This window comes from Diaphorina citri, unplaced genomic scaffold (assembly GCF_000475195.1).
Source record: "Diaphorina citri unplaced genomic scaffold, Diaci psyllid genome assembly version 1.1 scaffold455, whole genome shotgun sequence".
NCBI classification, from domain to species: domain Eukaryota; kingdom Metazoa; phylum Arthropoda; class Insecta; order Hemiptera; family Psyllidae; genus Diaphorina; species Diaphorina citri.
Genome location: NW_007377890.1, coordinates 112,792 through 237,084, shown reverse-complemented (window position 1 = coordinate 237,084; position 124,293 = coordinate 112,792). Strand labels below are relative to the sequence as shown.

Below are 124,293 nucleotides of genomic sequence, written 5' to 3'. Positions count from 1 at the left end.
AACCCTCAAAAGACTTTAAGGGTTTTTGTTTTTTTTTTTTTTTTTTTTTTTTTTTTTTTGTACTTTTTGGTCTATTGGGTTGTAGGTATGGAAAACGAATAGTGGCTTCACCATACAACTTAATTCTTAGTTAGAACTTAATACTTAGGTACTTAGTTAGACCTTCACAAAGTTACCGAGTCTTCTATCAAGTACTTTTTGTTCCCCATACATGCCAGGAAATTCCTACCGCATTAGATTCCATTGGGCTTATGTAATGCAGAAAATGTTGGTTAAGACTGTTAAGAGAAGATCATGATTGAAATCAATGTCATGCACCTGAGCTGATTCCTCCTTAGTTGACAAAAACTTTAGCTATCACGCAGAAGTATTAGACGAGGAGGATTCAGCTCTACATATAAAGACACTCTAAGTAGGTAGGTACTAGGGTTGCCAGACGTCCCGTATTTCCCGGGACGTCCCGTATTTTGGGCACTTTTCAAAATGTCCCGGAGAGAGAGAAAGAGAGAAAGAAAAAGAGAGACAGGGAAATGTACAAATCTGTTTTTTTATTATTACTTTTTTTTTGTAGGTAGATTTGTTTTATGTCCGTATTTTTCTCTTCTTCTTTCATGATTTTTAATCATTTCCTTTTTTCTTGAAAATAGGCGGAACTATGCGTTTTCTCCCACCATTTCAAGGGAAGTTATACCTACATCATGTAGTAGATAGTTTTCATTTAGATTTTCTAATTTTAGTTTTGATCTTCTGATTTAGATTTTAGACATGGTTGGCATCATCATCATCATCATCATTGTCTCTTTGTTGCCTGAAAAGAAGGAACGCGAAGGAAGAGAAAAAGAAGAAGGAGAGGAAGAAGAATAATAGAATAGAATAGAATAGAATATACCCTGCTTATACTGCCAGAATGAGACTGAAAAGTCCCTTTACTCCCGCAGTCCAAGCAAGGTCTCATGTATTTGGTACAATATTTTCAAAAATAAAAAATAAAAAAAAAAAGAATAAGAAAAAGAATTAGAATTAGAAGGCGGACAAAAAGGAAAACAAGAAGAAGGGCAAGGGAAGGAGTTGAAGAATCAGTAAGAAGAGAAGGAGAAAAATAATACGAAGAAGAAGACGAGGAAGGAAGAGGAAGAAGATGAGGGAGAGGAGGAGAAGGAGGAAGGAAAAGAGAAGAATTCTGCCCTGCTAAAAAAGAGGGCAGTAAGTCCAAAATTTGACATTTTGAGTTATATATCTATACCCACGTATTTTTATGCGTAGAGTACATTGTGCTTGTGATGGATTGAATAAAGAAATCAAAAACTCTGACCCTGCCATCCGGATAGGTACGAGTAGGTATATCCACCTTTTTCCCCTTTAGCCAGTCTAGTTCGCTTGGAAGTTAGTATGCCTGGCAAACGCTAGATCGTGGGTTTGGTCCCCGCCCAAGGTGAGGTTTTATCCAAATGCTGTGTGCAACAAGCACATCCACTAATAAACACGTGAACTGGAGAACTCTTTCAGAAAAATGAGTAAGTAACTAAGTAGTGAATAAGCTGCTGGACACTCAAAATTTCTCTTAAATCCTTTTTGGAATATCCTCCATAAATTTTAGTAGTTGTCAGTGTAGTTTCCAGACCCTATGCTGCTCTTATAATAGGAACACCATCATTTTCTTCTTCTGAAATGTTAGACGAGGAGGATTCAGCTCTACATATAAAGACACTCTAAGTAGGTAGGTACATTGTGCTTGTGATGGATTGAATAAAGAAATCAAAAACTCTGACCCTGCCATCCGGATAGGTACGAGTAGGTATACCTATCCACCTTTTTCCCTTTTAGCCAGTCTAGTTCGCTTGGAAGTTAGTATGCCTGGCAAACGCTAGATCGTGGGTTTGGTCCCCGCCCAAGGTGAGGTTTTATCCGAAGAGAGAAGGAAGAGACGACATAAGAAAGCTAGCCGTTCCGAGAACGAACCTTATTTGTTTAGGATTAAATCCGCCCCGGCCAGGGATCGAACCCGCGACCTAGCGCATACAAGGTAGACGCGCTACCCACCAAACTATAGGTTGGCAGCCCATGGCATTGATCCTGCCACTGGGAGACAAGAATCTTTTCCATGGGAGTATACAAATATCTCTGCAATTCGGGAGTGAAAGAATGCTGTGTGCAACAAGCACATCCACTAATAAACACGTGAACTGGAGAACTCTTTCAGAAAAATGAGTAAATAACTAAGTAGTGAATAAGCTGCTGGACACTCGAAATTTCTCTTAAATCCTTTTTGAAATATCCTCCATAAATTTTAGTAGTTGTCAGTGTAGTTTCCAGACCCTATGCTGCTCTTATAATAGGAACACCATCATTTTCTTCTTCTAAAGGTATCGATCGCCCAGTCGACAGGTCGAGACAGCCATCTGGGAGTACCTTTCAGCAAATCAGCATTTACCAGATCTATCACATCCTGGAATTTTATGTCAAACACATCCATATCACTATAAGTACACTATATGTCGACAGGTCGAAACAGCCATCTGGGAGTAGGTACCTTTCAGCAAATCAGCATTTACCAGATCTATCACATCCTGGAATTTTATGTCAAACACATCCATATCACTATAAGTACACTATACCTAACAAGTCCATCAGTAAGATTTACCTACTCAAAAGTTGCTATACACTCTAGGATTAGAATTTTACCTATTCTCTCTAAGTACCTCGTAAGTACAACGAGTTATACCTACATATTTGGTGCTATTTTTTGCTACATGACTCTGTGAGTACTCGCAGAACGTTCGTCTGTACTTGCATAATAGAACATCATACTTTAGATAGAAGATAAAGGAGAGTATGAAAAGAATTTAAATAAAATAAATATCATTCTTGGTTGCAGTCGAGGATAAAAGCTCTGATTCATGAGAGTTATACCTACATATTTGGTGCTATTTTTTTGCTACATGACTCTGTGGGTACTCGCAGAATGTTCGTCTGTACTTGCATAATAGAACATCATACTTTAAATAGAAGATAAAGGAGAGTATGAAAAGAATTTAAATAAAATAAATATCATTCTTGGTTGCAGTCGAGGATAAAAGCTCTGATTCATGACGCACATCGACATGGGAATGTCAAAGCCAGGCTTGCCGTCAGAGTCTGAAGAGAGGTTGGTATTCAGGAATTTGACTGAATGGGGTGGGTGTTCAGGAATTTAGCTGAAAGGGATAGGTGTTCAGGAATTCAACTGTAGTTGAGGTAGGTATTCAGGAATACTGAAGGGGGTAGATATTCAGGAATTCAACAAGTTGGGGTAGGTATTGACAATGAGGAATTCAACTGAATGGGGTAGGTGTTTAGAATGAGGAATTTAACTAGTTCGGGTTTAACACTACACTCCCCCACCCACTACTCCCACAACACTACACCCAAACACTACAAAACAAAAATACAAAACCAGCAGAATTGAAGTTTTTTCGGCTCTATAAGTCTGCCTTTACCACCCTCTATCAGGTTGGGTGAGGTTTAAGTGAAGAGGCGAATAGATTGTCGAAAAAGGAAGACTAAAAAAACGCAGTCACTAAAAACCTTATAAAATGACGTTAAAAAACCCTAACAAACAAACTTTTGAATCTTGATTCAAGTAAGTACCTAACCCTTGATGTGATTCCCGAAAATTAGGTAAGTAGGTAATAAGTATACTTAATTTCAGGGTATCACAAGGGGGAATTCGCAGGAAGGAACCCTCGGGTTTCCTTTAGGTTTGGTGCCTGCGCGCCAATGCCACAGTTGCCTAGGAGAATACCTAGACAACTTTTTATTTCATCATTAGCTGACAGCAGATCATCAAATATAATCAGACTTTTTATTTTATCATAACAGCACCCTCAGCTCTTTTTTTTTTTCATCATCATAAGTGAGCCACAGTTTTATAATTTTATTTCAACATTAGCCCATTTTATGATCCTAATCACGTGACTAAACAAAATATGATTTTGTGACCAATAAAACCTTCTTGAATGTCATGGCTCTTTAAGGAAATTGCTCTAAGGAAAATGTGGGTTTAAAAAATACCTAGGTTCCTACTCGTCATTTTAGTTGTGAGGATGTTGGTTAGTAATGAACTATATGTAGGTAGGTTCCGTAGAATACCTAGAAGTTCCGTAGAATAGGTAGCTTTATTTTTAGGTATTTGAGATCTAAATAACTGAATACCTAGTAGCAAAAATACAAAATTACTCAGAAAGAAAAATTCCCGGAGGGAGGGACGGGCCCCGCTTGTTCTTTTTTTACTCACAGGGTATGATGTAGGTATGCGGTCTTGTGGAGTAGTTTTAAACTTTACAGCAAAAAACATTAATAATGGTTTTACCGAAAAAAATTGAGCACTGATTGGCAGTTTGAGAAAAACCAAAAAATAGGGCTGCCCCGAATTTATTGCTCTCCAGTGTATTTCCCAACGATTAAATTGGTAAAGTTTTACTTCACGATTTTGTCACTCAATTGATTATTATTGGCCAGTTGGATTACTGTAGGTCGCAGGTTTGATTCTCGCCGAGGGAAAACTTTATCCTAACCAGATAAGGTTCGTTCTCGGAACTTTCTCCCTATCCTGTCCTTCTCTCTTCGATTTCGGGACAGTAAGACCCTAGCAGTTACAATTCCCTCTTGTACATATGTACCTCTGAAACAGTTTGTTTGGTTTGATTTATGTTGGTATCTTTCTTTTCAACATCCTCTGGTTCATCAGGGAGATCGGAACTGGACAATACATCAGACAACATATCGGTGTCAGGTAATGGTGTGACTAAACAAGAAATACAAGAAAAGGTTTTGTTAAAAATACTCTGAGGCTTAGGTCATTAGATGTAGGGGCAACTGCCCCCAAAAATGGGTTAAGCTCATACGAATCTCCCTCTATCAAACCTATAAAAAAAAGTTCGACTTTTATTGATTTCGACTTCCAGTCCATTGCCCATGAATCCCATATTTGCCACAGTAACGTCACACTCACGTGGTCTATTCAAAGCTCAATCACGCTTACAAAGCTGAGAACAAACTCCTGTGCGAAGGAGTCTGCAGTTTGCATATTAAAAATGATTTACAATTATAATTTCGCCACCGCCAGTTTTACAACAAAATCTGCACGGGAAGACTATCTCACGTCGTCCGAGCTCATCTCAGCCCGGTACATAAACACACCCTGATGCAAAACTTTCCTCTGGTGTTTCCGAAGGGACAGTGATCCCTTACCTCCTGCACTCCAGATACGAGTAATTAATGAACTTGAGATTTCCACCACTGGTATCCAGCGTCAACTTCCGAAGACCAGCTTAAATAAGGAAAGTAAAGGGGTTGAATTGCTTCCAACCGCTGCACCGATCGTAACTAAAAGTTTCCTGTTGCATACTTGTTATATTTAAGAGCTGCATACCAAAGTTCAAATCTCTATCTCATACCGTTCTCAAGGTATGATCTACAAACATCTTCCTTTCCTGAAGGATGTCAGACCTGCATAATGAAAGAGCCTCCAAAAGAAATATTTCATACATTCGTACCATTGACTTTTCCTCACGAACATTTGTAGAAGAGGATCTTTTCTTTTGTTTCTCTAAAGTCTTGCAACCATCTTTGTACAACATACAGTGTACAAAATCGGCCGGATGACAAAAACGAAATACTGAAGTTATATACATGGGCTACCCTAACTTAATTTTAGGTAGGTAGGGTACCTAATTGTTGACCTTACTTTATATTTTTGGTGGTTGGCAAAACGGATGGGTTGGCGCGCTGTCTTACCGTTGGCCAATAGTTCCCCAACCATGCAACCATTTTCCACCGATAGACCAACCATGAAGCCATAAACCAACCCAACCATCAATGTTGTTAGGGCAGAAAACTCATATTACTCGTACTTTACCATCTCTTCTACATCTTCTTCTTTTTTTATTTTTCTTCGCCTTATCCCGTTACAGACGGGGTCACACGGGAAGACAGGCAAAGGAGATGATAAATTTTCAAATTGTGACGGTAAATATTTGCACAGGGGAGAGAAAGCTTTGTACTCGCTCAGCTAGAATAATTATTACTCCCTGGTAAAAAGTTTACAGCTTAGTAATGAGTGGTGAAATCTACAGGGTGGCCAAGCCTCGAGGTTGACAACCCAGACCGTTTCAAAAATGAACGTTTAGGATATAATTCGCCCCGGGTGGGAATCGAATCTGTAACCTACGCAGGCGTGCTATCCACCAAGCGGACTAGGCTGGTTACATTTTAATTTATTCACAGGGAATGGGGCACAACCAAATGACAATTTTTTTCGAGGTAGAGTCCTATTCCGATGTAAAAGTACCCAAAAAGTGCATTGGCGCACTCAAGCCAGCCGTTTCAAAAATGAACGTTTAGGATATAATTCGCCCCGGGTGGGAATCGAATCTGTAACCTAGGCAGGCGTGCTATCCACCAAGCGGACTAGGCTGGTTACATTTTAATTTATTCACAGGGAATTCGTTCTCTTAGCTACTTAGTCCCAAAACCAGTAACCAAAGAATTCCTGCCCGCCTGCACTGAGAAAAGTCCTTAAAAAAAGTCCATCCAAATAATGCCTTATTAGGTATTTTAGGAGTTCGCTGTAATCATAAATCCAAAGACGTACCTACCTACCTATCTAAGGTTCGTTCTCGTAACGGCTAATTTCTCATATCCTATCTTCCTTCTCTCTTCTATTTCGGGACGATTAGACCTCCGTTGTTAGAGTTTCCTCTATCAAAACTCTTTTTAAAAAAATACTCTCTATTGATCACTATACATTTCTTTACTTTTTACCCACCCAACCCTTCATACACTGGATAGGTTAGGCGCTCCCCTACCTGAATGATATAAAATAACTTTTTATGATCCTAATCATTTGAATCAAGAAAGAATCCACCCCAGACATTACAAAAACCCAGAAATTCCGCTATACCAGCAGCGCCGTCTGGTCTGTTGATAGTGACTGATTTTCTCGCAACCATCAGTAGTAAAATCCAATGCTAGAAAACCGGATTTCTTGTTGTTTTATGGACGCTAATTAAAATCTCGTAAAGAGAGACTATTGCAAATGTGCAACTCGCCTGGCATTGGCCTGAAACGGACATTGGATGAAATTATTTTCTGTACTAAATCAAAATTATGATCTGGCGAACCTTTTGGTCCAATGGGATATGCAACACTGCATTCGGTTCAATGGGACTTCCCTTTAGAGCCCATTCCCATCGGAAAAAATCGTGTTGTGTGTAGTGGGAATACTCTCATTTAAATTAGGTAGGTACATTGCCTACAGGACATTCAGAAAAAATGGGGTGAAACTCACAAGTGGGAACGGGGTCTTAGGGTTTACATGGAGTTTCTAAACCGTCAACCCTTCGTCCACAACTACACTGCTTATTTGAATAGAAGATAAAGGAGAGTATGAAAAGAATTTAAATAAAATAAATATCATTCTTGGTTGCAGTCGAGGATAAAAGCTCTGATTCATGACGCACATCGACATGGGAATGTCAAAGCCAGGCTTGCCGTCAGAGTCTGAAGAGAGGTTGGTATTCAGGAATTTGACTGAATGGGGTGGGTGTTCAGGAATTTAGCTGAAAGGGATAGGTGTTCAGGAATTCAACTGTAGTTGAGGTAGGTATTCAGGAATACTGAAGGGGGTAGATATTCAGGAATTCAACTAGTCGGGGTAAGTGTTGATATTCAGGAATTAAACTAAATGGGGAAATGGGGTAGATATTCAGGAATTCAACAAGTTGGGGTAGGTATTAACAATGAGGAATTCAACTGAATGGGGTAGGTGTTTAGAATGAGGAATTTAACTAGTTCGGGTTTAACACTACAAAATTATCCCGGGGTAACCAGCAGAATTGAAGTTTTTTCGGCTCTATAAGTCTGCCTTTACCACCCTCTCTCAGGCTGGGTGAGGTGTGAAGAGGCGAATAGATTGTCGAAAAAGGAAGACTAAAAAAACGCAGTCACTAAAAACCTTATAAAGTGACGTTAAAAAACCCTAACAAACAAACTCTTGAATCTTGATTCAAGTAAGTACCTAACCCTTGATGTGATTCCCGAAAATTAGGTAAGTAATAAGTATACTTAATTTCAGGGTATCACAAGGGGGGATTCGCAGGAAGGAACCCTCGGGTTTCCTTTAGGTTTGGTGCCTGCGCGCCAATGCCACAGTTGCCTAGGAGAATACCTAGACAACTTTCAAAGTGCATTTACACAAATAACAGTCATAATATGGCATAATGATTGTAGAATAAACAGTGAGGCAAGGCTACGGCAGTCATGAATGTTCTTATACACAATGATCTACATCAACTTGGAAAAAAAAAGTCTTGCAATGGAGGGACGGGCCCCGCTTGTTCTTTTTTTACTCACAGGGTATGAAGTAACGCCAAAGTAACGTCACACTCACGTGGTCTATTCAAAGCTCAATCACGCTTACAAAGCTGAGAACAAACTCCTGTACGAAGGAGTCTGCAGTTTGCATATTAAAAATGATTTACAATTATAATTTCGCCACCGCCAGTTTTACAGGTTCGTTCTCGTAACGGCTAATTTCTCATATCCTATCTTCCTTCTCTCTTCTATTTCGGGACGATTAGACCTCCGTTGTTAGAGTTTCCTCTATCAAAACTCTTTTTAAAAAAATACTCTCTATTGATCACTATACATTTCTTTACTTTTTACCCACCCAACCCTTCATACACTGGATAGGTTAGGCGCTCCCCTACCTGAATGATATAAAATAACTTTTTATGATCCTAATCATTTGAATCAAGAAAGAATCCACCCCAGACATTACAAAAACCCAGAAATTCCGCTATACCAGCAGCGCCGTCTGGTCTGTTGATAGTGACTGATTTTCTCGCAACCATCAGTAGTAAAATCCAATGCTAGAAAACCGGATTTCTTGTTGTTTTATGGACGCTAATTAAAATCTCGTAAAGAGAGACTATTGCAAATGTGCAACTCGCCTGGCATTGGCCTGAAACGGACATTGGATGAAATTATTTTCTGTACTAAATCAAAATTATGATCTGGCGAACCTTTTGGTCCAATGGGATATGCAACACTGCATTCGGTTCAATGGGACTTCCCTTTTGGGACAGCTATCTCATATTTCATACATTCGTACCATTGACTTTTCCTCACGAACATTTGTAGAAGAGGATCTTTTCTTTTTTTGTTTCTCTAAAGGAATCTACTTGGTTGGGTGGAAGATCCTTTTTCTCAGTGGGTTCTAAAGCTCACTGTGCCACTGTAATATTTTCCCCCCTTTAACTGTGGGTATCCCAACTTTGAGTACCACTCTCAGACTTTAGCTGTTGGCCGAACATGTCCATATCCGTGGACACGACAGTTTGGTCATAAATTTGAACTCTCTGAGCTCAATGTGTGGGGGAAGGTGAAGTGCACTCGGTGCATCCAACATACCTGTTTCGAGATAAAGACATCCGGGATTCAAAGCAAGAGGTTTAGAAATGGTAAGACTGGACCATCGCTGTTATTTCTAGGGTGGTATTTTCCACACCTCCCTCTCTTTTTACGATACCTCTTTCCCTATTTACGAAAATTTACGATGATAGGTATGTATGTAGAATTTTCTCTCGTCCCCTAGTTTACAAAATTGTCCATTTGTTCCTATATTTTTGATTGTATCTTCGAGGGACATCAATGATGTCTATTAACTTGAGAATCTCGGTCGTAGACAAAATTCCACTATGAGGCTTAGGTTATACGAATCTGACAACCTTGGAGGCAACACAATTACTTTAAAATAAAAATAGAAAAAAGGTGGATGGACAATATTGCCGTCAAACTCAAAGGATAAACGACAACTCACTTTTCTTCTGAGGGTGTCTATGCGTTCCATGTTTTAGTTTAGTGGATGGAATTCGAACACTTGTTCTTCCGCTTACCAGACGAGCACCTTGACCAGTACAAGAGCGACGCGAGTACTGTACGTCAGAATGAATGTAGATATCGATGTGGTAAGACTGGACCATCGCTGTTATTTCTAGGGTGGCATTTTCCACACCTCCCTCTCTTTCTCTTTTTACGATACCTCTTTCCCTATTTACGAAAATTTACGATGATAGTTATGTGTGTAGAATTTTCCCTCGTCCCCTAGTTTACAAAATTGTCCATTTGTCCCTATAGATTTTTGATTGTATCTTCGAGGGACATCAATGATGTCTATTAACTTGAGAATCTTGGTCTTAGACAAAATTCCACTATCTTGGTCTTAGACAAAATTCCACTATTATACCTACGAATCTGACAACCTTGGAGGCAACACAATTACTTTAAAATAAAAATAGAAAAAAGGTGGATGGACAATATTGCCGTCAAACTCAAAAGATAAACGACAACTCACTTTTCTTCTGAGGGTGTCTATGCGTTCCATGTTTTAGTTTAGTGGATGGAATTCGAACCCTTGTTCTTCCGCTTACCAGACGAGCACCTTGACCAGTACAAGAGCGACGCGAGTACTGTACGTCAGAATGAATGTAGATATCGATGTAGGTTCATACATAAGCTATCATCGTAAATTCTTAATTATCGAGCACGTAAAACCATTAGGTGGAATCGTCGGCTATCAAGTTTAATAACTCCGGCTGTTGTTGGTAGTGTGATTCTTCGCAATTATAGGTCTTGCAATTTCCTCTTACTATTAAAAACAAATCTGAGAAGGAACATCTCGGAAATGATTTTAATAAGACGAATAGGATGTTCCAGTGATTCTCAACACAGTTGCTGGGAATTTGCTATGTCCGTGGTTTCATTTTTAACGTCACTGATGTTTGACTGCTCTTTATGGAGAGGTTTCACCCTCCATTCATCGACAATAAGCTATCTCTGATCCAACTCTGCCAGCCTAGTTAGCTTTAACGCGCCTGCCTTGTAAGCACTAGGTCGCGGGTTCGATTCCCGCCCGGGGCGGATTTTATCCTGAACGAATAATGTTCGTCCTCGGAACGGCTGACTTTTTCCTATCCTGTCTCCCTTCCCTCTTCGATTTCGGGACGATAAGACCTTAGCAGTTACCGAAAAGCCAGCAGCTCACGATTGCCCAGATTCGGATACCTACCACGCGGATACCTACCACGGATACCTACCCATTCGGATACCTACCACGCGCATCAGTACTCAACATGAGTGATCCACCGGAAACTTTAGCATCGTGCTATCACGAGTGAGCAGATCGCCCGGGGCGGATTTTATCCTGAACGAATAATGTTCGTTCTCGGAACGGCTGACTTTTTCCTATCCTGTCTCCCTTCCCTCTTCAATTTCGGGACAATAAGACCTTACCAGTTACCGAAAAGCCAGCAGCTCACGATTGCCCAGATGCGGTCACCCATTCGGATACCTACCACGCGCATCAGTACTCAACATGAGTGATCCACCGGAAACTTTAGCATCGTGCTATCACGAGTGAGCAGAAACATTTCCGCCTAGTAACAGACGGAGCCCCTTCGGCACCTTGCCACAGAGCCCCATGTACACTCTGGTCTGTATCTACAATTTGGTTTGCAATTACCCATCCCGGCCTGTGGAGATTCCGTTTTTCAATAGGATGGGTATTAAAATGGATGGCCGCCCGGGACGGATTTTATCCTGAACGAATAATGTTCGTTCTCGGAACGGCTGACTTTTTCCTATCCTGTCTCCCTTTCCTCTTCAATTTCGGGACGATTAAACCTTAGCAGTTACCGAAAAGCCAGCAGCTCACGATTGCCCAGATGGTCACCCATTCGGATACCTACCACACGCATCAGTACTCAACATGAGTGATCCACCGGAAACTTTAACATCGTGCTATCACGAGTGAGCAGAAACATTTCCGCCAAGTAACAGACGGAGCCCCTTCGGCACCTTGCCACAGAGCCCCATGTACACTTTGGTCTGTATCTACAATTTGGTTTGCAATTACCCATCCCGGCCTGTGGAGATTCCGTTTTTCAATAGGATGGGTATTAAAATGGATGGACTCGGAGGCCTATTCCACGAAAGACTTAAATCCGATCTTTCCGCTTTTCAGTGTTATTTACCCAAGGCGAGGCCTAAACCACGAAAGACTTAAATTTTAACGTTGGACTTTTCAGTATTTCTACGCTCCACGAAGGAAAATATCTTGCATTTTTCATTTCTCAACCTACAACCTGCATTTCTCATTTCTTAGTCTACCTTGGTGGTGTAGTAAAGACGCTCGCCTGGTAATCAGGAGGGTGTGGGTTCAATATGTCCCTCATCAGATGAGCGAGAAGAGACTCAATATTTCCCATTTAGGTGCTAAGTCAACACGAGAAACAATAAGACCTTAGCAGTGACAGTTCCCTCTGAAAAACAAAAAAAAATCTTCCACTTGGCCCCCTTCTTTTCCCGCCTCTCCTTCACTGGTCTAAACCTCGGTATTCATGGAATGCTATGAGTAAATATAATTTCATTTTCTATCTATAATTGCCAACCATCAGACTCTCCGTAGATACATACATAGGTAACTACTTACTTTAAATTTGCTTCCAACACGCAATCTTCTCGTCCAAGCTTTTTTTTTTTAGGTCGCCTTGGAAATTGATAATTTGGACACCAAGATTACTGTTGCTGATGCGATCATTTGGATATTCTAGAATTTAGACCACTCGTACCTATTTCGATTATTGGTGTTCTAGTGTTGAGCAAGCCCAGCATCTACATGAGAAGATTTGTGTCCTTTATCACCTATTTGATGAGTGATATACTACAGAATGGGCATTCTACGGCACAGACCACACGAGTCTAATAGAGCAGGTGTTTCATGGCTACGAAATAAATACGGCGCGGCAGTGAAACACTCATCTCTTTTTAAAATACTACGGATGGGCATGATACTACACAGACCACACGAGTCTAATGTAGAAGGTATTTGAAAGCTACGAAATATTACCGTTTTTCTTCGCCTCTCTGCTCTGTCCTCATAGCCTGTCTCCATCTTGCCCGTGTTAGCTCCCTTCTTGTCTAAACCAAACTTCTTGCGTAGTCTCTTCAGTTCAGCTTGCCGGTTCTGTCCTGAGCTTGCTGATAGATCGATCTTCGCCACGACTGGTTTGTCTGAAATAAATGGAAGAATAGGTTTTTTATTTATTTATTATTTTTTTATGTGCTTGATTGAAGACTCTTCTTCAGTGTAGGTTTTTCTTCCTCCAGTGTACCTTCAGGCACTCAGGCAGAAGGTAACTTTGTGAAGGTCCATTCTAACGATTGGATTGACTGGGTTGTATGGAAAATGAATACCTAGGGAGGTACTTCTTTTTCTTGTTAATGAATACCTAAATAGCTATCAAACCTCTTAAAAAATAATAAATAGGTAAATAGAAACAATAAATAATATGTATAATAATAATAAACTCACTCATAGCGCTTATAAGCACGCCGGGTTCACACTGGTCACACGTATCGCGTCCGTTATGTATGTGTACACTCAGCTTAGTAGATCCTATCCTGAGCTCGGTCCCATGCTTCAACAAATGGGGCTATGGAAGAATAGGTTTTTTTATTTATTTATTATTTTTTTATTTGCTTGGTTAAAGACTCTTTTTCAGTGTAGGTTTTTCTTCCTCCAGTGTACCTTCTGGCAGAAGGTAACTTTGTGAAGGTCCATTCTAACGATTGTATCGACTGGGTTGTATGGAAAATGAATACCTAGGTAGGTACTTCTTTTTGTTGCTGATGAATACTTAAATAGCTATCAAAACTCGTAAAAAAATAATAAATAGGTAAATAAAAACAATAAATAATATGTATAAGTAATAATAATAATAAACTCACTCATAGCGCTTATAAGCACGCCGGGTTCACACTGATCACACGTATCGCGTCCGTTATGTATGTGTACACTCAGCTTAGTAGATCCTATCCTGAGCTCGGTCCCATGCTTCAACAAATGAGGCTCGCTTTCCTGTAGTGCTGACGAGAGGCGGACATTATCCACATAGGTGCCGTTTCGACTGCCCAGATCTACGAGCGTGTAGCCCTTACTAGGATCATCCTTGTGGGATTCAGTACCCGTGAACTCGATCTTAGCGTGATGCTGGATGACAAATCAGTAGAGAGAGTTAAACATGTTGAAATTTTATGTTAGGAACAGATCTTTGGCCATAAATAGAGGCCGAACACACATTCCACGAACCTGGGAATAACACGCTTGACCTACAATTCTACATTCTGAAAAGAAACTCTCTGCAAAAATGACCACCTTGGTCCAAACATGTAAGTCCTGAGAAACGAGAACCCTTTCTGAGCTTTTTTTTTCTTTCAAATTTTAGCTAGAGGCTAAACAGTGGAGAGTTACCCCTGAATAAAAGCCGAACCATATGGGATCTCTTTGCAAAGTAAGAGCGGCTAGGCACGAAAGATGAAGTTCTGAGAAAGGTAGGTAAACTCCTTTTGAGCTTATTCAAAATTTAGCCCAAATAGTGGAACTTTAAAAACGGCGGTGAAACAATCATCTTTAAAAAAAAAATATTAATTTTATTAAATTACCTTGCTAATGTTAATATCAGGGATGAGCACAGCATGTTCCCCTTCCCGTCCTATAGTACCTCCTAAATATGTCACTAGGAACAAAGTCCCTGGCTGTAGACCCTTCACACTTGTCTCGGTAACCATTATCCTTAGACATGGGGGCCACGCATTGGCGATTTCTGAAATCAAACAACACGATCAAAACCTAACACACAATGGACTGCGTAAGTGCTGACGTGAAATTATCCGCAAATGTTGCTTGATTAGCTAATGCCCATCTCTCATAATCAGACCTCTGACAGATCTAGGTAAAGGTCAGACAGTGTGAAGGTGAGTGGCGGAAAAATATTGAGACCTAGGTCTTTCAGACGGTCTGAGTGACTAACATAATTATTTAAAAGTTCATGAGGTCAAAACTTCAATTTCATTCAGCCAATGTATGGTGCCAATTTCCATCTGTTGTTAACTGTGTTTCAATACGTTATAAACTCATGAACTAGCTTACAGTTCTCTCTATCAAACCTCTTAAAAAACTGATTGATGCAGATTCTGAGTTTGCTAACGTCACGGAATTTCAAATAAACATTAAGCTTTTAAACATACACGTAGAATTGTTTAAGCACTTTTTTCCTGGTAGGTACCTATTAAGATTTAAGTAGGTAATAAATACCTATTTATTTTAATTGGCACCTGTATAAAAAGATACAAGAAGTAAATAGGATAAATACATAGTAATAATAACATAATATCAGAATGCAGGAGAGGAATTTTTTAGCATGAAATTCTTTTCTTTCTTCTTCGCCTTGTTCTTCTTCGTCGTCTTCTTCTTCTCCCTTCGCCTTTCTTCTTCTTCTTCTCCCTTCGTCTTTCTTCTTCTTCTCCTTCTTCTTCGTCTCTCTCTCTTTTTGTCTCGAAAGAAAGAGGAAGGAAATGAGACGAGCTTTATTTCGGGGAAGAAGCGTCACATAACATCGCTTGCTAAATATCAGAGGAAATGAAAGTAATAATTTATCACATACATTGAATTAACTTTTTTTCCCCTCTTCTTCTTTTTTGTGAAGAAATTAAAGAATGTTCTTTTTCCCCTCTTCCTCTTTTTTGTGAAGAAATTGAAGAATGTTCAAAAGTGGTTCAAAAATAAGCGAGAGGTGAAAACCAAGCTATCTGCAGACTGTCATGTATGACTTTTTTTATGGTAATTTACTAATTAGTAAAATTCCTCAATCCAATAGTCATTGATTAATGTTATCCTTGTATCCGGCTTCGATCAAATTATCTCGTTGATCATTCTCTCTATGTTCACTATTCCCTCCTACAAGGTACCCGCTCTTCTTCTTCCTCCTCCACCTTCTTCTTTTCTTTTTCTCCTCGTGGTATCATCGGATTCTATTCAAAAATTCAGTGACTTTTTTTATGGTAATTTACTAATCACCTACTAATTAGTAAAATTCCTTAATCAATCCAATAGTCATTGATTAATGTTATCCTTGTATCCGGCTTCGATCAAATTATCTTGTTGATCATTCTCTCTATGTTCACTATTCCCTCGTACAAGGTACCCGCTCTTCTTCTTCCTCCTCCACCTTCTTCTTTTCTTTTTCTCCTCGTGGTATCATCGGATTCTATTCAAAAATTCACGTTTGATAGAGGGAACTGCTAAGGTCTTATCGTCCCGAAAGCGAAGAGAAAAGAAAGCCAGCCGTTCCGAGAACGAACCTTATCTGTGAAGGATAAACGAACCTTATCCGCCCCGGGCGTTAATTGAGTTTATTAGGTTGGCTCAGATCAGGGATACGGAAAAAGCCCACCTCTGTAGCCGAGTGGTCAAGAGCACTGACTTCAAAAATTCATAAATTTATCATGGGTAGAAAACTTCCCCCACCCTCCCGAGATCCGGGGGGGTATCTGCTAGTAATTTGCTAACTGGAAAGCATCAAAAGCACCAGGTGTCTTCTCTACAAAAACTTGGGAGTTTCGAAGAAGTAAAAAAGTACAGCAGTCTGGTAAGCACATACCTAGACTTGTGATGAATGAAGGCAGACATGTCAGAGTTGAGTATGATAGACGATTCTGTCTAATCATTAATTACCCTCGCTCCTCCTGCGGAACTTATCAAAAACAATGCAACAAAAGAAACCTTTGAATAGACACCCCTCCGCCCCAGTGCATCCTAATATTTCAAAGTGAATTTCTCCTTTTCAGACGTTAACCCGCTTAGGAGGGCACGAGGCAATGTTTAAGGGACAAAAATCTGAATAGTCACTGGGAGCTTTGGAACTAATGGGTTTTTAGTTTGAAACTGACGGGTATTTAGTGAAATTCCTAGAAATGGAAGCGAGAAACGCTTTTTGATGTTGACGTTGCATAAAATGCAGTAGGGAGAAGAAAGCTGCATAAAGTACACTAAGTACAGTTTGAAAAGAAGGCAAGGAATGGGGACGGGATGGTGCAAATATTGTTTCAACTTTTTTTCAAGTGATTTGTACTAGTAGAAGTACCTAGTTACTAGTAAGTACCTAGAAGGTAGTACCTAAGTAGAACGGAGCAGTAAGCACTCACTAAATAGAGGTAGCACAGCTTAACCTAATGAACTGAGTTGAATTTTTCTCATGAGGCCACGTGCACCCCAAAAAGCCGCCCATTGCAAAAACCTTTGCTATGGGGAGTGTGGGATTGATGTCCGGATACCGGGACATCCAGACCCACTACAACCCAACCTCTCCCTCTTCCCATTAGGGCCCTGGAACCAGATATATTGGACATTACTTCAGTTGGGTCGCTATAACTATAACTATGGTACCTACCTAAAGCTGTGTCCTTTATAACTCTTCTTCTTCGCCTTTTCCCGTGTACAGACAGGGTCGGCGTTTTTCGTCAGCCTCTCAATCAGCCCTAACTGTGGTGATTCCTTTTAGCTGACATTTGGTTTTGGCTACAAATTTTACGAGTGGATGCCCTTTCCAATTTGCTATTTCTTTAGCAAGGGAAAGTCAGGCTGGTCTACTCCCTGTTTAACGTCCCTACAATCCCCTTCTGGTTCCACTGAACTATTGGTTATTATTTCAGCTCATTACAATTATGATGGGTTCAAACGATTTCTGTTCGGACCTGTGCTATTCAGAGGTAGATAAAGCCCTCGAACGACATCGTGAAGATTTGGTGACGGCATTGAGCATTCTACAACGGGAACTACCCAGGACCCTGGTCAACCTGGTGATACAACCTAGTAAGTGCAGAAGGTCCCGTGTTCGAATCCCACCATCGACAAAGAAAAAAAAAACTCATTTTTCGATTGCAAATATTTCAACGGGTTACTTTCTGGTGTTCTCGTGTTAACTCCAGCACCTAAATCTGATGTGCCTCTTATCGCCCATCTGATGAGGGACACACTACGGGATGGGCATGCTACGACACAGACCTGTGAAGTCCAATGTTGTAGATGGTTAATAGCAGAAGGGTTTGTTCTTTTCTGAGCTCCGTTGAGGTTTGGGACTTCAATCTACTTCTGGCCAGCCTAGTTAGCTTGAATGGTAGCGCCTCTGCCTTATAAGCGCTAGGCCGCGGGTTCCATTCTAGGTCAGGGCAGATTTTATCCTGAAGGGCTAATATTCGTTCTAAGAACGCCTGGCTTTCTCCTATCCTGTCTTCCTTCTCTTCGATTTCGGGACGATAAGACCATAACAGTTACAGTTCCCTCTGTCAAACCTCTTTAAAAAAAAAAAAAATGATTGATTGATTGATACCTGTTTCAGATTTACATGTCCTAACAAGCGGTCAGTATCCGATCCAATGTAATCCTTCTTCTTCCTTCTCTTCCATCATTTTCTTTTTGAAAATGCAATGCTTAATGATTCTCGAGTAATTCGTTCTCTGAAAACATGTACGAGTATCTACTTACCTATACTTACTTTGTACTTTGTCAATTGTCCTTTCCATAACTCTATTGCTGAAAATGCAATGCTTGATGGTTTTTCCTTCTTCTGAAAACACTTACCTTCTTAATCTAGGTGAAATTACTGCACTGTAGTACCGGGGTGGGCATTTCAGACGAATTTTCTGTCAATATAAATAAAGGTGAAACTACTAGCCTCTTAAGCCGAGTGCTGAGTACTTGGAAGTAGAGGTAACTCTGTGTAGAATTATCTTGCTTTGAGAACGTTAGAGGAACAGCAGTGATCTGATTGGCTGATTTCAAAAAATTTAGCCAATCAGATTGCCTAATCCGAGAGTTAAACTTAAACCGAGTTTAAACTCACAGCTTTTAGTGACATATTCCACAAATCAATACCGTCCGCCCTGCGGTCCTAGAAACAAAGGCCTCTCATACGGGCCCTCCGCTTATCGAAGTTAGAAATCCCTCCTCCAGGGGTTTTAATCTGAGAAGTCCTATTAAAAAAATAAATCCATCTACCAACACACGAACCTCGGACCTTCCTGACTCAAGACGGGTATCCCAATCCCACCCGGTCATCAAGACCAGTAATTATGTACCACGGGTAAATTTCACAAGATTTAATAGGATAATATCTTATTTTTAAAAAAAATTATAATAAATCCATCTACCAACACTCGAACCTCGGACCTTCGCTACTCAAGACGGGTATCCCAATCCCACCCGGTCATCAAGACCAGTAATTATGTACCACGGGTAAATTTCACAAGATTTAATAGGATAATGATTTTGATCCCAGCTTTTAGTGACATATTCCACAAATCAATACCGCCCGCCCTGCGGTCCTAGAAACAAAGGCCTCTCATACGGGCCCTCCGCTTATCGAAGTTAGAAATCCCTCCTCCAGGGGTTTTAATCTGAGAAGTCCTATTAAAAAATAAATCCATCTACCAACACTCGAACCTCGGACCTTCGCTACTCAAGACGGGTATCCCAATCCCACCCGGTCATCAAAACCAGTAATTATGTACCACGGGTAAATTTCACAAGATTTAATAGGATAATTGGTCCGCTACAATGTATTCAGAAGTAAAATGGTCTTCTCAGAAACCCACATCCTTTTCACAAACCCATTAGAACGCTTTAAGTCGGAGTTAGAATTAGAACGCTTTAAGTCGGAGTTAGAATTAGAACGCTTTAAGTCGGAGTTAGAATTAGAACGCTTTAAGTCGGAATTAGAATTAAAACGCTTTAAGTCGGAGTTAGAATTAGAACGCTTTAAGTCGGAGTACTCGGAGGCCTATTCCACGAAAGACTTAAGTCCGATCTTTCCGCTTTTCAGTGTTACTTACCCGAGGCTGAGGCCTATAATGCGAAAGACTTAAATTTTAACGTTGGACTTTTCAGTATTTCTACGCTCCACGAAGGAAAATATCTTGCATTTTTCATTTCTCAACCTACCTACTCTGAACCATTATGCATTTTTCATTTCTTAGTCTACCTCGGTGGTGTAGTAAAGACGCTCGCCTGGTAATCAGGAGGGTGTGGGTTCAAATGTCCCTCATCAGATGAGTCTGAACTCTGCATTTCTCATTTCTTAGTCTACCTCGGTGGTGTAGTAAAGACGCTCGCCTGGTAATCAGGAGGGTGTGGGTTCAAATGTCCCTCATCAGATGAGCGAGAAGAGACTCAATATTTCCCATTTAGGTGCTAGGTCAACACGAGAAACAATAAGACCTTAGCAGTGACAGTTCCCTCTGAAAAAACACCAAAAAAAATCTTCCACTTGGCCCCCTTCTTTTCCCGCCTCTCCTTCACTGGTCTAAACCTCGGTATTCATGGAATGCTATGAGTAAATATAATTTCATTTTCTATCTATAATTGCCAACCATCAGACTCTCCGTAGATACATACATAACTACTTACTTTAAATTTGCTTCCAACACGCGATCTTCTCGTCCAAGCTTTTTTTTAGGTCGCCTTGGAAATTGATAATTTGGGCACCAAGATTACTGTTGCTGATGCGATCATTTGGATATTTTAGAATTTAGAGGCCAAGGTTTGGTGTTGTTGATTTCGTCAAAGTAAGATTTAAGATATGGACTTTGAAGTTTGAAGTAACGAGTGGTGAAGGAATATGTAGCAACAATAATATCCCGTTCACATTGAACGAATTTTTCTTTGCACGAAGTTACAATTCTTTGGAATTTTTCTTCGTTGGCACGATCTTTCTCAAGTTGCTGAACCCTGTATAACTGTATGTGTACAAGAAGGTCTTCGCGAACCAAGTTTAAAACAAGAAAGAATTCAACCAGCTAGTGGCGTCTCTTATATTGGTATGTACTTTTCTTTTTCCTCTGGTAATGCCACCACTGGCCGTCAATAGATGAAAGTACATAGCTACCTACTCAATTGTCCTCATGGGGCTGAGTGCACCCCGAGCTCCAAGAGTCGAAAAAAACTTTGACCCCGCCCGGAAATCGAACCAGGGACCACCGGAGTGAAAATTATCGTGATACCCACTCGGGCAGGGGGGGTTGCTTCCACCTACTCTTCTTCTCCTTTGTCTTTTCCCATGTCCAGACGGGGACGGTGCTTTTCGTCAGCCTCTCAATCAGCCCTAGGGTGATTGCTTTGGGCTGACATTTGGTTTTGACTACAAAGAAGCTGCTCCTTTTGCAAAACCCCACCCCATAAGGTTTGGTGTTGTTGATTTCGTCAAAGTAAGATTTAAGATGTGGACTTTGAAGTTTGAAGTAACGAGTGGTGAAGGAATATGTAGCAACAATAATATCCCGTTCACATTGAACGAATTTTTCTTTGCACGAAGTTACAATTCTTTGGAATTTTTCTTCGTTGGCACGATCTTTCTCAAGTTGCTAAACCCTGTATAACTGTATGTGTAGGTACAAGAAGGTCTTCACGAACCAAGTTTAAAACAAGAAAGAATTCAACCAGCTAGTGGCGTCTCTTATATTGGTAATGTACTTTTCTTTTTCCTCTGGTAATGCCACCACTGGCCGTCAATAGATGAAAGTACATAGCTACCTACTCAATTGTCCTCATGGGGCTGAGTGCACATCGAGCTCCAAGAGTCGAAAAAAACTTTGACCCCGCCCGGAAATCGAACCAAGGACCACCGGAGTGAAAATTATCGTGATACCCACTCGGGCACGGGGGGGTTGCTTCCACTTACTCTTCTTCTCCTTTGTCTTTTCCCATGTCCAGACGGGGACGGTGCTTTTCGTCAACCTCTCAATCAGCCCTAGGGTGATTGCTTTGGGCTGACATTTGGTTTTGACTACAAAGAAGCTGCTCCTTTTGCAAAACCCCACCCCAAGGCTGAGTGCACCCCGAACTCCAAGCTCCAAGAGTCGAAAAAACTTTGACCCCGCCCGGAAATCAAACCAGGGACCACCGGTGTGAAAATTATCGTGATACCCACTCGGGCACGGGGGGTTGCTTCCATTTACTCTTCTTCTCCTTTGTCTTTTCCAATGTCCAGACGGGGTCGGTGCTTTTCGTCAGCCTCTCAATCAGTCCTAGGGTGATTGCTTTGGGCTGACATTTGGTTTTGACTACAAAGAAGCTGCTCCTTTTGCAAAACCCCACCCCACGCCACTGCCATCAGCGTATTTAGGTAAATCGGAATGTTTAACTTATGCAACCTGGTGAATTTATTTTCGACGCTGCACATAAACTGTCTCTTAATGACCCCACGTGGCGAGGTAATTACCCGTCTGGTACTGGCAGTGGGCTCATTAATTTGACCTGTTTCCTGGGTAAGTACCTGCTAGCTACTAGCGTACCTGAAGAGCACAGGTTCAAGTAGCTGTACAGACAAGCGCCGTCTTTTTCTTTTTTCTACCGAAGTTTTTCTTCTTCTTCTTCTCCTCCTCCTCTTCTCATTTTTTTTTTTAAGATTGTACCTCGGCACCACTTTGCAATACGTCAAGACACATTCTTTCACATTTATACCTATACAAGAACGGAAAAGCTTAGTTAGACAATTTCCGCCCTGGCCGAGCTTCGAACCCGGCACCTCCGGGTTGAAAGTCAGTGCTCTTGACCACTCGGCTACAGAGGTGGGCTTTTTCCGTATCCCTGATCTGAGCCAACCTAATAAACTCAATTATGGAGTTAGAATTAGAACGCTTTTAAGTCGTGAGTTAGAATTAGAACGCTTTAAGTCGGAGTTAGAATTAGAACGCTTTATGTCGGAATTAGAATTAGAACGCTTTAGGTCGGAATTAGAATTAGAACGCTTTAAGTCGGAGTTAGAATTAGAACGCTTTAAGACGGAGTTAGAATTAGAACGCTTTAAGTCGGAGTTAGAATTAGAACGCTTTAAGTCGGAGTTAGAATTAGAACGCTTTAAGACGAAGTACTCGGAGGCCTATTCCACGAAAGACTTAAATCCGATCTTTCCGCTTTTCAGTGTTATTTACCCAAGGCTGAGGCCTATACCACGAAAGACTTAAATTTTAACGTTGGACTTTTCAGTATTTCTACGCTCCACGAAGGAAAATATCTTGCATTTTTCATTTCTCAACCATCTTGTATCGGTAACAACGTCCCGAGGGATTTATTTTTCGAAACTGAAAATTTTCAGAGGTTATCCCTGTACCCCGCTGTATGTGCCATGGTTTCCCTCTGCATCGATGGTGAGGCGAGAGGCTTCACCTTGGTGAAGGTGAAGGGCGACGGGGCGCATAAAAAAAGGTGAAAACTAAATCGCGTAAGACAAATAGATGGGGAGGACACTAGGTTTTTATCAAGAGACAAAATGCAGAATAGCACGCTACCATATTCTTCAGTTCGGAGGGCAGGATTCACATTCTTTGCTTCCTCACTCAGCATGGGCATGTCCGGGACGGAGTTGCATGCGCACGCCATCCGCTCGGACATCGTCGCTCACGTTCCTCAACCGGGTTGAGGACTACCTTACCAGGAGTCCATCTGCCTCGCGGGTGAGGCATCCGCGACTCCTGGTAGGTATGCTCAGTTCATATTAGCTAATGCCCATCTCTCACAATCAGACCTCTGACAGACCTAGGTAAAGGTCAGACAGTCTGAAGGTGAGTGGCGGAAAAATTTTGAGACCTAGGTCTTTCAGACGGTCTGACAAACGGTCTGATTGACTAACATAATTATTTAAAAGTTCATGAAGTCAAAACTTCAATTTCATTCAGCCAATGTATGGTGCCAATTTCCATCTGTTGTTAATTTAGCTAATGTCCATCTCTCACAATCAGACCTCTGACAGAACTAGGTAAAGGTCAGACAGTGTGAAGGTGAGTGGCGGAAAAATATTGAGACCTAGGTCTCTCAGACGGTCTGAATCTTTTCGTGCCACACACGTTCCGACTGTCTCTGACAAACGGTCTGAGTGACTAACATAATTATTTAAAAGTTCATGAAGTCAAAACTTCAATTTCATTCAGCCAATGTATGGTGCCAATTTCCATCTGTTGTTAACTGTGTTTCAATACGTTATAAACTCATGAACAATATAGGTACCAATTCCATAAAAAAAGGTAAAAACGAAATCGCGTAAGACAAATAGATAGGGAGGACAATGGTTTTTATCAAGAGACAAAATGCAGAATAGCACGCTACCATATTCTTCAGTTCGGAGGGCAGGATTCACATTCTTTTAAATCGCGTAAGACAAATGGATGGGGAGGACAATGGTTTTTATCAAGAGACAAAATGCAGAATAGCACGCTACCATATTCTTCAGTTCGGAGGGCAGGATTCACATTCTTTGCTTCCTCACTGGTCGGATCATAAGCAACCGGAGTCTTGCGGTACTGCACCGTCACACTCTTACAATAGTTGTCGTACCACGTACGATATTCTTGGGAATTATAGTACTCAAGAGGGGTACGGTATTTTCCTACTGTATCTTGTGTTTCATCAGTCTCCATTTCAATGTCTTCATCAGTACTGAGTTCACCATCTTCTCTGTCTTCTTCTATCTCTCCTTCTTCTCCGTCGGAGCCCTGGGGAGAAAAGACAGAGGCTGGGTAAGTACCTGCTAGCTACTAGCGTACCTGAAGGGCAAAGGTTCAAGTAGCTGTACAGACAAGCGCCGTGTTTTTCTTTTTTCTTACCGAAGTTTTCCTTCTTCTTCATTTTCTTATCTTTTTTTTTCCAAGATTGTACCTCGGCACCACTTTGCAATACGTCAAGGCACATTCTTTCACATTTATACCTATACAAGGACGAAAAAGCTTAGTTGGACAATTTCCGCCCTGGCCGAGATTCGAACCCGGCACTTCCAGGTTGAAAGTCAGTGCTCTTGACCACTCGGCTACAGAGGTGGGCTTTTTCCGTATCCCTGATCTGAGCCAACCTAATAAACTCACGTCTTTATCAGTTTCCATTTCAACGTCTTCATCAGTACTGAGTTCACCATCTTCTCTGTCTTCTTCTATCTCTCCTTCTTCTCCGTCGGAGCCCTGGGGAGAAAAGACACAGCGTGAGAAAGGAAGGGTTCCGTCACCACACGCAAGTGGTGTGGTTTACCCACCTAGAGCACGAGTCCTAGCGGTTATGTTCAAGTTAAGGCCGCTAAACTGTCCAATCAGGTCAGACTCGAGACTGCTGGAGGTTACCTGAAAACAAAAACGGAGATTTGGTTAGGCAGTTGCAAATGATTGTAGATAAGCGATACACAAGATATAAAAGATTGTAGAATGTATCAGAAGAGATTCACGCCAAGCGCCAAGACAAATTTTATGTACCTAACAATCCAATGTTTCACTAAGTGGCGTGCAGTGTGGAGATAGTGGTGTGGTGGAGCGTGGAGAGAAACCTCAGGATGAGGCTGAGTCAGCTGAGTGGACTGTCGTGAAGAGAAGGGGCCGTCCACCGACCAAAACCCGATTGAGGAGCCCGCCATTCATATTGACGCCGTTGATACCATTGATTGTCCTCGCTACTTGACAAAAAGGGCAGAAGAGTTGTGTATAAAATATAAAAGATTGTAGAATGTAGGATATAAAAGATTGTAGAATGTATCAGAAGAGATTCACGCCAAGCGCCAAGACAAATTTTATGTACCTAACAATCCAATGTTTTACTAAATTCCAGAGAAATCAAATTATGGTTTACAATTGAGGGGTTTCATGTAAAAAATTACTTATAATTATCTAAGCCTTATCTAAGATATAACAAGTTTTTGTGTCAAACACAACAATTCCTTTGATATAAGTTCTTCTTGTACATACCTCTGAAACAGTTTGTTTGGTTTGATTTGTGTTGACATCTTTCTTTTCTACATCCTCTGGTTCATCAGGGAGATCAGAACTGGATGAAACGTCAGACAACATATCAGTGTCAGGTAATGGTGTGACTAAACCTGGAAAAAAAGGTTTTGATAAATGAGTATTATTTTATTATTATGTTAAGGCGGTCTCTTCTTCCCTATTACAATATACACAATAGCTTTCATGATAGGTAAGTATAGCTTTCATTTTCTAACATAGGTATGTTATTTCAAGAGAATACCATACCTTGACTTGCTCCAACAACTTCCCCGCTAGCACCAAGGCCAACGTTGGATGTGGATATGGTTTACAATTGAGGGGTTTCATGCACAAAATTACTTATAATTATCTAAGACTTATCTAAGATATAACAAGTTTTTGTGTCAAACACAACAATTCCTTTGATATAAGTTCTTCTTGTACATACCTCTGAAACAGTTTGTTTGGTTTGATTTATGTTGACATCTTTCTTTTCTACATCCTCTGGTTCATCAGGGAGATCAGAACTGGATGATACGTCAGACAACATATCAGTGTCAGGTAATGGTGTGACTAAACCTGGAAAAAAGGTTTTGATAAATGAGTATTATTTTATTATTATGTTAAGGCGGTCTCTTCTTCCCTATTACAATATACACAATAGCTTTCATGATAGGTAAGTATAGCTTTCATTTTCTTATATAGGTATGTTATTTCAAGAGAATACCATACCTTGACTTGCTCCAACAACTTCCCCGCTAGCACCAAGGCCAACGTTGGATGTGGAATTAATATCAGAGGAAATGAAAGTAATAATTATCACATACATTGAATTAACTTCTTTTCCCCTTTTCTTCTTTTTTGTGAAGAAATTGAAGAATGTTCAAGAGTGGTTCAAAAATAAGCGAGAGGTAAAAACCAAGCTATCTGCAGACTGTCATGTCTGTAAAAACCAAGTTATCTGTCAAGTGTCTTGATAAGGGGTTTATGTCTACAGCTACAGAATAATTAGACTTCAATGACAACATTCTCAAGAGTAAACAACTTGCCCAGGGTGTAACACTTGTCTTCCATGTATCAGAGAGTTGTAGATTAAATGATGTGGAATTTAATTGAGGTTTAACAGCATCTTGCTTTGTTTTAACAGATTGATTATTTGAAGCCTGCTGGGTAGGTTGTACTTGGGAATGGAACTCAAACTTTTTCTCTTGTTCATTGTAATAGTAATAGCTAGATGTATTGCCATCATAGTAGAGTCCCAGCTCCTGTAAAATAAATGATAGTGCTTATTTATAGTGCTAATATAGGGCCATAGAGAGTCTTCTTAAAATAGAGGATATTACAAAATGCACATTATAAATTGTAATGGAGTGTAATCAGTAGGTAATAGGTAAACTTGAATCAATCTGATCAGTAGCTGTAGTAAAAATTTGTTCCAATCAAAACTTCTTTCTTTACCGCTCCTTTCTTTCTTACTTAAGTTCTTCAATGTGTTTCCTTTTACTTATAGAATTCCACACATGGCCTTGTTGCTTAGTGTGTGAATAAATAAATTAATTTTTTTTAAGAGGTTTGACAGAGGGAACTGTAACTGCTATGGTCTTATCGTCCCGAAATCAAAGAGAGAAGGAAGACAGGATAGGAGGTTTAACTTAAACAACATTATTCACTTAAGGTCAAATTGTGACACTAAACTTAAGGATGTAAATATTTGTCCACCTAAGGACAATGTCCTAACATTGTTCCAATCAAAACTTCTTTCTTTGCCGCTCCTTTCTTTCTTACTTAAGTTCTTCCATGTGTTTCCTTTTACTTATAGAATTCCACACATGGCCTTGTTGCTTAGTGTGTGAATAAATAAATTAATTAACTTACAGAATTATAATAATAGCCAGTATTATAATCATAATACAGGCCAGACACAGGCTCGTAAACAAAGCCTGATTTCTGTACAGCACTGTGGGCAGCTTGAACTATTTCCTCTTTGAACGAGTTAATATCTATGCCACCTCTGTTGAAAATAATAATACTAAAAAAAGAAAACCCTTTTCTAATCAATTAGAATCAGAAAAAAATAAGATTGGGAATTCATGTTTCAACAAGTATTTTAACAAGTAGGTGAATTTCGAAAATAATAATACTAAAAAACGAAAACCCTTTTCTAATCAATTAGAATCAGAAAAAAATAAGATTGGGAATTCATGTTTCAACAAGTATTTTAACAAGTAGGTGAATTTTTGTTGGAGCAAATTACTGGTGGTTTTTCAAGTCAGCTGTACATTGCGGAGATTCATAGGTTAATAAAAAGTTCAAGTTAATAAAAATCAGAGAGTAAAAATCTACCTCAATCTAAATTGCTTTTCAATAAAACCTACAACCTAACTACATTAAACACTGGGTACACAGAGTCTTTTTTACGGAATGCAGTACAACAGGTATACAAAAAAATCTTCAGTCTTGAGAATAATACTATAAAATAAAACCACAAGTAAACAAATAATAAAAATCAAAATTAAAGAAAAAGACATAATAGACAAGAAATATTAAAAACAAAAGGTTTCAATTAAAATGAACAAAACTGGGTGAAATGATGAGCTTGTAAAACCAAAACTCACCTCGAGAAAGGAAAGTAAATAGGTAGACGCAGTAAAAATAGGAGAATGGCTTTTCAATTTGTCCGAGCTATTTCAGAGTATAGAGAGATTCATAGGTTAATAAAAAGTTCAAGTTAATAAAAATCAGAGAGTAAAAATGTACTTCAGTCTAAATTGCTTTTCAATAAAACCTACAACCTAACTACATTAAACACTGGGTACACAGAGTCTTTTATATGGAATGCAAAAAAAAATCTTCAGTCTTGAGAATAATACTATAAAATAAAACCACAAGTAAACAAAATTAAAGAAAAAGACATAATAGACAAGAAATATTAAAAACAAAAGGTTGCAATTAAAATGAACAAAACTGGGTGAAATGATGAGCTTGTAAAACGAAATCTCACCTCGAGAAAGGAAAGTAAATAGGTAGACGCAGTAAAAATAGGAGAATGGCTTTTCAATTTGTCCGAGCTATTTCAGAGTATACTCGTAGGTATCTTGTTCGCTGTTCCAGATAATAAGGGTTATTGCAACACATGGTCTCAGGTCTCAGCTCACAGGTACAAGGTCCCAGCTCGCAGTTCACCATCTTCTCTGTCTTCTTCTATCTCTCCTTCTTCTCCGTCGGAGCCCTGGGGAGAAAAGACACAGCGTGAGAAAGGAAGGACCTCTTCTCTGAGTCATTTTCTATAACCTGATTTGGCTCCATTGGTTTCTAATTTCATGCACAGTATTGCACAGACCAAGAAAATCCTACATGAATGTTTCACAGGTAAGTAAGTTTATACAAAAAGGCACATAGTTCACAACAAATTCATGGAGAGTTTAAAAAAGAGACAGTTACATTTAGAAATCTAGGCGCACGGCAGTGCGCCAGGCCAAGTTCCGGCCTGAGCACGCCAGTGTGTATATTACACGAAGCATTTCGACGCATTTTTAGTTTCTAATTTCATGCACAGACCAAGAAAATCCTACATGAATGTTTCACGGGTAAGTTTATATAAAAAGGCACATAGTTCACAACAAATTCATGGAGAGTTTAAAAAAGAGAAAGTTACATTTAGAAATCTAGATTATAGCCCTAATTTAGAAAATTGTTAGAAGAAACAAGAAAAAGGGAAAAGCATACCTGCAGCCTGCAGTAGGCCCAATGGTATCTACTTTTTTTTTCAAGATTTGATTTTGATAATTTTCAAAAATTCGCGGCACATTAGATACCAGACGCCATTTTGGATTTAAGGCCCGTTCACACGATCACCGATGTTGCATGCTTTTTAACGTGCATTCCTATCGATGGTTTTTTGCCCGCGAATTTAAATTTTACAGATCAAAAATTTCTGAGAAAAACTTCCGTGTTAGGTGAGGTACCTAGGTAGCGACAGCTAGTATTATACTCTGAAGTTATCAACACACTTCGCTAGTTGGTTTTCCCTGTCCGAATAAAAAAAATAATAATGTAAATAAATAAATATCTTGGCTTTATTTGTAAATCAATAGGTAGATAGGTAGATTCACACGATCACCGATGTTGCGTGCTTTTTAACGCGCATTCCTATCGGTTTTTTGCCCGCGAATTTAAATTTTACAGATCGAAAATTTCTGAGAAAAACTTCCGTGGTAGGTAAGCTAGTAGGTACCTAGGTAGCGACAGCTAGTATTATACTCTGAAGTTATCAACACACTTCGCTACTTGGTTTTCCCTGTCCGAATAAAAAAAATAATAATGTAAATAAATAAATATCTTGGCTTTATTTGTAAATCAATAGGTAGATAGGTAGAGATTATAGCCCTAATTTAGAAAATTGTTAGAAGAAAAAGGGAAAAGCAATAAAAGCATACCTGCAGTAGAATAGTACTTTTTTTTTCAAGATTTGATTTTGATAATTTTCAAAAATTCGCGGCACATTAGATACCAGACGCCATTTTGGATTTTTTTTAAGGCCCGTTCACACGATCACCGATGTAGCGTGCTTTTTAACGCGCATTCCTATCAATGGTTTTTTGCCCGCGAATTTAAATTTTACAGATCGAAAATTTCTGAGAAAAACTTCCGTGGTAGGCAAGGTACCTAGGTAGCGACAGCTAGTATTATACTCTGAAGTTATCAACACACTTCGCTACTTGGTTTTCCCTGTCCGAAACTAATAAATCTATGTGGTGGTGTGTTTGAAATAAAACTCCAATACAATGCCAAGCTAGAGAACAGCAGGATAGCGAACAGAATTATTCCCAACAGAAATGAACGATAACTGGAATGATGAGATTTCCTCTGTACTGCCATGTTTTCTGTTTTTACCGATCCGTCTTCATTTACTTCTTTGTTTAATTTTCTTTGATACATAATATTTTCTGCATTCTTGTTTCATTTAATTGAACCTGAAAAGAAAAGTCTTTGAAAAGGAAAGCATTCAGACATTCACTTGGGGTTTTGTATAGGCCTTCTTTTTTCCCCCAGCTAGTCCTAGCACCACAGATTTTTCTTCAAGGCAAGCAAGGTATACTAGTGTACATTTCTCCTTACAATACTTACATAATAGTTCAGAATCAGAACCAAGATGACATTTGATCCTTTTTATTACATCAACCAGTATCAGTTGTGGTTACCTAGGACCTACTTATTCAATAGCCTTGAATCTCATTCCCATTATACTACAAAAGGTTGATTAGATTAGGAAGAATACTTTGTTAAAAGCACTTAATTTACCAACTTTTAACTAACTTAACTTACCTATTACAGAATTATTTCTTGATTTTAAATCTTTCAGGATCCTTTGTATGTAGACATCTACTGAAATGATTTGCTCGATCGCTCGGAACTCTTTGTTTACATTCGCGAAGTTGGCATTCGATTGAAATATCACCCGATTGCGGAGATCGGGCATTTCATCAGAACAACATTTGATTTTAAATCTTTCAAGATCCTTTGTATGTAGAGATCTACTGAAATGATTGGAATTGGAAATGGTAACTCGGAACTCTTTGTTTACATTCGCGAAGTTGGCATTCGATTGAAATATCACCCGATTGCGGAGATCGGGCATTTCATCAGAACAACAACAAAAATTAACCAGCTTCACATTTATGACTCTTATCACGAATATCACGCCTTATCAGTTCAAGATTGCAAGATTCCGAATAGATCAGTTGCGCTTACTTGGGTGGTGTTTCAAAGTCATAGAGCAGGAAAAATGAGGACCAACGGAATTTTTCTTTTCCTTCTACGACTTCTAGATCCCGAGATAAATCGATTAAAAAAATGCCGGTAAATCGTGAACTTTGACGTCACGGCATACGCTCCCGTAGGCGATGACGTCACATCAAATGTCCCGAGCAAAGCTCCCTCGCAGGCAACGCATTAATGTGTTTGTGCGCATACGTTTCTGCGCAGTTCTTTCTGCTCCTCCGCTAGCGCGCTTGCATAGTGGCGCTACCTAACGGACGAAAAAAATTCAATTATTTTACCAAGTGTGTGTACCTACAAAATGAATTAACAAAAAATTATTCCATTGATTGATCAATTGAATTTTAGCTACTAATTAAAGCAAGCCAGACTATCGTAGCACGCCTGAATTGTAACCACTATATCGCGGGTTCGATTCCCGCCCGGGACGAAATTCTAAACAGATGAGTTTTGTTCTCGGAACGGCTGCCTTTCTCCTATCATATCTTCCTTCTCTCTTTGCTTTTGAACGATAAGACCTCAGCAGTTACAGTTATCAAAAAACAGGCCTGGACTCCCTAGGGAACTCACCTTTAGGCAAGTTCTCCCACTTGAAGTGCAATCCCCAGTTGAATCCACCCCTCACCAGAGCAGATGAGGTGTACTGGAGTGGGAGATAGGATGGGTTTGATGAAGTCTTCACTGGAGTTGAGAGTGCCTGAGGAGAGTTGAAAGATGACTAACGCGGATACGCGAGAGATTTATTAAATCTAATAAATTAAAATAAACTAATTACTTACTTAATTAAAAATGATTTTTAATGTTTCAATTATTTTACCAAGTGTGTGTACCTACAAAATGAATTAACAAAAAATTATTCCATTGATTGATCAATTGAATTTTAGCTACTAATTAAAGCAAACTATCGTAGCACGTCTGCCTTGTAACCACTATATCGCGGGTTCGATTCCCGCCCGGGACGAAATTCTAAACAGATGAGTTTTGTTCTCGGAACGGCTGCCTTTCTTCCTATCCTGTCTTCCTTCTCTCCTTGCTTTTGAACGATAAGACCACAGCAGTTACAGTTATCAAAAAACAGGCCTGGACTCCCCAGGCAACTCACCTTTAGGCAAGTTCTCCCACTTGAAGTGCAATCCCCAGTTGAATCCACCCCTCACCAGAGCAGACGATGTGTACTGGAATGTATCAGCATTGATAATATCTATGATGGGCACTGTCACAGTGTTTGTTCTCTCAGCGATGGGTACTAACAAGGGCTCCAACCAGTGGGTATTCACTTCGATATGAGAGTCTAGGAACACCAAAACCTGAGGAGAGAGTATTGAAGTTATATAGGAAGTAGACTCTTTCTAGATTTAAGGAAAACATGTACTTGGATTTTACTGATGTGTGGGATACAGTAGAAGTTGGGAAATGCCAGTCACATTCTGTTCTAGATGGAAGATAGCACTAGTAAGGTTCTATTTATTTAAATAAAGAGAAAAAGTAAATCTCAAGAGGGTCATAACATTGCTATTACTTAAACAGCTGCAACAAAAAAAAGTGTACATAGCCCTCTACAACTTACCTTTCCAGTAGCATACTTGGCACCAAACATCCTGGCACGAATCAGTCCTTCCCTCTTACTTGTCCTATACAGATGAACTCTACCATTGTTCAACCCCTTCACAAAAGTTTCCACCTCTCCATGCAGGTTGGAAGGGTATTCACTGAAGTCATTGACCAAAATGATCTCGTGAAGTAAAGACTGACCAGTTCTAGACAGTAAAGTCTGAACAGAACGGTACAGAGTGGCAGGGTGCTCATTGTAAAAGCAGATGATCACAGATGTTGATGGCAAAGTAGACGGGAAGGTTTGATTGGCACATCTGGAAATCAAAAACTTTTTAGAGTCAGGTCTCTGAGAAAATTATGAAATCACTGGGAAATGGCCCAGTAGGCATACTTTCCTTGAGCATATCATCGGTGTCTGTCTGAATTGCCACATGCTGAACCTCTTTCTTTATCTGCAAACAATAATGGCAAAATGAATAAGAACTCATTTGAGAAAATAATGAAAGCAAAATGAGTATGAACTTATTTGAGATATACTTACATTATACTCATGTGAGAATCAAACCTATGACCTATCAACTTGCAAGGCTGGGTTTAAGTTCAGGGTCATGTCCAGGATTTTCCAATGAGTCAAAACAGTGAAATACTTGGCCTTCAGTAAATGAGAAAAATCAAGCTCAATGTGGGGACCCAGGTTGCCTTGCCCCCTTAAATATGGCCCTGTTTCAATTAATAGTTTTTTCTTCAATTTACAATGGGTACAGTGCTACAGTGGATAGTCTACAAATTAGGTAAGTAGGTACCAACCTGTTTGAATCTCTCGTGTAGGATTTCTACTTTTCTTGAGTAAAACATAAATATAGGTACCTACTATACTAACCCTTAAAGTAAAAAAGGGGGCTTCACTGCAGTCAAGTCTTTACATAGGTAATCATACTTATGACATTCTTGGTTTGGATCAAAAGTACATAATGATGTAGTAATTCATTAGGTAATTTGACTTTCCCTTTTGTTACCCCCAAGATTCTTCTGGATTTCTTATTAAAACATATGATATCTCACCATCTTTGTTATCAGGCTCAGCCTGATAAACTGGTTGGGCTTTAAGATGGGATTTTTGGTGTTCACTAATAAATGTATGTGGTGGTGTGTTTGAAATAAAACTCCAATACAAGGCCAAGCTAGAGAACAGCAGGATAGCGAACAGAATTATTCCCAACAGAAATGAACGATAACTGGAATGATGAGATTTCCTCTGTACTGCCATGTTTTCTGTTTTTACCGATCCGTCTTGATTTACTTCTTTGTTTAATTTTCTTTGATACATAATATTTTCTGCATTCTTGTTTCATTTAATTGAACCTGAAAAGAAAAGTCTTTGAAAAGGCAAGCATTCAGACATTCACTTGGGGTTTTGTATGGGCCTTCTTTTTCCCCCCAGCTAGTCCTAGCACCACAGATTTTTCTTCAAGACAAGCAAGGTATACTAGTGTACATTTCTCCTTACAATACTTACATAATAGTTCAGAACCAAGATGACATTTGATACTTTTTATTACATCAACCAGTATCAGTTGTGGTTACCTAGGACCTACTTATTCAATAGCCTTGAATCTTATTCCCAATATAGTACAAAAGGTTGATTAGATTAGGAAGAATACTTTGTTAAAAGCGCTTAATTTACCAACTTTTAACTAACTTAACTTACCTATTACAGAATTATTTCTTGATTTTAACCCCCGTATGTATGAAAACTTATAAGCTTAACTTAAGATGAAAAATCTTGCTTAAGTTAAACTTTAGTTCAAAATGGTATGTATACTCGTAAAATTTCTAGCCAAAACCAAATGTTGGCCCAAAGCAATCACCCTGGTTAGGGCTGATTGAGAGGCTGACGAAAAACGCCTACCCCGTCTGTACACGGGAAAAGGTGAAGAAAAAGAAGAAGATGATGATGATTATTATTATTTTTTTTTTTTTTCATTCCAGGCAAATGTGCTACACATGCCATAGTGTTTGCTCGTCTTATCACACCAGATTCTGTAGATCATGGCTTACATGCATTCCTTGTGCCGATTAGAGATCCTAAAACTCTGCTTCCCTACCCAGGAGTTACGGTGGGGGATTTGGGTGAGAAAATCTCCCTGAACGGTGTCGATAATGGGTAAGTGCCAGTCTTGGTGAATGTAGCTTAACTTCAGTGATTCATTCGGACGTCAAATCGCGCACTTGTCTTTACCAAAAAGGATTTCAAATCTCGCCTTAACCAGACCTTTAAAGGGAGAACAACCAACCCTACCTAAACCTAACTGGGCTTCGGCAGTTTTTCCAAAAGGGTTCAGTTTGCTTTAATTTTTTCAAACTTTACTTTACTTTCCGTGTCCAATCCAATGATTTGCAGCAAAGATGACCTTGTCATTAACTAATACCAAATCTTGAATAGTACAGGGGCAAATCAGCCAGGTGTTCAGGATTCTGCTCTGCACCACCTAACACTTTCGTTGTTGTCGAGGAGCCCCCACTTTTTCAGGTGCAAAACGATTGCACTACACAAATAGTTACTTGGTTGTTTTAAAATCTCCCCAGGTTCATCATGTTCAATCATTACGGGATTTTAGGCCTGACACACATTGCAAGCGTAGTCGCGCGACATTTAGTTCGTCTGGCTAGGGGACGATAAACAGAGAGTATACTAGCGTCTAACTGTGTGACTATAAACAGGGTGAAAAACAGCTAATCCTAACCAGCCTAGCTAGCTGGCAGTTTCAAAGGGTTACCTCTGCTTAGAAGAATAAGCACAAGTCCTCATGATCGTTGACTGCGGTTCAGGACGAGCCAATTGTATGGCTGACAGAGAAGATATTTTTTCTCTATTCTGCCATCACCAATCGGCTAAAGCTGCTACTACAACAACAAGATAAATTGCACATTATTTATTTTATTTCTTAGAAATGAGAAAAATATCTAGATAATGTTCTCCTGTCAATTTTCATACGAGTTTTTGATTAATATAATATTATAATTTTATCATATATCTACGGGATTCCGCGCGACAATCTGTTGAACAAAACGGGGGACGTTACACCAGAGGGCACCTACACCAGTCCCTTCCGGGACCCAGGCAAGCGGTTTGGTTCATCCCTGGGGGCGCTGTCTACAGGCAGAGTCAGTATTATTGGGTTCTGTGTGGCGTACCTGTCCAAAGCTATTACCATAGCCGTACGATATGCTGGTGTGAGGAGACAGTTTGGACCTCCTAAGCAAGGTGAGTCAATAGTGAGCATTTATACTGCTCGAAATTTTCCTATTCTCTTGGGCCTTGAAGTTGAAGTAGTGGTCCAAAACCTTACGGTTACGCGTAAAATATGGGTCTAGTGGTCTCACTGTTACCGAAACACAAATCCCTCGCCTTTTTTATGAACTCTGAACAAGAGAGATCTTATCGTCCCGAAATCGAAGAGAGGAGAAAGCGAGGCGTTCCTACAAAGAACCTTATCAGTTCAGAACTTGTGACCTAGCGGTTACAAGGCTTGCGCGTTACACTCCAAGGTCTTGGGTTCGGAAGAGATTAGGTTCGTTCTCAGAACGGCTGGCTTTCTCCTATCCTATCTTCCTTTTCTCTTTGCTCATCCGCTTTCAGTCATAGTTTTCTTTATCAAATCTCTCAGTAAAAAAATGGACCCAATGCAATACTTTAGTAATAAAAAGTAATTAAACTATGTATCTTATGAATTTATGAAGAATAATATCTTATCTAAAACATGACTTGTGTTGACTCTGATATTTCCCCAGGGTCGGACTCGGAGCCCGAAGAGCTCCCAGTGCTGGAGTACGAACTCCTCCAGTGGCGTCTGTTTCCACACCTGGCCGCTGTCTACATGCTACGAGTATTCTCCGACTATTTCACACGTGAAATGGGCCGCTTTCAAATGAAACTGATGGAGGGGGGCGGCGATAAAGACTATTTGGGCGCCATGGGGGCGGAAATCCACGCCCTGTCGAGTGCCGGCAAACCGCTGGCGGGATGGATTGCACGGGATGGCATTCAGGAATGTCGGGAGGCGTGTGGCGGACATGGGTATTTGAAAAGTGAGTTATTATCCTTATTAAGAACATTAATTTTTCTGTCAAGAACATTCCTGGCCAGCCTAGTTAGCTTGGTTGGTAGCGTCTGCCTTGTAAGCTGCGGGTTCGATTCCCGCTCGAGGCGGATTTTATCTTGAACGGATAGAGTTCGTTCTCGGAACGGCTGGCTTTCTCCTCGGTATCTGTTTCTCTTCCTCTTCGATTTCGGGAACGATAAGACCCTTAGCAGTTACCAGTTCCGCTCTATCAGAGCTCTTAAAAAAGAGACATTAATTCTTCTGAACTGCAACGAAGTTGGGAGTTGCGTATATAAAATTATTTCCAAGCATGGATTGGTCAGTTTTGGAAATTAATTCCTAACCTGTGAATAAAATCATGGGCATGATACGCATAAGGAAGTGTACCGTCGTACCTAATCATATTATTATTTAACACTTTTTTATATTTGGAATATTTATCATACATACGTTATGTAGCTGACGCAAAGACCCATCGTTTATGGACAAATGAAGCTGTCAAAAGATATGGGAAATATTGTGTTCGAAATACGCTCGACCCCCGTGGAATTTCAGCCTGCTTAAGGCTCGTTTTAACACACGTATAGGCGTTTTCATTCGATTTGGTTTCGTTTTCGGTCGCCATTTCTGTTTGAATTAAAAACCGATTGATTCTGGTTTCAAGCCTATCGGAATGGATCGAGAACGAACCGAATTAAACTGGTATACTTGTGTAACGCGAGTCTAAAGGTGTGTCCACATAGTCGTCGCGTCGGTCGATCGACATTGATTCGACCTGAACCACACTGCCTCGACAACATAGCTTCACCCTGTCGATCGACGGGCCAGTCGACTATGTTTGGACACCACCTTAACACAGTTAAAAAGTTAAAATTCCTCGTAGTTTCTCACGCGCTTTCCAATGTATTTAATTTCAGTCTGCCAGGTCTGGGTGTATAGCGCTGAGCATATTGACAACGGTAGCCGCCAACTGCTACGTACGAGGGGTACAACAAATGCTGTCTCGTTGCGACCAGCACCAGCCAATGGCTTCTGAAGCGGTCGAAACCCGTCAAAAAGCGGTCAAAATACCGCCAACCGCAGCACCTATTTTAACCAAACGTTTTGTGTTGCATCCTTGTCACATTTCTGAACTACATACCAAATTTCAATTCATCATAGTAGAGTCCCAGCTCCTGTAAAATAAATGATAGTGCTTATTTATAGTGCTAATATAGGGCCATAGAGAGTCCCTTTAAAATAGAGGATATTACAAAATGCACATTATAAATTGTAATGGAGTGTGATCAGTAGGTAATAGGTAAACTTGAATCAATCTGATCAGTAGCTGTAGTAAAAATTTTATCATTCAACTCAATTCTTTAACTTAAACAACATTATTCACTTAAGGTCAAATTGTGACACTAAACTTAAGGATGTAAATATTTGTCCACCTAAGAACATCATCCTAACATTGTTCCAATCAAAACTTCTTTCTTTACCGCTCCTTTCTTTCTTACTTAAGTTCTTCCATGTGTTTCCTTTTACTTATAGAATTCCGCACATGGCCTTGTTGCTTAGTGTGTGAATAAATAAATTAATTAACTTACAGAATTGTAATAATAGCCAGTATTATAATCATAATACAGGCCAGACACAGGTTCGTAAACAAAGCCTGATTTCTGTACAGCACTGTGGGCAGCTTGAACTATTTCCTCTTTGAACGAGTTAATATCTATGCCACCTCTGTCATTAGTAGGCATACTTTCCTTGAGCATATCATCAGTGTCTGTCTGAATTGCCACATGCTGAACCTCTTTCTTTATCTGCAAACAATAATGGCAAAATGAATAAGAACTCATTTGAGAAAATAATGAAAGCAAAATGAGTATGAACTTATTTGAGATATACTTACATTATACCCATGTGAGAATCACACCTATGACCTATCAACTTGCAAGGCTGGGTTTTAGTTCAGGGTCATGTCCAATGAGTCAAAACAGTGAAATACTTGGCCTTCAGTAAAGGAGAAAAATCAAGCTCAATGCCCTGTTTCAATTAATAGGCTGTCTGAATTGCCACATGCTGAACCTCTTTCTTTATCTGCAAACAATAATGGCAAAATGAATAAGAACTCATTTGAGAAAATAATGAGAGCAAAATGAGTATGAAGTTATTTGAGATATACTTACATTATACCCATGTGAGAATCAAACCTATGACCTATCAACTTGCAAGGCTGGGTTTTAGTTCAGGGTCATGTCCAGGATTTTCCAATGAGTCAAAACGGTGAAATACTTGGCCTTCATAAGGAGAAAAATCAAGCTCAATGTGGGGACCCAGGTTCCCTTGCTCCCCTAAATATGGCCCTGTTTTGATTAATAGGTTTTTCTTCAATTTACAATGGGTACAGTGCTACAGTGGATAAAATTAGGTAAGTAGGTACCAACCTGTTTGAATCTCTCGTGATATTTATGCAGCAGCTTCCTCTGTCGTTCAACAAGCTCTTGTAGTTTCCGAATGAACTCAAACACTTGCCGGTAATCTTTAAGCTCATTCTCAAACAATTTCATGATGTCATCTTCTACACTGGTAGAAGTTTTTTCACTCTTCTCTGAGTCATTTTCTATAACCTGATTTGGCTCCATTGGTTTCTAATTTCATGCACAGACCAAGAAAATCCTACATGAATGTTTCACGGGTAAGTTTATGCAAAAAGGCACATAGTTCACAACAAATTCATGGAGAGTTTAAAAAAGAGAAAGTTACATTTAGAAATCTAGATTATAGCCCTAATTTAGAAAATTGTTAGAAGAAAAAGGGAAAAGCATACCTGCAGTAGGCCCAATGGTACTTAGACTACCATTCTTACCGGTTCAATAAGTGCAGCACTATCAGGTAGACCTGATCAGGCGTACCTATCAGGTCTACCTGATAGTGAGTTGCTTGCCTTACCGGTTCAATAAGTGCAGCACTATTGGCTTCGTCCTTGCCCAGTGTTTGTCCTGCTTTCCATCCCATTTTACTTAACATCTAGACTACCATTCTTACCGGTTCAATAAGTGCAGCACTATCAGGTAGACCTGATCAGGCGTACCTATCAGGTCTACCTGATAGTGAGTGGCTGGCCTTACCGGTTCAATAAGTGCAGCACTATTGGCTTCGTCCTTGCCCAGTGTTTGTCCTGCTTTCCATCCCATCTTACTCAACATGCGGAATCCCTTGTTCTCATTGGGTATACTCTCCTCCATATGTGCCACCTGGGTTTTCTCACCCTCCACCAAACTTCCAACCTATGGAATAACAACATTAATTTAACAACCACCAAACTCCCAACCTATGGAATAACATTAATTTAACAACCACCAAACTACCAACCTATGGAATAACAACATTTGAATGATCAAACTCCAACACTTTTAAATGAACTTCACCAGGTTGCAACAAGTAGGTGAATTTTTATTGGAGCAAATTACTGGTGGTTTTTCAAGTCAGCTGTAGGTACATTGCGGAGATTCATAGGTTAATAAAAAGTTCAAGTTAATAAAAATCAGAAAGTAAAAATCTACCTCAGTCTAAATTGCTTTTCAATACAACCTAACTACATAAAACACTGGGTACACAGAGTCTTTTTTATGGAATGCAGTACAACAGGTATACAAAAAAATCTTCAGTCTTGAGAATAATACTATAAAATAAAACCACAAGTAAACAAAATTAAAGAAAAAGACAAAATAGACAAGAAATATTAAAAACAAAAGGTTACAATTAAAATGAACAAAACTGGGTGAAATGATGAGCTTGTAAAACCAAAACTCATCTCGAGAAAGGAAAGTAAATAGGTAGACGCAGTAAAAATAGGAGAATGGCTTTTCAATTTGTCCGAGCTATTTCAGAGTATAGGTATCTTGTTTTGGGATTCAGTACCCGTGAACTCGATCTTAGCGTGATGCTGGATGACAAATCAGTAGAGAGAGTTAAACATGTTGAAATTTTATGTTATGAACAGATCTTTGGCCATAACTAGAGGCCGAACACACATTCCACGAACCTGGGAATAATACTCTTGATCTACAATTCTACATTCTGAAAAGAAACTCTCTGGAAAGGAAAGTAAATAGGTAGACGCAGTAAAAATAGGAGAATGGCTTTTCAATTTGTCCGAGCTATTTCAGAGTATAGGTATCTTGTTCGCTGTTCCAGATAATAAGGGTTATTGCAACACATGGTCTCAGGTCTCAGCTCACAGGTACAAGGTCCCAGCTCGTATCTTTATGCTGAGCACACATCTCCATAACTATCACAGTGTTTTCTAATCTATTTTTAGATCCTAGGCACGTTCCAGTCGCAGGACTATAGATAGGGGTTTTATCCCGCAGGACAAAGTTCCACTCTTGACTGCCACCCATCTCATGACATTTGGTTAGCTTGGGCTTGGTTGCCCCCGCATCCAGACAGAGTAACTCAGCCAACACCAACTCACTCTTGTCTGTTTTCGACCAGCGTTGTGTTTTGCTAAGTTCGTCGCATTTTTTCAACACCAGGGGAGACCCTTTTGTTTTGTCTACTTTAGAAGTGAGACACAGGTCCGTGCCTGAGAGTCGAATGTGGAAGTGAGACGTGTAGTTGCGGGCACGAGAGTACCAGGGCTGGAACTTGGGCTGCTCCACCTGAGCCCATTTCTTCTTGAGTCTATCTTCATCATCGCTAGGTAGAATCATCTCAGGATAGACATTGTCTAGATACCACTTGAAGGATTTACATCCTAGACGAGCTCGGAGTTGTTTCACTCTTGACTGCCACCCATCTCATGACATTTGGTTAGCTTGGGCTTGGTTGCCCCCGCGTCCAGACAGAGTAACTCAGCCAACACCAATACTCTTGACTGCCACCCATCTCATGACATTTGGTTAGCTTGGGCTTGGTTGCCCCCGCGTCCAGACAGAGTAACTCAGCCAACACCAACTCACTCTTGTCTGTTTTCGACCAGTGTTGTGTTTTGCTAAGTTCGTCGCATTTTTTCAACACCAGGGGAGACCCTTTTGTTTTGTCTACTTTAGAAGTGAGACACAGGTCCGTGCTTGAGAGTCGAATGTGGAAGTGAGACGTGTAATTGCGGGCACGAGAGTACCAGGGCTGGAACTTGGGCTGCTCCACCTGAGCCCATTTCTTCTTGAGTCTCTCTTCATCATCGCTAGGTAGAATCATCTCAGGATAGACATTGTCTAGATACCACTTGAAGGATTTACATCCTAGACGAGCTCGGAGTTGTTTCCTATCAGTCACATCACCATAGTCTATGTTACGAGCTTCGGGTCTCTGCTTGAGGAAATGTTCGATGTATTCATCCATCCACACGTGCGCTACTCGTAGGGAATTTCTGAAAACATAAACACAACGTAAATTTAACGAAATTGGACCAAAAACTCTTTTATTGCTCGATTCATTCAATTCAATTCACTTTTATACGCGAACAAGAAGACGTGTAGTTGCGGGCACGAGAGTACCAGGGCTGGAACTTGGGCTGCTCCACCTGAGCCCATTTCTTCTTGAGTCTCTCTTCATCATCGCTAGGTAGAATCATCTCAGGATAGACATTGTCCAGATACCACTTGAAGGATTTACATCCTAGACGAGCTCGGAGTTGTTTTCTATCAGTCACATCACCATAGTCTATGTTACGAGCTTCGGGTCTCTGCTTGAGGAAATGTTCGATGTATTCATCCATCCACACGTGGGCCACTCGTAGAGAATTTCTGAAAACATAAACACAACGTAAATTTAACGATATTGGACCAAAAACTCTTTATTGCTCGATTCAATTCAATTCAATTCACTTTTATACGCGAACAAGTTATTTGAATTAAGCATGTTTGGAGGCGAGCGTGGAAATTTTTTGCAGCGCTGAATAAGAGTAGTTGATAAAAGAGTGAGGCTTTGAGTTCAAATCTCCAAACAAGGAAGAAACGCGTTCTGGACTACTCGAACATCACCGAAAGAGTTAGCTAGATAAGGTTTTCATCCATCATCTTAAGTAGTTGATAAAAGAGTGAGGCTTTGAGTTCAAATCTTCAAACAAGGAAGAAACGCGTTCTGGACTACTCGAACATCACCGAAAGAGCTAGATAAGGTTTTCATCCATCATCTTACCTGGTCAACGGATCTTCGTTGTGTCCATTGTTATAAGGTCGTCGAGATCGGAACACATGTCCTATGCGTGAACACGGAATCATCGCCAGGCTGCCTCCACACATCCAAATCCGAAACGATAGCTCCAGATTTTCGCCTCCCCATATCTCCAGACCAGCATCGTACTGACCGAGTGAATCGAAATATTGACGATCGATAGCGAACAAGCCCCCGGCCATGGTGGGAGATAGGATGGGTTTGATGAAGTCTTCACTGGAGTTGAGAGTGCCTGAGGAATACGAGTTGAAAGATGACTAACGCGGATACGCGAGAGATTTATTAAATCTAATAAATTAAAACAAATTAATCCTTGACGATCGATAGCGAACAAGCCCCCGGCCATGGTGGGAGATAGGATGGGTTTGATGAAGTCTTCACTGGAGTTGAGAGTGCCTGAGAAATGCGAGTTGAAAGATGACTAACGCGGATACGCGAGAGATTTATTAAATCTAATAAATTAAAACAAATTAATCACTTAATTAAAAATGATTTTTAATGTTTGAATTATTTTACCAAGTGTGTGTACCTACAAAATGAATTAACAAAAAATTATTCCATTGATTGATCAATTTATTGAATTTTAGCTACTAATTAAAGCAAGCCAGACTATCGTAGCACGCCTGCCTTGTAACCACTATATCGCGGGTTCGATTCCCGCCCGGGACGAAATTCTAAACAGATGAGTTTTGTTCTCGGAATGGCTGCCTTTCTCCTATCCTGTCTTCCTTCTCTCCTTGCTCCTCACCTCACCTCAGCAGTTACAGTTATCAAAAAACAGGCCTGGACTCCCCAGGGAACTCACCTTTAGGCAAGTTCTCCCACTTGAAGTGCAATCCCCAGTTGAATCCACCCCTCACCAGAGCAGACGAGGTGTACTGGAATGTATCAGCATTGATAATATCTATGATGGGCACTGTCACAGTGTTTGTTCTCTCAGCGATGGGTACTAACAAGGGCTCCAACCAGTGGGTATTTACTTCGATGTGAGAGTCTAGGAATACCAAAACCTGAGGGGAAAGTATTGAAGTTGTATTGAAAGTGGGTTTTTTTCTATGTTGGAAAAATGCATGCTGAATTTAAGGGTATGAGGCATAGCGTAGAAGTTGGGATTAAGAAATGACAGTCACATTCTATTCTATGTATGGGTAGTAAGTAAGTAAATAAGTATTGGGGAGGTAGCATTAGTAAGGTTTCTATCTGCTTCAAACGGGAAAAAGTAAAATCTCAAAAGTGGGTCAAAACTTTGGTATTATTTAAACAGCTGACTATATAAAAAAAAAAGTATAGCCCTCTACAACTTACCTTTCCAGTAGCATACTTGGCACCAAACATCCTGGCACGAATCAGTCCTTCCCTCTTACTTGTCCTATACAGATGAACTCTACCATTGTTCAACCCCTTCACAAAGGATTCCACCTCTCCATGCAAGTTGGAAGGGTATTCACTGAAGTCATTGACCAAAATGATCTCATGAAGTAAAGACTGAATTCTGTTCTAGATGGAAGATAGCACTAGTAAGGTTCTATTTATTTAAATAAAGAGAAAAAGTAAATCTCAAGAGGGTCATAACATTGGTATTACTTAAACAGCTGACTGTGCAACAAAAAAAGTCTACATAGCCCTCTACAATTTACCTTTCCGATTCTGTTCTAGATGGAAGATAGCACTAGTAAGGTTCTATTTATTTAAATAAAGAGAAAAAGTAAATCTCAAGAGGGTCATAACATTGCTATTACTTAAACAGCTGCAACAAAAAAAAGTGTACATAGCCCTCTACAACTTACCTTTCCAGTAGCATACTTGGCACCAAACATCCTGGCACGAATCAGTCCTTCCCTCTTACTTGTCCTATACAGATGAACTCTACCATCGTTCAACCCCTTCACAAAAGTTTCCACCTCTCCATGCAGGTTGGAAGGGTATTCACTGAAGTCATTGACCAAAATGATCTCGTGAAGTAAAGACTGACCAGTTCTAGACAGTAAAGTCTGAACAGAACGGTACAGAGTGGCAGGGTGCTCATTGTAAAAGCAGATGATCACAGATGTTGATGGCAAAGTAGACGGGAAGGTTTGATTGGCACATCTGGAAATCAAAAACTTTTTAGAGTCAGGTCTCTGAGAAAATTATGAAATCACTGGTACAGAGTGGCAGGGTGCTCATTGTAAAAGCAGATGATCACAGATGTTGATGGCAAAGTAGACGGGAAGGTTTGATTGGCACATCTGAAAATCAAAAACGTTTTAGAGTCAGGTCTCTGAGAACATTATGAAATCACTAGGAAATGGCCTGTCTTGGAGGTGTAATAGTCAAGGCACTGGTCTAGTAATTAGGAGGACATGCATTCAAGCCCATTGCTTTCATAATAATTAGGCCTTTAAGGGTTAGATGTTGTTTTTGTCAAGATTCATAGCTTGGCACATCTGGAAATCAAAAACGTTTTAGAGTCAGGTCTCTGAGAAAATTATGAAATCACTGGGAAATGGCCTGTCTTGGAGGTGTGATAGTCAAGGCACTGATCTAGTAATTAGGAGGACATGCATTCAAGCCCATTGCTTTCATAATAATTAGGCCTATAAGGGTTAGATGTTATTTTTGTCAAGATTCATAGGGAGGAGCCCGCCATTCATATTGACGCCGTTGATACCATTGATTGTCCTCGCTACTTGACAAAAAGGGCAGAAGAGTGCCTTCATAAGTACGATGATGAATCATCAATGACAGTCGGTTTGGATCGTAGGATTGTCATGAAGGTTGACTTTAGGACTTGTGAATGGTGCGATTGGTTGATAGTCAAGGCACTGGTCTAGTAATTAGGAGGACATGCATTCAAGCCCATTGCTTTCATAATAATTAGGCCTTTAAGGGTTAGATGGTATTTTTGTCAAGATTCATAGGGTCAAGATGACTCAGTGAATTCCAAACTTACAAAGAATTTCGGGTATCAGGTATTTTCCTATCCAAACTAAGCTTGTTGCTGATAAGTGCATTGAACCCATAATATCTGTATCCTTCATCCCTTGTTATCAAATCCTGTTCATTCAAAACCATGCCTAATGCCAATGTGTCTGAAATTAAAAGAATATTGAATAAATTAATTAAATTATATTGGTCTATGTCTAAATAAATAGTAGGTAGTGAATTATAAAGGTAGTTTTTTCTATTTTCCTTGATGAAAACAGGTAGGTACTAGCTACTAGCCCGTAATATCTGTATCCTTCATCCCTTGTTATCAAATCCTGTTCATTCAAAACCATGCCTAATGCCAATGTGTCTGAAATTAAAAGAATATCGAATAAATTAATTAAATTATATTGGTCTATATCTAAATAAATAGTAGGTAGTGAATTATAAAGGTAGTTTTTCTATTTTCCTTGATGATAACAGGTAGGTACTAGCTACTAGCCCTTATAGTAAAAACAAGGGGGAGATGTATGCCATTCTTGGGTCAAATCAAAAGTGATGGTGTAGTAGTTCATTAGGTAAAGTGAAATTTGCAGGATTTTTTATTGAAATATAAAATATCTCACCATCTTTATTATCAGGTTCAGCCTGATAAACTGGTTGGGCTTTAAGATGGGATTTTTGGTGTTCACTAATAAATCTATGGGGTGGTGTGTTTGAAATAAAACTCCAATACAATGCAAGCGGTTTGGTTCATCCCTGGGGGCGCTGTCTACAGGCAGAGTCAGTATTATTGGGTTCTGTGTGGCGTACCTGTCCAAAGCTATCACGATAGCCGTACGATATGCTGGTGTGAGGAGACAGTTTGGACCTCCTAAGCAAGGTGAGAACCTCGGTGGCCGAGTGGTCAAGAGCACTGACTCTCAACCTGAAGGTGCTGGGTTCGAATCTCGGCTAGGGCGGAAATTTTCTAACTTGTCCGTTCTTGGATGTATGTAAAAGAATGTGCCTTGAAGCAATGCAAAAGTGTTGCCGAGGTACAATCCTTTTTTTTCTACTTCTTTTTTTTTTCTCTCTCTACTTCTTTTTTTACAATGAAGCGTAAAATATTGTAAGAGCAGATTCGATTTTATCCGAAACAGATAGTGTTCGTTCTCGGAACGGTAAGAACTTTCCCGGGACGGGAATATCAAAGAAGACCGGGGAGATTTTTAGCGGGATGAGCGGACAGGAATGGTGCCATATTAGGGCGACACACCATACCCTAGCCGAGACTCCAGCATACCCTCCAACAATGCTGTCGAAGTCAAAAAATATTCCTCCTCAAAACAAAAAAAAAAAAACTTTCCCTCTATCAAACCTCTTAATAAAACAATAACCATGTATCCTGTGAATTTATGAACAAGAAAAAAATATCAGGGACTTTTAAACCCCTAATCCTTCCAAAACCATGAGATGGTAGTGGTCAAGGCGCTCGCCTGGTAAACAGGAGGGCGTGGGTTCAATCCTACTTTGACGTCACGGCATACGCTCCCGTAGGCGATGACGTCACATCAAATGTCCCGAGCAAAGCTCCCTTGCAGGCAACGCATTAATGTGTTTGTGCGCATACATTTCTGCGCAGTTCTTTCTGCTCCTCTGCTAACGCGCTTGCATAGTGGCGCTACCTAGCGGACAAAAATAGCAACTGCGTTAAGTCTGACGTCACAAATCTTTGAACTCTTTCATTATAAAAATTGAATTTTCGACCTTTTACAGTTATTTTTTCGGAGTTTTGACGTTTGACCTCAGATTTGGATTTTTCCCAACTTTTTACATAGGAATCGACCATTTATTTGTAATTTTTACCCATTTGCAACTCCTCCATTTCTAGATTTCCAAGGTTGTTCAGTTAAGTTAAGCAACCTAATTGAAATTTTGATACCTACCTGACTGCCTTTATAACTAACTAATTAGTATTCTAAAAAAAAATGCACTTGCATGAATGTCACGAAACAGTTGTGAACCAAAATACCTCTTTTGCTGGAGCAATCAGTGTGTCTCTATTATCAAATGTTGAAGAAGCTTCCTAGAATTGTAAAACAATTAAGTAAGTAAATTAAAAGTGATTGATTTGTTCTAAATTATTACAACATCTTGTTCATGAAACACATTTAGGTGTCTCAGTGTTAGGTAAGTGTTTTATGACCTGGGCTGAAAAAAACACCACAATTTTATGTGGAATCACACTATATGAAAACCTGTAGGTAGGTACTGTGTGTAAAACTGGGTAATTTATTGTTTGAGAAAAATTGTACTTTAGCATATTGGGTATGTACCGGTGTTACAAGCTATCATTAAGGAAACTTCCCAGGTACAAAAAAAGTGCAATTCCCAAGATATTGCACTGTGGGAAATAATGTTATTGTTGAGGTAGGTGAGAGGAAATGTACATTTTCTCTCACCTACCTAAACATGTTGATGCCAATCATCCTAATCATTTAAATGTTGTGAATGAATGAAAAAAATACTAATAGAATTTTTTAACTTTGTTTCTAGCCAGAAACATGCATTTGGACAAAGATAGCTCTGTGTTTCTAGAAGATTTTCCATCTGGTCCTCTCGATGTCTACAGAAAGCTAGCAACATTTGATTGGAAAAAATTGAGACTTCTCATTGAAGGAGATGAAGTTTTAAAAGTGAAAGTAAGCATGAACTTTGCTTCCTATCAGATGTGTAGGTAAATTGAGAATGTATGAACATCAACCACCTGTTGACAGATTTGGCACTTTTATGGTGGAAAGAAAACATGACCTATCAGATGTGTAGGTAAATTGAGAATGTATGAACATCAACCACCTGTTGACAGATTTGGCACTTTTATGGTGGAAAGAAAACATGGGGGCAGGGATCATGGCAAGTCTAAGTGGCAACAGATGGAGAGAAAAAAGCTGTCATGAGACCTCCAAGACCCAACCATGCCCATAGAAAACATGGGGGCAGGGATCATGGCAAGTCTAAGTGGCAACAGATGGAGAGAAAAAAGCTGTCATGAGACCTCCAAGGCCCAACCATGCCCATAAATGCTCAAATGTTCTTGATTTTATTTTCAGATGTCAGTATGGAAAAAGTTGGAAGATGATGTCTTGTTTCAACACCCACCTTCCTCCCTGAGCTTAGATGAGCAGAGAAAACTTGCAGTACAGAGAATGTACAGGCTCAAAGCTTGGGACATTTATAATTATGAGGCTTTATTTGACCTAAATATTGTAAGTAAATTAAGGAGCGCGGTAGCGCTCCGCCCCGCCAAGTCAAGAAAGTTTGACCGCGTTAGGTGTAGGCTACGGAGATCCCTACTCATGAAGTTGTATGATCTTTTCTGACTACTAAGTGGCATTGTTGATAACTATGAAGGAGACCTAATAAAAGAATGTACAGGCTCAAAGCTTGGGACATTTATAATTATGAGGCTTTATTTGACCTAAATATTGTAAGTAAATTAGGTGTAGGCTACGGAGATCCCTACTCATGAAGTTGTATGATCTTTTCTGACTACTAAATGGTATTGTTGATAACTATGAAGGAGACCTAATTGTAGCCCATTTGGTAAGCTGAAGAAAATGAATGCTTGGTATTTCAGCAAGTGCTAAATCTCATTGAAAATTTTACAACTCTCTAGAGAATGTACAGGCTCAAAGCTTGGGACATTTATAATTATGAGGCTTTATTTGACCTAAATATTGTAAGTAAATTAGGTGTAGGCTAGGGAGATCCCTACTTATGAAGTTGTATGATCTTTTCTGACTACTAAATGGCATTGTTGATAACAGACTATGAAGGAGACCTAATTGTAGCCCATTTTGGTAAGCTGAAGAAAATGAATGCTTGGTATTTCAGCAAGTGCTAAATCTCATTGAAAATTTTACAACTCTCTTTTTGTGTCTGACTGATGACATTATTTTTGTATGCTTGGTTTCAGAACTCTGCTATCAGCACTGCTGTGATCCAGTATGACTCATCTCTGTGTGTCAAGTATGGGCTGACATTTAACATGTTCATGGGTGTTCTAATGGGACTAGGCACAGACAAACATTTTGAGTATGCAGATAAAGCAAAAAAGGGAGAGGTATGTTATGTAGGGTCTTGATAAAAGGAAAATAATATTATGTGTGTCAAGTATGGGCTGACATTTAACATGTTCATGGGTGTTCTAATGGGACTAGGCACAGACAAACATTTTGAGTATGCAGATAAGGCAAAAAAGGGAGAGGTATGTTATGTAGGGTCTTGATAAAAGGAAAATAATATTGCTATACCTACCTAATAAACCTTGATCAACCTTTGCTTTCTAATACAGTGTAGACCTGTAGACTATGTGTAGCCTTGCAATTCAAGGAAAAGTAAGTTTCTACTCAGCTCCCAACACTTGGAAATCTAGGAGATTTTTCTTTTTCAAAATATTTTGCTCTGTCGATTTTTTTCTACCAAGTTCTCTTGTTTTTTGTTTTCTAAAAATTTAGATTGGAGGATGTTTTGCACTCACTGAAATCTCCCATGGAACTAATACAAAAGCCATGAAAACACTCGCTAGGTACTGTCCCAAAACTCAGCATTTTATATTGCACACACCCAACTTTGAAGCTGCCAAATGTTGGGTTGGCAGTTTAGGTAAGACCCTCTTCCAAGGGGTTTGGGTTGCATGATAAAGTAACTCTCTTTTATCTTCTTTTCTTGGACATGGAACTAATACAAAAGCCATGAAAACACTCGCTAGGTACTGTCCCAAAACTCAGCATTTTATATTGCACACACCCAACTTTGAAGCCGCCAAATGTTGGGTTGGCAGTTTAGGTAAGACCCTCTTTCAAGGGGTTTGGGTTGCATGATAAAGTAACACTTTTTTATCTTCTTTTCTTGGATTCTTCTGATAGGGATACCCTATATTTCTATTTTAATATTTTTAACTACTTCTACTGTTAATTGATTTTGCCAATCCTCTCGATTTTTACCCACCCAATAATCAAAGTAGGTATTACCTACTTCAAACAACATTCGAATCTATTTTCTATTATTATGGAGCCTTAAAACTTCTCTCTCACCTCCCTGCCCCCCTCTTATGCCCGATCATAACACTAACCCCCGTATGTATGAAATCTAAAGATAAACTTAAGTTTAACTTAAGTTGAAAATCTTGCCAAATTTCATGAAATCTAGCCAGTTATCTCAAGAAATGATATGAAATTGGCAACATTGTTCGTCTTAAGTTAAACTTAAGTTTATCTTTAGATTTCATACATACGGGGGTGAGAGTTAACACAGTGTCAAAGGTTGTCTTTGACGTCACCCATTTGATTTACACAGGCCATCGGAACTCTTTGTTTACATTCGCGAAGTTGGCATTCGATTGAAATATCACCCGATTGCGGAGATCGGGCATTTCATCAGAACAACAATATAAATCAACCAACTTCACGTTTATGACTCTTATCACGGCTTATCAGTTCGAGATTGCAAGATTCCGAATTTCTCGATTTCCAAGGTTGTTTAGGTAGCATTACTTACCTAATTAAAATTTTGGGACTTACCTGACTGCCTTTATAACTAACTAATTAGTATTCTAAAAAAAAATGCACTTGCATGAAAGTCACAAAACAGTTGTGTTGAAATATCACCCGATTGCGGAGATCGGGCATTTCATCAGAACAACAACAAAAATTAACCAGCTTCACATTTATGACTCTTATCACGGCTTATCAGTTCAAGATTCCGAATTTCTAGATTTCCAAGGTTGTTTAGTTAAGCATTACCTAATTATTGAAATTTTGAGACTTACCTGACTGCCTTTATAACTAACTAATTAGTATTCTAAAAAAAATGCACTTGCATGAATGTCACGAAACAGTTGTGAACCAAACTACCTCTTTTGCTGGAGCAATCAGTGTGTCTCTATTATCAAATGTTGAAGAAGCTTCCTAGAATTGTAAAACGATTAAGTAAGTAAAAGTGATTGATTTGTTCTAAATTATTACAACATCTTGTTCATGAAACACATTTAGGTGTCTCAGTGTTAGGTAAGTGTTTTATGACCTGCAATTCCCAAGATATTGCACTGATGTGGGAAATAACGTTATTGTTGAGGTAGGTGAGAGGAAATGTACATTTTCTCTCACCTACCTAAACAAACATGTTGATCCTAATCAGCAATCAGTGTGTCTCTATTATCAAATGTTGAAGAAGCTTCCTAGAATTGTAAAACGATTAAGTAAGTAAAAGTGATTGATTTGTTCTAAATTATTACAACATCTTGTTCATGAAACACATTTAGGTGTCTCAGTGTTGGGTAAGTGTTTTATGACCTGGGCTGAAAAAAACACCACAATTTTATGTGGAATCACACTGTATGAAAACCTGTAGGTACTGTGTGTAAAACTGGGTAATTTATTGTTTGAGAAAAATTGTACTTTAGCATATTGGGTATGTACCGGTGTTACAATAGCTTAAGCTATCATTAAGGAAACTTCCCAGGTACAAAAAAAAGTGCGATTCCCAAGATATTGCACTGTGGGAAATAATGTTATTGTTGAGGTAGGTGAGAGGAAATGTACATTTTCTCTCACCTACCTAAACATGTTGATCACCCTGGTTAGGGCTGATTGAGAGGCTGACGAAAAACGCCGACCCCGTCTGTACACGGGAAAAGGTGAAGAAAAAGAAGAAGATAATTTTTATTTCGTTCCAGGCAAATGTGCTACACATGCCATAGTGTTCGCTCGTCTCATCACACCAGATTCTGTAGATCATGGCTTACATGCATTCCTTGTGCCGATTAGAGATCCTAAAACTCTGCTTCCCTATCCAGGAGTTACGGTGGGGGATTTGGGTGAGAAAATCTCCCTGAACGGTGTCGATAATGGGTAAGTGCCAGTCTTGGTCAAATCGCGAACTTGTTTTTACCAAAAAGGATTTCAAATCTCGCCTTAACCAGACCTTTAAAGGGAAAACAACCAACCCTACCTAAACCTAACTGGGCTTCGGCAGTTTTTCCAAAAGGGTTCACTTTGCTTTAATTTTTTTTTTCAAACTTTACTTTACTTTCCGTATCCGGTCCAATGATTAGGGGTTGGATGGAAGAGAATGCCCTAGGCATTAATCCCGCCCCTGAGTTAGAATTTTTCAATTTTTTTTTTTTTTCTTTCTTTATTCAATTTTCTTTTTCTTTTGTTAATTTATCAGTTTGTTATTTTGTTTCTTGTACCTCTTTGTAAATATTGTGAAATTCTAATAAAGAGTTATATAATAATAATAGCTGCAAAACCAAACCTATGATTTGTCTGGCTGGGGGACGTTAAACAGGGAGTATACCAGCCTGAATTTCCCTTGCTAAAGAAATAGCAAAGGTTGAGAGGGAAGGGCATCCACACTCGTAAAATTTCTAGCCAAAACCAAATGTTGGCCCAAAGCAATCACCCTGGTTAGGGCTGATTGAGAGGCTGACGAAAAACGCCTACCCCGTCTGTACACGGGAAAAGGTGAAGAAAAAGAAGAAGATGATGATGATTATTATTATTTTTTTTTTTTTTCATTCCAGGCAAATGTGCTACACATGCCATAGTGTTCGCTCGTCTTATCACACCAGATTCTGTAGATCATGGCTTACATGCATTCCTTGTGCCGATTAGAGATCCTAAAACTCTGCTTCCCTACCCAGGAGTTACGGTGGGGGATTTGGGTGAGAAAATCTCCCTCAATGGTGTCGATAATGGGTAAGTGCCAGTCTTGGTGAATGTTGCTTAACTTCAGTGATTCATTCGGACGTCAAATCGCGAACTTGTCTTTACCAAAAAGGATTTCAAATCCCGCCCTAACCAGACCTTTTAAGGGAGAACAACCAACCCTACTTAAATCTAACTGGGCTTCGGCAGTTTTTCCAAAAGGGTTCAATTTGCTTTAATTTTTTTCAAACTTTACTTTCCGTGTCCGGTCCAATGATTTGCAGCAAAGATGACCTTGTCATTAACTAATACCAAATCTTGAATAGTACAGGGGCAAATCAGCCAGGTGTCCAGGATTCTGCTCTGCACCACCTAACACTTTCGTTGTTGTCGAGGAGCCCCCACTTTTTCAGGTGCATAACGATTGCACTACACAAATAGTTACTTGGTTGTTTTAAAATCTCCCCAGGTTCATCATGTTCAATCATTACGGGATTCCGCGCGACAATCTGTTGAACAAAACAGGGGACGTTACACCGGAGGGCACCTACACCAGTCCCTTCCGGGACCCAGGCAAGCGGTTTGGTTCATCCCTGGGGGCGCTGTCTACAGGCAGAGTCAGTATTATTGGGTTCTGTGTGGCGTACCTGTCCAAAGCTATTACCATAGCCGTACGATATGCTGGTGTGAGGAGACAGTTTGGACCTCCTAAGCAAGGTGAGTCAATAGTGATCATTTATACTGCTCGAAATTTTCCTATTCTCTTGGGCCTTGAAGTTGAAGTAGTGGTCCGAAACCTTAAGGTTACGCGTAAAATATGGGTCTAGTGGTCTCACTGTTACCGAAACACAAATCCCTCGCCTTTTTTTATAAACTCTGAACAAGAGAGATCTTATCGTCCCGAAATCGAAGAGAGGAGAAAGCCAGGCGTTCCTACAAAGAACCTTATCAGTTCAGAACTTGTGACCTAGCGGTTACAAGGCTTGCGCGTTACACTCCAAGGTATCGGGTTCGGAAGAGATTAGGTTCGTTCTCAGAACGGCTGGCTTTCTCCTACCCTAGCTTCCTTTTCTCTTTGCTCATCCGCTTTCAGTCATATTTTTCTCTATCAAATCTCTCAGTAAAAAAATAGACCGAATGCAATACTTTAGTAATAAAAAGTAATTAAACTATGTATCTTATGAATTTATGAAGAATAATATTTTATCTAAGATATGACTTGTGTTGACTCTGATATTTCCCCAGGGTCGGACTCGGAGCCAGAAGAGCTCCCAGTGCTGGAGTACGAACTCCTCCAGTGGCGTCTGTTTCCACACCTGGCCGCTGTCTACATGCTACGAGTATTCTCCGACTATTTCACACGTGAAATGGGCCGCTTCCAAATGAAACTGATGGAGGGGGGCGGCGATAAAGACTATTTGGGCGCCATGGGGGCGGAAATCCACGCCCTGTCGAGTGCCGGCAAACCGCTGGCGGGATGGATTGCACGGGATGGCATTCAGGAATGTCGGGAGGCGTGTGGCGGACATGGGTATTTGAAAAGTGAGTTATTATCCTTATTAAGAACATTAATTTTTCTGTCAAGAACATTCCTGGCCAGCCTAGTTAGCTTGGTTGGTAGCGTCTGCCTTGTAAGCTGCGGGTTCGATTCCCGCCCGAGGCGGATTTTTTCTTGAACGGATAGAGTTCGTTCTCGGAACGGCTGGCTTTCTCCTTCTCTCTTCGATTTTGCAACGATAAGACTTTAGCAGTTAAAGTTTCTCTATCAGACCTCTTGAAAAAAAGGCATTAATTCTTCTGACTGCAAAGAGTTGCATGCATAAATTATTTCCATTATGGACTTGGGTCAGTTTTGAAATTAATCTCCTATCCGGTAAATAAATCATGGGTATGATACGTCATAGGAATGTACCGTACCTATCATATTATTATTTAACACTTTTTTATTTGGAATATGTATCATACATATTATGTAGCTGACGCAAAACCCACCGTGTATGGTTAAATGGAATTGTCAAAAGATATGAAATATTGTGTTCGAAATACGCTCGACTGCATAGAATTTCAGCAAATCATGGGCATGATACGTCATAGGAATGTACCGTACCTATCATATTATTATTTAACACTTTTTTATTTGGAATATTTATCATACATACGTAGCTGACGCAAGACCCATCGTTTATGGACAAATGAAGCTGTCAAAAGATATGAAATATTGTGTTCGAAATCCGCTCTACCCCGTGGAATTTCAGCCTGCTTAAGGCTCGTTTAACACGTATAGGCGTTTCATTCGATTTGGTTCGTTTTCGGTCCATTTCTGTTTGAATTAAAAACCGATTGATTCTGGTTTCACACCTATCGGAATGGATCGAGAACGTACCGAATTAAACTGTATACTTGTGAAACGAGTCTAAAGGTGTGTCCACACATAGTCGTCGCGTCGATCGACATTGATTCGACTGAACCACACTGCCTCGACAACATAGATTCACCTCGTCGATCGACGGCCAGTCGACTATGTTTGGACACACCTTAACACAGTCAAAAAGTTAAAATTCCTCGTTAGTGCCCACTGCTGCCTCGACAACATAGATTCACCTCGTCGATCGACGGCCAGTCGACTATGTTTGGACACACCTTAACACAGTTAAAAAGTTAAAATTCCTCGTTAATGTTTTGGCACTAAAAACTGACCATCGAAATTTTGACCCGATTACATTACTTTCCTTCCTATAGGATAAGGAAAGTAAAAAGTTAAAATTCCTCGTTAATTTCTCACGCTTTCCATGTATTGATTTTCAGTCGCCGGTCTGGGTAGCCTGAGGAATGACAACGACCCCAACTGTACGTACGAGGGTGACAACAATGTTCTCGTGCAACAGACCAGCAATTGGCTTCTGAGTTTGTACAAGGAGAAGAACTACAGCTCCCCAATGTCCTCTGCTGATTTCCTGAAGGACTTTGATAGAATCCTGAATTCGAGGCTGTCAGTAAAAGCGCGCCAGGACTTCTGTTCTCCCCAGGTAAAGATAGGAACTTGTGTTTTTTCCCTTAAAAAAAATCTATCTTTCACTTCCTGGTTGAGTATAATTATGAGCAAAATTGAGAAGAACTACAGCTCCCCAATGTCCTCTGCTGATTTCCTGAAGGACTTTGATAGAATCCTGAATTCGAGGCTGTCAGTAAAAGCGCCCCAGGACTTCTGTTCTCCCCAGGTAAAGATAGGAACTTGGGTTTTTCTCTTTTAAAAAAAATATCTTTCACTTCCTGGTTGAGTATAATTATGAGCGAAATCAAGCAAAAAACTATAGTTATTTAGGACTAAATAGAATTCAAAGGTCTAGCTGATACCTGATGAGCACACACACTATCCAGTAGACCTGACAGGCGGACCTTTTCAGCCGTACCTGTCAGGTCTAACTGATAGTTTGTGTGCTCGTCAAGTATACCTGATCAGGTCCGCCTGTCAGGTTTACCGGATAGTGCGTGCTCATCAGGTAGATTTAATAGGCGGACCTGATCAGGTGTACCTGATAGTGAGTGGCTGACCTAAGCTCTCCATTATTTTCCTCAGGTTGTTCTTGGTATGTACGAGTGGCTTGTGTGTTTCCTACTGAAATCGACGGCGGTTAAGGTGCAATCTAATTTAAAGCGAGGTTTGGACTTGTTCACCGCTAAGAACTTCAGTCAGGTTTACTATGCTAGAACCTTGTCCATAGTGTACGCTGAGGTAAGCTTTAGCTTTAAATTGAATATATTAGGTCCGTGTCAAAGTACCTACATAATATGAAGATTTGTATAAGCTTAACTCATCCCCTAGGGCAATTGCCCCTACACCTAAGCCTCAGAGTTGGCTTTTTGTGTATGGAGTTAAGCTGGTACTTGATATGAAAGTCGTGTATTCTTTATGAGAATGGAAGCCCAGCCTAGTTTTAGCTTGGAAGGTAACGCCTGTCTTGTGCCTACGCTTTGACTCGATAGTTTTGCATTTGGTTTGGATGTTTGTTCCGCTATAACTCGCGATTTTTTGATCCGATTTTAATTAAATTTAATTGGTACCTTCTTTTCTATTTCGGTGTATATGAATTGTATTCATACGTACGTGTCAGCTTCGGCAAAAGAGTCCGAGTGAAGTCTACAGTTCACAGAACTAAAATGGGGTTGGCTTTTTTTATTAGGGTTCTATTGTTCTATTTTGTGATAATTCCGGTTTGCAGAGGTTTGCCGTGAAAAAAAACTACCTAGGTAGGTACCTCTAGGTGGTGCATTCTAGAATAGGTACCTTTGCTTGTACTGATCATTTTAGGTCTTTGGGAAAACAAAAAATTTTCGTGCTCAAGAATAATAATGGACTCTTGAGAGTGGAAGGTAACCACTAGGCGAGGTTAACGCCGGAGGCGTTCTCTACCACCTAATCCTTAGAGATCCTTTATTATATATGATCCCAGCCTCGGCTGGGATCGAACCCGCACCCTCTTGTTTACCAGGCAAGCGTCTTCACTACTACACTTCCAAGACAGGTTGCGCCAAAATACACACCGTGTGAATCTTCCCCCGATCGATTTTTGTTTACTTTTTTACTCTCTCTCTCTTTTCCAGAAGTTTCATGATTTTTGCTCATTGCTTGCTCTAAGCTCTTCAACTTAGAATTTAAATGAAAAGTGAAAAGTAAAAAAAGTTCTCAAAGTTAACATTTATTATCATACAATCATACCTAATTTGAAATCACCATTCGTAGTTAGTAGGTAAAATAATATAGACTGACAAGGAACATTGACCTTGTAAGCTGCGGGTTCGATTCCCGCTCGAGGCGGATTTTATCTTGAACGGATAGAGTTCGTTCTCGGAACGGCTGGCTTTCTCCTTCTCTCTTCGATTTCGCAACGATAAGACTTTAGCAGTTACAGTTTCCTCTATCAGACCTCTTGAAAAAAAGGCATTAATTCTTCTGACCACAACGAGTTGCGTGCATAAATTATTTCCATTATGGACTTGGGTCAGTTTTGAAATTAATCTCCTATCCGGTGAATAAATCATGGGCATGATACGTCATAGGAATGTACCGTACCTATCATATTATTATTTAACACTTTTTTATTTGGAATATTTATCATACATATGTAGCTGACGCAAAACCCACCGTGTATGGTTAAATGGAACTGTCAAAAGATATGACATATTGTGTTCGAAATACGCTCGACTGCATAGAATTTCAGCATGCTTAAGGCTCGTTTCACACGTATAGGGGTTTCATTCGATTTGGTTCGTTTTCGGTCCATTTCTGTTTGAATTAAAAACCGATTGATTCTGGTTTCACACTTATCGGAATGAATCGAGAACGAACCGAATTAAACTGTATACTTGTGAAACGAGTCTAAAGACGTGTCCACACATAGTCGTCGCGTCGATCGACATTGATTCGACTGAACCACACTGCCTCGACAACATAGATTCACCTCGTCGATCGACGGCCAGTCGACTATGTTTGGACACACCTTAACACAAGTTTATATGCTCACTTGAAACATGTTCACTCAACTAATAAAATTACCTAATGCTGTCTTTGTGATAAACTAGTCCAAAAAAACATATCGTTTTCTCTTTTTAATCCTATTTTCTTCAGAGTAAATTTCATTCCTCCTTTATGCCTTTTCCACAAGTTTGGCCATGCCTCGGGATGAACTAGCGGGATTCCGGAGCGAAGCGACGGAATTCAGCTAGTAATATTATAATTTTATCATATATGCTTTTCCCCATGTGAGTTTTGATGCATAATGTTTTCCTCTTATTTCAGGAGGCTACTTGATTAATCAGAACAGTGCTAGTTTACTTCGTGATGCTGTACTGTATCTATGTGCCGAGCTTAAACCTGATGCTGTAGCCCTAGTGGACGCTATAGCACCGCCTGATTTTATTCTCAACTCTGCCCTGGGCAAATCTGATGGCAAGGTAGATCTTTTTTGAATAAGTTTGATAGAGGAAACTGTAACTATTAACGTCCAAACCTGATGCTGTAGCCCTAGTGGACGCTATAGCACCGCCTGATTTTATTCTCAACTCTGCCCTGGGCAAATCTGATGGCAAGGTAGGTCTTTTTTGTATAAGTTCGATAGAGTAAACTGCAACTATTAACGTCTCGAAGGCGAAGAGAGAAGGACATGATAGGAGAAAACCATCCGTTCCGAGTACGAACCTTAGGATAAAGTTCACCTCGTCGCGTCGGGAATCAAACTAGCAGTGTAGCGCTTGCAAGACAGGCACTACATGAAAGAGGTTGGATAGAGGGAGCTGTAACTGCTAGGGTCTTAAAGTCCCGAAAGTGAAAAGAGAAGGAAGACTGAATAGGAGATAACCAACCTTTCTGAGAACGAACCTCATCTGTTTATTATAAAATCCGCCCAGGGAAGGGGATAAAGTTCGCCCTGACGGAAATCGAACCCGCGACCTAGCAATTACAAGGCGGGTGTGCTACCTTCCAAGCTAGGCTGACAATTCACCAGTTGTATCCTTGGTTCTTTTTCAGTTGTATGACAACCTCCAGGCTGCCATCTACGCGAGTCCTGATGTATTTGCCCGACCAGAGTGGTGGCAAGAAGTGGTTGATTGGAAAAGCAGACACCCTCAGTGTAAACTCTGATTTTTACTTTCCTTGTCTTATAGGAAGGAAAGTAATGTAATTTTCCGCACACGAAAAGGCCGAGAAGGACATGATAGGAGAAAACCATCCGTTCCGAGTACGAACCTTAGGATAAAGTTCACCTCGTCGCGTCGGGAATCAAACTAGCAATGTAGCGCTTGCAAGACAGGCACTACATGAAAGAGTTTGGATAGAGGGAGCTGTAACTGCTAGGGAAGTCCCGAAAGTGAAGAGAGAAGGAAGACTGGATTGGAGATGACCAACCTTTCTGAGAACGAACCTCATCTGTTTATTATAAAATCCGCCCAGGGAGGGGGATAAAGTTCGCCCTGACGGAAATCGAACCCGCGACCTAGCAATTACAAGGCGCATGTGTTACCTTCCAAGCTAGGCTGACAATTCACCAGTTGTATCCTTGATTCTTTTTCAGTTGTACGACAACCTCCAGGCTGCCATCTACGCGAGTCCTGATGTATTTGCCCGACCAGAGTGGTGGCAAGAAGTGGTTGATTGGAAAAGCAGACACCCTCAGTGTAAACTCTGATTTTTACTTTCCTTGTCTTATAGGAAGGAAAGTAATGTAATTTTCCGCACACGAAAAGGCCACTTTAAAAAATATCTTGTCATACGCTAGTGGGAACACTCTCATTTTTAAATTAAATTGCTTACAAGGGAATTTTGTGTCGTTACCTACAGGACATATGTCGAATATTCGAAACTCACGACAAGTGGGAACGGCCGATTTTCTCTTCGTTACATTCCCAGTGGTTGAGTGCTCGCGCAATAAGCGGGAGGTCGCAGGATCGAGTCTCAGGCATACAATTTAAATTTTCCTAAGAGAACTCAAAAAAAAACTTCAGTGGGCAGGTATCACACCATTACGTACTATGAAGATTTTCATGAAGATTATGAAGGGCTTTCCGTGAGATCAAGGAACGCGGTATCGCTCCGCCCCGCCTAAAACCTATTTTATTTTACGGTAATGGAAAATTAAGTCATAGAAAAATCTAAACTCGCATTTTATTTTTAGCCGTATTTTAAGTTACCATTAAGAAGGATATGGGTTATTGTTAGGTGTACCTACCTGAATTTAATATTATTTTTCTTATTTTACTGTTATTATTCGATTTTATTTCCAGTAAATCCTTAAGGCATGGCCGTTCATGTCACTCATCCATTTAGTAGTCTTGCTCGGCGTAGCTTAACAAAAACGAACCGGAAAATAGCCTATAACCTTCACGGGAGTGCAAGCAATAAGTCCACAAAGTTTCATAGCAATCGGATGAGCGGTTTGGCCAGGCATAAAATTCGAACAAACACACACAAACAAACAAATATTCATTTTTATATATATTAGATTGGTATTCATAGCTATCTAGTAGTATGCGCATTTTATTATGGAATTTACGTTTTGGTTATTGTTAGGTGTACCTACCTGAATTTAATATTATTTTTCTTATTTTACTGTTATTATTCGATTTTATTTCCAGTAAATCCTTAAATTAAAGGCATGGCCGTTCAATGTCACTCATCCATTTAGTGGTCTTGCTCGGCGTAGCTTAACAAAAACGAACCGGAAAATAGCCTATAACCTTCACGAGAGTGCAAGCAATAAGTCCACAAAAAGTTTCATAGCAATCGGATGAGCGGTTTGGCCAGGCATAAAATTCGAACAAACACACAAACAAACAAATATTCATTTTTATATATTAGATTGGTATTCATAGCTATCTAGTAGTATGCGCATTTTATTATGGAATTTACGTTTGCATGAAAATGTAAAAACTACCTAGGTAGGTACCTCCCTCTAGGCGGTGCATTCTAGAATAGGTACCTTTGCTTCTACTGATCATTTTAGGTCTTTGGGAAAACCAAAAAATTTTCGTGCTCAAGAATATAATAATGGACTCTTGAGAGTGGAAGGTAACCACTAGGCGAGGTTAACGCCGGAGGCGTTCTCTACCACCTAATCCTTAGAGATCCATTATTATCGGCTGGGATCGAACCCGCACCCTCTTGTTTACCAGGCAAGCGTCTTCACTACTACACTTCCAAGGCAGGTTGCGCCAAAATACACACCGTGTGACCTTTGAGGAAGTGCTACAACCCTCTTCGTAGAGTTTGGCAAGTTGGGATACAGGTTGTTTTTCTTCTTCCTCCTCCTCTTCATCATCATCCTCTATTTCTTCATCTAACATTAGAGGATCACTTACAGGAGGTGCTAGAGGATCTGTAAGAGAGGATATGGAAAAGATGAACTAGTAGTTTTTAAAATTAAAATAAACCAAGGCAATAGCATGTTCAAAGCACTGCTTCCCAACAGATGACTGACATTGAGCAACATTTTGCATGGTTGATGGATATCTAGGGATACAGGTTGTTTTTCTTCTTCCTCCTCCTCTTCATCATCGTCCTCTATTTCTTCATCTAACATTAGAGGATCACTTACAGGAGGTGCTAGAGGATCTGTGGGAGAGGATATGGAAAAGATGAACTAGTAGTTTTTAAAAATAAAATAAACCAAGGCAATAGCATGTTCAAAGCACTGCTTCCCAACAGATGACTGACATTGAGCAACATTTTGCATGATTGATAGATATCTGGAGGATGATCAATTGTGTGCTGCTGGCCTTTTTCATCCCCACAGAAACTGGGTGAATTTAAAGAGAGAAGTTGGATATGTTGTTGTCAAATGGAGGGTAAGACCCTGCACTGAAAATCTAGCAGTTAAAACCCACAAGTGAGTGAAGGACAACAATGTATGAATAAATAAACCTCTTAATAGGCAAGAGCTATCCAAAACCGTTTTGGCCGGTAAAAATTTCTTTACCGTAAGCCCAGGAGGAGTGATTTCCTCAGGTCGGTAAATTAGACGGTCCCAAAAAATTTTCGTGCTCAAGAATATAATAATGGACTCTTGAGAGTGGAAGGTAACCACTAGGCGAGGTTAACGCCCGAGGCGTTCTCTACCACCTAACCCTTAGAGATCCATTATTATATGGTCATTATTATGTATGACCCCAGCCGCGGCTGGGATCGAACCCGCGCCCTCCTGTTTACCAGGCAAGCGTCTTCACTACTACACTTCCAAGGCAGGTTGCGCCAAAATACACACCGTGTGAATCTTCCCCCGATCGATTTTTGTTTACTTTTTTACTCCCTCTCTTTTCAAGAAGTTTCATGATTTTTGCTCATTGCTTCAATTGCTTGCTCTTCAATTCAGAATTTAAATGAAAGCTTGAAAAGTACCTAAAAAAAGTTCTCAATTTATTATCATACCTAATTTGAAATCACCATTCGTAGTTAGTAGGTAAAATAATATAGATTGACAAGGAACATTGAAAAAATCCACCGTGTGAATCTTCCCCCGATCGATTTTTGTTTACTTTTTTACTCCCTCTCTTTTCAAGAAGTTTCATGATTTTTGCTCATTGCTTGCTCTTCAATTACAATTTAGAATTTAAATGAAAAGATAAAAAAGAAAAAAGATTGAAAAGTAAAAGTAAGAAAAGTTCTCAAAGTTAACATTTATTATCATAATTTGAAATCACCATTCGTAGTTGTAGTTAGTAGGTAAAATAATATAGATTGACTAAGAACATTGCGGAACGGCTGGCTTTCTCCTATCCTGTCTTCCTTCTCTCTTCGATTTCGGGACGATAAGACCTTAGCAGTTACAGTTCCCTCTATCAGACCTCTTAAAAAAGAGACATTAATTCTTCTGACTGCAACGAGTTGCGTACATAAATTATTTCCAGCATGGATTTAGGTCAGTTTTGAAATTAATCTCCTATCTTTGAAGAAGGACCCCATTGAAATACCAGAAAAACTTCACACAGGAATGTAACAGGAACAAAATTCACATCCAGGAAATCTTGTAAACTAGGTATCCAACCATCAAGAAACGTTTGCCCTCTAACATAGTAGTCAACAGGTAAGAATATAATAACGTTACATAGATACTTTGCTAATGATTGGTAATGACAGTCAAAGAACAACTTGGTTAAATAGGAAGGTTAGTAATAATACCTTCCAAAGGCAAACTAACAGTCAAGAGTCCATTACTTTAGAATCAGGGAAAATTCTTTATCCAAACTAGGAAAATCTAAACTGATAGTAGATCTCCAAAATTTACAGTACAAACATACAATTTACCTTGAAATGGAAGATTTAGCTATTCTTCTGCATAACACCTCACAATATTATTGTACATGAGCTAACAGAGCAAGTGGAAATCTAATATTGGAAGTTTTTCGTATATTTTTCAAGGGCCTCTATTGATTAACTCTGGTTGTTTTCAGGCTCACTGGAAAAAGAAAAAAGTCATGGAGTACAACCAACTGTGCAATTTAAATATTCTTGAGAATAGTACAAAATCTTTTGATTCATTGAGTGATCTCTTGTTAAAGAACACTGATCCTAACTTATTTGCCGTCAATGAAAGTGAAGATGCAGAAGACAACACCAAACTAATGCTGTACCAAACTGATGACTTGATCTCATATGTTGACATCAAATTCAACAACTCACTAGAAACATATCAAATACCAGTGCAAACTGTACCACATTGCAGCAATGTTGTGCTTGATTTAGTTGACCTGGAAGATAGTTCAAACATAGATCTTACAGATAATCAAGTCCTCACTATTGAAACTGCCACTGATATTCATCCTAATGGGGATGTAGTAGTGATACAAGAAGATCAAAGGAATGTATCAAATGAGAATGTTTTCACAGACGGCACTGAATCTTTCATATCTTTTGACAATATTGATTTTGTAATAGATGAGTCATGTATGCCTGTAGCCACAGCAAGTAGTGTTAGTGAAGGCAAGACTGAGGAACTGAATAAAGAAATTGATGGTAAGTAAACATACAATGTTAATGTAGGCACCCTCACAATCTTTTGCTAGAGAAACATACTTATAAGAACTTTGTAAGCTTTAGCTTTAAATTGAATATATTAGGTCCGTGTCAAAGTACCTACATAATATGAAGATTTGTATAAGCTTAACTCATCCCCTGGGGCAATTGCCCCAACACTTAAGCCTCGGAGTGGACTTTTTGTGTATGGAGTTAAGCTGGTACTTAATATGAAAGTCGTGGTATTCTTTATGAGAATGGAAGCCCAGCCTAGTTTTAGCTTGGAAGGTAACGCCTGTCTTGTGCCTACGCTTTGACTCGATAGTTTTGCATTTGGTTTGGATGTTTGTTCCGCTATAACTCGCGATCGTTTGATCCGATTTTAATTAAATTTACTTAATACCTTCTTTTTTTTCGGTGTATGTGAATTGTATTCATACGCACGTGTCAGCTTCGGCAGAAGAGTCCGAGTGAAGTCTACAGTTCACAGAACTAAAATGGGGTTGGCTTTTTTAATAGGGTTCTAATGTTCTATTTTGTGATAATTCCGGTTTGCAGAGGTTTGCCGTGAAGAAGCTCCTAGAGTTTGCCCAAGATACGGATGATGTGAGTGCAAGGAATGTGCTGACCAAACTGGCAGTTCTCTACTCAACTTGGAGCTTGGAAAAACATCTCGCCACATTCTATGAGGGTAAGTGGTATTTAGGCCTGACACACATTGCAAGCCTTTAGTTCGTTTGGCTAGGGGACGATAAACAGAGAGTGAACTAGCGTCTAGCTGTGTGACTATAAACAGGGAGAAGCTAACCCTAACCAGCCCAGCTAGCTGACAATTTTCAAAGGGTTCCCTGTGCTTAGTAAAATAAGCGCAAGTCCTCACGAATTTCACGATGCGATGGTTGACTGCGGTTCAGGGCTAGCCAATTGTATGGCTGACAAAGAAGAGATTTTTTCTCTATTCTGCCATCACCAATCGGCTAAAGCTGCTACTACAACAAGATAAATTACACATTATTTATTTTATTTTTTAGAAATGAGGGAAATACCTAGGTAATGTTCTCCTGTCAATTTTCATACGAATTTTTGATTATGACTTTGGAGTGTAGAAAAATGTGAAGAGAAATTTCTTAATTGATCTTACAAAGAGCTATTTTTATTGTACTTCACATGTGAATGCCGCCTTTATTTATTGTTTGTACCTCCTATTTTATGGATAATGTAGATAATGAACAAGAATGCCCACCTATAAATATCAAATTAATATCTATTTAAATTTTAATTGCTTTCTAGATGAAGAAGATGCCATCACAGAGGCTCTCCAGTCACTTGGCATCAACAAGGAATATTTCATCTCCAGCACAGGAGGTAAGAACAGCAAGAAACAACAACTGTGGTCCTGTCCCATTGTCAATTGTAACTTCACCAGTGTCAACCTAAACACATTCAAGATTCATCTGCTCAAGCATTTTGATAAGAGACCATTCAAATGTAAACTCACAACAGCCAATAATACACCTTGTATGTGGGGTTTCTTTTCCAAGCATAAACTCCTGAGACACATGACTAGTCATGATGAAGATAAAAAATGTTATCCTTGTGATCAGAAGAACTGTAACAAACGTTTCACAACTTTATCAAATTTGAAAATGCATATGGTCAGGCATGGAAAGCCTCTCACACTCTGCTGTGAAGAATTAGGTTGTGGTCGTAAGTTCCAAACCATGAAACAATACAGCACACACCTCAAGGAACATAGTAATGTGTCTGCTCCATACATGTGTGATTATAAAGGGTGTGGAAAAAGTTTCTACCTGATGGCTTCCCTTAAATCACACCAACGTGTGCATGTCACTAACCCTGAAGATCTCGTTTGTAAAGGCTGTGGCAAACAATTCAAAGTACCCTGTCGCCTAAGGGAACACTACAAAGCTGTACATGAATCCACAAAGAACTTCAAGTGTACATATGATGGATGTAAATTATTGTTTTCTACTAAGAGTGCACTGAAAAGGCATAATAAAAGCAAGCATTTAAACATGAGGATGTTCCCATGTCCCCTAGTCACATGTGGCAAGTCATTTCTAAGGTCTGAACACTTACAAGAGCATATGCTTCAGCACAATGAAAATAAACCAAAGTTTACATGTCCCTATCAAGACTGTCTAATGTCCTATGTGGCCAAATCTAGTTTATATGCTCACTTGAAACATGTTCACTCAACTAATAAAATTACCTAATGCTGTCTTTGTGATAAACTAGTCCAAAAAAACATATTGTTCTCTTTTTAATCCTATTTTCTTCAGAGTAAATTTCATTCCTCCTTTTAGATCGAAAACAAACATCTACATTTTCAGTTATGAAACATGTGTATAAAATTTATTTGTACATTCTCTGACATGCTTAAAGTAAAAGTCAAAGTAAAATTACGATAATATTTTATTTAACATGATGTACCGTTGAACAGTACACGGGAATTTTAATTGGTTGAAAATATGAGCATAATATATTATGCGCTTGGATATTTTCGGTCAAAAGCAAGTAACACGTAACACACATGCAAAAATTTTACCTCCATACAAAAAAAAAACGATATAATATGTATTTCAATGGTTGTACATTGTATTCTCTATAGTAGTCTACAGGGTCCCTATACATAATGCAGTAGAAAGTAAAGGAAAAAAAAGCCAGAGGTCTATTCCAAGAAAGGAAATCTGTGTCCGCATTTTTATCTCCCGCGAAAAAAATCGCACTGTTTGTCTTTTCGTGTGGGTAGTAAAAAATAAGAAGTAAAAACCAATACCTCCCGGATGTTACTGTCATTTTCATCTGAGATTAATAAACCTTTGGGTAGAGAATTTAGAAAGTATTTATTTGGCAGTTAGAAAAAATATCTACATTTATATAACAGTACAACCAGGCAATAGGTAGTCAACATTCACAGTACAATTAGGCAATAGCTGTTTCAATAAAACAATATAGTCCACATCAGACAAATAGAAACTAAATGCAAAATTGATGAGACCTAGCTTTATTGATCAATTATAAAAAGGAAGTAAACGCGAGTTTGGGTTCCCAGATACTATTCGTGGCGTGATTTAAGTTAAGTAATGCAAATACTTATCCATGGAAAATTTCCCTATGATATGTAGGGATATAAAAAAAACGTTAGGCCAAAGTACTTACAATTACAAATAAATTGTCTCTCTGAATAGAAACTAAATGCAAAATTGATGAGACCTAGCTTTATTGATCAATTATAAAAAGGAAGTAAACGCGAGTTTGGGTTCCCAGATACTACTCGTATTCCTGGCGTGATTTAAGTTAGGTAATGCAAATACTTATCCATGGAAAATTTCCCTATGATATGTAGGGATATAAAAAAAAAACGTTAGGCCGAAGTACTTACAATTACAAATAAATTGTCTCTCTGCTGTCGCCTAAGGGAACACTACAAAGCTGTACATGAATCCACAAAGAACTTCAAGTGTACACATGATGGATGTAAGTTATTGTTTTCTACTAAGAGTGCACTGAAAAGGCATAATAAAAGCAAGCATTTAAACATGAGGATGTTTCCATGTCCTCTGGTCACATGTGGCAAGTCATTTCTAAGGTCTGAACACTTACAAGAGCATATGCTTCAGCACAATGAAAATAAACCAAAGTTTACATGTCCCTATCAAGACTGTCTAATGTCCTATGTGGCCAAATCTAGTTTATATGCTCACTTGAAACATGTTCACTCAACTAATAAAATTACCTAATGCTGTCTTTGTGATAAACTAGTCCAAAAAAACATATTGTTTTCTCTTTTTAATCCTATTTTCTTCAGAGTAAATTTCATTCCTCCTTCTTTTAGATCGAAAACAAACATCTACATTTTCAGTTATGAAACATGTGTATAAAATTTATTTGTACATTCTCTGACATGCTTAAAGTAAAAGTCCAAGTAAAATTACGATAATATTTTATTTAACATGATGTACCATTGAACAGTACACAGGAATTTTAATTGGTAGAAAATATGAGCATAATATATTATGCACTTAGATATTTTCGGTCAAAAGCAAGTAACACACATGCGAAAATTTTACCTCCATACAAAAAAAGTAAAAAAAATTCGATATAATATGTATTTCAATGGTTGTACATTGTATTCTCTATAGTAGTCTACAGGGTCCCTATACATAATGCAGTAGAAAGTAAAGGAAATAAAAGCCAGAGGTCTATTCCAAGAAAGGAAATCTGTGTCCGCATTTTTATCTCCCGCGAAAAAAAATCGCACTGTTTGTCTTTTTTTTCGTGTGGGTAGTAAAAAATAAGAAGTGTAAACCAATACCTCCCGGATATTACTGTCATTTTCATCTGAGATTAATAAACCTTCGGGTAGAGAATTTAGAAGGTATTTATTTGGCAGTAAAAAAAAAATTATCTACATTTATATATAACAGTACAACCAAGCAATAGGTAGTCAACATTCACAGTACAATTAGGCAATAGCTGTTTCAATAAAACAATATAGTCCACATCAGACAAATAGAAACTAAATGCAAAATTGATGAGACCTAGCTTTATTGATCAATTATAAAAAGGAAGTAAACGCGAGTTTGGGTTCCCAGATACTATTCCTGGCGTGATTTAAGTTAAGTAATGCAAATACTTATCCATGGAAAATTTCCCTATGATATGTAGGGATATAAAAAAAAACGTTAGGCCAAAGTACTTACAATTACAAATAAATTGTCTCTCTAATATTCAAGTCCAAGTGTGTTGATAGTTTAAGTCTTCTCCTCTGCAGATGAAGTTGGCGTTGTTTGTGTCTGCGGAAGACTTTGAGAAGTGTTGGCAGGTTGTTGTGCTGCAGGTGTTGATGTTGCCCCTTCCTTGTCTGTCTTGGTCTCCTCTGGTGGGTCGCGGGTTCGATTCCCACGAACTTTATCCCAAACAGATAAGGTTCGTTCTCGGAAAGGCTAGCTTTCTCCTAGCCTAGCCTGCCTAGTTAGTTTGGTTGGTAGCGCGTCTGCCTTGTAAGTGGCAGGCCGCGTGTTCGATTTTCGCCCTGGGCGGATTTTATCCTGAAGGGATAATGTTCGTTCCCGGAACGGCTGGCTTTCTCCTATCCTGTCTTCCTTCTCTCTTCGATTGTGGGCCGATAAGACTAGCTCATACCTTTCTCATGATATTATTTTTGTTTAGGTAGGTATGGACAGACGCACACACACGGACCAATGGCCCAAAATTGGGATTTAGGCTCTAGGCACTTCAAATCAAGTTTTGGACTTTTGGCACTAAAAATGATCGTCGCAAATCGCAAAATTTCAGTCGATCACTTTATTTTCCTTAAAGTACCTAAGTAAGGAAAAAGTAGGTGTAATAATATTCATATAGAAGTGACTTGATAGGTACCTAGATATATATGTAATTACCTACCTTTATACTTCCCTATTACAGTCGAACCTGTTTAAGTGGGACTTGTCCAAGTGGGAAACCTGGATAACTGGGAAAAAAATTGTGACCCCTTCATGGCAACTTCTCTAAGTAGGACACTTTTTAACTGGGAAACCTGGATAAGTGGGAAAAAATTGTCGGTCTCTTGGATTCCCATTTAGACAGGTTTGACTGTATTATCTTGCATTCCAACAAAATAATATAATAATTAGGTAGGTAGGTAGGTACCTACTTACAGTAAAATTAAGAGTTTACGGAAACGAACGCATTTCTTACACAAATATGTAGTAGGTAGGTACCTTCCTACCGTAAATGCGTAAATATTTACAAAGGTACCTAGAAAAAGAAATATCAGTCAATTTCCGTAAACAAATACATATCACGTTCATTGTTACGTGCCCAATAAATCGGTAATCTCTTAAGGTTCATTAGGTAGTAGGTACCTACATACCTACTCATGTAGGTACCTACATACCTACTCATTATGTATAGGTAGGTACCTAATAAATCTAATTTTTACTGTTTTATTAGGTAGGTACCTTGTCCAAGTAAAATTACGATAATATTTTATTTAACATGATGTACCATTGAACAGTACACAGGAATTTTAATTGGTAGAAAATATGAGCATAATATATTATGCACTTAGATATTTTCGGTCAAAAGCAAGTAACACACATGCGAAAATTTTACCTCCATACAAAAAAAGTAAAAAAAATTCGATATAATATGTATTTCAATGGTTGTACATTGTATTCTCTATAGTAGTCTACAGGGTCCCTATACATAATGCAGTAGAAAGTAAAGGAAATAAAAGCCAGAGGTCTATTCCAAGAAAGGAAATCTGTGTCCGCATTTTTATCTCCCGCGAAAAAAAATCGCACTGTTTGTCTTTTTTTTCGTGTGGGTAGTAAAAAATAAGAAGTGTAAACCAATACCTCCCGGATATTACTGTCATTTTCATCTGAGATTAATAAACCTTCGGGTAGAGAATTTAGAAGGTATTTATTTGGCAGTAAAAAAAAAATTATCTACATTTATATATAACAGTACAACCAAGCAATAGGTAGTCAACATTCACAGTACAATTAGGCAATAGCTGTTTCAATAAAACAATATAGTCCACATCAGACAAATGGAAACTAAATGCAAAATTGATGAGACCTAGCTTTATTGATCAATTATAAAAAGGAAGTAAACGCGAGTTTGGGTTCCCAGATACTACTCGTATTCCTGGCGTGATTTAAGTTAGGTAATGCAAATACTTATCCATGGAAAATTTCCCTATGATATGTAGGGATATAAAAAAAACGTTAGGCCAAAGTACTTACAATTACAAATAAATTGTCTCTCTAATATTCAAGTCCAAGTGTGTTGATAGTTTAAGTCTTCTCCTCTGCAGATGAAGTTGGCGTTGTTTGTGTCTGCGGAAGACTTTGAGAAGTGTTGGCAGGTTGTTGTGCTGCAGGTGTTGATGTTGCCCCTTCCTTGTCTGTCTTGGTCTCCTCTGGTGGAGTGGTTTTGTTCCCTAACGAAGAATTCCTCTGTCTCTTGCTACTCTCAGACATAAGGTACACATTAGGAGAGGCAGGTGGGTTGATACTTCCCTCTTGTTCATCAAGGAATCTGTCCATGTAATCTGTAATGCCTGGATGCAGGGAGTATTTCTTCTTCTCGAGTCTTGCCTTGTTAGCAAACACGTCATGTCGCTCAGTTTTCTTCCAGAGATAGTAAAACTGAACAATCTCTCCCACATTCCGAGTCTTTACTTTGTTCTGGTGAATTTGGTAGAAGTTCTTCCCATACATTCTCAAACCACTTTCAAAGTTCTTGCATTCTTCTTCTGACCACATGGAGGTAGTGTCAGGGTTGGGGACAGACTGCATGCTGGCACGTCGTAATGCTTCCTCTGTGTTGTAACCACATTGGAGTAATAAATACAATGCTTGCTCATCATCACGTGAATGAGATCCCATCGGCAGACAGTCTCCAGCGCCATTGATGAACATTTCATGAGATTTCTTCAAGTAGGTTTCTACCAGATCTACAGTCACAAGATTGTGGTTTGGATCCCACAGTAGCTTGTCATCATTTTCATAGGGAAGAATATCACCATATTTACACATACCTGAAACATATAAAATGAATAATTAGTACCTTACCAAGTGAAAAATAGAGTAAAACTGGTAAAATATAATTTACCATCAAGTTCACTTGCACCTTGAGGTAGGGTTTGGCTCAATAGCCAGCTGAATTTGCAATCTCCTTCTCACCCTAGTTACCCTAGTAATAAAGCTATTGAAATTTATTAGGTAGGGTTTGGCTCAATAGCCAGCTGAATTTGCAATCTCCTTCTCACCCTAGTTACCCTAGTAATAAAGCTATTGAAATTTATTTAGGTATTTCTTTACTTTGACTTACCCTCTGGTATCCAGGCTTGATACTCAGAGCCCACCATGATGGTTTTCTTTGGGTCATCGTCATCATCATCTGGATGTTCATCAAAGAAGTTATACTCATCATCATCCTCTTCTAAAGCCTTGCTCAGAGCTGTCTCCTTTGAGGAAGTGCTACAACCCTCTTCGTAGAGTTTGGCAAGTTGGGATACAGGTTGTTTTTCTTCTTCCTCCTCCTCTTCATCATCGTCCTCTATTTCTTCATCTAACATTAGAGGATCACTTACAGGAGGAGCTAGAGGATCTGTGGGAGAGGATATGGAAAAGATGAACTAGTAGTTTTTAAAATTAAAAACCAAGGCAATAGCATGTTCGAAGCACTGCTTCCCAACAAATGACTGACATTGAGCAACATTTTGCATGGTTGATAGATATCTGGAGGATGATCAATTGTGCTGCTGGCTTTTTTCATCCCCACAGAAACTGGGTGAATTTAAAGAGAGAAGTTGGATATGATGTTGTCAAATGGAGGGTAAGACCCTGCACTGAAAATCTAGCAGTTAAAACCCACAAGTGAGTGAAGGACAACAGTGTATGAATAAATAAACCTCTTAATAATTTAAATTTAATTGATCCTTTTTGGAAAATGGGCAAGTTAATGTCAATTCACACAAACAACCACAATATTACAAGTAACTGTACATCCTAATCATTTGATTTCCCTCCATTTTTTCAATATATCAACTTTAATGTATTTGACTCATTCTATGTAGGTAGGTACCAAAATAAAATCTAAAATAGCATTTTTTAGCCTCTTGCTATTTCTTTAGCAAGAGAAATTTCAGGCTGGTGTCCTCCCAGTGTAAAGTCCCCCAGGGAGACAAGATTCACCTAACTATTTCTTTATATTTCATAGATATCTACCTAATAAAGATATCTATGTACATAAATTCACATTCCCATTATTTGGCGCAGTAAAACCGCTGAGTTTACGGAAATGAATTAGTGTGTGTGTGATGTTAGACATAGTTTTAGCTCCGCTAAGGTCACCCTGATGCCGCTCAGCATTTTATCATTATCACGTGAACCGCAAGTTTATGTAACGTCAGGTACATAATTATATTGAGGGCGTTGATTGAACGAGGTGAGGTCTTAGTTTTTAATGTTTGATAGAGGGAACTGTAACTCTTCTTCTTCTTCTTTGTCTTTTCCCGTGTACAGGCTGGGTCGGCGTTTTTCGCCAGCCTCGCAATCAGCACTAGGGTGTATGCCCTTCGCAGTCAACCTTTGCTATTTCTCGAGCAAGGGAAATTCAGGCTGGTCCCGAAAAGAAAGGCATGGAACAGGAGAAATCCCGCCGTTCTGAGAATGAACCTTATCCCTTTAGGATAAATTAATGCGCCCCGGACGGAACGATTCCCGTATCTGTTCAGGATAAAATCCGCCCCGGACGGGAATTGAACCCGCGACCTAGCGCTTACAAGGTAGACGCGTTACCAACCAAACGAACTAGGCTGGCGAGGTTTGAGCTTCAACATGGACGGAACGATTCCCGTATCTGTTCAGGATAAAATCCGCCCCGGACGGGAATTGAACCCGCGACCTAGCGCTTACAAGGTAGACGCGCTACCAAGCAAACTAACTAGGCTGGCGAGGTTTGAGCTTCAACATGAGACTGACGCGAATGTAATACCACGCAAGTAGGTACATCCAGCCTTATCTACCTATTTCAACCAACAAACTATCCACATGCTGCATGTTCCTAAATGTAGGATTGTAGGTATCTACGAATATCTACCTAGGTACATAACAATGCCATGTTTTGTTTTGATTATAAAGCTTATTGAAAACTGAAACTCGATGTAGGTATGTAGGTACCTACGTAGTGTCCCAATAAATTTTATAGGTACATATTCCATAGATAGAATTCTACTACCTACATAAAGTTATTTTGATTTGACACCTAACAACCTAACATTTTAAAACAAAGAACAACCAAAGTAGGTATCTCTTGAATGGTGGATAGGTACCTACAACATACCTCTATTGCCTACATAGGTAATATAGGTACAGAACTCAACATTAACACCACGCAAGTAGGTACATCCAGCCTTATCTACCTATTTCAACCAACAAACTATCCACATGCTGCATGTTCCTAAATGTAGGATTGTATAGGTATCTAGGAATATCTACCTAGGTACCTACATAACAATGCCATGTTTTGTTTTGATTATAAAGCTTATTGAAAACTGAAACTCGATGTAGGTATGTAGGTACCTACTTAATGTTCCAATAAATTTTATAGGTACATATTCCATAAATAGAATTTTACTACCTAGATAAAGTTATTTTGATTTGACACCTAACAACCTGACATTTTAAAACAAAGAACAACCAAAGTAGGTATCTCTTGAATGGTGGATAGGTACCTATAACATACCTCTATTGCCTACATAGGTAATAGGTACAGAACTCAACATTAACTGGTTAATCAGTCACAACAGACTGTCATCTGTGTTTCATTTACATGGACATTATATTTGTGTGCACTGTGCACCCTTGTTTTGTATGTTTTGGAACTTAATATTTGGTAGTTCCCTATCGGAAGAATAGGTAACAGTACATAATTAATCATAGATAATCAGAACAACAAATCATAACTCAACCCTTGATTTTGTTTATGTGTTGAATCAATATTTTCTTATCGTTTTTATTATTATTATTTTTATTATTCTACTTGTTTGTTTCTTGTGTTCCTCCTCGATTTTATTTCATAGCATCTATGTTTCGAGAGGTACCTACTGAGCTAACGTTTAATTTTGTTCTAACTGTTTCAACGAACGTTTCCGTGATGAATGATTATATTGAACTTAACCTATAGCGAATGTAACTTGCCTAACTCTACAAAGTGCCCTGAAAAGTTGAGTTAAACTTGTATGAATCTACGAAAGCTCTACAAAGTTCTGTGGCATTTATCGTTTTAGATTAAATCCAATTAGTTTAAAATTTCCATGGACATTTGTCTCTCGGTCAAAGCCGCCAAAATTGACACCATATTGGAGAAGTGGGACAGAAACATGAAGTTCGAAGACAGCAGTGACTTTTATCTTCGATACTTGGGTAAGTACCTACATCACATTTTTACGATTTTTGTAGAGAGTTTTAACCTTTCTGCCCGATCTTAGCACAGAGAGTTTTCAGTTGCCAGCCTAGTTAGATTGGTTGGTAGCGCGTCTACCTCGTAAGCGCTAGGCCGCGGGTTCAATTCCCGCCCGGGGCGGATTTTATCCTGATGGGATAATATTCGTTCTCGGAACGGCTGGCTTTCTCCTATCCTGTCAGAGGGAAAGAAAGGCCCAACCCATCCTTTAGGGCTGTTTGCCCCTACACCTAAGCCTTAAGGTGGTCTTGTTTATAAAGGGCGTACTTACTCGGAGTTTCGGCTGGGCATATCTGTTTCCCGTTAAGCCAAATGGTCTTCACCTTGGGACTGCCTCCATTCGGTTCAAATCGGACCATTATCCGAGTTGTCATAGGTCGACTGGGATCCAGAACTTGCTCCAGGTTGAGGATGGTGAACTCCTTGTTATTTGAAGTGGTCACTTCTCCTAGCCATGACTGAAAATCAATAGAACAGTTGCGCTGACTTAGGCGAGGTTTTAAAGTCAAAGAGCTGCCAGCCTAGTTAGCTTAGTTGGTAGTGCGTCTGCCTTGTAAGCGCTAGGCCGCGGGTTCGATTCCCGCCCGGGGCGGATTTTATCCTGATGGGATAATGTTCGTTCTCGGAACGACTGGCTTTCTCCTATCCTGTCTTCCTTCTCTCTTCGATTTCGGGACGATAAGACCATAGCAGTTACAATTCCCTCTGTCAAACTCTTAAAAAAAAAAAAAGGAAGGAAAAAGTAGATGGTAATAATATTCATATAGAAGTGAGTTGATACGTTAGATATATGTAATTACCTACCTATATACTTCCCTATTACAGTCCAACCTGTGTGGGGAAACCTGGATAACTGGGAAAAAAATCGTGCCCCCTTCATGGCAACCTCTCTAAGTAGGACACTTTTTAACTGGGAAACCTGGATAAGTGGGAAAATATTGTCGGTCCCTTGGATTCCCACTTAGATAGGTTCGACTGTATGTCGCGGGTTCGATTCCCACGAACTTTATCCCAAACAGATAAGGTTCGTTCTCGGAAAGGCTAGCTTTCTCCTAGCCTAGCCTGCCTATAGTTAGTTTGGTTGGTAGCGCGTCTACCTTGTAAGTGGTAGGCCGTGTGTTCGATTTTCGCCCTGGGCGGATTTTATCCTGAAGGGATAATGTTCGTTCCCGGAACGGCTGGCTTTCTCCTGTCCTGTCTTCCTACTCTCTTCGATTGTGGGCCGATAAGACTACAGACTACAGCTCATCACCTTCCTCTAGAGTCTAGATATTATTTTTGTTTAGGTACGGACAGTCACACACACACGGACCAATGGCCCAAAAGTGGGATTTAGGCTCTAGGCACTTCAAATCAAGTTTTGGACTTTTGGCACTAAAAATGATCATCGCAAATCGCAAAATTTCAGTCGATCACTTTATTTTCCTTAAAGTAAGTAGGTAAGGAAAAAGTAGGTGTAATAATATTCATATAGAAGTGAGATGATAGGTAGATGTAATATGTACTTACCTACCTACATACTTATTACTTACCTATTACAGTCACACAATCTAGGCATTTGAACATGCATTTAAATCATGCTATGAATAATATGCACCAGTTCTCAGCATATCACAAAAGTCAATCCAAGTCGTGTCGTGGGGGTATCAGTATTAGTGAACCGTTAGGACACATTTCCCATTAAAAGTTTAACCTTTGGGACTAATTTTCCCTAAAAGTAGGTACACCCAGGTACTCACCCCAAGTGCTTACATACATAGAAACAATCGGAAAGGAATTTTAGCCAGCCTAGTTAGCTTGAGGGTAGCGCATCTGGCTTGTAAGCGCTAGGTCGCGGGTTTGATTCCCACTCGGGGTGGATTTTATTCTCAACACTTCAACCCGGAGACGGAATGTATCCATGAAGGATAAATGTGCGTGTGTGTACCTTTAACTTCTTATCAGGTCCAGAAGTTATTACCGATCTTAAAATGCATACCCTTTTGTATGACATTTTGGAGCTAACAAATAATATCTAAATTGGATTGTGAACAAACAAGTTGGACTTTAATATTGAACCAGAACAATCATTTGAACTTTGATTACCAGGAGGTAAATGGAGGACATTATTTTCTTGTGTACATTTTGTTTAATTATGTCGCACAAATAATGAGATAGGCGGCTTTTGAGCGTAAGAATTGAAAGTTCTGGACATTCTGTAATTCCTAGGTCCTAAAGATGGTTTATTTTTAATCTACAAGGGGTAAATTAGGTAAAATGCTCGTTTGACCTCTTCAGTACTAAATAGACCAAACTATGAACACATGCAGAAAGTAGAAAGCAATACCATCTTTAGCCTCTTTGAAAACACTGCAGAATGCAGGGTATCTATGTGTGTTGTAAAGGCTTCTTGTTACAATGTCAGCTCAAAATACATATTTCTAGTTTGCAGTCTTTGTACTCTTTTGCATTTATCTTGAAAATCTTAATCCTTTGCCATTGTCTGAGGAGGGTTGTCATAATTTCCTCTACGATATGCTGTTTGTGTATGTCCTCTATGAGATCTTCAACTTGGTTTGTATATCTTTCCACTCTGCCTGGTGTTTTCCTTAGTGGAATAGATAAGAAGACAATAATATTATATACATGTGGGAGATGTGGAACGCAAGTAGATTTCTGGTCAGCTAAAAAATCCACCAGGAAAACAAGACTGTAGCTGAACATAAACATTTGCTTTTCTTTACTTAACTTTAAAATAGAATATACCTTATTTATCCTGCGGGAATAGGATTGAAAAGTCCCTTATTCTCAACACTTCAACCCGGAGACGGAATGTATCCATGAAGGATAAATGTGCGTGTGTGTACCTTTAACTTCTTATCAGGTCCAGACGTTATTATCTACCGATCTTAAAATGCATACCCTTTTGTAAAACATTTTGGAGCTAACAAATAATATCTAAATTGGATTGTGAACAAACAAGTTGGACTTTAATATTGAACCAGAACAATCATTTGAACTTTGATTACCAGGAGGTAAATGGAGGACATGAATGAACCAAAAGATGGTTTATTTTTAATCTACAAGGGGTAAATTAGGTAAAATGCTCGTTTAACCTCTTCAGTACTAAATAGACAAAACTATGAACATATGCAGAAAGTAGAAAGCAATACCATCTTGAGCCTCTTTGAAAACACAGCAGAATGCAGGGTATCTATGTGTGTTGTAAAGACTACTTGTTACAATGTCAGCTCAAAATACATATTTCTAGTTTGCAGTCTTTGTAGTCTTTTGCATTTATCAAAAACTAACTATTTACCCGAGCTTTGCTTCGCAGAAAACAATATTTTCGAGAATCGCACGCGGAACTCGGGAAAGTGGTATACCAATAGGACTGATATGTAGTTTTTGTGGAATACTATCAGCTCGCCTAGCAAGTGGACGTCTTCTGGGGTGAATTTTTTGTCTTGAGTCGTCACTAGTCCACCTTCCATTTGCCCTTCTCAAAATATGTGCAGAATTGCCTTTTCTTCAGTTACGAGTATTTCCGGAACACCTGTCAACAATGGAAGAAATGGGTAAAATCAACTATATCGGTCGTATAAAGGGCTGACTTACGTAATAGTATTAGGTATGTATATATATATTGTTACTATTGTAATTCGGTTACCAGAAACACTGATACCAAGGAATTTCGCAACATAATTCTCTATTCAAAAAGAACCAAAGAGGAAGGCTGGCACAACCATAGATTTTCTGCAATAACAAACTTGTACACTACCTATTAATATATTCTATTTTAATATCTTTTCTGGCGTGTGTCAGACCGAATTGGATAACAACCCATCCGCGGATCACTCAAGTTGTGTCATCAGAAGAACAATGGAGAGCGCAAAGGTCATTCCAATGACTTGATCACCATGATGACTTTTGATGACCCATCCAACTAGAACCTTCAAAACAAATGAGTCATGCAAAGTCCCGGAATCGGGAAAGCACCTGCGAAGTAGGGTATTGGTCATGTTGTCTATATCAGATATTTGGTGACTCCTCCTATCGTGGCATTATCAATGGCATCTTGTCCGGGAGAGAGAGGGGGTTGGCGGCTCTTCTGGCATTGTGTCATAATGAAGCAGTTGCAATTGGGAAAATATTATTAATAAAAGGTCGATTGCTACGTAAAAAGTTGTGAAAAATCCAAATCTGAGGTCAAAACTCGGAAAAATGCGCAGAAACGCTTGCGCACAAATAAACGAAGCGGGAGTCATGAATTATGACGTCATCGCCTACGAGAGCGTATGCCGTGACGTCAAACTTCACGATTTACCGGTATTTTTTAAATCGATTTATCTCGGGATCTTGAAGTCGAAAAAGAAATAGAAAAATTCCGTTGGTCCTCATTTTTCCTGCTCTATGACTTTGAAACATCACCCAAGTAAGCGCAACTGATTTATTAAATAAGAGTAAGTATGTACCTAAGTATTGTGAACGTTGATAATATGCATCTTCGGGGATACGGCGTTTGGGATGCAGGATCTGGAACTAGAAGAAAAAGAAAAATTCCGTTGGTCCTCATTTTTCCTGCTCTATGACTTTGACACATCACCCAAGTAAGCGCAACTGATCTATTATAAGAGTAAGTATGTACCTAAGTATTGTGAACGTTGATAATAAGCATCTTCGGGGATACGGCGTTTGGGATGCAGGATCTGGAATGTTAAGATTTCGAATCTCCGAAACTTATGGAGAATGTAGGGGCATTTGTTCAATATTGATTTTTGCACAATACCATGGCATATCATAACGGAAACGCGACGGAAATTTTCTGACAATGCGATGGGGGATTTTCAGTACAACTTTCAGAGGATGTCCGTGTGATATTTTTTAAGCACTATTCTTATGGCACACAGATATGTCAGAACTAAGCACATTTACACTCTTGCGAAAGCGTGTTGCTGTTCACGTGATTCAGGAAGAGTTGCAGTCATGAGGAAACAAATATTCTCAGTGCTAATCATTTCATAATGTATTAACAGTTCTCTACCTTAGCCGCCCGCAAATAATTAGGATGACTATCTCCCTTTGTTCGCACAGGTAGGAGGAGTTCCTACTTTGGGAGTTTTCCTTTAAAAAATAATTAAAAATACCTATAATTAGACACTTTTTTCAATATAATTAGGTTGAGAGTCAGAAACATGAAGTTCGAAGACAGCAGTGACTTTTATCTTCGATATTTGGGTAAGTACCTACATCACATTTTTACGATTTTTGTAGAGGGTTTTAACCTTTCTGCCCGATCTTAGCACAGAGAGTTTTCAGTTGCCAGCCTAGTTAGCTTGGTTGGTAGCGCGTCTACCTCGTAAGCGCTAGGCCGCGGGTTTTGTCTCTCGGTCAAAGCCGCCAAAATTGACACCATATTGGAGAAGTGGGACAGAAACATGAAGTTCGAAGACAGCAGTGACTTTTACCTTCGATACTTGGGTAAGTACCTACATCACAATTTTTACGATTTTTGTAGAGGGTTTTAACCTTTCTGCCCGATCTTAGCACAGAGAGTTTTCAGTTGCCAGCCTAGTTGGCTTGGTTGGTAGCGCGTCTGCCTTGTAAGCGCTAGGCCGCGGGTTCAATTCCCGCCCGAGGCGGATTTCATCCTGATAGGATAATGTTCGTTCTCGGATCAGCTGGCTTTCTCCTAGCCCATCTTCCTTCACTCTTTGTTTTCGGGACGATAAAACCCTAGCAGTTACAGTTCCCTTTATCAAACCTCTTAAAAAAAAATCAGTTAATACAGAGTAAATTGTAAAAAATACTAGCCTGTGTAAATCAAATCCGATAAAACCCTAGCAGTTACAGTTCCCTCTGTCAAACCTCTTAAAAAAAAGAGTTTTCAGTTAATCCAGAGTAAATTGTAAAAAATACTAGCCTGTGTAAATCAAATGGGTGACCTCAAAGAAAACCCTTGACACCGTGTTAACTCTCAGTGCTAAGATCGGCCATAACAGTTATGCAGGTGACGTCAAAGAAAACCTTTGACACTGTGTTAACTCTCAGTGCTAAGATCAGCCATAACGTCACGGCCATAACTACCAAGGTTTACGCTACCCCCGCCTTCTCACATTATGTACTTACCTAACTTCACCCAGCCTGAATGGGACCAGAAAAAGCCAGTTAATGTCAATTCACACAAACAACCACAATATTACAAGTAACTGTACATCCTAATCATTTGATTTCCCTCCATTTTTTCAATATTTCAACTTTCATGTATTTGACTCATTCTATGTAGGTAGGTACCAAAATAAAATCAAAAATAGCATCTAACTTGAAACAGTCAATTAAATTACCTGTAATATGGGCATCAGCATCAGCTCCATGCTCTTTGACGGAGGCTGTTTCTTGTTCACTCCCATGGGACGGAGATCTCTCGTTATTGTGCTCATTATAACCATACATAGCTAACAGTTCATCCAATGGCATGTCTCTCTCCTTCTGAAGACTACTCAGCTCTGCCTGATGGTCCTCACTTGTTTCCATGGCTTCTTCCTCGTCCAATGTCCTCTCGTCGTGTCTCTCTCCTTCTGAAGACTACTCAGCTCTGCCTGATGGTCCTCACTTGTTTCCATGGCTTCTTCCTCGTCCAATGTCCTCTCGTCGTCAAAGTCATTCACCATCATCTCAACTGGTGGACTAAACTCCTTGTCTGACATCTTCAACCTCTTTGAAGGAGATTTCTCTTGAGATATGCCTACCTCAGACATCGTTTATGTATGATTAGAGCGGAAAAGTCTCAAATGTGATTGAAATTAAACAAATTTAATGGACCAGCTAGCAACAGTTGAACATGGCTTACTTGACTGCATGAGGAGTTTTAGAAACTGAAAAAATGGGTATCTTAGAATTCTCTAAGGCAACACATATATTTTTTTCGGCAAAAAAGAAAAAATCATGCACTTAAGGGTTAATCAGTCACAACAGACTGTCATCTGTGTTACATTTATTTACATGGACATTTAATTTGTGTGCACTGTGCACCCTTGTTTTGGAACCTAATATTTGGTAGTTCCCTATCAGAAGAATAGGTAACAGGTAACAGTACATAATTAATCATAGATAATCAGAAGAACAAATCATAACTCAACCCTTGATTTTATTTATGTGTTGAATCAATATTTTCTTATCGTTTTTATTATTATTATTATTCTACTTAGTTTGTTTCTTGTGTTCTCCCCGATTTTATTTCATAGCATCTATGGTTCGAGAGGTACCTACTGAGCTAACGTTTAATTTTGTTCTAACTGTTTCAACGAACGTTTCCGTGATGAATGATTATATTGAACTTAACCTATAGCGAATGTAACTTGCCTAACTCTACAAAGTGCCCTAAAAAGTTGAGTTAAACTTGTATGAATCTACGAAAGCTCTACAAAGTTCTGTGGCATTTATCGTTTTAGATTAAATCCAATTAGTTTAAAATTTCCATGGACATTTGTCTCTCGGTCAAAGCCGCCAAAATTGACACCATATTGGAGAAGTGGGACAGAAACATGGTTGAGAGTTTTTTTTCTATTTAGTTGCAGTTTAATAACCGAAAGAATAACAACACTTCCAGAGTTGTGATAAGAGTTAGTAAAAAAAAAATTTCCAGCTCTTCAAGAATTTTTTTTTTCAACACATTTGTTGTTTGTTTATTGACGAAAAGCTTATGGTGAAATTTCTAGCTTTTGTGACTGATAGCCCTTTTCATTTGACATTTTTTTCGTATTTTTGCTACAAATTGATTCGATATCTACAACTACAATCGAATCCATCAGTATTGTTGCTACGAGTACGCTGATAAAATTCGCCACAAGTAGATTTTGTGCTTTTGTGTGAGCTTTTGATTATCGGAATCAAATTTTAGAGCCATGATTGTGTTCCAGAAACATGAAGTTCGAAGACAGCAGTGACTTTTATCTTCGATACTTGGGTAAGTACCTACATCACATTTTTACGATTTTTGTAGAGAGTTTTAACCTTTCTGCCCGATCTTAGCACAGAGAGTTTTCAGTTGCCAGCCTAGTTAGATTGGTTGGTAGCGCGTCTACCTCGTAAGCGCTAGGCCGCGGGTTCAATTCCCGCCCGGGGCGGATTTCATCCTGATAGGATAATGTTCGTTCTCGGATCGGCTGGCTTTCTCCTATCTTCCTTCACTCTTCGTTTTCGGGACGATAAAACCCTAGCAGTTACAGTTCCCTCTGTCAAACCTCTTGAAAAAAAAAGAGTTTTCAGTTAATCCAGAGTAAATTGTAAAAAATACCAGCCTGTGTAAATCAAATCGGTGACGTCAAAGAAAACCCTTGACACCGTGTTAAATCTCAGTGGTAAGATCGGCCATAACGACGATAATACGTTGAACGTGAAGCAACGTTGTGCGTGGTTGTTATCCGGATGGGTGACCATCTGGGGAATCGGTGGCTGGCTTTTCCCGGGCCGACTCGGGCAGGTAGCTTTTCGCCGATTGGTGGGTAAAACCTCCGTCACTGAAAATCATTGAAGTTATTCCGGGGGAGCTCATTCTTTCTTAAAGTAATGGTGTTGTACCTACAGCATCAGCGTTTGCATGCTCATTTTATTTTTGTCTACAATTTATTGCCCTATATTTCTGATTGCCTATAGTGGTGTTGTACCTACAGCATCAGCGTTTGCATGCTCATTTTATTTTTGTCTACAATTTATTGCCCTATATTTCTGATTGCCTATAGTAGATATGTTTAAGTATTTCAATTTTCAATGTCGGCGCACAAATAATAGACATCACAAACAAAGAGCCTGGGGCGATCTCTACCACTCAACGCTGATAGTTGGAGCAGTAGTAGAGAAAAAAGCTTCTTCAAATGACCCCTTCAGTAGAGTTCTTGTGAATCGCTTTATCTCTTTAAAAGTCAAGAAAGAACCTCTCTTAATTAGCTCCCAGTGTTAAATGAAAACACAGGGCCATGCTTAGGGCTAGAAAATTCCACGTTGTAAAATGCTATTTGTGCTAGCCTAGTTATGTAGCTTGGAAAGGAACCTCTCGTCATCAAAGTCATTCACCATCATCTCAACTGGTGGACTAAACTCCTTGTCTGACATCTTCAACCTCTTTGAAGGAGATTTCTCTTGAGATATGCCTACCTCAGACATCGTTTATGTATGATTAGAGCGGAAAAGTGTCAAATAGAAAAAGCCAGCAGCACGCGATTGCCCAGCGACGAAAATACGTTGAACGTACCAGTTAAGTTAAGCGACGTTGTGCGTGGTTGTTATCCGGATGGGTGACCATCTTGGGAATCGATCTCCTTCTGAAGACTACTCAGCTCTGCCTGATGGTCCTCACTTGTTTCCATGGCTTCTTCCTCGTCCAATGTCCTCTCGTCGTCAAAATCATTCACCATCATCTCAACTGGTGGACTAAACTCCTTGTCCGACATCTTCAACCTCTTCGAAGGAGATTTCTCTTGAGATATGCCTACCTCAGACATCGTTTATGTGTGATTAGAGCGGAAAAGTCTCAAATGTGATTGAAATTAAACAAATTTAATGGACCAACTAGCAACAGTTGAACATGGCTTACTTGACTGCTTGAGGAGTTTTAGAAACTATCCATGTTCCAGGTGAAAACACTTACACGGCATACTTCCCTAGCCTGCGAAACATTCTTTACATTGTTGAAAAAGCCTCTTTTAACACTAAAAATCACTAATTATAATAATTTAGATAAATTTATCTAGCAGTTCATTATAAAATTTAAAATTTTTGAAAAGTTCGCCTTGATTTTTTTTCAACAAAAATAAACAACAAATCCGCCATCTTAAAATAATGCACATTCTGCACAGTGTGAAAGAAAAATTATGCACAAGACGTCTCACACGGCGTGGTTTGACACGCAAAATTTCCGTCTCCTCTTCAGTCCCCTCCAAGGTACCTACGTCCCGCTCCGAGATTTTATTAGAGAAAAATAGGAAATAGCCCAAAATTACTTGGGATTTTTTTTTTCTTTTTAATGCCTAATAATTATTTTGTTCATTTTGGGAGCAGGACAAACATTAGGGTCAGAAAATCTCTGCATCTAGGAATCAACCTGACAAAGTACTTTTTTCCGTCCTAAATGTTCACACACGAGATTTTTCAAAATTCATACGTGTGTGGATTTTTTTTCAACAAAAATAAACAACAAATCCGCCATCTTAAAATAATGCACATTCTGCACAGTGTGAAAGAAAAATTATGCACAAGGCGTCTTACACGGCGTGGTTTAAAACGCAAAATTTCCTTCTCCTCTTCAGTCCCCTCCAAGGTACCTACGTACCGCTCCGAGATTTTATTAGAGAAAAATAGGAAATAGCCCTAAATTACTTGGGATTTTTTTTTTTTTAGTGCCTAATAATTATTTTGTTCATTTTGGGAGCAGGATAAACATTAGAGTCAGAAAATCTCTGCATCTAGGAATCAACCTGACAAAGTACTTTTTTCCGTCTTAGGTAAATGTTCACACACGAGAATTTTCAAAATTCACACGTGTGTGAACATTTTTTTTTTTTTTTTTTGAAGTTGGCATCGAACCCGAGGCCTACATGTCAAGAAGCGTGATATCACTGGGCTAACCATGCCCTTTTGCGTGGACAAATCACTGAAATCGAGCAACATGTACCATCATGCCAGTCTGCATGGAAATCAGGAGTTGCACACCTGTCCTGTGAGCGCTAAGTCGCGGGTTAAGATGGTTTATTTTTAATCTACAAGGGGTAAATTAGGTAAAATGCTCGTTTGACCTCTTCAGTACTAAATAGACCAAACTATGAACATATGCAGAAAGTAGAAAGCAATACCATCTTGAGCCTCTTTGAAAACACTGCAGAATGCACGGTTTCTATGTGTGTTGTAAAGGCTTCTTGTTACAATGTCAGCTCAAAATACATATTTCTAGTTTGCAGTCTTTGTACTCTTTTGCATTTATCAAAAAGAAAAACTAACTATTTGCCCGAGCTTTGCTTCGCAGAAAACAATATTTTCGAGAATCGCACGCGGAACTCGGGAAAGTGGTATACCTATTATAGGACTGATATGTAGTTTTTGTGGAATACTATCAGCTCGCGTAGCAAGTGGACGTCTTCTGGGGTGAATTTTGTCTCTATCAAAAAGAAAAACTAACTATTTGCCCGAGCTTTGCTTCGCAGAAAACAATATTTTCGAGAATCGCACGCGGAACTCGGGAAAGTGGTGGACCAATAGGACTGATATGTAGTTTTTGTGGAATACTATCAGCTCGCCTAGCAAGTGGACGTCTTCTGGGGTGAATTTTGGATTAGTTGAGTCGTCACTAGTCCACCTTCCATTTGCCCTTCTCAAAATATGTGCAGAATTGCCTTTTCTTCAGGTACGAGTATTTCCGGAACACCTGTCAACAGTGGAAGAAATGGGTAAAATCAAGTATATTGGTCGTATAAAAGCCTGACTTACGTAATAGTATTAGGTATGTACATATATATTTTAATTCGGTTATCAGAAACACTGATACCAAGGAATTTCGCAACAGAATTCTCTATTCAAAAAGAACCAAAGAGGAAGGCCGCCACAACCATAGTACACTATTAATATCATTCTATTTTAATATCTTTTCTGGCGTGTGTCAGACCGAATTGGATAACAACCCATCCGCGGATCACTCAAGTTGTGTCATCAGAAGAACAATGGAGAGCGCAAAGGTCATTCCAATGACTTGATCACTTGATCACCATGATGACTTTTGATGACCCATCCAACTAGAACCTTCAAAACAAATGAGTCATGCAAAGTGGCGATGACGTCATAATTCATGACTCCCGCTTCGTTTGTTTGTGCGCAAGCGTTTCTGCGCATTTTTCCGAGTTTTGACCTCAGATTTTTACGTAGGAATCGACCTTTTATTAATAATATTTTCCCAATTGCAACTGCTTCATTATGACACAATACCTGAAGAGCCGCCAACCCCCTCTCTCCCGGACAAGATGCCACATTTAAAAAATACCGGTAAATCGTGAAGTTTGACGTCACGGCATACGCTCTCGTAGGCGATGACGTCATAATTCATGACTCCCGCTTCATTTGTTTGTGCCCAAGCGTTTCTGCGCATTTTTCCGAGTTTTGACCTCAGATTTGGATTTTTCACAACTTTTTACGTAGGAATCGACCTTTTATTAATAATATTTTCCAAATTGCAACTGCTCCATTTTTCGCAGGTGGTTTCCCGATTCCGGGAACTTTGCATGACTCATTTGTTTTGAAGGTTCTAGTTGGATGGGTCATCAAAAGTCATCATGCAAAAATAACAAAAGGGCTATATCCTACCGCCCGATAACACAACTTTTTTCTAATCTTCTCTCTTTTGCTGACAACCTGTAAACACGTAATGGAATTAATGCTTAAAATGAAATTTGAATTACTCTTTCCTTATTACCTACTGAATTACATCAGAAATATTATTGTTACTCAAAGCTGTTTTCTGAGTAAAACCTAATCACACACTTGTAATTCTGTTGCAAGACCAATTTTTTTCGGTTCCATCAACATATTTACATATTATGTAGGTATTTATATTGTACTCCAAGAGCAATGTGAGCTTTTACCAAAGGGTCAGAGCGTAAGGTTATCAGAAACTACCTACACTGGTAGGCAAATTCTACTATACCTCTTAGGCTAAGGTCTATAGCCATATATTGCGGCCACTTACGATGTTTACGGTAAACATACTAAACAGGAACTGTATTGTTTATCGAAATGGCAACTAATATCATTTAAAGTGTGGATTCAGGTTACTAGTGAATTTGGCCAACTTGATATGAATTCGCCATTTGAATCAACTGGACATGTAGGGATAGTAAAAGTGATACCATAATATGCCGTCAGGTATTAACAATCCAGGGCAAATTATTTGAGGATATCTAGCGAAAACAATGAGACAGTGGCTTGAAGTTGTAAATAATAAATTGCATTGCTGAATCAACAAGAAAATGCACAATTCAAATATAGGTAAGAAAGTAGAATGTTAACCAACTATTTCAAATTGAAGTGCCTGTTATAACCTACGACCGGAATTTGCAAGTATAGCTATCTATTTACCTGAAGTCGATAATTTTTTAATTTTTTAGTGAAAAAAAAAGACAAAAAAGAAAGAAAAAATATGTGTGAAGAAAATTCTTGAATTTTCCTTATTTGATACTAAAATTTTCAGGGTAAACTTGATGTACTTTTTATGAAGAGTGATTTATACATAATATGTATATTATGTTACATAGTTCAACTTATACCTACGTAGTTAACGGGAAATAATCGTATATATTGGAATAATGAAAATTGTAGATAACCAAAGAGCCAAAACATGATTGTGTGTTGGAAATTTTAAATAAAACAAACCTCTAAAGGAGGAAATCTCATGATCATAAATGTCAGTTTTTCTGATCGGATTTTGAAGTTCTTGTTTTGAGGAGCGCATATAAGGTAATAAAATGCAAGCTTTACGATATTCTTATTCTCCCTTGCTCCTTTTACTGTAACCTGTAATTATTACAAAATTGGTCATGGTTAATTAAAATACAACTGATAATGTATTAAAATTATATCAGCTAAAATGTACATCTCAAATATGCACAGAGGCATTAAAAGTCAATATTAGTACATTACGCTGAAGGAACAATACCAAAATTCCCCCATACTTATTTCACCTTCCCAATTTAAACCTAAATAAACACGTCCAAATCAAGTTTCCCCAAATTTTCAGTGATAAGAAATGATAAGAAAACCCCAACTAAACAAATGTGTTTTGATAACGGAGATACCTCAAATATGCACAGAGGCATTAAAAGTCAATATTAGTACATTACGCTGAAGGAACAATACCAAAATTCCCCCATACTTATTTCACCTGCCCAATTTAAACCTAAATAAACACGTCCAAATCAAGTTTCCCCAAATTTTCAGTGATAAGAAATGATAAGAAAAACCCAACTAAACAAATGTGTTTTGATAACGGAGATATATTTCAGCTTCTTGATAAAACATTTGATAACGTGTTGAATTTTTTGGGTAGAAACTTGGGAAGGGATATTTTTCCTTTTATTGACTTGACGTAAAAACAAACAAAATTTTCTACATGATAGGAAATCAAAATGAAGCACTACAACGTAATTTTCTTGTGTAAATTTTGTTTAATTATGTCGCACAAATAATGAGATAGGCGGCTTTTGAGCGTAAAAATTGAAAGTTCTGGACATTGTGTAATTCCTAGGTCCTAAGGTCCTTTTATTGACTTGACGTAAAAACAAACAAAATTTTCTACATGATAGGAAATCAAAATGAAGCACTACAACGTAATTTTCTTGTGTACATTTTGTTTAATTATGTCGCACAAATAATGAGATAGGCGGCTTTTGAGCGTAAGAATTGAAAGTTCTGGACATTGTGTAATTCCGAGGTCCTAAGGTATTGTTCTTTTGAAAGAGTGAAATCTTGAGAAAAGAAAAAGCTGAATTTGTATTGAAAATCTTAATCCTTTGCCATTGTCTGAGGAGGGTTGTCATAATTTCCTCTACGATATGCTGTTTGTGTATGTCCTCTATGAGATATTCAACTTGGTTTGTATATCTTTCCACTCTGCCTGGTGTTTTCCTTAGTGGAATAGATAAGAAGACAATAATATTATACATGTGGGAGATGTGGAACGCATGTAGATTTCTGGTCAGCTAAAAAATCCACCAGGAAAACAAGACTGTAGCTGAACATAAACATATTTGCTTTTCTTTACCCAACTTTTAATAGAATATACCTTATTTATCCTGCGGGAATAGGATTGAAAAGTCCCTTTACCCCCGCAGTCTGATCAAGGTCTTATTATACATATTTCGACATATTATGGAGAACACATTTAAATTTATATGCTTAAGATTGAAAATCTTAATCCTTTGCCATTGTCTGAGGAGGGTTGTCATAATTTCCTCTACGATATGCTGTTTGTGTATGTCCTCTATGAGATTTTCACCTTGGTTTGTATATCTTTCCACTCTGCCTGGTGTTTTCCTTAGTGGAATAGATAAGAAGACAATAATATTATACAGATGTGGGAGATGTGGAACGCATGTAAATTTCTGGTCAGCTAAAAAATCCACCAGGAAAATAAGACTGTAGCTAAACATAAACATTTGCTTTTCTTTACCTAACTTTAAAATAGAATATACCTTATTTATCCTGCAGGAATAGGATTGAAAAGTCCCCTTACCCCCGCAGTCTGACCAAGGTCTTATACATATTTCGACATATTATGGAGGACACATTTAAATTTATATGCATAAGACCTTTAGTGTGTTATTAACGCTGTGCCTCCCATATTTGACTTGGTCACATGTAGCTCTCCACATAATTGGTTTTATTCGGGAAAAAGATATCTCTCTCATAAAGTATAGTTTTCTACACATGTTCAATATGTATAAATTGATTGAGATTTTTTTTTAAATCTTCTATTTATTTTGTTTTGATGGCAAAGTCCATATGCCCAATCATCAAGGATGGTTTTAGGGAGAGGCCCAATGGGTTTTGGAGCTATCAATAAATTACTACATGTGGATAGCTATTAGGGACCTACATGACTAAAATTATTCATGCATTTCTATTTGGGTTTGACCTATATCTGTCTAAAAGTTGGACGACAGAGATGTCTACAATAAATTACTACATGTGGATAGCTATTAGGTACCTACATGACTAAAATTATTCATGTATTTCTATTTGGGTTTGACCTATATCTGTCTAAAAGTTGGACGACAGAGATGTCTGAAAGTTGCCCCAAAGTCTCTCGATCTAAGGTAACAAATGATTCGAACTGCTCATATATTTGTGGAACAAATAGTAAATAAAAACTCGGTGAGCACCAATATTTATTTTAATAAGTAAGTAGATCATCGATTTGAAAATTCTACCTGCATTTTCAAATTATTTGCTAAATGCACTTTCAAATCTATTCAGTGGAAAAATACTGTTAACAAATTAACTGTTTCACATACCTATATGCCCAATCATCAAGGATGGTTTTAGGGAGAGGCCCAATGGGTTTTGGAGCTATCAATAAATTACTACATGTGGATAGCTATTAGGTACCTACATGACTAAAATTATTCATGTATTTCTATTTGGGTTTGACCTATATCTGTTTAAAAGTTGGACGACAGAGATGTCTAAAAGTTGCCCCAAAGTCTCTCGATCTAAGGGAACAAATGATTCGAACTGCTCATATATTTGTGGAACAAATAGTAAATAAAGACTCGGTGAGCACCAATATTTATTTTAATAAATAAGTAAGTAGATCATCGATGTGAAAATTCTACATGCATTTTCAAATTATTTGCTAAATACACTTTCAAATCCATTCAGTGGAAAAATACTGTTAACAAATTAACTGTTTCACATACCTACCTAGTAGCCAATATTTATTTTAATAAGTAAGTAGATCATCGATTTGAAAATTCTACCTGCATTTTCAAATTATTTGCTAAATGCACTTTCAAATCCATTCAGTGGAAAAATACTGTTAACAAATTAACTGTTTCACATACCTGCCTAGTAGGTATAGGTGAGTACCTACATGATTTTCTAAATCTCGATCTGGTAGGTATAAATGCAAATTATTCCAAGGACCAATTCCTTGACAAAGTTTATGTTCTCGTTAATTTCGTCTCGCTTTATCTGTTTAATATTGAACTCCCAATGAGGGACCTACATGATTTTCTAAATCTCGATCTGGTAGGTATAAATGCAAATTATTCCAAGGACCAATTCCTTGACAAAGTTTATGTTCTCGTGAATTTCGTCTCGCTTTATCTGTTTAATATTGAACTCCCATTGAGGAATCTGGTAGGTATAAATGCAAATTATTCCAAGGACCAATTCCTTGACAAAGTTTATGTTCTCGTTAATTTCGTCTCGCTTTATCTGTTCAATATTGAACTCCCATTGAGGAAATCTTAACCACGGCCCTGACTTGCTTTCTCACTATTATTAGCATTTTCTATAAACAGATCAAAGTCCAATTTACATCACGGAACAGCATAGAGAATACCTATAGAAAACCTTTCAAATATTCTAACTCCACATTTTTGTTTATTATTTAATTTATTTGTAACGTTCCAATGTTGTACCGAGCTATTATTTACAAGTCCTAACAAAATAATCGTTGTAAGAGAATAATTGTGTCAAATTTTTCATTGTTTTCAAATACCAATTTCACGCTAATTACCCACTTGTGTTTGATTTAGCGAAAAGTTTTTGCCAGTTTTCTTTGATTGTAACAATTTGTGCTAATCACATACCTGCCTGTTACCTATAGAAAACCTTTCAAATATTCTAACTCCACATTTTTGTTTATTATTTAATTTATTTGTAACGTTCCAATGTTGTACCGAGCTGTTATTTACAAGTCCTAACAAAATAATCGTTTTAAGAGAATAATTGTGTCAAATTTTTCATTGTTTTCAAATACCAATTTCACGGACAAAGACAAACGAAACCAGTGCCGTTATTGCAGACTCAAAAAATGTTTCAAAGCTGGCATGAAAAAAGAAGGTAGGTAACACATTTGGTCTACCCTAAGTACACAACTCCAACAAGAGAAAGAAACACCATTGTAAAACAGATGCAAAGATTGGAAACATTATTTGACAGGTGCACCAATGTAAAATAGGATTACCCACTTGTGTTTGATTTAGCGAAAAGTTTTTGCCAGTTTTCTTTGATTGTAACAATTTGTGCTAATCACATACCTGCCTGTTTTAACAAAAGGTAGAGAATTAAACATTTACTTCAAATATTTCATGATCATAGGTACGTGGTTTTTCCTTATTACTCCTACAATAAGTACCTATTGTTCTTTTTTTTATAAATGCATGCTATCTTCAAATCTTTTGTAGTTTTAGTCTGGTCACTTTTGTAAATCAGCTGGCATGAGGTTATTTTAAACTAAAAGCTAAAGATAAAGGTCACTTTCAATTGAAAGTCGAATTCAGTGCCCAAATCAGAGGGTAGAGTTGAACTGGTTTTAATGATCAATGAGTTAAGGACTTCTTGCAGGAAGGGTCCTTACGCCTACCAGAAGAACAGAATTGGCGATACATCTCAGTAATTTTTATGTAGGAAAATTTGAGTTTTCAGATAAGTTTAAAAAATTTCATTTGTCTCAAAGCGGACCTAAAAGCGGTTTGAAGTTGTAAATAATAAATTGCATTGCTGAATCAACAAGAAAATGCACGATTCAAATATAGGTAAGAAAGTAGAATGTTAATCAACTATTTCAAATTGAAGTGCCTGTTATAACCTACGACCGGAATTTGCAAGTATTTACCTGAAGTCGATAATTTTTAGTGAAAAAAAAGACAAAAAAGAAAGAAAAAATATGTGTGAAAATTCTTGAATTTTCCTTATTTGATACTAAAATTTTCAGGGTAAACTTGATGTACTTTTTATGAAGAGTGATGTATACACATGTTACATAGTTCAACTTATTACGTAGTTAACGGGAAATAATCGTATTTATTGGAATAATTAAAATTGTAGATAACTAAAGAGCCAAAACATGATTGTGTGTTGGAAATTTTAAATAAAACAAACCTATTGCTGTTCACGTGATTCAGGAAGAGTTGCAGTCATGAGGAAACAAATATTCTCAGTGCTAATCATTTCATAATGTATTAACAGTTCTATACCTTAGCCGCCCGCAAATAATAAGGATGACTATCTCCCTTTGTTCGCACAGGTAGGAGGAGTCCCTACTTTGGGAGTTTTCCTTTAAAAAATAATTAAAAATACCTATAATTTGATACTTTTTCCAATATAATTAGGTTGAGAGATTAAACATTTACTTCAAATATTTCATGATCATAGGTACGTGGTTTTTCCTTATTACTCCTACAATAAGTACCTATTGTTCTTTTTTTATAAATGCATGCTATCTTCAAATCTTTTGTAGTTTTAGTCTGGTCACTTTTGTAAATCAGCTGGCATGAGGTTATTTTAAACCAAAAGTTAGATAAAGGTCACTTTCAATTGAAAGTCAGGTTGAGAGTTTTTTTCTATTTAGTTGCAGTTTAATAACCGAAAGAATAACAACACTTCCAGAGTTGTGATAAGAGTTAGTAAAAAAATAATTTTCCAGCTCTTCAAGAAAAAGTTTTTTCTTCAACACATTTGGTGTTTGTTTATTGACCAAAAGCTTTTGGTGAAATTTCTAGCTTTTGTGACTGTTAACTTTTTTCATTTGACAATTTTTTAAATTATTTTTTGTGTGAGCTTTTGATAATCTGAATCAAATTTCAGAGCCATGATTGTGTTTGAATAACAACACTTCCAGAGTTGTGATAAGAGTTAGTAAAAAAATAATTTTACAGCTCTTCCAAGAAAAAGTTTTTTCTTCAACACATTTGGTGTTTGTTGATTGACCAAAAGCTTTTGGTGAAATTTCTAGCTTTTGTGACTGTTAACTTTTTTCATTTGACAATTTTTTTAAAGTAGTTTTTGTGTGAGCTTTTGATAATCTGAATCAAATTTCAGAGCCATGATTGTGTTTGATCAGTTTAATGATAATGACTTCGATGCTTTCATTGACGACATTAGTGATTTTGAAAAAGAATGTGAACTAATGCAAATTGAGGACAACAATAACCTATCCAGTGACGAGAATCAGGTGTCAATGACAAGCGAAAATGGTAAGTTATACAGACCAATGCCCAATGTTAGTTTGATGGTTATCTACTATTCTACTACATGAATCGCATGTGAGAATTTGGTTTCTCTATGTGCAGTAGGTGCGGAGCTATTGGGACATTCCGGAAATTTTATTGTCGGACCTCGTATTATGTGCTGAACCAATGAGATTGTGAGATTCCACTTTGTGGACCAAGTGTGGACGTCCAAAGCGGAATCTCATTGGTTCAGCTATTTTGACTATAGAAAAAGTCACATAATAAAGTACGGCTAAACTAGAGCTATAGAAGTGAACTAATGCAAATTGAGGACAACAATAACCTATCCAGTGACGAGAATCAGGTGTCAATGACAAGCGAAAATGGTAAGTTATACAGCCCAATGTTAGTTTGATAGTTATCTACTATTCTACTTACATGAATCGCATGTGAGAAAGCCCCATAAAGTAGAGAGACAGTGAGGCAAATTTTACATGAAAAATTAGACATCAAAAAAGTTTGCGCTAAAATGGTACCCCAAATCTCTCAGCTGGGCAAAAGAGAGACTTGAAGAAGTTGCCATTGGCACACTTTAGACCGATGAACATTATCCCAGACTTCTGGAAAAGGTTTATCACATGTGACAAAACATGGAATTTCATGTTAGTGTAAAATTTTGTTTAAAATTTGTTCAAAAATTTTACTCGACATGTTACTAGAGAAAATTCGGCGAAGTAAAATGAGGTGTTACATAACGGCTGACTACTTGAAAACTACTAATCACAAATTGATGAAATTACATGCATTAGAAAGAGGAAAGATCAAGCTTTATTCGTGGAAAATTTGGTTTCTCTATGTGCAGATTGTGCAGTAGGTGCGGAGCTATGGGGACATTCCGGGAACTTTATTGTCGGACCTCGTATTTTGTGCTGAACCAATGAGATTGTGAGATTCCGCTTTGTGGACCAAGTGTGGACGTCCAAAGCGGAATCTCATTGGTTCAGATATTTTGACTATAGAAAAAGTCACATAATAAAGTACGGCTAAACTAGAGCTATAGAAAGTTGCTGAGGATTTCTACTTCTGAATTTTCTATTTGGACCAAAAATAACAAAAGGGCTATATCCTACCGCCCGATAACACAACTTTTTTCTAATCTTCTCTTTTTTGCTGACAACCTGTAAACACGTAATGAATAGAATAGAATAGAATAGAATAGAATATAATTTTATTGATCATGAAAATACATATAAATTGTACATGGATCAACGTTATACAAGTGAAAAAAAAAAGACAATAATGAATAATTATACATATTTTAATAATAATATAAAGAAATAAAATAACAAAAGGGCTATATCCTACCGCCCGATAACACAACTTTTTTCTAATCTTCTCTCTTTTGCTGACAACCTGTAAACACGTAAAGGAATTAATGCTTAAAATGAAATTTGAATTACTCTCTCCTTATTACCTACTGAATTACATCAGAAATATTATTGTTACTCAAAGCTGTTTTCTGAGTAAAACCTAATCACACACTTGTAATTATGTTGCAAGACCAATTTTATTTGGTTCCATCAACATATTTACATATGTAGGTATTTATGTTGTATAAGCTGTTTTCTGAGTAAAACCTAATCACACACTTGTAATTCTGTTGCAAGACCAATTTTTTTCGGTTCCATCAACATATTTACATATGTAGGTATTTATGTTGTATTCCAAGAGCAATTTGAGCTTTTACCAAAGGGTCAGAGCGTAAGGTTATCAGAAACTACCTACACTGGTAGGCAAATTCTACTATACCTCTTAGGCTAAGATCTATAGCCATATATTGCGGTCACTTACGATGTTTACGGTAAACATACTAAACAGGAACTGTATTGTTTATCGAAATGGCAACTGATATCATTTGAAGTGTGGATTAGGTTTTAGAGCGTTTAGGTTTTTTCTTCTGTCAGCACTTTGAGGACGTGGTACCGTAACATACCTATAGCCATATATTGCGGTCACTTACGATGTTTACGGTAAACATACTAAACAGGAACTGTATTGTTTATCGAAATGGCAACTGATATAATATCATTTGAAGTGTGGATTAGGTTTTAGAGCGTTTAGGTTTTTTCTTCTGTCAGCACTTTGAGGACATGGTACCGTAACATAAGAGTAATTATACTGTTAGAAGACATGCGAAATGTAGGTATACTTAAACAGAAGGCACTTACGTACATAGTAACAGTCTAAATAAGGGAAGTAGGTTGTCAACACTTATGAATAAATTGATAAGGTAACGAAATTGGTCGGTACAAAAGCGTTGTAGACCTCGTTGAGAAAAAAGATTCTCGAGAATCCAATGGGGTCCGTCTGACCGTGTGTGGCGGAAAAAGCTCCAGAATTAGGATTTCCAACTTACAAACGGGCAATGCAGTTGGCGTTATGGGCACCATCCCTGATAAAGCCAGATTGGAAAACAATTTCTATCTATAATAAAATGGATTTTTTAACTCGTTTGGTGGGCCATACATAGTCCTTTAATTTCACCTAATGAAGCCTCCATTGTATTCTTTGATCCGAGTAAGTAACCTGTGATGTTCATGGTAGAAAAACTAGAGATGAAGTATTCAACAACAAGAAATTGATAGGTCTATTGAGCTTTTGAAGGTATTGTTAGAACAAATAAAATGAAAAAAACATCCTATAATGCAGAATATGCCTTGTTTATCCTGCTGGAATAGGACTGTAAAGTCCCTTCAGCACCGCATACAATCACGCTGCACACTCCCAGGGCTTCGCGGGGTTGCGTATACGGTCGCGCTGTGCGTAACTAATAAATAAAAATAGTATCATTGTACGCATATTTACTGTAGATATGATTCGTTTAGGAAAGTTTATGTGGTCCAAAGAGCAAAATGCATGAGTACCTATATAATTACATTTTGTTTTATTTATTTACTTTCCTTTACGTTTAAAACATTTATCATTAATCTTCGATAACATGATGATGAGTACTTACTTAGCTGGGTTTTAAAATACTGCAATTTCGTTCTCATTCACAGTTTCGTGCTGTTTTTGATAACTTTAAGTTGGCATTCCTTCGTCACCTTCAAATATTCGACAGAATCTGCGACAACCAATTCAAAGATAATCTTATTTTCTACAGATGCAAAAGGTCTCAGCGACACTAACCGAATCAAAACGTTACGATATCAAATCCAAATTTTTACTTTCCTTTACGTTTAAAACATTTATCATTAATCTTCGATAACATGATGATGAGTACTTACTTAGCTGGGTTTTAAAATACTGCGATTTCGTTCTCATTCACAGTTTCGTGCTGTTTTTGATAAGTTTAAGTTGACATTCCTTCGTCACCTTCAAATATTCGACAGAATCTGCGACAACCAATTTAAAGATAATCTTATTTTCCACAGATGCAAAAGGTCTCAGCGACACTAACCGAATCAAAACATTACGATATCAAATCCAAATCCTTATGAATGAAATAATCTCGATCAGCATGCAGGAAACAAAACATATGCGTCATAATTTGCTGATTTATCAGACGGTGATTTTCTAACTACTTATTTATCAACAGGTGACACAGTGCTTCTTTATATTAGGAAATAATTAAGTTCTACGTACTCAAAATGGTAGATAACTAGGTATACTCCTACCTCGTACATAATATGTATTTATCTTCTATGACTTCACTATGCTGATCACAGGATTATCAATGGACTTTGAGTCTTACCAGTGGCTTGGAACAGGGGAGATTGGGCCCAACTGACCGTAATGTGTCACCACCACTGTGACCAACGAATTCGCTCTAGTTTGAACATTGATTTATTTCTTCGGCACTGGTCTAAAATTACAAATGACAATTAACTGGGTAATGAATTAGAATACATGACATAGTATGTATCAAGTTTAGAGAATATTTTTAAATGACAATTAATTAGTCAAGTAAGATAGTAAAACCAAACATCAGGCATGGGGTTGAAATATGGACAACGATGGTTCTGAAATTTTGAATCCTTGTCGAAAGCCACTATTTCCAACTTACAAACGGGCAATGCAGTTGGCGTTATGGGCACCATCCCTGATAAAGCCAGATTGGAAAACAATTTCTATCTATAATGAAATAAATGGATTTTTTAACTCGTTTGGTGGGCCACAGTCCTTTAATTTCACCTAATGAAGCTCACTTGATAACATGGTTACTTCTCAGTTTCTGAGGTTATCCTTAAAATGTCAAAATGTGACCCCAGCTGAAAAATAAAGAGGGGTGATTTATCTCGACGCTGTGATTTATTACCTATAGTGATTAGAGAAACTAAATATTATTTGTAATGTTACCTAATTAATCTAGCGTTTGAATGACTTATCTAAGCATTAAAATAAAGAGATAATTGTTCTTACCTTACCTAGAGATAATTGTTCTGTTTCTGAGGTTATCCTTAAAATGTCAAAATGTGACCCCAGCTGAAAAATAAAGAGGGGTGATTTATCTCGACGCTGTGATTTATTACATCGTGGTGATAGCTACCTATAGTGATTAGAGAAACTAAATATTATTTGTAATGTTACCTAATTACTTAATCTAGCGTTTGAATGACTTATCTAAGCATTAAAATAAAGAGATAACTTCTTAATAAGAAGTCAAATGAAAGGAACATGTGTTGTGAGGTTCCGACTCCCAAATCTTAGAGCTTGATGTTTCTCATCAATAGCTTGGGATATTTTTAATGCCTTTGAAAATCACAACATCTAATAACTCCTCGTTATCTTTCTACGAGTAAGTATATCCAATAGCTTGGGATATTTTTAATGCCTTTGAAAATCACAACATCTAATAACTACTCGTTATCTTTCTACGAGTAAGTATATGGGCCATAAGGAAAAATATGGCGATCGGGAAATTGAGAAAGAAAGAAATTTTATATGTACAATGAAAACGAAGAAAAATCGGACTCAAATTCAAGACTGCTGGAACAAAGAGACTTTTCAGATTTCTGGATAATAATATGGCAGCATTAACAAGCTATGTACGAGTAATGCCATTCAGACAGAAGTATGGGAGGCAACATCCGATTCAGCTAAATTCTCCAAGGGGGAGTAAAATTCCAAGTACAACTTCTTTTAGTTATGCTGGGGTTTACCAACTCGGGATTGAGATTAAACTAGAATTTCCCTATACTTACTAGCCAGGTCAACCTCGGATTCTATCTCTCTCTATGTTCTATTATTTTCAAGTGGTGCTCATCAACCCCTGGGTTATATACGTATTTATGCACCACACCCAACCTCGGATTGAACTCAATCCTGAGACAATCCACGGCGGTAAAACTCGACCTTAGTAATGACCTGATGACGATATTCTAAGCAGAAAGAAATTTTATATGTACAATGAAAACGAAGAAAAATCGGACTCAAATTCAAGACTGCTGGAACAAAGAGACTTTTCAGATTTCTAGATAATAATATGGCAGCATTAACAAGCAATGCACGAGCATATGTATGCCATTCAGACAGAAATATGGGAGGCAACATCCGATTCAGCCAAATTCTCCAAGGGGGAGTAAAATTCCAAATATGTACAACTTCTTTTAGTTATGCTGGGTTTTACCAACTCGGGATTGAGATTAAATTAGAATTTCCCTATACTTAAGAGCCAGATCAACCTCGGATTCTATCTCTATCTACATATTAGCCATTTAAGTTCAACACGTTTGCTTGAAGGTACAGAATGGTTGGGAGATATTTTCACTCGTATTTGAAAGTTTTACGTTCTCCGAATGTGAAATGAGACAATTTATTTTATTCCACACATGTTTGTTCTTAGAATCTTTATTACAAATTATTACTATCAGCTTAGAAGTATTATAAGTACAAATGTTTTTAAAATTAATACTTTGATAGATACTTAAAAAAAGTGTTTCATCGCCGTTTTTAGTTCGTACTTAAATAAACAACCAATAGCTTGGGATATTTTTAATGCCTTTGAAAATCACAACATCTAATAACTACTCGTTATCTTTCTACGAGTAAGTATATGGGCCATGAGGAAAAATATGGCGATCGGGAAATTGAGAAAGAAAGAAATTTTATATGTACAATGAAAACGAAGAAAAATCGGACTTAAATTCAAGACTACTGGAACAAAGAGACTTTTCAGATTTCTAGATAATACCTAATATGGCAGCATCAACAAGCTATGTATGTACGAGTGATGCCATTCAGACAGAAGTATGGGAGGCAACATCCGATTCAGCCAAATTCTCCAAGGGGGAGTAAAATTCCAAATACAACTTCTTTTAGTTAATGCTGGGGTTTACCAATTCGGGATTGAGATTAAACTAGAATTTCCCTATACTTAAGAGCCAGGTCAACCTCGGATTCTATCTCTATCTACATATTATTTTTAAGTGGTGCTCATCAACCCCTGGGTTATACGCACCACACCCAACCTCAGATTGAATTCAATCCTGAGACAGTCCACGGTGGTAAAACTCGACTTTAGTGCTGACGATATTCTTTGCCACTTTGACAATTCCGGCTTTCTGTTCACAGGCGAGCCTCCCGACATTTCCGCCACCATGTCGAATGGTATGATCCTTCCTCCGAACAGTATGGACATGAGCTCAGGAGCTCTCAACTTGCAGTGCTGTGCCATTTGTGGGGACCGCGCCACGGGCAAACATTACGGGGCAGCCTCCTGCGATGGCTGCAAGGGGTTCTTCAGACGGTCCGTCCGAAAAGGTCACCAATATACCTGCAGGTAAGCGATTGGGGATAAAAAGCAGCAATCCATTTTTCCTGTCTTTTTCTTTCTCATCAAATCTTTCCAGAAATTTGAGACGTAAATGGCTCTCGTTTGCCTCAAGAAGATCTGCGTAAGTGCAACAAGGTATCGAACATAATTATGTAGCTAGTATCTATTGGATTTTTCGCCTTTTTTCAGATTCAATCGAATTTGTGTGGTGGACAAAGACAAACGAAACCAGTGCCGTTATTGCAGACTCAAAAAATGTTTCAAAGCTGGCATGAAAAAAGAAGGTAGGTAACACATTTTGTGAACAAGAGAAAGAAACACCAATGTAAAACAGATGCAAAGATTGGAAACACTATTTGACAGGTGCACCAATGTAAAATAGGCGAAAGCATTGGAGAAACACTTGACTCGTTCAGTTGATGCTTAATTTGTACAGAGTTCCTTCTGCATATCCGGGAGCACAGCAAGACAATAACTTCTTTGGTATTGGTGAAGCTGCTCAAGAGAAGATTCTTCTTTCGAACTAGGCGCTTACTTTTGATGAATTTGTTTTAAATTCCTACCAAGTGCCATTCAAAGTGTTCTGTTTGTTCCTCACTAGGCAGAACTATTTTTCAAGCTCCCGTAATCATTTTCTTGAAAACTTGACATTTGAGATTTAGAATCAATTTCAAAATTAGTATTGGTATAAGTAGGGCCATCGGCTATAACAAACGTCCTATGCCAGTGCGACCTGGTTAGATCTTTTGTGACTTACTTCCCAAATTATTTACATGACAATTTCTCCTGTTTTCAGCGGTCCAGAATGAAAGAGATCGCATCAGTTGCAGAAGACCTAGCTATGAGGAAACCACCGCCAACAACGGCCTCTCTGTCAATTCTCTTCTCAACGCTGAGATGCTCTCACGACAAGTTGGCGCTGTGCGAGAAGAGGTGAGTTTATTCGGATCTCTTGATTTACGTGGATGAATCATTCATCTCTGACTCACCCTCAATTTAATCATTTCTTATGAATGAAATAATCTCGATCAGCATGCAGGAACAAAACATATGCGTCATAATTTGCTGATTTATCAGACGGTGATTTTCTAACTACCTACTTATTTATCAACAGGTGACACAGTGCTTCTTTATATTAGGAAATAACTAAGTCCTACGTACTCAAAATTGTAGATAACTAGGTATACTCCTACCTCGTACATAATATGTATTTATCTTCTATGACTTCACGATGATGATCACAGGATTATCAATGGACTTTGAGTTTTACCAGTGGCTTAGAACAGGGGAGATGGGGCCCAACTGACCGTAATGTGTCACCACCACTGTGACCAACGAATTCGCTCTAGTTTGAACATTGATTTCTTTCTTCGGCACTGGTCTAAAATTACAAATGACAATTAACTGGATAAGCTAGGTATACTCCTACCTCGTACATAATATGTATTTATCTTCTATGACTTCACGATGATGATCACAGGATTATCAATGGACTTTGAGTCTTACATTACCAGTGGCTTAGAACAGGGGAGATGGGGCCCAACTGACCGTAATGTGTCACCACCTCTGTGACCAACGAATTCACTCTAGTTTTTGAACATTGATTTGTTTCTTCGGCACTAGTCTAAAATTACAAATGACTGGGTAGTGAAATAGAATACATGACATAGTATGTATCAAGTTTAGAGAATATTTTTAAATGACAATTAATTAGTCAAATAAGATAGTAAAACCAACAATAGATCTACAGAGGTCGCAGTGTTAATTGCATACTCTCTTGGGAGAGGAGCAACCAGTCCCATAATAGAATAGAATAATAGAAGTAACCTGTGATGTTCATGGTAGAAAAACTAGAGATGAAGTATTCAACAACAAGAAATTGATGGGAGTAAAACCAAACATCAGGCATGGGGTTGAAATATGGACAACGATGGTTCTGAAATTCTGAATCTTCGTCAAAAGCCACTATTTCCAACTTACAAACGGGCAATGCAGTTGGCGTTATGGGCACCATCCCTGATAAAGCCAGATTGGAAAACAATTTCCATTTATATATAATAAAATAAATGGATTTTTTAACTCGTGTGGTGGGCCATAGTCCTTTAATTTTACCTAATGAAGCTCACTTGATAACATGGTTACTTCTCAGTTTCTGAGGTTATCCTTAAAATGTCAAAATGTGACCCCAGCTGAAAAATAAAGAGGGGTGATTTATCTCGACGCTGTGATTTATTACCTATAGTGATTAGGGCTTAGGTGTAGGGGCAAACAGCCCTAAAGGAAGGGTTCTCTACAACTATTCTTTCTTCTCTCATTTCAAGGTGGCACTCCTGCGCGCGCACGCGGGCGAGCATCTCCTCCTGGGTTTGGCCAGACGTTCCCTCAACCTGCGCGACGTTCTCCTGTTGGGCAACAACTGTGTGATCACCCGGTATACAGGAGAATCCGGCATATCTCCGGACTTGGACATTAGCCGGGTAGGGACTCGTGTGATGGACGAACTGGTTAGACCACTAGCCGAAGTGCAGATCGATGACACCGAGTTTGCCTGTCTCAAATCCATTGTATTCTTTGATCCGAGTAAGTAACCTGTGATGTTCATGGTGGAAAAACTAGAGATGAAGTATTCAACAACAAGAAATTGATGGTTCTATTGAGCTTTTGAAGGTATTGTTAGATAAAATAAAATGAAAAAATATCCTATAATGTAGAATATGCCTTGTTTATTCTGCTGGAATAGGACTGTAAAGTTCCTTCAGCACCGCATACAATCACGCTGCACACTCCCAGGGCTTCGCGGGGTTGCGTATACGGTCGCGCTGTGCGTAACTAATAAATAAAAATAGTATCATTGTACGCATGTTTATTGTAGATATAATTCGTTTAGGAAAGTTTATGTGGTCCAAAGAGCAAAATGCATGAGTACCTGTATAATTACATTTTGTTTTATTTATTTACTTTCCTTTACGTTTAAAACATTTATCATTATTCTTCGATAACATGATGATGAGTACTTACTTAGCTGGGTTTTAAAAGATTGCAATTTCGTTCTCATTCACAGTTTCGTGCTGTTTTTGATAACTTTAAGTTGGCATTCCTTCGTCACCTTCAAATATTCGACAGAATCTGCGACAACCAATTCAAAGATAATCTTATTTTCCACAGATGCAAAAGGTCTCAGCGACACTAACCGAATCAAAACGTTACGATATCAAATCCAAATTAATCTGGAGGATTACATCAGTGATCGACAGTACGATTCCAGAGGTCGTTTTGGTGAGCTACTACTGACCTTGCCGGCACTTCAGTCGATCACTTGGCAAATGATCGAGCAGATTCAGTTTGCCAAACTGTTTGGTGTGGCCAAAATCGACAGTCTGTTGCAGGAAATGCTGTTAGGAGGTACGTAAATTTTGATCAACACGTCTCTTGTGTTGTGTTGTCTTGTGTTTCTTTAAAACTACAAAATTACTTGAGCTGATAGTCCAAGAAAAATTGTTAATAGATTATATTTGATCAGTATGTATTTCGACAAGGCCATTTAAGCCTTGCCGGCACTTCAGTCGATCACTTGGCAAATGATCGAGCAGATTCAGTTTGCCAAACTGTTTGGTGTGGCCAAAATCGACAGTCTGTTGCAGGAAATGCTGTTAGGAGGTACGTAAATTCTGATTAACACATCTCTTGTGTTGTGTTGTCTTGTGTTTCTTTAAAATTACAAAATTACTTGAGCTGATAGTCCAAGAAAATTTGTTAATAGATTATATTTGATGAGTATGTATTTCGACAAGGCCATTTAAGTAAATTCAACACGTTTTGATTTTTTTGTGTTTTTTTTTTTTTTTTTTTTTTTTTTTTTTCACAGATTATCTGGTATTGACGCTTTATTTACGAAGAAATATCTACTTTTATCTATTACTATCTGTGACAAGATTTTTCAAAATAGATAATGACATTAATGACCAAGTCAATGAGTACATAAAAGATTTACGTGGATGAATCATTCATCTCTGACTCACCCTCAATCTAATCATTTCTTATGAATGAAATAATCTCGATCAGCATGCAGGAAACAAAACATATGCGTCATAATTTGCTGATTTATCAGACGGTGATTTTCTAACAACATATTTATCAACAGGTGACAGGTGACACAGTGCTTCTTTATATTAGGAAATAACTTCATAAGTCCTACGTACTCAAAATGAGTTATACTTGTTTAGACTGCGGGAGTAAAGGGACTTTTCAGTCTCATTCTGGCAGTATAAACAGGGTATATTCTATTCTATTCTTATACATTTCCTTTCGTAAAGGAAAATACATCCATACATTCATCTTTCGGGAAACTTTCGGAATCGGAACTACATAGTTCCCTTAAGGAAATGAAAACCTTAGGCTTCCGAGGCTAAGGTGTTGTTGTAGCGGCTTCAGCTGTAGTCGAATGGTGTTGGCAGAATAAAGAAAGGAAATCTTTTTTTTCTGCCATTCACCGGGGGTTGATGGTCTCTAGCCATGTTAAATAGGCTCGTCCTGAACCGCAGTCAACCAGCGTGAGATTCTTATACATTTCCTTTCGTAAAGGAAAATACATCCATACATTCATCTTTCGGGAAACTTTCGGAATCGGAACTACATAGTTCCCTTTTGGAAATGAAAACCTTAGGCTTCCGAGGCTAAGGTGTTGTTGTAGCGGCTTCAGCTGTAGTCGAATGGTGATGGCAGAATAAAGAAAGGAAAAACTTTTTTTTCTGCCATTCACCGGGGGTTGATGGTCTCTAGCCATGTTAAATTGGCTCGTCCTGAACCGCAGTCAACCATCGTGAGGACTTGGGCTTGTTCTTTAAAAACAGAGAGAACCCTTTGACGGCTTAGGTGTAGGGGCAAACAGCCCTAAAGGAAGGGTTCTCTACAACTATAATGGGCTTGTTCTTTAAAAACAGAGAGAACCCTTTGACGGCTTAGGTGTAGGGGCAAACAGCCCTAAAGGAAGGGTTCTCTACAACTATTCTTTCTTCTCTCATTTCAAGGTGGCACTCCTGCGCGCGCACGCGGGCGAGCATCTCCTCCTGGGTTTGGCCAGACGTTCCCTCAACCTGCGCGACGTTCTCCTGTTGGGCAACAACTGTGTGATCACCCGGTATACAGGAGAATCCGGCATATCTCCGGACTTGGACATTGTAGGAATATTCCTTTTATGGTCTAGGTGTGCAATAAGAAAGGATTTTGCGAAAATCTAAACCGATCCTGAGATATGAGTATCTCCGGACTTGGACATTAGCCGGGTAGGGACTCGTGTGATGGACGAACTGGTTAGACCACTAGCCGAAGTGCAGATCGATGACACGGAGTTTGCATGTCTCAAATCCATTGTATTTAGACCACTAGCCGAAGTGCAGATCGATGACACCGAGTTTGCCTGTCTCAAATCCATTGTATTCTTTGATCCGAGTAAGTAAACATTACGGGGCAGCCTCCTGCGATGGCTGCAAGGGGTTCTTCAGACGGTCCGTCCGAAAAGGTCACCAGTATACCTGCAGGTAAGCGATTGGGGATAAAAAGCAGCAATCCATTTTTCCTGTCTTTTCCGTGTCTTTTTCTTTCTCATCAAATCTGTCTTCTCCAGAAATTTGAGACGTAAATGGCTCTCGTTTGCCTCAAGAAGATCTGTGTAAGTGCAACAAGGTATCGAACATAGTATCTATTGGATTTTTCGCTACATGCGCAGATCTAAGGAATTCGACAAAAGTGATTCTTGAAGATAAAATGGATTACTGAATTTTCGTCATCTCTTCACAAACTGATTCTTTTCACTAACTTGTAACTTGATCCATTTTCTGACCAAGCTCTGACCTATTTTCCTCAATATTTCACTAACTTTGATTCTCTTTTGTCAAATTTGAACAAGATTTATTCTATTTTTCATCAATAACTCGACTCGTTCAGTTGATGCTTAATTTGTACAGAGTTCCTTCTGCATATCCGGGAGCACAGCAAGACAATAACTTCTTTGGTATTGATGAAGCTGCTCAAGAAAAAATTCTTCTTTAGAACTAGGCGCTTACTTTTGATAGCAATTTGATTTAAATTCCTATTAAGTGGAATTCAGAGTGTTCTATTTGTTCCTCACTAGGCAGAACTATTTTTCAAGCTCCTGTAATCATTTTCTTGAAAATTTGACATTTGAAATTTTGAATCAATTTCAAAATTAGTATTGGTATAAGCAGGGCCATCGGTTATAATAAACGCCCTATCTCACTGCGACCTGGTTAGATCTTTTGTGACTTACTTCCCAAATTATTTACGTGACGATTTCTCTTGTTTTCAGCGGTCCAGAATGAAAGAGATCGCATCAGTTGCAGAAGACCTAGCTATGAGGAAACCACCGCCAACAACGGCCTCTCTGTCAATTCTCTTCTCAACGCTGAGATGCTCTCACGACAAGTGGGCGCTGTGCGAGAAGAGGTGAGTTTATTCGGATCTCTCTTGGCCACGTAATGCCGATCATTTGAAATGTACTTGTTTACAGCTTTGTCCAACACGGGTGCTCAAAGTTATATATAGGTAGATAACAAACAATAATAAGAGCAATAATAAAAATAATACAATAAACGATTGGAGAAAGTCCATTGTTGTACCTTGTAGTGCACTTAAAATGCTCGCTATTGTGGCTATGGTATAAATGAAAAGAAGGACTCATCTCTGAGAGGTTGTGAATTTTTTGAACTCCTATAAATTTCCCGACAACTTTTCGGAGAATCAAACAAAATTTCGCCATAAATTTTAATGAAAATTACCTCGGCGGAGGGAATTTTTCCCATTTGATAGAATTTTCAGTAAACATGACAATCACATGATAGGAGTATGAGAGTATGAGGTGGCAAAAGGTGAGATTTGGAGCACCAGGAAACCCATCAGTATATGGTAAACATGACAATCACATGATAGGAGTATGAGAGTATGAGGTGGCAAAAGGTGAGATTTGGAGCACCAGGAAACCCATCAGTATATGAAAGATGCATTTACTCATTCCATGTATTTATCACATTGAAGCTTTTATGATAAGATGGGCACGAGTCAAGAATTAAAACATGGCGGAATTATTCCTATGTACAAATATAGAAATGTACATAAAGGCGTAACATAGAGTACATGGACCAATAATGCTAATACAGCCCACTAGTGGTCACGTGATAATGAGGTGCACATGCGCAGACCTAAGGAATTCGACAAATAAAAGTGATTCTTGAAGATAAAATGGATTACTGAATTTTCGTCATCTCTTCACAAACTGATTAATTTTCATCTCGACTAGCATCTGCATGTAAAATATCCCTGAAAAAAGATTCAAACATACATTTCAAAAGGCTATAAAAAAACAGGGTACCTAAAGGTTTTCAATATTCTTCAGTAAGAATAAACCTTGAGTGTCACACTACATCTTCTTCTTCTTCTTTGCCTTATCCCACCCAAGTGGGGTCAGCATTTTGTGTCAGTCGTCAGTCTCTTCCAGTCCGTTCTGTGATGCACCTCATTACCGGACAGCCCCTTCTTATGCAGATCTTCATTTATACGATTTTCCCATTTCTTCTTTGGTCTACCTCTGCCTTGCTTGCCTTCCACTTCCAGTCTTGCAATTTTCTTTCCTACGTAGTACTCCTCTCTTCTCTGAACATGTCCGTACCACTGCAGCCTTCTTTCTCGTATTTTCTTTGAAATTTCCGTCACTTTGATTTTGCTCCTTATTATCTCATTTCTTATCCTGTCCACTCTTGTCACTCCACAGCTCCACCTTAACATCCTCATCTCTGCCACTAGTGTCAAACTACATAAAGCTGCATTATTTATAACTCACAATCAACACAACACTCTGTCTCTAGGTACTTACCTAGATATTATTGAAAAACATTACGGGGCAGCCTCCTGCGATGGCTGCAAGGGGTTCTTCAGACGGTCCGTCCGAAAAGGTCACCAGTATACCTGCAGGTAAGCCATTGGGGATTAAAAGTAGCAATCCATTTTTCCTGTCTTTTCCGTGTTCTTTTTCTTTCTCATCAAATCTTTCTTCTCCAGAAATTTGAGACGCAAATGGCTCTCGTTTGCCTCAAGAAGATCTGCGTAAGTGCAACAAGGAACATAGCATTTATACGAGGAATACCGGATGACCTTCAAGGAGGAAAATCCGCTTGAGAACGAAAGCTTTTGATTGGCATTTTCGGGCATAACCATTGACCCCGAAAACGGACCTAAGCTTACGTTAAAAAGTTACTCACTGTTGTTTTTATTTACAAGTTTACAAAGGTCGGGACATTGACCAATAGGCCTTTTTCCTAAAACTTAAAAGAATTGCCCATTTCCTTTTGTGTTGACGCTCCTAGGGACATCTTGATGGATTTCCGATTGATTCAAATTTATGTAAGTAATTTTTTTATTTATAAGCTCCTGTTTTCAGGTGCCACAGCGGACAGCAATCAACCTACCCAGAACTCGACTAGCGACAATAACAACGCTGGCAGTGCCACCTCCGAGTATCACAGCTCCCCAGGGAGTCTATCTAGTCCCAACATGAGTCCAACCCATCCAGTTCAGTCCACGGTCATTTTCCGGGACATTTCCTCACAAAGTCTGGACGAGGAATACCGGATGACCTTCAAGGAGGAAAATCCGCTTGAGAACGAAAGCTTTTGATTGGCATTTTCGGGCATAACCATTGACCCCAAAACGGACCTAAGCTTACGTTAAAAAGTTACTCACTGTTGTTTTTATTTACAAGTTTACAAAGGTTTTTCCTAAAACTTAAAAGATAAAATTTCCCATTTCCTTTTGTGTTGACGCTCCTAGGGACAGCTTGATGTATTTCCGATTGATTCAAATTTATGTATTTTTTTTATTTATAAGCCATAGGATTTTTTGTTACATGTTTTGTCCGTTACATCGGGCATAACCATTGACCCCGAAAACGGACCTAAGCTTACGTTAAAAAGTTACTCACTGTTGTTTTTATTTACAAGTTTACAAAGGTCTGGACATTCACCATTAGCCCTTTTTCCTAAAACTTAAAAGATAAAATTTCCCATTTCCTTTTGTGTTGACGCTCCTAGGGACAGCTTGATGGATTTCCGATTGATTCAAATTTATGTAATTTTTTTATTTATAAGCCATAGGATTTTTTGTTACATGTTTTGTCCGTTACATTCCCAGGATTCTTTTTTTTTTGTATAGTAATAAACTAATATTGTAAAGTTTGTTCTGTAATAAGTGTTAAGTGTGGATACCCGTTTTCGTATTTTGTGGCTGACGCAAGACTCAATGTTTGATTTTTATGTATACAGGGTGTTGTATAAATACATTTTTTATTTTAATAAACGCTAGGTACCTAGGTACGAAGTTCGCATATACTAGGTATAGCTTTTATGTACATACTCGTAGATATACTCTCCCTTTATGCTTGGTAGATTTTTCATTGCCACAGTAACTACCTACCCATGTATACGTGAAGTACTTGGATATTTAAGTAGGGCTGTAATATAAGTAGGTATGCTAAGGTGCATTATTTTTGTTATTGGAATTTTATAATTTATTTTATTTATTGATAAAAATACGTTACAAAAATAATAAAAGTGTTCGAATAATTTCATTCAAAATGTGTATTTATTTGGTTTCCAAACGATAAGTTATCAAGCATGCCGGGAGGCGCACAAACGTCAAGAGTTCAAAGCGCTGCGCCATCTATATTATTATTAATAATGTACAGTAAACTTCATAAACAGTTGGTGGACAAAGACAAACGAAACCAGTGCCGTTATTGCAGACTCAAAAAATGTTTCAAAGCTGGCATGAAAAAAGAAGGTAGGTAACATATTTTGTTCTACCATAAGTACGCAAGTCCAACAAGAGAAAGAAACACCATTGTAAAACAGGTGCAAAGATTGGAAACACTATTTGACAGGTGCACCAATGTAAAATGGGTGAAAGGATTGGAGAAATAGTTGTCAAGTTCAATTAATGCTCAATTTGTACAGAGTTCCTACTGCATATCCGGGAGCACAGCAAGACAATAACTTCTTTGGTATTGGTGAAGCTGCTCAAGAGAAGATTCTTCTTGGAACTAAGCGCTTACTTTTGATGGCAATTTGTTTTAAATTCCTACCAAGTGCCATTCAAAGTGTTATGTTTGTTCCTCGATCACTAGGCAGAACTATTTTTCAAGCTCCTGTAATCATTTTCTTGAAAATTTGACATTTGAAATTTTGAATCAATTTCAAAATTAGTATTGGTATAAGTAGGGCCATCGGCTATAATAAACGCCCTATCTCACTGCGACTTGGTTAGATCTTTTGTAACTTACTTTTCCCAAATTATTTACGTGACAATTTCTCCTGTTTTCAGCGGTCCAGAATGAAAGAGATCGCATCAGTTGCAGAAGACCTAGCTATGAGGAAACCACCGCCAACAACGGCCTCTCTGTCAATTCTCTTCTCAACGCTGAGATGCTCTCACGACAAGTTGGCGCTGTGCGAGAAGAGGTGAGTTTATTCGGATCTCTTTTGGTCACGTAATACCGATCATTTATACTCGTAGTAACTGTTTACAACTTTGCCCCAACATGGGTGCTCAAAGTTATACAATTTATACATAGGTAGATAACAAAAAATAAAAATAATAATAAATAATCGGAGAAAGCAAATGTTGTACAAACTCTAGAAAGTCCATTGTTTTACACTTAAAATGTTCGCTATATGGTATAAACGAAATGAAGGACTCATCTCTGAGAGGTTGTGAATTTTTTGGACTCCTATAAATTTCCCGACAACTTTTCGGAGAATGAAACAAATTTTCCAATGAATTTCAATGAAAATTAGGTACCTACGTACGTACCTTCACGGAAGGAAATTTCCAAGTTGGTAGAATTTTTCAGTAAACATGACAATCACATGATAGGAGTGCGTATGAGGTGGCAAAAGGTGAGATTTGGAGCACCAGGAAACCTATCAGTAGTATAAATGTGAAAGATGCATTTACTCATTTTATGTATTTATCACATTGAAACTTTTATGATAAGATGGATATACTAGGTATAGCTTTTATGTACATACTCGTAGATATACTCTCCCTTTATGCTTGGTAGATTTTTCATTGCCACAGTAACTACCTATCCATGTATACGTGAAGTACTTGGGTATTTAAGGTAGGGCTGTAATATATAAAAGTAGGTATGCTAAGGTACATTATTTTTGTTATTGGAATTTTATAATTTATTTTATTTATTGATAAAAATACGTTACAAAAATAATAAAAGTGTTCGAATGATTTCATTCAAAATGTGTATTTATTTGGTTTCCAAACGATCAGTTATCAAGCGTGCCGGGAGGCGCACAAACGTCAAGAGTTCAAAGAGCTGCGCCACCTATATTATTATTAATAATGTACAGTAAACTTCATAAACAGTTCAAATTTCAAACCAATTCAGAGGCATGCAACTTGTGTTTACACTGGCTGCACGATTTCATTCAAAATGTGTATTTATTTGGTTTCCAAACGATCAGTTATCAAGCGTGCCGGGAGGCGCACAAACGTCAAGAGTTCAAAGCGCTGCGCCACCTATATTATTATTAATAATGTACAGTAAACTTCATAAACAGATCAAATTTCAAACCAACTCAGAGGCATGCAACTTGTGTTTACACTGGCTGCACTACAAACGCCAGTTTCCGCTAATGCGCCGAAAAATACTGACTTACTTTGAGGAGTCTGCACAGCTAAGGGTTTCAGCTGATGTCTGCCAGTTTCCTTTTCTTGTGATTGACAACCATGTCAGCCGTGGTAATGCAACTGGCACCATAACACAGCCAAGCATCCAAAGCTGCCTGGGATTTGCGAGCGCGGTCAAGAATCTCAAGTTCCAATTTATCAAGCTTAGGATTACCATGGAAATCACTGACCAAATGTTGTGCTAGATCAAATATCTTACGAAATCTATCCTTGAATGTCTGGAAGAGAATTTCAAGGTGGTGAAAATACCTTACCCATTCAGTAAAAGAGTTTTACTTGGTCTTTGAAAAAAAAAACCAAATTCGCACAAGAATGTTTTTTTTTTTAGCTTCCTAAGATAATAAGTAATTTTTACATCAAAAAAACTCACCTGTTGAAGTAAAATTTGAATTTCAGGTGACTCTCTTAGTGGAATGTTGATGATGAGTTTGCCAAATTTATAGAAATATTTGGAATGTTTAGTTAAATCTACAAGACTAGCATCTGCATGTAAAATATCCCTGAAAAAAGATTCAAACATACATTTCAAAAGGCTATAAAAAAACAGGGTACCTAAAGGTTTCCAATATTCTTCAGTAAGAATAAACCTTGAGTGTCACACTACATCTTCTTTTTCTTTGCCTTATCCCACTCAAGTGGGGTTGGCATTTCACGTCAGTCTCTTCCAGTCCATTCTGTTGTGCACCTCATTACCGGACAGCCCCTTCTCATGCAGATCTTCATTTAATTAAAACATGGCGGAATTATTCCTATGTACAAATATAGAAATATACAATAAATATAGAAATGTACATAAAGGCGTAACATAGAGTACCTACATGGACCAATAATGCTAATACAGCCCACTAGTGGTCACGTGATAATGAGGTGCACATGCGCAGCACGTCAGTCTCTTCCAGTCCATTCTGTTGTGCACCTCATTACCGGACAGCCCCTTCTCATGCAGATCTTCATTTATACAATTTTCCCGTTTCTTCTTTGGTCTACCTCTCCCTCGCTTGCCTTCCACTTCCAGTCTTGCAATTTTCTTTCCTACGTAGTTCTCCTCTCTTCTCTGAACATGTCCGTACCACTGCAGCCTTCTTTCTTGTATTTTCTTTGAAATTTCCGTCACTTTGATTTTGCTCCTTATTATCTCATTTCTTATCCTGTCCAGTCTTGTCACTCCACAGCTCCACCTTAACAGCCTCATCTCTGCCACTAGTGTTACACTACATAAAGCTGCATTATTTATAACTCAGAATCAACACAACACTCTGTCTCTAAGTACTTAGATATTATTGAATCTTATATTATAAGAACGAGATCCATTCACATTTCACACACTGATCGCTCTATCTCTAGAACCACAACACCTAGAAAGCTGAAATTTGGTAGGAATATTCCTTTTATGGTCTAGGTGTGCAATAAGAAAGGATTTTGCGAAAATCTAAACCGATCCTGAGATATGATCAATTTTTGATCGCTAAAATCACCATAAATACACAGAGTGCAGCTGCAGAGACTGCGGGAGAGAAAACTTTTCCTCACTCGCCTAATATTTGAGTTTCGTTTATGTTTTTAGTTTGATAACTACAAGTTCGGCCATGCCTTTTCCACAAGTTTGGCCATGCCTCGGGACTCGGGATGAACTAGCGGGATTCCGGAGCGAAGCGACGGAATTCAGCTAGCACTAGTGTTACACTACATAAAGCTGCATTATTTATAACTCAGAATCAACACAACACTCTGTCTCTAAGTACTTAGATATTATTGAATAATAAATAAAAACTCAATCAATAAAATTATTGTATGAGTAGTTAATATCAGTCCTTTTTACCTGTAGTTTTCCTTGAAAATTTTGGGCAATGTAATTTCAATAACTGTTTTATTTGTAGAGTTTAATGAATGAAACATTTTGGCAGTCCAGTATGGTAGATGGTGTAGGGGCTAACCTAACAGGCCTAAAGGACGGGTCAAGATTCTACGAATCTACCATTAAGAATTCATGATATGATTTTGTTTTGTTTTCCCCTCCAGTCACTGCCGGATCAGAACCACTGCTATTTCATGACGGAAAACCCGAGTCTACAGGGTATCCTAGTCACATCAATACCTTTCACTCACCCATCTCATGTGTCTCAAATCCTGCTCTATCTGAGACAACAGGCCCTGTTTAACAGTCTATTGGCATCGTGTATTCGGCACACTTCCAAGCCTGGTGAGTATAAAGGTAGATGAGTACTATCACGTCATGTGAGCTCATGTAATGTGAGAGCAGTGTGGCTATCATTAACAAAATTGTTTGAAGGGTTAAAAATGGAGAGAGAAAACTTCTGTGATGTTAGATCAAGATCAAATATTGGACTGACTTTATTAATTGGAAACTGATTGACCACATAATCAGGAAGCCATAGCTGGCGAGTTACATCCCCCCTGAAAAGCTTGGAGAATGAGAATACCGGTCTGCCACCATGTTTGGAGGGTTTAAAATGGAGAGAGAAAACTTTTCGTTCTCGGAACGGCTGGCTTTCTCCTATCCTGTCTTCCTTCTCTCTTCGATTTCGGGACGATAAGACCATAGCAGTTTCAGTTCCTTCTGTCAAACCTCTTTTAAAAAAAATCCTTTTGGCAACTGAGACTATTTTCCCAGCCAGCCCAGTTAGCTTGGAGGGTTCGATTTTCGCCCTCAGCGGACTTTATCGTAAATAGATGCGGTTCATTTTTCGGAACGGCTGGCTTTCTCCTATTCTGTCTACCTTCTTTCTTCACTTTCAAGACGATAAGACCTTGGAAGTTAGAGTTCCCTCTTCCCTCTATCAAAGCTCCTTATGGTAGATCTAGTTTTGTGCCTGCCTCTAAATCCTCACTCTGAGAACTGGGGTCCAAGAATCCTGAAAATGTATAAAGAGAATGTTCGTTAAGGCTATAGGGTAAAACATCTTTTGAACCTTTGGTACCTAAGTACCTAGGTATGGTCCCAAGATTGCTAGATACCTACACAACAAGGAAGAGTTTCCTTGACAGATAATGTCTCTGACCATCCAAAGGAGCGATTGCTCGAGCATCATGAGCACGTCACCCTCTGGAAAGAAAAGAACATGGAATACATGGGTGAAGTGTTTTACTTACAAAAAATAAACTAAACTGAACTGTTACAAAAAAAAATCCTCTTTTGGTGTAAGCCCCGATCTAAACGAATCATTAACTTTTTCAGCTGATTTCGAGGACCTGACCATGTTTGAAATCACTCCGCTGTCAGTACAGCACCTGTCTATTTCATTCGAGCATATTACCCAGTGGCTAAGGTGGAGTTGTAAGCTTCAAAATGAGCTCTTCAGGTAAGGCTTCCAGTTTCTGTGGTTGTGTCATAGGTACTGTCATATATTATTTATATTCTTCATGTAGAAAGAAGATAGGTAGACTCATCAAATTTATACTAATACCTAAGTTGGGATTCAATTTCGCACTATTTCCATGTATTTTTACAGGCCATGAAAGTGTGATAATATTTTGGACAGAAACCTTAGCTTCGTGGCCATTGAAATGAAAATTAAGGGTGATAATGACAAACTTTTTAAAAAAAATACTTGCCAATAGCCAATCACTTTATTTCTGTTTTATGTCAATATGTCATTACATTCGAGCATCCTGTCGAGGAGAGCTTAGCTACGGCTGAGTTGGATCTGACTGATATAGGACAGCTGCAGTGCAATGTATTTGCCGCCAACACGGCTGATAGCTCCCCTACCACGGTGGAAACGTCGGAGTTTGCGAGTAAAGTGCTGCAGAGGTAAGCTGATTCACTCCCTAGACGAATTGGATATACTCGTAATTTAATACGTTAAGTTTGGTTGTTGGATTTTTCTTCCCTTCTCGGATGGTCCGCGTAAATTGGATACAATTATAAAGTGTTCGTTTGTCTGTCTGTCTGTCTGTCTGGTAGGTTGATTGTTGGATTTTTCCCCCAGTTCAGATGGCCCGTTAAAGCCCGTTCCCACTGGTCGTGAGTTTCATCCGATTTTTTTTCCGAATGTCCTGTGGGCAATGTGAATTAAATGAGAATGTTCCCACTGCACACGACACGATTTTTTTCCGAGCGACACGAAATGGCCTTGTAGGCAATGTAATTTCAATGACTGTTGGCCCCCTTTCCATAGTGAAATCCTGCTCTATCTGAGACAACAGGCCCTGTTTAACAGTCTATTGGCATCGTGTATTCGGCACACTTCCAAGCCTGGTGAGTATAAGTTGTATTTTCATTTTGGAAACTGAGACTATTTTCCCAGCCAGCCTAGTTTGATTTCCGCCCTCAGCGGACTTTATCGTAAATAGATGCGGTTCATTTTTTCGGAACGGCTGGCTTTCTCCTATTTTGTCTACGTTCATTCTTCACTTTCAAGACGATAAGACCTTGGAAGTTAGAGTTCCCTCTTCCCTCTATCAAAGCTCCTAAAAAAAAGTAGTTTCTCTTGGTTCAGATAATGTCTCTGACCATCCAAAGGAGCGATTGCTCGAGCATCATGAGCACGTCACCCTCTGGAAAGAAAAGAACATGGAATACATGATGGGTGAAGTGTTTTACTTACAAAAAATAAACTAAACTGAACTGTTACAAAAAAAATCCTCTTTTGTGTAAGCCCCGATCTAAACGAATCATTTACTTTTTCAGCTGATTTCGAGGACCTGACCATGTTCGAAATCACTCCGCTGTCAGTACAGCACTTGTCTATTTCATTCGAGCATCCTGTCGAGGAGAGCTTGGCTACGGCTGAGTTGGATCTGACTGATATAGGACAGCTGCAGTGCAATGTATTTGCCGCTAACACGGCTGATAGTTCCCCTACCACGGTGGAAACGTCAGAGTTTGCGAGTAAAGTGCTGCAGAGGTAAGCTGATTCACTCCCTAGAACATTCGAGCATCCTGTCGAGGAGAGCTTAGCTACGGCTGAGTTGGATCTGACTGATATAGGACAGCTGCAGTGCAATGTATTTGCCGCTAACACGGCTGATAGCTCCCCGACCACGGTGGAAACGTCGGAGTTTGCGAGTAAAGTGCTGCAGAGGTAAGCTGATTCACTCCCTAGAAGAATTGGACATACTCGTAATTTAATACGTTAAGTTTGGTTGTTGGATTTTTCTTCCCTTCTCGGATGGTCCGCGTAAATTGGATACAATTATAAAGTGTTTGTTTGTCTGGTAGGTTGATTGTTGGATTTTTCCCCCAGTTCAGATGGCCCGTTAAAGCGCGTTCCCACTGGTCCGAATGTCCTGTGGGCAATGTGAATTAAATGAGAGTGTTCCCACTGCACACGACACGATTTTTTTTCCGAACGACACGAAATGGCCTTGTAGGCAATGTAATTTAAATGACTGTCGGCCCCCTTTCCATAGTACGTGCGGAATATAAAGTTACCTAATTAAAATCATTTTTACCATTTCTCCTCTCGGTTTTTTCAACTGCCTTTCTTTGTTCGTGAGCAGCTCTTTCAACTTTACCTAATAAGAAGAAGGTACCTACCTATACCCAAAAATCTCTTTTCATTAACCTCTAGGGGCTCCCATTTTTGAAAGTAGCGTTTGATGTCAAATTTACCGAGAAGGTACCAAGGTATACCCAAAAATCTCTTTTCATTAACCTCTAGGGGCTCCCATTTTTGAAAGTAGCGTTTGATGTCAAATTTACTTACCTACGCTTTTTACTTTCCTTATTTTTTTTTATGGAACAAAAACCCTGTGCTAAAATAACAACCAATCAATAACGTATCAATACAATAATTGGGAATTTTAATGAATGGCAATTCGCATTCTTCCATTATTACAAATATTTTGCTAGTTTTATGGAACAAAAACCCTGTGCTAAAATAACAACCAATCAATAACGTATCAATACAATAATTGGGAATTTTAATGAATGGCAATTCACATTCTTCCATTATTACAAATATTTTGCTAAATTTTTTCATTCATTTATTTATTTGGCATTTCAAAGTGGAAACAGGTTCTTCATAGATCACTGCTCCTCATATTAGACTGAGACACCTGACAATATTTGGCATTATTTATTTGGCATTTCAAAGTGGAAACAGGTTCTTCATAGATCACTGCTCCTCATATTAGACTGAGACACCTGACAATATTTGGCACTCGACAATTGGCACGAGCGGAATTTTTCTTAAAAACTTCCTTTTTTGTTGCATATAAAGAAGAACCATATATGTTGGAATTTAATTAGATCAGTTTATTAGGTATAATGTAGCTACACATGAACAACCTAGTAGCTACCTTTTTTTTTAGTTTGCGAAATTCCTGATGATTTTTCGGTCATTGGAACCTGGATCGTTAGTTATCGATCTCTCAAGAGTCCCATTGGTTATCAAAATCAATATCTCCTAAGTCAAGGTGGAAAGTATCTAGAGGGATATGTCTATTCTCATAACTAGCTTTTAGATCTACCTAATCATCGGAGCAGATACTTACCACATAAGTCAACAGGGAATCCTCCTACATTATCTGAAGGTGCAGTCACTCTCTGAAATCAAACAAGGAATAATGATCGATAAGTCAAAAAGGTCCAGAGAAAATTTGTGTCAAACTGAAATTACCAGAAACATTGAAAGGAGATAATATTCTTTCAATTTTGTTGAATCTTCAAAAGCCCAATCATTCAATATCTCCGGAGTCAACTTGGACCGACGTCCTGGCATTGAGATTATTCCTATCGCCTCAGCAGATACGCTAGGGAGACCACTCACTGAAACTGAACAGCTGAGAAACGAGAGGAAAATCAAATCCAAATCCTTGGAGGAGAAGGCGCGACTAGAGAAGAAAAGGAAGAGGAAGAGAGATGATAGTCCTATGGGACCCCCTGATAAACCTGCCAAACTAGACTCGAGCTCTAAACCTTCCAGTAGCAGCAGCAGCGGGAGTTGGACCGACGTCCTGGCATTGAGATTATTCCTATCGCCTCAGCAGATACGCTAGGGAGACCACTCACTGAAACTGAACAGCTGAGAAATGAGAGGAAAATAAAATCCAAATCTTTGGAGGAGAAGGCGCGACTAGAGAAGAAAAGGAAGAGGAAGAGAGATGATAGTCCTATGGGACCCCCTGACAAACCTGCCAAACTAGACTCGAGCTCTAAACCTTCCAGTAGTAGCAGCAGCGGGAGTAGTAGTGGTGGTGGTAGTAAGTCTGATCCCAATGTAGCGAGGAAGTATCCCTCTTCCCCTATCCCTTTCTCCTCCAGTGGCAAGAGTAGTCCCGGTAATAATAACAATAGTAAAGTCCTAAGCAAACCGCTTGGGTCCCGGGACTCCCCTCTCTACTCCTCTAGTAGTAGCCCTAAGAACAATGTCCTGTCCTCAAGCATTCCTCCAGAACCATGATGGTCTCCTGCGTGGGAGGCAAATGGGTTGTCAAGGAAACGCAGTCCGAGATCATACCACATTGTGAACGCAAGTATTCAAGCTTCTTGTCCTATTGAAGAAAGTATTTAGTGTATTGCTTTATTTAGACTGTTGAATTAGGACATGTAGTGCCTTTATCTGAACAGTTTACTTTATTTAGAGGAACTTTATTTGCACAACTTTATTTAGAGGAAGAGAAAGGACACCACAATGAAGGATATAGTCTAGAATGTGGTGGTAGTAAGTCTGATCCCAATGTAGCGAGGAAGTATCCCTCTTCCCCTATCCCTTTCTCCTCCAGTGGCAAGAGTAGTCCCGGGAATAATAACAATAGTAAAGTCCTAAGCAAACCGCTTGGGTCTCGGGACTCCCCTCTCTACTCCTCTAGTAGTAGCCCTAAGAACAATGTCCTGTCCTCAAGTAATCCTTGGAGGAGAAGGCGCGACTAGAGAAGAAAAGGAAGAGGAAGAGAGATGATAGTCCTATGGGACCCCCTGATAAACCTGCCAAGCTAGACTCAAGCTCTAAACCTTCCAGTAGTAGCAGCAGCAGCAGCAGCGGGAGTAGTAGTGGTGGTGGTAGTAAGTCTGATCCCAATGTAGCGAGGAAGTATCCGTCTTCCCCTATCCCTTTCTCCTCCAGTGGCAAGAGTAGCCCCGGGAATAATAACAATAGTAAAGTCCTAAGCAAACCGCTTGGGTCCCGGGACTCCCCCCTCTACTCCTCTAGTAGTAGCCCTAAGAACAATGTCCTGTCCTCAAGCCCTAAGCATCATAGCTCTGTGTCACCTAAACAAACAAGCTCTGGGAAACCAAGCATGTCAGCTCTCAAGTCTGCAGTCACTTCACCTACCAGTTCTAGTAAGAGTGATTCAAGTAAGAAATCCTCCTCGAGTAAGGATTTTCAGTCTGGACGTGAGAAAGACAAGAAATTGAGTTCAAGCTCCAGCGGTAATTCCTCACATTCAAGTCCGAAACTAAAACCTCCCACTGTAAAGATGAAACCTGACGTGTCAAGAAATTGAGTTCAAGCTCCAGCGGTAATTCCTCACATTCAAGTCCGAAACTAAAACCTCCCACTGTAAAGATGAAACCTGACGTGCTGGAAGATTTAGATCCTAGTAAAGGCGACCCGAGTCAGATGAGGAAGAAAGGCTCTCTGTCTGCTGTGATAGACAAGCTAAAGTCTGCACAACATGGTGGGGAGCCTGGTAGTGGGGAGGGGGGGAAAGAGTCCTCCCAGACAAGCTAAAGTCTGCACAACATGGTGGGGAGCCTGGTAGTGGGGAGGGGGGGAAGGAGTCCTCCCAAGTGAAGAGTACCTCCATGTCAAGCAAGACAAGTGAGGGGAAAGTAACCAGTAGCGGCAAGTCAGAAGTTAGTAGTAAAATACCTGGCGAGTATCAAGTCAAACATAGTTCAGACGGAATGAAGATTACCATCAACAAAACCAAAACACTCACCAAGATAGCAAAACCTTCCTCCTCCTCTCCCAAGTTTACAGGACTGAAACCTGGCGTTATCAGTGGTCCTGCTTCTAAGAAGTCTTCTACTTTATCATCTAAACCTCCTACACTGAGTAGTTCTAGTGGGAGTAGCACTAGTACAGGAGGGTCTAGTAGTTCCAAGATATCAAGTAGTAGTGGTAGCAGCAGTAGTGGTGTAACAGGAAGCAGTACATCCAGTAGCAGCTCCAAACTATCCTCTTCATCATCATCATCCTCTAGCTCAAAGTCTAGCTCTCCCAGCTTATCCACCAAGTCAAATTTCAAGACAAGTAGCAGTAGTTCCTCCAGTAGTTCAAGTTCTCTCTCCAAGAGTAGTGGCAGCTTAGTCTGACTGGGTAACATTAAGCTGATATTGTTTCAAGAGAAAGCTGTGCTTTACCATTAAGAATCGTACCCTAAAAGCCCACCCCGAAGCTTTGTATTGGTAAAAGTAAGGCCATCGGCTTTAATAAACGCCCAATGTCACTGTGACCTTTTCAGATCTTTTGTGACTTTCCCTTTATACATAGGAAGAGCCCTAGACTTCTTAAGAAGGCCAGGGTTCTTTTAGGACTGATTAGGTGTAGGGGCTAACCTAACAGGCCTAAAGGACGGGTCAAGATTCTACGAATCTACCATTAAGAATTCATGATATGATTTTGTTTTGTTTTCCCCTCCAGTCACTGCCGGATCAGAACCACTGCTATTTCATGACGGAAAACCCGAGTCTACAGGGTATCCTAGTCACATCAATACCTTTCACTCACCCATCCCATGTGTCTCAAATCCTGCTCTATCTGAGACA

The 124,293-nt window shown here is 38.8% G+C and overlaps 10 protein-coding genes and 3 long non-coding RNA genes across 14 annotated transcripts in view; 6 read left to right on the top strand and 7 right to left on the bottom strand.

Moving 5' to 3' along the window:
* Positions 1-12,760: 12,760 nt before the first annotated feature.
* On the bottom strand, positions 12,761-39,932 carry LOC103508994 (angiogenic factor with G patch and FHA domains 1). Its single transcript, XM_026823451.1, has 10 exons — positions 39,533-39,932; positions 38,827-38,908; positions 27,544-27,677; positions 26,770-26,933; positions 25,936-25,985; positions 25,651-25,781; positions 24,147-24,420; positions 14,542-14,702; positions 13,828-14,089; positions 12,761-13,110 (listed from the first exon to the last, which is right to left on the bottom strand). Exons 1-10 carry the CDS (start codon positions 39,728-39,730, stop codon positions 12,761-12,763), a joined length of 1,806 nt encoding a protein of 601 aa, XP_026679252.1. The 5' UTR covers positions 39,731-39,932.
* On the top strand, positions 27,684-28,832 carry LOC113467334. Its single transcript, XR_003391445.1, has 3 exons — positions 27,684-27,786; positions 27,898-27,964; positions 28,379-28,832. It is a non-coding gene; the product is annotated as an uncharacterized LOC113467334 (long non-coding RNA).
* Positions 34,098-34,769, bottom strand: LOC113467335. Its single transcript, XR_003391446.1, has 2 exons — positions 34,709-34,769; positions 34,098-34,362 (listed from the first exon to the last, which is right to left on the bottom strand). It is a non-coding gene; the product is annotated as an uncharacterized LOC113467335 (long non-coding RNA).
* A 1,340-nt stretch (positions 39,933-41,272) lies between the features above and the next one.
* On the bottom strand, positions 41,273-46,919 carry LOC103508975 (polypeptide N-acetylgalactosaminyltransferase 35A; the record flags this gene model as incomplete). Its single annotated transcript, XM_026823450.1, has 8 exons — positions 41,273-41,752; positions 42,240-42,379; positions 42,750-42,838; positions 43,233-43,500; positions 44,074-44,278; positions 45,056-45,356; positions 46,201-46,339; positions 46,802-46,919. Coding segments are annotated over 8 exons (1,692 nt in total), but the record flags the coding sequence as incomplete, so codon positions are not given.
* A 1,124-nt stretch (positions 46,920-48,043) lies between these two features.
* Positions 48,044-67,606, top strand: LOC103508993 (peroxisomal acyl-coenzyme A oxidase 3-like). Its single transcript, XM_026823449.1, has 14 exons — positions 48,044-48,264; positions 48,714-48,859; positions 49,268-49,423; positions 50,134-50,280; positions 50,675-50,708; positions 50,892-51,005; positions 53,743-53,917; positions 54,336-54,583; positions 55,112-55,408; positions 56,672-56,826; positions 57,019-57,084; positions 57,444-57,599; positions 65,928-66,093; positions 66,660-67,606. The coding sequence occupies exons 1-14, from the start codon at positions 48,228-48,230 to the stop codon at positions 67,604-67,606; spliced, it is 2,844 nt and encodes a 947-aa protein (XP_026679250.1). The 5' UTR covers positions 48,044-48,227.
* Positions 59,868-61,600, top strand: LOC103508976. The gene is made up of 2 exons (XR_541349.2): positions 59,868-59,954; positions 60,937-61,600. It is a non-coding gene; the product is annotated as an uncharacterized LOC103508976 (long non-coding RNA).
* Positions 67,607-69,422: 1,816 nt separating the features above from the next.
* LOC103508977 (mesoderm induction early response protein 1-like) lies at positions 69,423-86,424 on the bottom strand. 2 transcript variants are annotated; one of them, XM_026823454.1, is made up of 6 exons: positions 85,882-86,424; positions 85,405-85,543; positions 82,700-82,911; positions 73,239-73,517; positions 72,318-72,945; positions 69,423-70,265 (listed from the first exon to the last, which is right to left on the bottom strand). In XM_026823454.1, exons 2-6 carry the CDS (start codon positions 85,515-85,517, stop codon positions 70,148-70,150), a joined length of 1,350 nt encoding a protein of 449 aa, XP_026679255.1. In that variant the 5' UTR covers positions 85,518-85,543; positions 85,882-86,424; the 3' UTR covers positions 69,423-70,147. The 2 variants fall into 2 exon arrangements, with proteins under 2 accessions (XP_026679255.1, XP_026679256.1); XM_026823455.1 differs by lacking the exons at positions 69,423-70,265; positions 85,405-85,543; positions 85,882-86,424 and adding an exon at positions 82,955-83,223 and having other exon boundaries at positions 71,470-72,945; positions 82,700-82,865.
* On the bottom strand, positions 85,637-85,890 carry LOC113467332 (mesoderm induction early response protein 1-like). The gene has a single exon (XM_026823448.1). It carries the CDS (start codon positions 85,853-85,855, stop codon positions 85,637-85,639), a length of 219 nt encoding a protein of 72 aa, XP_026679249.1. The 5' UTR covers positions 85,856-85,890.
* A 9,371-nt stretch (positions 86,425-95,795) lies between the features above and the next one.
* LOC103508978 (hepatocyte nuclear factor 4-gamma-like) lies at positions 95,796-112,486 on the top strand. Its single transcript, XM_026823447.1, has 9 exons — positions 95,796-96,094; positions 102,644-102,851; positions 103,035-103,129; positions 103,642-103,778; positions 105,095-105,425; positions 106,011-106,247; positions 106,392-106,502; positions 111,295-111,550; positions 111,788-112,486. Exons 1-8 carry the CDS (start codon positions 95,944-95,946, stop codon positions 111,528-111,530), a joined length of 1,506 nt encoding a protein of 501 aa, XP_026679248.1. The 5' UTR covers positions 95,796-95,943; the 3' UTR covers positions 111,531-111,550; positions 111,788-112,486.
* A 102-nt stretch (positions 112,487-112,588) lies between these two features.
* On the top strand, positions 112,589-113,401 carry LOC103508991 (hepatocyte nuclear factor 4-alpha-like). Its single transcript, XM_008473583.1, has 2 exons — positions 112,589-112,691; positions 113,232-113,401. Exons 1-2 carry the CDS (start codon positions 112,589-112,591, stop codon positions 113,399-113,401), a joined length of 273 nt encoding a protein of 90 aa, XP_008471805.1.
* Positions 113,402-114,610: 1,209 nt separating this feature from the next.
* LOC113467331 (DNA replication complex GINS protein PSF3-like) lies at positions 114,611-115,262 on the bottom strand. The gene is made up of 3 exons (XM_026823445.1): positions 115,246-115,262; positions 114,985-115,114; positions 114,611-114,832 (listed from the first exon to the last, which is right to left on the bottom strand). Exons 1-3 carry the CDS (start codon positions 115,260-115,262, stop codon positions 114,611-114,613), a joined length of 369 nt encoding a protein of 122 aa, XP_026679246.1.
* On the bottom strand, positions 115,126-115,812 carry LOC113467333. The gene is made up of 2 exons (XM_026823456.1): positions 115,531-115,812; positions 115,126-115,299 (listed from the first exon to the last, which is right to left on the bottom strand). The coding sequence occupies exons 1-2, from the start codon at positions 115,804-115,806 to the stop codon at positions 115,264-115,266; spliced, it is 312 nt and encodes a 103-aa protein (XP_026679257.1). The 5' UTR covers positions 115,807-115,812; the 3' UTR covers positions 115,126-115,263.
* Positions 115,813-116,497: 685 nt separating this feature from the next.
* LOC103508990 (mediator of RNA polymerase II transcription subunit 1-like) overlaps positions 116,498-124,293 on the top strand; it is a 13,141-nt gene continuing 5,345 nt past the window's right edge. The window contains 12 exon segments of the mRNA XM_026823444.1: positions 116,498-116,527; positions 116,634-116,814; positions 117,811-117,874; positions 118,234-118,386; positions 118,754-118,833; positions 119,266-119,482; positions 119,531-119,643; positions 121,252-121,406; positions 122,442-123,015; positions 123,018-123,197; positions 123,266-123,834; positions 124,169-124,223. Coding sequence (XP_026679245.1) covers positions 116,498-116,527; positions 116,634-116,814; positions 117,811-117,874; positions 118,234-118,386; positions 118,754-118,833; positions 119,266-119,482; positions 119,531-119,643; positions 121,252-121,406; positions 122,442-123,015; positions 123,018-123,197; positions 123,266-123,834; positions 124,169-124,223 — 2,371 coding nt within the window.

Excerpts from the sequence above, each read along its gene's own strand:
- LOC113467332 (XM_026823448.1), bottom strand. The coding sequence starts at position 85,855 with ATGTCTGAGGTAGGCATATCTCAAGAGAAATCTCCTTCGAAGAGGTTG.
- LOC103508993 (XM_026823449.1), top strand. The coding sequence starts at position 48,228 with ATGTTGAAGAAGCTTCCTAGAATTGTAAAACAATTAA. Across the intron at positions 56,827-57,018 it reads CCTCTGCTGATTTCCTGAAG|GACTTTGATAGAATCCTGAA; the intron begins GACTTTGATAGA and ends GATTTCCTGAAG. Across the intron at positions 66,094-66,659 it reads AGGCCTGACACACATTGCAA|ATGAAGAAGATGCCATCACA; the intron begins GCCTTTAGTTCG and ends ATTGCTTTCTAG.
- LOC103508994 (XM_026823451.1), bottom strand. The coding sequence starts at position 39,730 with ATGGAGCCAAATCAGGTTATAGAAAATGACTCAGAGAAGAGTGAAAAA. Across the intron at positions 38,909-39,532 it reads ATCACGAGAGATTCAAACAG|ATAAAGAAAGAGGTTCAGCA; the intron begins GTTGGTACCTAC and ends TATTGTTTGCAG. Across the intron at positions 24,421-25,650 it reads CCAAACAAACTGTTTCAGAG|GGCTCCGACGGAGAAGAAGG; the intron begins GTATGTACAAGA and ends TTTTCTCCCCAG.
- LOC113467331 (XM_026823445.1), bottom strand. Across the intron at positions 114,833-114,984 it reads TTCAAATTTTACTTCAACAG|ACATTCAAGGATAGATTTCG; the intron begins GTGAGTTTTTTT and ends ATTCTCTTCCAG.
- LOC113467333 (XM_026823456.1), bottom strand. The coding sequence starts at position 115,806 with ATGAGGCTGTTAAGGTGGAGCTGTGGAGTGACAAGACTGGACAGGATA. Across the intron at positions 115,300-115,530 it reads AGGGGCTGTCCGGTAATGAG|GTGCACAACAGAATGGACTG; the intron begins GTGCACAACAGA and ends TCCGGTAATGAG.
- LOC103508978 (XM_026823447.1), top strand. The coding sequence starts at position 95,944 with ATGATTGTGTTTGATCAGTTTAATGATAATGACTTCGATGCTTTCATT. Across the intron at positions 103,779-105,094 it reads TTGGCGCTGTGCGAGAAGAG|GGCTTAGGTGTAGGGGCAAA; the intron begins GTGAGTTTATTC and ends TATAGTGATTAG. Across the intron at positions 106,503-111,294 it reads GCAGGAAATGCTGTTAGGAG|GTGCCACAGCGGACAGCAAT; the intron begins GTACGTAAATTC and ends TCCTGTTTTCAG.
- LOC103508977 (XM_026823454.1), bottom strand. The coding sequence starts at position 85,517 with ATGTCTGAGGTAGGCATATCTCAAGAGAAATCTCCTTCAAAGAGGTTG. Across the intron at positions 73,518-82,699 it reads TGCTGATGCCCATATTACAG|ATCCTCTAGCTCCTCCTGTA; the intron begins GTAATTTAATTG and ends CCTCTCCCACAG. Across the intron at positions 70,266-72,317 it reads ACCACTCCACCAGAGGAGAC|CAAGACAGACAAGGAAGGGG; the intron begins CAAGACAGACAA and ends ACCAGAGGAGAC.
- LOC103508991 (XM_008473583.1), top strand. The coding sequence starts at position 112,589 with ATGTACAGTAAACTTCATAAACAGTTGGTGGACAAAGACAAACGAAAC. Across the intron at positions 112,692-113,231 it reads AGCTGGCATGAAAAAAGAAG|CGGTCCAGAATGAAAGAGAT; the intron begins GTAGGTAACATA and ends TCCTGTTTTCAG.